Here is a 144,179-nt window from a genome sequence, read left to right on the forward strand (position 1 = left end):
ATTTCCCTGGTTCCCGGAATCTGGCATTCAGATTCGAGGTGTTGATGGTTCTGGTCCCCACAGATAGGCATCTTGTCTGGGCCATCAGCACCTGGCGTCTTCTGGCATTGGTGCTGATGACTGCTCCTCTCTTGGGATGCAAATGCCGTGATGTCCATCTGCCGCGGTTTTGAGGTCTCCTGATTTCATCATCCTGTTGGATTTCTCAACCTGAAGGAAACGAAGGGATTTCTCCCCCCCCCCCCCCCCCCCCTTTCTCTCCCCGGTTTACTCTGTTCACATATATATTTATACGCTGTTTATCTCCACAAATTGCTACCTATATTTCTAACACCCGTGAAATTCTGCTTTTAAAACTTGCTGTTGAAAATGCAAACACAGACCACAGACTGTAAGAAACTCCTTAAGTCCCTGCCTAACCAAGAACCAACTCTTACTGAAATGGTTGAAGCATGCAACCATATTGGGACAATAGAACATCAATATGAAACCATGGCCACAGCTTTTGCAGCCATCAAAGGTGCCTTTGGAACTTCAGCAGGTTGTTTCAGCTGCGGCAAACATGGCCACCTTAAAAAAGACTGCTTTGCTCAGAAAGAGGCTAAGCCAAAAACCCCTGATATATGTCCACAGTGTCATAAGGGTCGTCATTTTGCTAACCAGTGTCACTCTAAGTATGATTCTGAAGGTCGTCCAATCCAGGGAAACTTGAAATACAGCACAGCCCTGCACCACGCTCCAACACAAATACCCCAGCCGACACAAATACCTCAGCCACCACTGCAGATGCTGTCACTGCAGATGTCAACTGCCCAAGCACAGCTATCAAGAATACTCAGCAAAGGATCGCCTCAAGTCTTCGCCTAGCAACTGCAGGCAGTGCTGGACTGGACCTGGCAACCTCAATCACAGTAACATTGCTCAACTCTTCTGTTCATTTACTCCCTACAGGAATTTTTGGCCCACAAGGACCCCAGAAAAGTGCTTTGCTGGTGAGGAGGTCTTCAACTACCCTTTTAGATCTTTTTGTCCTCCTGGGAGTTATAGACTCAGACTCTGTTGGGGAAATTAAAATCATGGCTTGGACTCCCTTTCCACCCTGTACTGTCCCTCAAGGTACATGTATCACACAATTGATTCCTTTTTCACACAATTTGTCATCCCCTATAACAGAATGCAATACAAGGGTGGGAGGATTTGGTTCTTCAGGAACCCCACAAATATTATAGGCGCAAACAATTTCTGATGAATGTCCCACTTGCAAATGTACCCTGTCATTACAGGGGGAACAAATAACACTCACTGGTATTTTAGATACCAGAGCTGATGTCACTTGTCTCTCAAACCAAGTGCCCCCCCCCCATTTGGCCCCTCACAAAGGTACCCCAAGCTCTCACTGGGATTGGGGGGAGCAGTCACAGTTACCAAAATCACCATCTAATTCAGGTGACAGGACCTGAAGATCACATAGCCTCTGTAAAGCCATTTGTTCTGCCCATGGCCATGGTATTATGGGGGAGAGATGTACTTTCTCAATGGGGTCTCAAAATTCAGTCTGATTTTTAATAGGGGCTGTTGTGGCACGTGACACCCTGAAATTAACCTGGAAAACTGAAATACCTCGGCTGGTGCATTAGGACCCAGAGTATTTCTCCTCAGCCTTTACAGATTCAAGCAAACATTCATACTTTGCACGATGCTAAAAAAATTTTGGGTTCAATTAATTGGGTTCCTTCTTTGTTAGGATTTTCAAATGCTGACCTGAGCCCTTTGTTTGATCTGCTAAAAGGGGAACCAGATCTCCTGTCACCTCAGACGCTCACACTAGAAGCCTGCCAGGCACTGCAACTGGTATCCAATGCTATTTCAAATCAGCAATTGGCCCAATAGGCCCCTGAGTTGCCCTTTTCCTTAATAATTCTGAATCCAGCTAGGCAACCCCATGCTTTGATTTTTCAGTAGGATCCTAAAGCGCCTGACCCCTTGCTGATCATAGAGTAGATTTTTTTGCCAGACCAGATGTCTAAACTGTAAGCACACGACATGAGATGTTTCCTTTGCTCATTGTAATAGCTAGACAGAGACTTACCACACTTGCAGGTGTGGATTTTTGTTTGATCTGTTTGCCTGTTACTACTGTCTATTTACAGTGGCTGTTGCCGCAATCTGAAGTTTTTCAAATGGCCCTCACTGACTTCTCTGGACAGCTTTCTACACATCCCCCGAAGCACAAGCTTGTGGCAACCAGCTTTAATCTCCTAACGTGACCCAAGAGAAGCGAGGTCCCATTACAAGCTTTAACTGTTTTTACAGATGGATCTGGCCGCACCCACAAGTCAGTACTGCTTTGGTGGAACACAGAGCTCAATCAAGGGGAGTAGGATGTAACTACTGTTTCAGGTTCCCTCCCAGATTTCTGAATTGGCAGCTGTTGTCTGGGCCTTTCAGCAATTTGTTACCCCTTTTAACTTAATAACAGATTCTGCTTATGTTGCAGGGCTAGTGGAGAGAGCTGAAGCTGCTGTGCTAAACAATGTGCCCAACAAGGAATTGTTTCAGTGGTTACAACAACTTGTTTTCCTTTTAGATACTTGACAGCACCCCTACTTTGTTATACATGTCAGGTCTCACACAACTTTACCGGGTTTTATTGCAGAGGGGAACCAGCAAGCAGATTTACTTGCGTTACCTATTCAACTGCTGGACCGCTTTTCCCAGGCAAAACTTGGTCACTCATTTTTTCACCAGAATGCTGCCTGTGCCTTTGACTTGACTACACGCCAAGCTGCTATATGGCTGTGTGCCCAGACTGTCAAAGACACTCCTTCCCCACCATTGTGGCAGGTGTTAACCCTAGAGGACTCGAAAGCCTTCAAATTTGGCAAACAGATGTTACTCATTTTCCGGAGTTTGGCAGACTTAAGTACATTAATTCCTCTATTGACACCTTTGCAGGTGCTTTGTTTGCATCCTGTCATACAGGAGAATCAGCAAAATTGCTGTCACTTTACAAGTGCCTTTGCAGTCCTGGGAATCCCCTCACAAATCAAAACTGATAATGGCCCAGCGTAATTTCCCAGAGGGTTGCAAATTTCCTTTCCCTCTGGGGGGTAACATACAAAACGGGAATTCCTCTATCTAAACGGGACAAGCCATAATTGAAAGGGCCCATGCTTCACTGAAGCATCTTTTGTTAAAACAGAAAGAGGGAATGGGGTATGCTACCCTGGCAGAGCGATCACAGAAGGCATTGTATGTTTTTAACATTTTTAATTGTTCCCTCATGGATCCTAACACTCTAATTGTGAGACATGCTGTCAATAACTCTCAGTTAGAAGTTAAACAGAAAGCCCCAGTCCTTATTAAGGACCCAGAAACAGGTAAAATTATGGGACCTTAACCCCTTGTCACACGGGAAAGAGGTTTTGCTTGTGTCTCTACAGAAAACAGCCCGAGGTGGATCCCAGCCAAGAATATGAGACCTTTCAGAGAATCCTTGCATACCTCTCCTGAGGATCCTGATCACCCTGGAACTTCCTCCATGGTTTTGCCTGCTTCACCCTCAGTTTCACCTTCTGTCCTGGGTTGGCAATATGATACTTGTATCCCCAATTGTCTGTTCTGTTTATGATAGAGAATAAGTTTTGCACCTTTAAGACTTGTTCAGAGAGCAAAGGGAGAAGAGAAGAAGTGCGGAGTTTGTTATCAGAAACTGCACTTGCTCCCCCGCATCCTGCTCCTGGACGGTGTTGTCTGTGGACAGACAGCAAAACAGAGCTCTCCTTTACTTTTACTTTTTAGCTAGCTGAGGCAGAGAAGTTCCCTGGACTGTGTTTTTTCTTTTTCTTTGGACATGTTTAAACCTGCTCTGGACTGAACACCCAGAAGAGCACCGGCAGCTCGCACCTGTGGCCCACTGGGCTGGGGCTGGGCCTGGGACACGATATTTCTAGCGCTGAAGGGACTGATAAGAGACTGAGTGAGCCAAGCTACACCCCATGGAGGGGACTTTTCTGAGTTTGTCATCTCCTTTGGAGCAGCAAGAGGTTTTTTTGCTTAATATTGTTCATTTTTTTTTATGCTGGTGAATGCTTTGCCTGTTAAATAAACACTTTTTTTCCACTTTTCTCCAAGGAACTCTTTTTCCCAAACCAGTTGGGGGAGAGGCCACTTGAATTTGTTTTTCTAGAGGAAACCCTTTTAGAGGTTTTTCTCCCAGAATTGCCCTAAACCAGGAAAAACACAATTTTTGGTGCCCAAGGTGGGTCCCAAGAAAGTGGAAAAAACCTGCACTGATTGCATTTTAATTGTGCTTACTCTGTATTGGAATAAAGCAGTCAGTAGCCATGTTGCTTGAGTTTGTAATGTCCCTCGGAGTGGAGGCCTTCATGTGGTTCTGGTCACTAGGATTATTTTTTAATCAAGAAATAGCTCCAGTATTGTTCCTAACATGTAGTTTTTACAGTAGAGGAGCATGGATTAGAATAGCTATTATGCTGGGTTCAATGATCATGATTTATAGGGAGTTTACAAAGGTACTGGAGTCTGTTCAAGATAAGTATGGTTTATGGTTTCTTCATCCTACCCTGCGCCCTAGTTCCAGTAGCATGTTTTGGGGGTTTATTAGTAATTGTACGTAGTTTGTGAGAGGAGGAGCAGGGGATGAGGCTTTTCAGCCTTTCCTTTTCTTCTCCTTTGAATCTGTTACATCATTTTTTGAGAATGTTCAGTTTCCCCTGAATGTTAAAGATACAACTGTCCTGGCATTTAATTTGGTACGCTTCCTTTATATGGTCTGCAGTTTGTCTAGAATTAGGGCTGAGATGTCCAGAGGAGCTGATGAGACCCCTGACCCAGAAGTAGACCCAGGCATGGAAAATCCTGAATTGTGTGGAGAATGGGAGGATATGGGCCAAATCCTGAAGGAATTCTCTGACCCTGTAGCCTGGAATTTTCCAGGTGAATGAATTCAGAACCCAGCTGAGGTGGGGAAATACCTGAAAGAGAAGTGCCATGATGACTCTAAGGAAAAAGGATCATTGCAGTAAGCTGGGACTTGGCCTGTGCTTATCGCACACTACTAGATAGTGTAGGGCAGCAAATAGAGGCAGGGGAGCAGGGAGGTAAATCAGCAGCTACCCCAATCACTCAGGCTGCAGCCAACATCCCAGCTACTCAGGTTGTAGATAAACCAGACAGCGAGCCTAAGCCAGCAGCTAAACCAGACAGTGAGCCTCAACCAATGGCTGTTGCTCCTACGATGGCAGGTGGAAAACACACATTTAAAACTTATCAAGCAGTGGATGATGATGATCTGTGGAAAGGACCCTCAAAGCCAAGAACAAAATCAGAGGTCACTCTTGAGTCCTTTTCCCTGAAGGACCTTTGTGGTCTAAGAAAGGATCACACGCGACGACCTGATGAATCTATAGTTAGTTTGTTAGTCCGTCTTTGAGATGCTCAAGGCAAGGCTACAATTCTGGACAGTAGTGAAGTGAGGCATTTGGGATCCCTGTCACATGATCCAGTTATAAACCAAGGAATGATGAGAGGGGCTGACCCTCACAGTCTCTGGGCACAGGTCCGGGGAAGTGTCACAAAGATATCTGTGTGCAGATGATCTCTATATGCAGCAAACCCAGTGGAAGACCACAGAACAAGGGATTCAACGTTTAAGAGAAATGGCAGTGGCAGAGATTGTCTTCTCAGATAACCTAAACACTGTAAATCCAGACTTGGTACCATGTACACCTGTGATGTAGTGAAAACTTGTACAACTTGGGCCACAAGAATACCCTTCTGCTTTAGCAATAATGAAGTGGGATAACAGTGAGGAGACCGTACTTGATATGGCGAAGAAGCTCTGAGCATATGCAGATCCTGTGCATCGCCCAACACATGCAAGAATCGCAGCGGTGGAAACACATCTGCAGAAATTAGAAGATAGAGGAGAATCACAAGAAACTCAGGGAGGAGATGAAAGAGGGCTTTCTCCATATCTTGGCAATACAGATCAGAGGTTCTGGTACCAAACACAGATGTCCCCCAGATGTGGAGAGAAGGCACACCCCACAATCTGAGCTGTTCTTCCTGTGTGATTGTGGAGAAAAAGTGAAGAGATGGGATGGAAAATTTACTGCTGCTCTGGCACGACAGGTACTTTAATTGGAAAACAGCAAGATTCAGAGAGGAAGTTCCACCAAAAAGGAAGCAGCTCCACTGGTCTGTAACCGAACTGTCATGTATGATGATGATGACAACATGTCCAATCCCCTTGAAGGAACCTCCCAGACATATGCCCAGGGAAGGAACCTGTGTGGTCCTTACCGGTGCTGGGGTGGATGTTCAAAGCAAAGGTTCTCTCTATCCACCATGCCACCAGTGCCACATATAGCAAATGGATTGCCCTCATCACACAGTGCGCCTGTGTTGGAAGACTGAACCACCCTAGGATTTTGGAGATAATTACAAACTGGCCAGAAGGTGAAAACTTTAGTCTCACTGATGAAGAGGAACAAGAACAAGTGACACATGCTGAAGAAGCTCCACCATATAACCAACTGCCAGCAGGAGAAACATGCCATGCTCTTTTTATTGATGGTTCTTGCTGCATTGTAGGGATGAACCAGAAGTGGAAAGCAGCCTTATGGAGCCCCACACAACAGGTTGCACAAGCTACTGAAAGAGAAGGTGGATCAAGTCAACTTGCTGGACTCAAAGCCATTCAACTGGCCCTGGACACTGCTAAAAGAGAGAAATGGCCAAAGCTCTACCTCTATACTGATTCATGGATGGTAGTCAATGCTCTGTGGGGATGGCTGGAAAAGTAGAAAAAGGCTAATTGGCAGTGTAGAGGAAAACCAGTCTGGGCTCCCGATGAGTGGTAAAAATGCGGGTGTTGAATGGTGGGTGCTGCTGCCTATTATCTGTTCCAAATAAACCTCTCCTGTAGAAAAGCAGGTTGGGTTAACATTTAGGCAACACAGATCCACACACAACACTCACCACAGCTGGCTCAGCGAGAGAGGTCAGAAAGGCTCCTTTTTGCAAGGTTTTATTCCAGCGAAGTATATCACATAGAGCTAGAGGGCAGAGTGTTTGGTGAGGGCGAGAAGGGGAGGGCTGGGCCTCCCCCAGACTTGGATCAGAGGGGTGAGTGTTTAGCTTGCTGAGCAGGGATGAACCTGTGCCAGCCCACTGCTTGGGAAGCTCAAGGCTATATCCCTGCCACCCCGTCCCTCCCCCAAACATTGCTCTCAACTTCTCTTCCTCAGCATTTTTCCTTTGCCGAAATCCTGAAGACGATCACAGCCACGTGTACCCTAAAGCTGAGTTATTTAAGGGCACAAGGATTTTCTTGCTGCATTCCCGCATCACATGGCTTGCCATGGCACCCACCGCCCCAGCTGCTGCCAGGGGCTGGGGTACAGCAGGGTGGCACCGCTGACACCTGCTCTTGGTTTTGTATCGAGGACTGGAGATGGAGACCAGCCCCTGAGACCTGAGCTTCCAAGAAAGATGGGTGCTGTGCTGCAGTGGCAACATTGTCCCATGCCAGCATAGCCTTGTGGGGGCTGTTGCTGGCAGAGGATGGGACACGGGTTGTGCTGTCGTGGGTTGATGCTGGCCAAATGCCAGGCATCCACTAAAGCCACTCTCTCACTCCCCTTAGCAAACGGAACATGGAGAGAAAATATAACTAAGGGTTCATGAGTTAAGGACAGGGAAAGATCACTCATCAAATACTGTTGTCAGGAAAATTAATCCACAAATACCAGACATTTATGTCCAAAAAAGAGACAGAGTTACATTATTCGTATAAAGGGAGATGCCATAGGGCGTTTCCCCTGGGGTCTCTCAAATTTTTGGAAGATGCAGCCTCCTTTTTATCCTAATTTCTAGTCTGCATTTCCCTCTTTCTTTCCCCATTGGCTGAGGTACTTGAGAGGTACAGACTTCCCAAAACACCTAATACCTGACCCCCTTCTAATGTGTACTTCCCCCCTGAAATAAATGGGCAGGAGATCTTTCTCCTTTTTAATGCCTTTATTAAGAAGAATCAGCTCAGGTGGGAAGAAATCGACGGGTTGCGCCCTCGCCGCCGCTGCTCCCAGGCGTGGCACGAAGGAGGAGGATGATGCAGTTTTGTCCGCTGGTCTGCAGACAGAACTGGGGACTCTGTCCTCACGGGAGAGTCGTTGAGTCCTTAGTTTGTTTGTTTAAAAACCCGGGGGGTCTCTTTAATCAGTTTCTTTTCAGGTTAGGGTGAGAAATAAAAAGATCCAAGCAGGTACGGGACTATGCTCCCATCCTTAGACGTCACTTTAAGTCACTTGTTGGCTCGTGATTTTAGGGGTTTTTCTTATAAAAACTGTAAAACTGTAAAAACCCAAGGTGCACTGCATTTCTTATTTGCATACTGGCTCCGATGTCACTCCTATTTTCTTTACCTCGGAGGGGTCTGTCCTGGCAAGTGGCCAGCATCAGGGAAACAATCAGTTAATCACCGTCCATTAACAGGTATTCGAAGAGCTTTTCTTCAGCAGCGAAACCAAAGGAATCTGACCCGGTCTGGCTTGGTTTTTTTAACTCTGAAACTTAAAAAAAAATACAACTTTCTATTCATAACACCCCCCCCCCTTTGTCTTTTCCCTGTGTCAATTAGTGTAATTCTGTCATAGGTTGACAAGGAAGTGAGTTTTCTCCGGAAGTTGTAGCCAAACCACTCAATTGTCAGATTTGAATATTGACACCTGGTGTAACCACTGAAGACATGGACACGCTTCTGAGAACACAGGGGGTTAAAAGCAGAGAACTACCAGAGGAACTCTCTCTTTTGTTCTGGTCAGTGAAGAGTTCAGACCTCCCCTTCCCAGCCACAGGCTGAATGGGGGAGGAGAAGCCATGCGGCCTAGGCTGAGGTAGGGCAGGAGCCCTGCACAGAGAAGGGGGGTGAAGGGAATGGAACCGGGCCGGCCTCTGCAGGACGGAGGGCTGGAGAAACACTGAGATGTCCCGGGCAGTCCCCCCAGAGAGAGAGAGAGAGAGCCTGTGCCACCTTGAAATTTGATATCATGTGCTGGCAGCACGCAGGCAGAGGAGAAAGGGGGGTGGGGGGGTGGGGGATGCCCAGCCGTGGGAGTCCCGGGCAGGCTGTGAGATTTCAGCCATCCTGAGGGCAGCAGAGCCCTTTCTTAGACTAAGAAAACTTTGCGAAACATTAATTCTCGTTGATCTGAAAGAGAAGAGAGCCTGGGACCCGAGATGTCAGAAGATGAGAAAGAATCCTAGGTGGGAAGAGATGATGGAGTGGCCTTCGGCTGGACTTTTTCTTGTATAGCCATAGACTGAACCAATTTTCCTGTAACACAGAGACTGCATTTAGGGGGATGCAGTGGTTTGAGCCAAGAGAGTGACCTGCTGTAGTGATTGCCAGTGCAGGAGAGTGACCTGCTGCAGTGACACCATGTCGCAAGAGTGAACAGAGAAAGATGAGGAAGGTGTGGTGGTGCCTTCTGTCTTCAGGGAAGAAGAATGTGAAAAACGCCAATCACTTGTTTTTAAAATTTTAATAGTAATAAAATGATTATAAAAATAGCAATATAATTAGAGTAATAAAAGTTTGGACAATTAGGATTAGGACAACATGAGACAGTAATAACAAAGAGTTACGGACAGTCCAGGTACCTCTTTCTGGGCAAAATAAGCCCGAAAAAGGAAACAGTTAACAGAGGATTAACCCTTAAAAGCAATAGCCTGTTGCATATTCATACATGATGCATAAATTCCATTCAAACAAAGGATTCTGTCTGGTCAGTGTCAGCTTCTTCCTCTTAATCCTAATGGTGTCTTCAGGGCTGAGCAAGGCGGGAAGAAGTTTCTTCTGATAATGGAGCAATAAATTCTCTTTGTCTGAAAGATTTAGGTGTCCTGTGGCTGCTATCTGGTGCAAGTATCTCATTCCTTTCTTTAAAAAAAATATCCCACATACATAGTTTCTATTTTAACATTATGTTATAACCTAAAACTATATTTAAAACACTTAAGAAAATTAATACAGCATAACTTTCTAACATAACACATATAATATTCATTTTAATATTTGCAAAAAGCCAATCATAAAATACGCATTTTTCACAAAGAAGATCTCTGTTCTCAAGACCCTTGGCCCCAGGGGAGGTGAAAATGGGGGAAGACTATTGTCCCAAAATGAGAAACTATTGTTTTTGGTACTTGGCAAAGCATCCTTAAAAGGAACCCTATAAGCAGTTTTGGTCCATGGACGGTGATGAGAGCACTGTACATGGAAGGAGGATGTCACGATGGCAGATTTTCTCCGGGTGGTGCCATGTGTGACATGGAAATATAAGAGGTTTCAACTATGTTTCCTGTGGAAGACTATGGTACTAGAGAGACTCCTCTCTCCCTTGATGAACCGAGAACTGATTATCTGAGAGGTGGTAACTTGACTGAGAATCCAAGATTTTGTCTCACTGTGATTTGGTGGAAATTGGGTGGGGGGAGGAGGAATGTTTTGGAAGGTTTTCATTCTGAATTTTGTGTGTTTCTTTTATTATAGTGTAGGTTAATAAAGATTTTTTCTTTATTTCTAAGCCTGAGCCTGCTCTACTCTGTTTCTGGTCACATCTCACAGCAGCCATTTGAGAAAAATATATTTTCATGGGTGCACTGGCACTGTGCCATCGCCAACCCATGACAAATTCCTTATGGAATGTATGGTTCTTTCCATTGTTTCTTTCATCTCTCAGTATTCAGTTTTATTTATCAGCAGACCTACAGTTTGTAAAGACAAATCTCTCATTCTGTTTATCAATCAGTAGAATCCTTCCCATTGTTTCTTTTATCTCTCAGTATCTAGCTTTATTTACCAGCAGACCCACAGTTTGTTTGTAAACAGAAGTCCCTCATTCATTTCACTGTCATGGGCAAAGCAGGCTCAACTTAGAGATATGAATTTTGTTACTAACAAAATCAGTGCAGGATAATGAGAAGTAAAAGAAACCCATAAAAACACCTTCCCCCCCACCCCTCCCTCCTTCCAGCTCTACCTCCTCCCACTAACCGTGCAGGGACACAGGGAATGGGGGTTACGGTCAGTGTATCACCCATGATTTCTTTCCCTGCTCAGGGAGAGGACTTGTTCTCCTATGGGGTCCCTCCCATGGGAGGCAGTTCTCTGGGAACTTCTCCAATGTGAGTCCATCTCACAGGCAACAAGTCTTCCTCAAACTGGTACAGCATGTGTGTCTTGGTTTTGCATGGCCTGATTTTTGGTAGTGGGGGGGCCACAGAGGTGGCTTCTGTGAGAAGCTGCTGGAAGCTTCCACCATGTCCAGCAGAGGCAATCCCTGATGGCTCTGAAGATGGACATGCTGCTGGCCAAGCTTGGACTAATAGAGATGTTGGTAACACTTCTGTGATAACATATTTAAGAAGAAAATCAAAGCAAAGTGGGGCACAGGTTTTTTTCTAGCCAGAGAACAGGAGAAGATAAGAACATGTGAAGGAAAACAACATGGTGACACCAAGGTCAGTGGAGAAGGAGGGGGAGGAGGTGCTCCAGGCGCTGGAGCCGAGATTCCTCTACAGGCCATGGTGAAGACCATGGTGAAACAGGCTATCCCCCTGCAGTCCATGAGTCCATGGGGGATGCAGAGATCCACCCACAGCCCTTGGGGGAGGTCCCCATGCTGGAGTGGGCGGATGCCTGGAGGAGGCTGTGATCCAGTGGGAGACCTGGTATGTGCCTGAAGGAGATTTAACCTTGGAGTAAGAATAATCTATGGTGTAAGTTATATGTTGCAGGAGGTAAAGTAGCAGGAGTGACATGAACTGACAAAGAAAGAATTTTGCGGACAAGGAGAATGCGATGATGAGCTGGGACAGTGTCAGTGGCCAAACATCAAGTGTACTACTTCAGCTGTCCTGATCCCTCATCCTGCTGTAATGGAGACCTGGAGGGATGTGAAAGGACAGGCTATAGTAGTTAATGAAAAAAAGTATGTTTGGAATAGAGATGGTTTAAGGATGTAGTTTAAGTTGTATGTGTGGGTAAGAAAGGAGTCCAGTAATGAGAAATGCATATGATGGAAGAGTTGGAAGATATATAGATTATATGGGATCTGAGTATGATGCAAATGGTATGGAAAAAGGGGTAAAGATTGAACTGGGTCTGATTGAGGTAAAGTTCACAGCCCTCAGAGTGCCATGCTTTGCATTAGTAGCTGGACAGGTTCATAACAGACCAGTGTTTTGGCTACTGCCAAGCAGCGCTGTCCCTCTGACATTCCTTCACCCATCAAAGGGGATGGGATTGGGCAAGATCCTGTGAGGGGACACAACCAGGCCAGCTCACCCTGTAAGCCGTAATGAGAGATGCGGGACTCCAGGCGGCTCTTCCAAATGCAGTTTATTACATCCAAGACGTTACAGCAGTCCAGGGTCATGGGCGACAGAGCCTATGCCTACAGATGTCAACTCCAGCTGCAGGCAGGCTTGGAGACCCTTAGTTTAGGTTACAAATGCATTCTATACTTTTCTTTGCTGAGCATCTTAGTACAGTAGAACCAATCTATACCTTAACTTTTATCTATAGCCTATCATAACGACTATAATTACCATATTCATGTTACTATTCTCCAATCACTAAAAGTTAGTACATTACAGTTTAAGCTAGAAGTTGTTTTTCAGTTTTCTTGCAGTGGAAAATTCTGAGACCTTTTTTCTACTTGCAACATCTGCTGACTTGTTTACCTGTGCTATCTTTCTGCTTGGTAAAAACATCTTGTTTGAGATGGGTTTATCCTTTGCTCTAAGTCATAAAAGCCCCCTTCTAACTAACATACCCTTTGCCTCCTTGGTTATCCAGTAAGACTGGCTCAGCAATCCTTTTTTTCTATATCAAAACTTGCTTCCATCTCTATTCATTCTTCAGATTCTACATTCAAAAATCTTTCTGCCAAGCATCCATATCTGTGATGCTTTCTTGTCAAACTTTCATCCTTCCCAACATGACCCAAATTAGCCAAAGGGATATTCCATACCATATGACATCAGCTCAGATATATAAAGCTAAGGGAGAGAGGAGGAAGGGGCGGCATTTGTGATTCTTCAATGTTTGCCTTCTGGAGGAACCATTACGCATGCTGAAGCCCTGCTTTCTGGGAAGTGTCCAAACATCCCTGCTGGTGGGAAGTAGAGATTGACTTTTTTTTCCCCTTAGCTTATGTGCATGCAGACTCTTGCTTATTTACTTCCTTTCACTGTAATAAAACTGCCTTATCTCACCCACTGGTTGTTCTCCATCTTATTATTCTCTCCCTTGTCCTATTGAGAAATCGAGTGATAGAGTGGCTTAGTAAGCACCTGGCACCCACCCAAGGTCAACCCACTACAATGGGTCACTCTTCCACTGGGTGCAGTCCTTCAAAGACAGGCTGCTCCAGCAGGAGCTCCTCTCTCCACAGGTCTCCCACAGGGTCACAGCTTCCTCTCAGACATCCAGCTGCTCCAGTGTGGGTCTTTTCCACAGGCTGCAAGTGGATCTCTGCATCCCCATTGATTTCCATGGGCTGCAGGGAGACAGCTTGCTTCACCATGGTCTTTACCATAGGCTGCAGAGGAATCCCAGCTTCAGTGCCTGGACTTGTTGGGGTTCAGTGCAGTGTAAATAGGACTCCACAGGATCCCACATCTCCACTGTAAGTTTTAACTTCCCCTCTGATGCTTGCTGCTGTTTGGGGTACCAGCTGTACTGTGGTGCTGAGGAAACTGTCCCATGCACTAAGGACAAATTGATCATTCCTGCCCAGTGGTCCCACCCTGGAGCTGAACTGTTTCTAATCTGGGATCACTGTACCATGTCCAACCATGGTCCATTCTCCTGTGCCAAGGCCACAGCTGAGCCTCAGCTGTGCCAAACAATGGAGTGCAAAGCACTTGGGGATGGCCCAGGCCAGCCTCCTGACTCTTCACAGGTCTGGGGCTGTTCCCAGTGTCTGAGGGCAGCTGGGCAGCATCTGCCTGCACTTGTTGCCTACAGAGCCCCAGCCAGCAGGAGGAAGATGTAAAGCCCAGGGTGAAGCTTTCTTGTTCAGATGTATTGAGTTTGTATTGCTGTTTTGGGATTTTTTAAATTATACACATATATAGAGAGCTCATTAGATAAACTCCATAAGGTTTTTTCTCTGCCTGTTTTGTGGTTCCTGTAGTGGTGCACTCTGTGCGTGCACATGTGCGTGCATATGTACATACATACCACAAGCATGGGTGTAAAAGTAGAGCCAAACATGAGCAGAGCTGTGGTCTTTCAATAGTGTTTGTATTCAACCTTCAGGATTTTACTAGGAAGATAAATGCATGTATATATTTTTCTACAGGAACAATTAATTCAGGAAGCATTTCTGGGTGTTAAGGTGGAACTGGGAGGCGCATGAGGCAATCTGGCTTTGTTTTTAAATGCAGTATTTTTTAAAAAACCTTTGTATTTCCATTAGGAGAACTTTTATAGTTCTTACCTTTCTTGGCCCACTCTGCCATGTGTCTTTTCCTGAGAAGGGCTCCTACAAAGTGGGAGGCACATTTGACTGACCTTTGTATTCTTCCACTACAGTACCACAGAGAAAACCTCTGGAATAAACTGCCAGGAATCCTTTTTTTTTTTTTTTTTTTTTTTTTAAGGAGGAATCACTGACTTGAAACAGGGGGTCCTTTTGGACAAGGGAGGAAGGGCAAGCATCAGGTGTCCATCAGGGGCTAGGTGTACAGCTGTATATTGCATTGTACAGGGCAGGGAGGCTGGCTGCTGCCACAGCTCTGGCACAGGGTGAGGAGACTTCATTAGGCACTGTTTAATTTATCACCTGGTTTGAAAGGCAAGGGTATGCCACTGGTTCACTCCACTGGTCCTGGTGGAGTTTGACAGAGAAACTTGGAGGGAGAAGACAAGTTAGTGCACAGATACAAGCTGCTTTGTTTTTCTCAGTTTTAATGAGACCTGAATGTTTTATAGTAGGGTTTTTTAAAAATATTTTAAATGTCAGTATTGAGAGAAAAAATAAAGTAAAAAATATACCTCCTTGGGGTGAGTTGTGATGGGAGATGCTGGGGCTGTGCTTGCCCTGGCCTGGGTACAGACAGCAGGGCTAAGGAAGTGGCTTGTCTTTCACTGGTACCAGGGCAACCCCATGGGGGTTCTGCATCCCTTTGGGGCTCCCAGCATGTGGCTGACAAAGACAGGAGTGGGGGCCAGCTGAGGAGAATCTATGAATGGTGGGGTGGTGGAGCTGGGACAGTGAAGAGGGCTCCTTGCTGGCAGAGTGCCTGAGGGGGCTGGAGAGATGCTGGTGCTCAGCTCTTGACAAAGAAAAGGTGGCCCTGGAGCTGGGTAAGAGGCAGCAGCACATGTACGCAGGGACATTCCCCACTGAAATCAGGAAAAATGTTTGCTCATAAGGCACCAAGTAAGAGCAGCCATAAAGGCAGATGGTTTGAACAAAATCCCATGGGCATTGTGCTTGGGAGGGGCCTGGGCAGAGTCTGCCAAACTCCAAATGGGGGACATGGCTCACTGCCCTCTGCTGGCAGGAGCACCCTGCTAAGCTCAGAGACTTGAGGTACTGCAGGGTCCCAATCTCTTGGGTCAGGGACCAACCTCTAATGCCAATGCCTTGGCTGGGGCAAGGGGATGCAATCCTTCATTCTGTATACACCATGGCTGGGCTACACATTGTGGATGCTGAGCGTCTGGTCAGAGAGAAAGTCAGATAACCTTTCCCAGGCATTGCTCTGGGGGAGCTTGAGAAGGCTGACTTTCTCTCTGACCAGACTGTCAGCATACACAACACATGGGCCTCTGTGGAGCCTGGCTGTAAGGCTGGGGGCAGGGGATGGACACGGGACACACAAGGACATGGGGATGTAGCTCTGGAGCCACATGGGGAACCCCAGGGGGCATGAGAAGATGCCGACCACTGCAGTGAAGAAAGGGCCTCCCTCAGCTGCTCACCTCACTAATCTTGCTCCATTCAGGACAAGCTCCAGCTGACAGCACCTTCCTCCTGCCAGCACCTTTGGGGCTGCCCAGTCTCCCCAGCAAGATCCTGGGCAGGGGAGGAGTATGCTGTGGAAAGGCTCTTGCCCATGCAGCTTGCAGGGGTCTCTGCTGCAGGGGTGGCCCCTGGAAAAGAGCAGATTGGGGCCAAATACAGTCCTTGGGGCTGCTGGTGGTGGAGATGCATGGGGGTGAGGGAGACCCTAGCCAAGCTCCCTGATAGATGCAGGTGTTGATTTGGGGGACACCTTCAGCCCTCCAGCAGTTTTACACAGATCCAGTGCAGGGTGGATGTTCTCAGTGCCACTGTGGGAGCTGTCCCCATGAGGAACCATGGAGCCATGTCCCAGAGGTGGCAGGGAAAAAATATGAGGGTTTCAAGCCCTTGTGATGGATTTAATTAGCATTTGCAATTATGAGAGGTAGCAGGAAAGGCTTTGGGGAGCTGGGACACATACACCCTACTCTCCTATACACTGCTTGTCCCAGCCTCCACAGCAGAGATGCCAGGGTAGATCTGCTGGGGGCTTGCTGAATGGTCACATCCCCAAACTGGCAGGAAGAAATTCATCCAATACCAGAGCTGAGGAAGGTTTTTGGAAGAGTCCTAGAGAGCTCCCAGCAGGGGTGGAGAACCTTCCCAGGTGGCTGGTTCCTGACCTGCCTGGAGCTGCCTCTCTTGGGCTTGCACTGATGAACAGGTAGGACACAATGAAAGCGAAGCCAGTACCTGCATCCACCCTGCTTAGAGGAGCACAGATCAGCAGAGAAAAGTACAGGCAGGGAAGCAGTCCTGGAGTAAAGGTTTTCAGGTGCCAGTTATCCCCAGAAATGGAAGTGCCAGCCTGAGAGGGACAGGCCATCCTTAACCCTGCTGCCATAGACAGTGGTCAGCATTTTCTCTGCAAAGCAGAACAGAGGCGGCATAAGGACAGGGCAAGAGTGGTGCTGGCAGGGAGACAGCTCTTAAGCAGGACAGAGAACCTGAGAAGGGGCTACCCCCACTTCCCAGGAGCTTACATGTTCTACCACAGGAGGTGTTTTTTCCCATTGCTATGCACTAGTCCCCCTCTCATGGATAGTCCCATCCTTCTACCATTTTGAGACAAGACTCTTGCATGTCTCCCCTCTCCCCTTAAATCTAGCCAGGTTGCTGAAGTTCTCCTAGGTCTGCCAAGCTCTGGGGCTGAAACTCATATTGCTGAAACTCAGGCCCCACATAACTCCTGCCACAGGGGAGGTTGCCCTCTTCAGTGTGGCTCAGCCCCAAAAGCCTAGGGCACCCTTCTCCCACACAATCAACATTTAAACTTTGCAGAAATCCTCAGTTCCTGCACTCTCCAAGTCAATAGCACATGACCACTCTGTGTGTCTTATGGCCATTGTCTCAAACAGGCTCTCCCCTTCAGTTCACAGCTGGATCATATCCAGCATGCCACACTGCTCCTGTGTGCATGATGAGACCAGACCCAGGGCTTCTCTCATATAAAACACTGAAGTACAGCAGTACAGTTCAGAGATGGCAAGGGAAAATAAACCAAGGAGCAAGGCAGCAACCTGTAACCAGAAAGGAAGGATAAGAACTATGATCAAAACCAAACTACAGAGTATGAGGCAAAAAAAGGGGCAGGCTGGCAGCAGAGAGCCATGCCTGTCATCAGAACTTCAAAAGTACTGCAGGGGAAGGGGGAAAATCTCTCCACAAAGCCTGATGAACAGTGCTGCAGCATCCCCTTTTCTAATAATAGGGTCATGCTGCACCACAAACTTCAGAGACAGCCCAAGAGCCCCCTTGTACCAACCTTCAGGCAGGGCAGATAGAACCAGGATTACTGAAATCCTTTGCTGCAGAGGAGCCAAAGCAGCAGGAGACCCAACAGCTCAGGGCCAGCATCAGAGAAGCAAGAGATACCTGCTATCAGGCTCTCTTAGTTGGTGCTTCCTGCCGAATTGCCAAACCAATTTTTTCTGTTAACTTGGGCTAAGAGACATAACAATGTAAAACAACCTCGAACACACCAGGGAAGCATGCATACATATAGGCTCCACCAGACTGAGGAGTGCTCAGATAGCATGAGACATGGAGTTTACAGGGACAACACAAACTACACTGTACCAGGCATACACAAAGGAGTGTTGTGGGATTTTTATTATTTTTTATCATTTTTGTGGGATTTTTTAAATACAGGCTAGCATTGTATTCTTTACTAAAGCTGCTGATTCTGCCACATAAACTAGCACAGAAATTTCTCAGAAATTAAGTCAGTTCCCCTCCTTGTTAATTCACTGTCTGCCTCCCAACCGAACACCACTCTGGATTTGTGTTTGCAGAAAATATTCCCTGTACAAAGTCTGGTGTGCAGCTACACTGTTCTGACTGAAGAATGAAGAAGCTAAGAGTCCACTGAACACTGGATATTTTTTGCTGTACAATGTGGCCTGATGTGGAGCTGGTCCACCAAGCTGAGTGTTAACCGTACAGATCGTCGTCATTGTCTTCGCTGTACACGTTGCCCCCGCTGCCACCTCCTGTGCCTTGGCTTGGACCGGTACTGCCCTGGTTGCCTGATGGGAACCTGTGTGCAGCAGTGCAGGACAAGAGAGAAGAGATGCTGTTTAAAAGCCTCCTTGCAGCTCAGTGCCATACCCTCCCTCTGTGCCAAACCCCAGTGACAAGGACAGGGAGGAGGAATGGGATGAAACCTTACAGTAGATGACGCAAAAGGCTTATATGACTTCTGGGTATCACTTGTCCTGGGTAACCCAAAATGTTATTGTAGTCCATATCCATCTGAGCCCAAAGATTGTTACTGTCTCCTTAAGACCCTGCGGCCGGAAATGGAACTGTGGGGCTGGGGGATGCTTGGGCTTTTTAAAGTTGGGGCATGAAGGCAGACCTCTCTCTTGCCTCTACTAGCAACAGTAGCAACACAAGAAGCTGCATTTTGCAATCAAAAACTCCTACAGACTGAATTTTGCCAGTCGAGGTTGGGCCACCATTCTTAGGTGCTCAGAAGTCTTTTTTTCTCACGCATCAATCAGAACAGGGACCTAAGACAGCAGCACCAACACCAGTGGCTTGGAGGCTGCAGTGCCGACACTGGCTGGATCCAGCTGGCCAAGGAAGAGGCAGAGAGAGAGAGAGAGAGAGAGAGAGAGAGAGAGAGAGAGAGAGAGAGAGAGAGAGAGGAAGCTTGCTGAGCCACCATGAGAGCCTATGTCAGCTCCCCAGCAGCATTGACTCTTTTGGGACAGAAATAGTTTTCCCAGGTTTTGTTTGCCCCTGCTCCCATTGTTCGTTTGGGGGGAGAAAGGAGCTTTGGAACTGTGGAGGCTTGTTTGCCACATAGATTCCTTTGTTCTCTCTCTCAAATGCATGGCCCAGGAAGAGGACTCTCCGCCATTTTGTCATTGTTCCACGGGACAGTTAGGGGGATCTCCTCTGCATTTATGGGTGGAGATTAAACTGTTTTGCCTTTGTTTCCCCACACATGGTCATCTGTGGAGGGCACCATCTTCAGGGGGTTTACTCTGCCATTTTGAGTTTCTCTTCCTGGGGACTCTGAGATTTAGCAACTTTGTAACTAGTGATTATCACTGTTATTTTTTTGCCTGTTGCTGTTTTGTTTTTTTAGTAAACTTTCATTTTTTCACTTATATCTACTCATGTTTGTCTCTCCTTATTGGTAGAAAGGGATTATTTAAAGCTATAAGGGGAGGTAACTCATTTTAGAGTGTTCCTCTTAAATTGTGTTAAACCAAGACACTTGAGTTAAAGGAAAAAGGGTTGTTGGACTTCAGGAGTACTAAGAGAGCAGCTAAAACCAACCTGCAGCACAGCCTACACCTGCCACACACTCAGCTTTCTGCTGTACATGCTGGGGAAAATGCAGTGGAAGAGAGAATTTTTTACCCAAAATCCAGCAGAAAGCTGCCTCAATGCTCTGTTCTGGGACTAACTGAGCCACACTACCCTTCTCACGTTTACCTGAAGCTGCCAAAGCCACGGCTCTGCTGTAGGGTCTGTGCAAACATCTCATATTTCCTGATGTCATTGTCACTGACAGAACGGCGAGCAAAGCGCATGGCCTCCTCAAAGTGATCCCTGCGTATCTCAGGAACTGGGTCGTCCTCCTCCACCTCCTGCAGCAGGACAGAGGAACCAGGTGAGCTGCATGCCCAAGCTCTGTAGCCCAACAGCCACACACAGCCTCCCACTCGATCAGGAGGCTCCAACACCCACCAAAGCTGGAACTGGAGAGAGACACTGTGGCAGACTAAGTCAGGGCTGTGGCAGGGGCTGGCTTTCTGAGCAATGCTGACAGTGAGGTACCCCAGGAGGGTATCATGCTCCCATTCCATGCTCTCTGCTGAGACCCCACTCATCTCTAACCGAGGATTATGAAGAGGAATGCATCCTGCCTCACCCATAGGCAGAGGTGGGCTGCCTGTGTCATAAGTGGGGAAAGCTCAGAGTATCCCACTCACCATGGCAGAAGGGTTGGTCTGCCTCTCACGTTCTCGCCTGATCTCACTCTCGATGGATTCGCGAATGGCCAGTTTGCAGGCACGCTGGCAAATTTCTGTCAGGTCAGCCCCCGAAAAGCCATTGGTCATCTTAGCTAGGAAATCCAGGTCAACGTCCTAGTGGAAAAAAACCCAAACAAAACAACAAAAACAAAAAAAAAGAAAAAGAAAACCCAAAAAAAAAAAACCAAAAAAACAACCCCCAAGAGAGGCCTGTCCTTTATACCTTACATCCTCAGGTGACAAAAAAGTGTCTTTAGATCTCATGGTATAAAGGTGCTGCCTCAACTTTGGCCAATTTTGAAAAGATAAGCTGTTAAGGTTCTTGGTTTTGGGAAAAGTTAACCACATATAAAGGCAGGCCATACTCCCCACATACCCAGTAAGATCCTGGGAAGCAGCTGTAAATCACAGAATGGTTTGGGTTGGATGGGACCTCAAAGATCATCTAGTACCAACCCTCCTGCCATGGGTGGGGACACCTTCCACTAGACCAGGCTGCTCAGAGCCCTATCCAGTCTGACCTTGAACACTTCCAGGGATGGGGCATCCACAACTTCTCTGGACAACCTGTGCCAGGGCCTTACCACCCTCACAGTAAAAAATTTCTTCCCAGTATCCCATCTGACCATGCCCTCTTTCAGTTTGAAGCCATTCACCCTTGTCCCATCACTACACACCCTGACAAAGAATCCCTCCCCATCTTTCCTGTAAGCCTCCTGTAGGTATTGGAAGGCTGCAATGAAATCTCCCCAGATCCTTCTCTTCTCCAGGCTGAACAGCCTTAGGTCTCTCAGCCTGTCTTCATAGCAGAGGAGCTCCATCCCCCTGAGTATTTTTGTGGCCTCCTCTGGACTCGCTCCAACAGTTCCATGTCCTTCCTATTCTGGGGGGCCCAGAGCTGGACACAGTACTCCAGGTGGGGTATCACGAGAGTGGAGTAAAGGGGAAAAATGCCTCTGCATTGTTTACCCTCAAGAAGAGGCAGGTTGTCTTGTAGATTTAGGATATTATTTACTCTGGTCTCAGCATAAGGAGTCAAATGAAACGCTGTCAGACTAGAAATAGGAATGATACACAGGCAGACCACGACAACTAATCTTCTGCTCCTTCCCTTCAACTGAGGGAGTAGTACTGCAACCTCCTTTGAAACTTTCCTTGCCAACAGCACCTAAAAAGGTAAGCTTGGCATAAAATAGCTTGAGCTCTCACTTGACGTCTGTTTTTTTCTGATTAACTATCAGTTTCATTATTGCCTGCTCCCTATGCAAGGAACATAGCTCTTGCAACAATTCAATTCAGCAACAATTAACTTCAGTAGTTCCTCTTCAGTTTCCATTTCCCACCTGTTTTCTACATTTACTTTTCTTTCAGAGTACAAGAATCTTTTCCATCTTGCCATAACAGGCTTTCCTGTTCCCACACTGTGGGCAGAACTCCACCATGTGACAAAGACCTGCTGTGCTTACACGCCAATACCTACCTTTATTAATACCTACTCTCAGAGCTCAAGCCTCCCCCTACTTCTTCACTTCCATCCTTCAGGGACTGAAGGTTTCCCAGCTCTGGATTGCATGGAGCAGTCACGAGCCCTCTGCTCTATCCCCAGCTTGTGAGGAGCATGTGCAGCTTACAGTAAACCAAAGCCAGACACAGTCAAAGCACAGATCCTACCTTGGCAACTGGTGATTTCCTCAGATTGGCCTTAAGAATTGCAACCCGGGACTTCTCGTCGGGCAGGGGGATGTAGATGAGCTGATCTAGGCGGCCGGGGCGCAGGATAGCTGGGTCAATGATGTCTGGCCTGTTGGTAGCACCAATGATGAAGACATTTTTCTTGGTGGACATGCCGTCCATCTCAGTCAGAATCTGGTTGATGACACGATCTGCAGCACCACCGCCATCACCGATATTCCCACCTCGGGCCTTGGCAATGGAGTCCAGCTCATCAAAGAAGAGCACACATGGGGCTGCTTGGCGAGCCTGCAAAAAGCAAATGGGAACAATTACTCCATGTTAATACCACTAGGCAAGGAGCATGCTGATTTCACAGTAAGCCTACCCTACATTTAAAGCAGCTTAGAAGAGTACACCAGAGCTCTGCTGCCACAAGGACAGCTTGGAGGAGTTGCTATGGAACAGTCTCCTGCCACACAAACACTCAATTAAATTCTCCTGAAAAACAAGCTGCATTTCCGCAAAGCTAAGAGCACTGTGAACCAGGCAGAAAGGTGGGAACTCCAATGCCTAGAGGAAAAGCTCGAGCCAATTTGCCTGGACCAGATCTCCCTCCAGGATTGGGGACATCAATTGGTTATTTAGTGTCTTGGGGTGACTTCATAATACTGTATCCCCTATTGTATGCTTTATGCCCAGGAATGGGTCCTGTAACTTTCAGCTGGGTCTGAGAGAGGGGAGGGAAGCTGGGGGAATTCTTTCGGTGGTCTGTGTTCAAACACACATCCTCTGCCATGTTTTCTCAGTTGTGCTGTGTAGCATGAAGAGGAAGAACATCTTTGTGTTTAGCTAGCTTCTTTTTTGTTAGCTGAGGCAAGAAGCTTTCCCGGGACTGCATACAGCTTCTCTGTTGACTTCTGTGGCTTCTTGTGAGAAATGACTCTCACTTTTAAAATTTTAAAAGGTTTATTAAACCTTAACAAAAAAATACAACAAAGGACTGAATAAGGAAAAATTGCAGTGCTGGGAGTCTCTGTGACTAGCAGCCATGTGCTCGTCTACAAAATAGATGCTCTGCCTTTTATACCCTTAGCCCCTCCCAAAGTTTTGTCTTGATTGGAGGTCAGGTATCATTACGCTGCACCTCCTAGTAATAAGCCGGCCCTCTCCAAATGCCTTGACTACTAAGGCTATTACAAGGGGGAGGGGAAAGAGGACTATGGGAGGACATATTACAATAACATCACTATACATCTTAATATACACATAATATCTATCTCTTAATTGTGAGAGACAACCATTACATTACTCACCTATAACAAACCCCCCTTTTCCTTTTCTATAAGTCATTTGGCTCAAACAATTAACTCTCATTTTTGATTCTGGTAATAGCTCTTGTATGGCCTTTTTACTCCCATCTACCATGCCTATGGGGTTGCTACTCATAGCAGGTGTATCTTAGTGGTGAATACAGAGGCCAACTCGGTCTTGCCTTCTAGTCTCTTTTTTATTAAAAGACAACTGAGGAATGATAGAGGTCTCGTATGGCTTTCTTGTCCCTACCTTACCATGCCTATGGGATTGCTGCCTGTAGCAGGGCTATAATCTTCTCGGTGACGAACACAGGGGCCAACCCGGTCATGCCCTCCATTTCTTGTTTTACTCTACTTTTTGGTTCTTAAGGAAACCGCCCCAATACCTCTTACAGTTCCCTGTGCACTTCCCCCATAACAGATGCTTGTAATTCCCATCTATTAAAACAGGACAATTGCATCAATAAACAATACAGTTCAAACTCCCTGCTCAAAGTGTTAGTTAAAACAATCTTCAAGCCGGCTGGTGGAAGCTCGACTCTAGTTTTTGCATGCCTTCGAGCTTCTTTCATTATCTCTCACCCGGTCTGGATGTTACAGTCTATTCTTTGGGTTCTTTTACTGGGCCTTTAATTCTGTTGACATTAGTCCAATCTTGTTCTGCGGTTCACACAGCCAATTCAGTGGTTAGCAGTACCTGAAAGGGACTTCCCCCCACTGGGGTTAAACTGAAGACAATGCACACAGCACTGCCTCATATGTTTAACTGAGTCTTAAAGTAGTTACTACTGTTGACACAAGGGAACTGTGGCCTAGGAAGCATTACAATCACAGAGAGGTTTAGTACTTGGCCTAGCATCCCATTTTGATGGCAGCAGTTTTTAGGGAACGTGGGTTAGAACAGCAGTGGATCACAGCGATTGTAGATACCTCTGTTTATAGGGATTTAATGGAAATTTAAACACTATTAAATTTGATGGAAATCACTGTACACAACTTTACATAAACTTTTTGGCAAACTTATACGTAGAGGCAAATTTTTTCTCCTTACAAGAACAGAGTTTACACAGAGAGCCAGGGACCACTCTAGCCAGCAGAGGTAGGTAGTGACACACACACAAATACATATAAACACATACATCTGTTTTTCCAGGTGGGACAGCAGCCAGATGCACAGAGCTGTGTATTTAGAGCTATGTCCCTGGCCGTGCCCAGCCTGTGTATGCACACAGGGACATGTGCAGAGCTAGTGCACATACACACAGGTACCTGTACCTGCTCACTTGCACAGAGCTCTTGTGCACTACGGTACTTACTAGCAGCACAGACTTGTGTACACCTAACCTGCCACACTAGCACATGTGCTACACAGACACTCACTTATGTACAGTCCCTACTAATGCACATGTGCCTACAGGTGCAAGACCTGCTTGCACATAGAGCTTGAGTACACCAATGTGTGCAGTGTCATACACATTAATATACGCATGTCCCACTCAGAGCCATGCTCACACTTGCAGAACTTGTGCACACTCACAAGCATGGAGCTGTGCATAGACCCACTCACACCTGAGAGTGTGTAATTTCACACACATGTAAACAGCAGTGCACACATCACGTATACATGTCAGCAAATCTATGTGAATAGTGCTGTGCACACTAACACACATGTACACTATGCAAAGCAGGACGTGTTTACCCACATCTGGGCACACCAGAAAACACATGTGCACACAGAGCCATACACACTGGCACACGTGTACAGCACTCTCTCAGAGCTTTCCTGGCCCAGACGCCCTTGTGGGTCTCTCCTCGTGGGATCATGTCACAGTGGGGATGGGGACTGAAGAGGGGAGTATGGGTGGGACATTGTGGCACAATTTAAAGAACACCCTCTGTGCCTTTGGGGTGGGAACAGACAGGCCTGTCTTAAAGGAAAGGTCAAAAAGAGACTGCTGGATTCTTGCTTTTTGCCTCTCACTCTACAAGGGCAAAACTGAGTACTTTTTGCTGCCTTGTTTTCTCTAGGAGCTTGACTAGCACAAAGGAGAGGAGTAGAAGGATTTATTGAAGATCACTGCTAGTGCATAGCACATGTGGTGTTTCACACCCCTTACATTATCATGGGATGTTGGGGTAGGAACTAACAACAGCCATACTCCACTGCCTTGGAAGCTTGTGTTTTGTCAAGGGGCACCTTTTACTTCTTAACTGAGGAGGGGTATTTGTGGCCTTTATTACTGTGGAGGGTAGCTTACAGTCTTCTGGGGATACAGTAAGGAAAGCTTCAGGCCTCTCTGCAGAGGTGACAGTGACTTTGAAACAACGTTTTTTTATCAAGATTTAATCTTGGACTGAAAGAGGGAAAGGTATCTATGTTATGTATGGAAATTTGAGTGGAAAACAACTGTAATTTCTAATAAATAATTCTCATCAATGTATGGTCTCCTGTTTTCTAAAGAAGTTTGGTTTAGTCTGACAGAAAATCACTTCCGGATGTACAGCCGTCAGTGCTGACTCAAGGTACACTTTTACAAGGTACATAGTTTTCTACAGCAGTGCCAGAGATTCCATGAGCATCTGCATCCTTGCAGTGTAACAAAGCACATGAGCTCTGATGCACAAAAGAACATAAAATATAGATACACTTTAGTTCAAACCTGAAACATTCATCTTTTAGGAATTCCATTTCCACATGAAGTGTGGCCGGATGAACACTACTGAAGCACACAAATACCAAGACCACCACCACAAACTGCAGAAATTACTGAAAGAGTAAACCTGTCTAAAGGTTTCTTTGTATGGAGAGCAGCTACAATTAACGGTTTCAACATCAAAATCAACTGGAAAACAACAATTTCAGGTAAAGTGTTAAAAAATTAACACTGTATTTCAGGGATTTTCTCAGACACATTTTTAAGATGATGTACACAAACTAAACTGCCTGAGGGAAACAGAGCATTACAGTGTACTGTAAGACTCAGCTTTTTCACGGAGTCAAGGGAAGAGCAGAAATTTAGCAAAGCTTTGCCAATTTCCTTTCCTCTCACAGACAATCTAAGTAAGGTTTAAAATAAAAGTGACTGCAGTAATGACCTACCAGTACTACTCAACACTATGCTACAAGAGCAGATCTAAAAATAGTATTCACAGAGAAAGAGACAAGATGGCAGGAGATGGTAAAAGGGAGGAGGAAAACAAAGTACACTCTAAGCTAGTGTTTTGTTTTTTTTTTTTTCTGGAGTCTAGGATTTTGTTTGGATGGAGTAGGGTGTAGAGTAGTTAAAACTTGATACATCTACTTTTCTTTTGACTCACACCATGGCTAGTACATATATTCAATCTCCTTCTTATTGTATTTTATTACATAATATTACATACTTTTGGTGTTGGGGTCACATCTTTACTGTTATAGATACATTATAATATTGGCTTTTCGCAAATATTAAAATGAATACTATGTGTGTTATGTTGGAAAGTTGTGCTGTATTAATCTCTTTTAAGTAGTGTGGTAAATATAGTTCTTAGGCTATAGCATAACATTAAAATAGAAACTATGTGATGTAAGATAATTTTTGTAACTAGCTCAAGGAATGGAAAAGATAATAAAGAAATTCTTTGCATTATCCTATCTGGATAGAGATAACAGCAACAAGACAACAAGATCCCAAGAAAAAGAATTATTGCCTCCTTATCAGGAAAGCTCAGACTTTGAGGAACCAAGAAGATTGATTTACAAGATGAAGGGGGAAAGCTAAAATTAAGCAGAAACACCCCAGTGTGAAAGGAATGTTTGAATCATGTATGAGATATATGAATATGCAATAGGCTATTGCTTTTAAGAGGTAATCCTTTGTTAGCAAGGTGTGCTGTGTGGCAGAGTGCCAGGCATCCGGATGTCCATAATTTTTTGCTGTTTATTGTCTCTTATTGTCCTAATTTTTATTACTATTTTCATTACTGTTTTCATTATTATTAAACTTCTAAAATTTTAACAAAGGTGAATGGTGTTGTTCGCATCTAACAGGTTTGTTTTCTTCTCAGTGGGTTATTGGGGGGATATACCTGTTGACATCTCTGTATTTCCTCCTTCTCTCTTTGGGAGCTTCCTACTTGTTCTCAGTATTACCTTAATCAGTCTAACTACAGGCTCTCCCAGATGATCTGGGAGATCATTTGTGAGAAATGACCCTCACTTTTAAAATTTTAAAAGGTTTATTAAACCTTAACAAAAAAATACAACAAAGGACTGAATAAGGAAAAATTGCAGCGCTGGGAGTCTTCATGACTAGCAGCCATGTGCTCGTCTACAAAATGGATGCTCTGCCTTTTATACCCTTAGCCCCTCCCAAAGTTTTGTCTTGATTGGAGGTCAGGTGTTGTTATGCTGTGCCTCCTAGTAATAAGCCGGCATTCTCCAAATGCCTGACTACTAAGGCTATTACAAGGGGGAGAGGAAAGAGGACTACGGCAGAACATATTACAATAACATCACTATACATCTTAACATACATATAATATCTATCTCTTAATTGTGAGAGACAACATTACTCATCTATAACATTCTGGCACTGTTCAGCTTTGCTCTGGTCCAAGAACAGACCATCGCCGGGAGCTGGCGGGGAGGCTCCAGGATGCTGCATTCCAGCTCTGGACCTTGGGAGGAGCCACACCACACCTACAGAAAGAACTCTGAATCCACCAGCTTTTTCTGCAGCGAGGTTTTAATATTTAACATTATTAGTTTTTTCCCCGTGCCTGCATACACTCTGTGTGTGTGTGTTAAATAAACATTTTTTTTCACTTTTCTCCAAGAAATTCCTTTCATATGACCAGCAGCAAGAGGGAGAACATGCAATTCCCTGATGCAGGGCCTGGATGAGATTAACCCTTTCTGTGCTGTAAAATTCCACTTGAGAAGAGATAAAACCTACAGATGCCAATCTTCTCCCGAGTCAGAGAAAAGGAAAGGTGAAGGCACGTGAAAACAACAGGGCGACACCACCAAAGTCAGTGAAGAAGGAGGGGCCGAAGCCTGGAAGAAAGGAGAGGAGATGCTCCGGTTTTGGAGCTGAAAACCTTTTGCAAGCCAAGGTGAGAATATAATACACCAGACTATTTCCCTGTCATTCATAAAGCACATGAGGGAGATGCAGCATTCATCCGCAGCTCAGAAGAGAACTAGAAAATATAGATGTTGAAAGAAGCTGTGATCTGACTTGAACAGAGAGAATCTTTGCTTTCAGAAATAGAATAACATAATTTTTACTTCCAGAGACAGAAGAAAACTTTTGTTTCTGTAATAGAACAGCTCATCCTTAAAATTATACCCCAGTAGCCAAAATGGCCCTCAAGAGCAGTTGTGGGAAAAACTGTAAGTCAATGGGAGGGACTTTCACGAAGCAAACAAGTTTTTAACGGGCAGACTGTTTAACTGTGAACTTAAAACCACAAGGAAACTGTTTCTTGTGGCTTGGCAGAAGAGACTCCTATCCTTAAATGAATTGAAAAAAGATTCTTTTTTAGAAGTGGTAAACTGACTGATAATCACAAGTTTTATCTCTTTATGTTGTTAGTGAGCAGGAAAGAGGGGCTGGGGGAAGAAAAGTGTTCTAAAGGTTTATTTAGTTCTTATCATTCTTCTTTTTGTTCTGTTAATAAAGTTTTCTTTATACCCTTTAAAATTTTGAGCCTATTTTGCCCCTAAAGCATTTTCTCCTAATCCTTATCTCAACCCCATGAGCTTTAGTGTAACTGGTTTTTTTCCCCCTCCTCTGCTCCAATTATAGCAGAGGAAGATGAGTAGACGATTTTCTATTTCATTAATGCACTGGCATTTGGCCGGCGGTCAACCCACTACAGGGAGGGAGTGCCAAAACCTGCCTTCTTCAGAGAAGACATTCTTTCGGGACATTTCCTCCTAAACTTGTCTCAAACTGAGATATTTAGGCACTTGAGTATCAGTAGGTAAGAAATATCAAATGGAAGGGGGAAATCCAATCTGTCTTCAGCTACCTAATGTTATGAATAGAAAGTTGTATTTTTTTTTAAGTTTCAGAGTTAAAAAAACCAAGCCAGACCGAGTCGGACTCCTTTAGTTTCGCTGCAGAAGAAAAGCCCTTAATCACCAGTGAATGGCGGGTGATTAACTGATTGTTTCCCTGATGCTAGCTGTATGCCAAGGAGATACCAAGGGAAACCCTCCAGGGTAAAGAGATGGGCAGTGACACCAGAAACAATATGCAAATAAGAAACGCAGTGCACCCTGGATTGTTACAGTTTTACAGTTTTTATAAGAAAAACCCCTAAAATCACGAGCCATAAGTGACTTAAAGTGACGTCTAAGGATGGGAGCATAGTCCCGTACCTGCTTAAACCTTTTTATTTCTCACTCTAACCTGAAAAGAAACTGATTAAAGAGACCCCCCGGGTTTCTAAACCAACAAACTAAGGACTCAACGACTCTCCCGTGAGGACAGAGTCCCCAGTTCTGTCTGCAGACCAGCGGACAAAACTGCATCATCCTCCTCCTTCGTGCCACGCCTGGGAGCAGCGGCGGCGAGGGCGCAACCCGTCGATTTCTTCCCACCTGAGCTGATTCTTCTTAATAAAGGCATTAAAAAGGAGAAAGATCTCCTGCCCATTTATTTCACCTAATATGCAGAGTTATAGGGAAAAGGGAGCTATATCCTTCTTCAAAATGCACAGTGTTATAAATATGTATTTGTTTGCTTTCGCTATTATGTATTAGCTTTTGCAAATTATTATTAACGGTGATTTTCCTGTAGTACAGTTTGTAATCACTTTTTAACTGTTTTTGATATAATTTGTCCATTTTTGTGGCCATTTCCCTGGCCATGTGTACCTTATGTATGTATTAGTGTGATAAATACATATTGTAGTTTAGGCTTTCGCAAAATATTAAAATAGAGACTATGGAATGTTAACTTTTGCAGAATGCTTTTATTTTTAACTAACTGACAATAGTGAGAAAAACTTAGATAAGTTTGTGGAAATAGCTAAAACTGTCTGTATGATTAGATAACATTGAAGGAACCACACAAATAACATCAAAAGAAAGGATGTGAAAAGGACTTCTGCCACTGACCCTGGGGCTATCAATAATTCCCCGTTTGACGTTATGAAGACATGGCATACACGTTGTGAGGAATTACACTATTGCGCACGGGTCAGAGGTTGAACAAAGCTAAAGAATTCACGGAACATGTAAATGAACTCAGAGGAATGTTTGAATATGTATAATCCTCATGAATATGCATTTAACCAGTGTAATGAAAAAGTATATAAGAAAAATTGTTTTGAGCTAACAGTGTGCTTTTGGCAGTTTGCCAAGCACCCCAGCACTGGATATCGTCCCTTTTATCCCTTATTAAACTTTTAAAAAATTTTAAGTGTGAGCCTTGTTTCTCACACACAGCAAAAGGATGAAAGACCAGAGACACAAATGGCTGCAAAGAAAATTCCAGTTAGAAATAAGGGGGGAAAAAATCTTCACAATGTGAGAGCTCAAACACGACCACAGGGCCCAGAGAGGTCAGGGATTCTCCATCCTTAGCACATGTTCATAACACAGGGCCCTTGTTGGAAGTTAGGTTGTTTTCTTTTTTTTTTTTTCCCTTTCTCTCATAGAATTTTGTCCCATTTGTTGCTAAGAGACAATAACCACCAATACTTGAGAAACAAAAGATGTGGCTGGGAGGAGGAGGAGAGGAAAGGGTGCAGCTGGCTACTCTCTTACCTGAGGGGTTTTCTCTTGGGAAGGGCAGAGATACTTCTATATTTTGGCCTGGGGGTGAGGGGCTGGGCTCAACTCCTCTCTCTCTCTCTTGTGCTTGGGATCAGAGAGAACAGTTGAGTTGTTGCTATCCACTGCAGAGTCCAGCCCATTACTGTTCTCTCCTATCACAAGTGAGGCTTTTGCTTGTACAAGCAGCTGTCACACTGAGACCTTATTAACACCCTATCTCTCTGGAAAGGACCCTCACCATCTACTCAGGTGCCTCAGTGGAAAATCCAGGACCCCGAGCCCCTCCCCCTCCAAGGGAGCCTCTCCTGGCAGTGTTTGGAAGCCCAGCTGCTGCTGCCCAGTCCCACCGTTTTTCTGCCACTGCTCTGGGGTTTTCGCTACACTGCAACCCAGCACTGTGCCTACCAGGACACCCTGCGGCTCCTGCTACAACTGCGGAGTTTCTGATACATTCTCTTTGCTACCCCGGGTCTGCTCGTCCCTGCTATTCCAGCTTGCTGCTTCAGAGGTTCCTGCTACAGCTCATTTTGCTATCTGGAGGGGCACCGGGACTGACTGCCCCCGCGTGAGTTTGTAAAGGAAGCCCCTTTTCCATCTCTTCTGCCAGCTGTGCCCGCCATTACCCACATGAGAGACAGCTGAGCTCATGCCACAGCGCCTCCTGCAGCCGCGAGTGAATTATTGCACCTGCCCTGCTCAGCCAGGAGTCAACAGTGCCCCTGCCGGCCATGACTGTAACTACACCAAAGGGGAAAGTGCTTGACAGCTGACAGAAGGCTGTTACTGGGTTTTCTGGTTTTGTTTATTTGCCTTATTATACACATACATATTAGTAAAGAACTGTTATTCTTTTTCCCATATCTTTGCCTGACAGCCCCTTAATTTCAAAGTTATATTAATTCAGAGGGAAGTGGGTCATATTTTCCATCCCAGGGGAGGTTCCCACCTTCCTTGGCAGACACCTGTCTTTCAAACCAAGACAGTCCTGAGCAATCTGATTGAATTTCCAAGCTACCTCCCTGCTCTGGACAAACAGCTGAACCAGATAGCCTCTGAGGTTCCCTAAGTTTTTCTCTCTCACTCTCTTTCCAACTTTGCTCTTTCAGCACCTCCCCTGACCACAGGAGTGAGGGTTCCCAAGATAATCCATGCAGATAACCTCCTGGGACAGGAGGTCACACTATCTACAGGGAAACTGGGCAGTGGAAGTGAGCTCCTTTGCAAGCCATATATATTGCAGGAGAGGAGAGGAGAGGAGAGGAGAGGAGAGGAGAGGAGAGGAGAGGAGAGGAGAGGAGAGGAGAGGAGAGGAGAGGAGAGGAGAGGAGAGGAGAGGAGAGGAGAATTTCAGTTTGAAGCGGCCTACAATGATCATTTAGTCCAACTGTAAAAAAAGAAGAACCCATAACATCCTTTAAAAATCTGTAGAAGGTGATGGCTAATGAGGTGTTGAAATAAGTTTTCAGGGATGCAGAGAATATCTATGCCATCCTAATGCTAACCTCACTGCTAAGACACTGGGGCATTTATAATCTTGTAACAACAGATACAAATTCCAGTAGAAGAAAACCATCTAAATAGCTATATTGTAAAAGAGAATAAATACCTGTGTTAAGTTGCAATGCAAGGTGTAACCAAAAGTATGTATTCTATTACCATCTGTTAAAACCAGGTGGGACAGTGTTCTTTATCTCTTCTACAACACATCCTCCCTCCAGGGGGATATCTTCTGTTAATGAGCCATTGAGTCTCATTGCACGACTGATAAAATTACATCATCCCATTGTGAGATGCTCCACCCAAGGGGAGGAGCCAAGCATTCCTACCTGGATATAATCTGAGGTTTGGAACACCACAGTCAGCCTTTTTTGACTAGATTCCCAGAAGACTAGACCCTTCTACATCACCACTGGATCTTCAGATGAAAACTACACCCTTCTACAGGATCACTGCTTCAACAGAACCACATCTGTCACTCCAGGAGGACTGCAGCCACCACTTAATCAGACTTCTACCAACACCCTGACCAACAAGGTGTTAGGTTGTATCCTGACTCTGACAGTGTTTTTTGTACTACTGCATTTTATTTTAATTTTCCTATTAAGGTGTAGGGTTTTTTTATTTATACATACTAGTAAAGAACTGTTACTCCTATTCTCATATCTTTCACCAAGAGTCCCTTAATTTCAAAATTTTAATAATTTGGAAGAAAGAAGTTTGTATTTTCCATTCCAAGAGAGGCTCCTGCCTTCCTTAGCAAACACTTGTCTCAAACCAAGACAATTCCCTAACATCAGAAAAGCAGCCTCTGCTCTCAGTGCAAGCAGGGAAAACAAAACCAGGCCAGTAAGATGGGTGCAGTAGAGGGTTTGGGAGTAACTCAGCACAAACATAGCACAAGGAATAGAAGAAATACTTACTTTGTCAAAGATCTCACGCACGTTGGCTTCAGACTCACCAAACCACATGGTGAGCAATTCTGGCCCCTTGATGGAAATGAAGTTTGCCTGGCATTCATTAGCAATGGCTTTGGCCAGGAGTGTCTTACCACAACCAGGTGGCCCATAGAACAGAACCCCTTTTGATGGGGTCATGCCAAATTTGAGGAATTTGTCTGGGTGTTCCACAGGATACTGAAAGAGAACCAAACAAACAAATTAAAACCTCTCAATATAAGCTAGAACAGGACTATATCTTAGAATCACATAATTGTTTGGGTTGGAAGGGACCTTCAAAAATCCTCTAGTCCAGGGGCAGGAACACTTTCCACTAGACCAGTTTTGTTTCTGCTTCTAACAGAAGCACTACCTGAGATGACTTGTGCAAAGCATTTGACAGTGTCCCACATGATATCCTGGGCTCTAAACTAGAAAGATTGGGATTTGATGGGTGGACCACTCAGTGGATAAGGAATTGGCTGGATGGTCACACTCAAAGAGCTGCAGTCAACAGCTTGATGTCCAAGTGAAGACCAGTGTCCACAGGGGTCAGTGTTGGGACTAGCACTATTTACCATCTATGTCAGTGACATGGACAGTGGGACTGAGTGAATCCTCAGCAAGTTTGCCAATGACACCAAGCTGTATGGTGCGGTCAACACGCTGGAGGGAAGGAATGGCATCCAGAGGGACCTGGAAAGGCTTGAGAGGTGGGTCTATGCAAACCTCATGAAGTTCAACAAGGCCAAGTGCAAGGTTGTGGATGCTGACAGTTTAGTCAGAAACAGATAACTTTCCCAGGTATCATCCTGGGGAAGTTGTGAGAAAGCTCAGAGAAAGAATTAACATAATTCTTATCTTAATCTCTCCACCTGGTGTTTGTGAACATGTGGAATGTTTGTACGTGATGCTTATGGAAACATATTTACAAGAAGGTGTTGTTCCTAATTAACCAATGGTGTGAGGGGTGTTGTTTAAAGACCAATGAGGTTCTGGGTGAACAATCCTGTCTATAAATATGTGTAGTTTCTAATAAACCTCGTTTCATGCCTTCTAAGAAGCACTGGAGTCTGTGTTGTCTTTTCCTTGTTGTTCCTAACTCAACAGCGACATCTGGTCGCCCCTCCAGAAACTGCAGGACGAATGTGACGCTTCAGATCGACCCCACCGGGACATGCCGCAGCAGCCCCACCAGTCCTCGCAGGACTGACTGGACGCCCTCTGTCCTCCATTTAAGAGAGGTAACAGTGATTTTCCCCATGCCTCCTTGAGATGGCTGGTCTTTTTGTAACCACGTGTAGCAGCCCAATGTCAAAGAGCTAGGGTGGAATGGCTTTTCCCACCATAGCTAAAGTGTCTACATCCTGGGGTAGACTACTGCTTTGTGTGGGCTGCTGGGAAGGGTTTCCTTTAACATGGGGAACCAACTTTCTACATGGAAGGACGCTTTGCCACGTATGGGGGTTCCTGTGTCAGATAATTCCCTGCATGCTTTACTTGCCTGGGCAAGGTCCCATGACTTTTCAGTAGACGTGAACACCGCACTTAATCCAGAGACTTGGCCTTTACTAGGCAACTGCCTGTGGGACGAGGTCATCAGCAGAGATAAGATGACACCTCAGTTAGCAGTTACCTAGGGAGTCCTTTTGAGGGCTTTGAAAGGTTGGACCCCAATGGGAAGTGAAATGGAGATGGAGGACTCAGAAAGTGAAGATGCTCTCTCTGTGGACACAGACACCCTGGGGGGAGAGGGAGCCGGGCAGGGGGCTGCCAGCTCTTTCTTGGCTCTGCCCGGACCCCCGAGAGACATAGGGATTCCCCGCAGAATATATCCCTCGCCCAGGGACTATGTTCCACTGAAATATTCTTCTCCTGCGACGCTGCCCCCAACAACTTCAATAGTCGCATCCCGATTGGACCTGGCAGAGCATCCCCCTCTATTCGCGCCACCTTTGGCTCCCCCAGCACCGCAGGCAGCAGCCAGGATGTCTCTGCCACAGCCAGTGATTCTGGCTCCCCCTGCACCATGAGAGATTGCGGGGGGACCCTCGCCGCAATTGGTTTCATCCCCCCCAGCAGCACCAGCTTTCTCTGCTCCACAAGCGGTAAGCGGCATGTCCTTGTCACAGCCAGCTTCACCCTGCCCACCGGCGCTAGCTTTCCCTGCTCCGCAAGCAGCTTTGCTCCACCCACCAGCCCTTCCCCTCTCTGCACCACAGTTGGCTGGGGGACAGCCCTTGTACGGCCAGCCAGCTTCCCTAACCCTGCCGCCAGTTCCTTCTTCCCCTGCACTGCAGGCGGTGGCACAACTGCCTCCACCATCAGCGAGTGACGTGGCTGGAACGACTGCTCCTTTGGCTCCTCCGTTCCCATCTGTGGAGCCAGCACAAGTGTATGTGCCACCCCCCGCTGCACTGCCAGTGCTCGCTGGTGCGCCTTTGTTCCTGCCGACTTTGTTTCCCCTGCCAGTCCCCTCCTCCTCTGTGGCGCAAGCGCAAGCAGCAGCAGCAGAGCCTTCACCGTTGACAAATGATGCGACCAGAGCCGTGGTCTCTTCCGCCCCTCTGCTTTCATCTGCAGAAATGGTGCAACTGCCTGTGCCTACTCTTCCTCCTCCTCCCTCTGCTTCGTGCGGATCAGTGGGCATTGTCTCCTGCAGCTTCACCGCCACAGCCCATGTTGCTCACCATGGCCGGGTCCCCCGCCTCACCAGCTGCTGCTGACTTCCCCACCTCAAGGCTTGCAGCCGGCTCCACCGCTTCAGTGACTCTAGCCAGCCTGACATCCTCCACCTCCTGCAGGCTGTCCCGCCTGCCCCTGGACGTGGACAGTGACAGTGACAAAGATTGGCAACCTGCCCCCCACTGGGGGCGTGGCCTGGTGGCAGAATGCCAGCACCGACAAGCAGCCATATCATACCAGAGTCATCTCTGGACGGTGCCCCCTTGTTGAGTGACTGTGTGACTGACGAACCCTTGCTGGTTTTGGGAATTGGTCAGTTGCGGGCTCTGGAAAATGGGGATTGGGACCTGTTAGAGAAGGTGGGAATGCCTGGGGGCAGACTCATCAACACGATAAATGCGGAGGAAGGGACCACAGGGGACAGTCAATCCAGCATCTGAGGAGGGAACACAGGTGGATCAGGAAGGTAATGTTCCATTATAAGGGGTAGTCCAAGCCTTTCCTGTGTATAAAGCTGTCCCAAATACAGGACAAGTCGACAAGCACGGTGTCATAGCATGGAGAGTCGTGCAAGATTTGCAAGGTAAGGTAGAAAAAGATGGGCTTGGTTCTTCACAAGTTATGCAAATTATCAGTGTTAAACACTGACCTGCTTGCTCCATTTGATATTAAACATATAGCTCAAATATTGTTCCAACCTGTACAATTTAAAGTTTGTAAGGACAACTGAAGGAAGATGGCTGATAAGGCTGCAGCAGAGAACCTGCGATTGCCTCTGAATGATCCCAGGTATGCCGTGGCAGTGGATGCTCTCATGGGAAAGAATGCCTTCTCTAATCCTGATCTTCAGGCTATCTGGGACCCTGCCATTCTCGAGCAGTCAAAATATAGGCTTTGGAGCACTGTTAAAGCTATAGAAATGGCTGCTCCTAAGCCACAATATGTGAAAATAACTCAAGGAATAAGAGAACCATTTCTACCATTTGTTGAGAAAATTGCAGCAGCCCTGGAAAAGTAGGTTGAGGATGATAATTTGAGGCAGATGTTATGCAAGCAATTAGCAAGAGACAATGCAAATGACGATTGGAGGAAGATCATAAATGCTCTTCCAGGCGACCCAACATTACCAGACATGGTCCAAGAATGTTCAAAAGTAGGGTCTGTAGACTACAAAACATCTGTTTTGGTGGCTGCTTTACAGCCAGGCTGAACATCCTGAGGGGATGGCCAACAGAAACAGGTGAAAAACAAGGGCAAGCAAAAACAGGGAACACAGAAACAGAAAGGAAATAAGACTAATTTCTCGTGTGCTAAGTGTGAAAAGCCAGGTCATTATGCAAACCAATGTAACTCTAAATACCATGACAATGGTCAGCTTTTGGCAGGTTTGGTGTTGGGAAGGATGAAAGTTTGACAAGAAAGTTTAACAGATACTATGCTTGGCAGAAAGATCTCTGAATGTAGAACCTGAGAACAAAATAGAGATGGAAGCAAGTTTTGATATAGAAGAATAATAGATGTGTAAATTGAGGCTTGCTGAGCCAGTCTTGCTGGACAACTAAGAAAGCAAAGGTTATGTTGAGTTGGAAAGAGATTTGATGACTTAGAGCAAAGGATAAGCTGACCACAAACAAAAAGATGCTTTTACCAAGCAGAAAGATACCACAGGCAAACAAGACATATTGATGTGGCAAGTAGAAAAAAGGTTTAAGAATTTTCCACTGCAAGAAAACTGAAAAACAACTTCTAGCTTAAACTGTACCATACTAACTCATGTAATTGGATAGTATTAACCATAATATGGTAATGACAGTAGTTCTGATGGGCTATGGGTAAAAGTATAGATTGGTTCTTATATATTAAGATGCTCAGCAAAGAAAAGTATATAATGCAATGTAACCAAAACTAAAGTGTCTTCAGGCTTGTCTACAGCTGGGGCTGACAGCTGTAGGTGCAGGCTGTCACCCACGACTCCCGACTGTTGTAACGTCTTGGATACAATAAACTGCATTTTGAAGAGCCGCCTGAAGTCCTGCATCTCTCATCTCAGGCTCTTACTGTTCGGGAAACGGCAAGACAAGCGCAAAGGGGAACTGTGCTCCGACACAAATGATTCCCCAGGGCATGGTACCGGCACAGGCTTACTCAGCCAGCTTAGGGGTAGCACCCACAGAGCAGCCAGGGTGGATGCGCACACTGCAGCAACAATCCTCTCAGAATCTTGTTGTGTATATAAGGTTCCTCTGGATGCCTTTGGACCTTTGGGTCAAGGATCTAGTGCCACCCTACAAGGAATTTTTGTGCATCCAGGTGTCATTGACTCTGACTTTACAGATCAAATTTGTGCTATGGTTTCCATGCCCACCCCCCCGTCACTATCCCGGCAGGGACTCATATTGCTCAGCTTGTGCCTTTTCAGTCATGTGTCCCCAGGACTGACCAGTGGATTCTTGGAGATGGTGGCTTCGGATCCACAGGACTGCCACAAGTCTTCTGGACTGCAGATATATCTGTTCAGAGACCACAGATGACATGTACCCTGATTCTACTGGGTGCCAGCCCACTTCAGATCCATCTCTGAGGTTTGATCAACACAGGGGGTGATGTGACAGTCATCTTCTTCTCTGCGTGGCCTCCTATGTGGCCTTTGGCTTCCATAGGTTCGGCCATCAAAGGGGTGGGGGGTGCAACACAGACCTTTGTAAGTCAATGGTCTGTGCTGATCAAAAACATAGATGGGCAGACAGCTACAGTTTGGCCCTATGTCACTGCAGCTCCAATCAACCTCTGGGGGTGGGATGTATTGGCAGCCTGGGGGGTATGTATTGGGACATTTTTGATTGGGGCCACTGTGCTGAAGGGTGCAAAGTATCCTACACTGCCTTTACAGTGGTTAGTGAGCAGACCCACCTGGGAGAACCAGTGGCCCCTGACAAAAGAAAAATTGGTTGCCCTTTGTGAATTCATTCAGGAACAATTGCAACAGGGACACAATGAGCCTTCTACTAGTCCCTGGAATACTCTTGTCTTTGTGATAAAGAAAAAATCAGGGAAATGGAGGCTGTTACAGGACCTCTGAAAAATTAATGCAGTGATGGAAAGTATGGGAGCATTGCAGCCTGGTATGCCCTCAGCCACCATGCTCCGTATGGGATGGGAAATTTTGATGATTGATTTAAAGGATTGTTTCTTCACAATTCCTTTGCATCCTGATGACAAACCAAAGTTTACCTTTACTGTGCCTGCAATTAACAATGCTGAACCTGTGCAGATATATCAATGGAAAGTTTTGTCACAGGGCTGTAGAAACAGCCCGACTATTTGTCAGTGGTATGTGGCTCGGGCCTTGTCCAGAGTCTGCAAGCAGTTTGCTGGCACATATTGCTATCAATACATGGATGACATCCTGGTAGCAACATCCACCCAGGATGAGTTGCTGAGGATACAGCCTCAGCTGTTCACTGCTCTGCATTCTTATGGGCTACAAGTGGCTCTGGAGAAGGTTCAACAGCATCCTCCTTGGAAATATTTAGGAGTCAAAATTCTGGATCAAACCATTCAGCATCAAGAGGTGCAATTCACGGATTCTATTTAGACTCTGAATGATGCCCAGAAATTGCTGGGTGTCATCAGTTGGTTACGTCCTTATTTAGGGCTAACCACGACACAATTGTCCCTGTTGCATAATATTTTAAGGGGGGACCCTGACCTGAATTCACCTAGGAAATTGACTCCTGAGGCGCAACGAGTGCTGGAGGAAGTCCAACAAGCTGTTTCTGCTCGTCAGATTTATCAAGTAGATCCTTCCAATGATATCACTGTTTTCATTACCAATCCAGATTTTCATCCTACGGGTATCATTGGCCAATGGAGTGACAAATGGTCTGATCCTTTGCACATTTTGGAATGGGTCTTCTTGCCCCATCAACTGAAAAAGACAGCACCCACGTTGTTTGAATTAATCGCTCATTTGATAATCAAATGCCATCAACAGTGTTTGCAATTAATGGCAGTTGATCCCTCAAAAATTATTCTTCCAATAGAGTGGGAAGTCTTTGAATGGAGCTTTATTAACAGTGCTCCTTTGCAAAGTGCGCTGCAGAACTTTTCAGGGCAAATTGCCTATCATATGCCCAGTCACAAGTTATTGCAGTTGGCAAAATCAACCAATCGGTCTTTGCGGCCAAAAAATAGTCGGGTGCCGGTGCAAGGACCCACCGTCTTCACTGACGGCTCAGGAAAAACAGGGAAAGCCATTGTTACTTGGAAGGATGAATCTGGGTGGCAAGTGCTGGAAGGCCATGAGTCAGGCTTGGCCCAATTGGTTGAGTTAAAGGCTGTTGCCATGGCATTCCAGAAATTTTCTCAGGTGCCTCTGAACTTGGTCACTGATTCTGCTTATGTCACAGACATAACCACACATTTGGATTGTTCACTTCTGAAAGAAGTCAATAATGCAGTTTTGTTTCAGTTATTGAAAACTTTGTGGTGTGCAATTCAAGCCTGAGTTCATTCATATTACATCTTGCACATTCAGAGTCACACCAATTTACCAAGTTTCATAACAGAAGGTAATGCCAGGGCTGACAGGTTGGCTAACCCTGTGTGGGTAGCGCCTCAGCCTGACAAAATTGTGCAAGCCAAAGCGTCACATTATTTTTTCCATCAAAGTGCACATACCCTGCAGAAACAATTTCAGTTAACACCAACTGAGGTTCGTGACGTTGTCTTGTGCTGACTGTCATGGTTACCACCAGGGGTGAACCCCAGAGGCCTAAAAGCCTTGCAGCTTTGGCAAACAGATGTCACTCATATTGCTGAATTTGGCCGACTAAAGTATGTGCACGTGTCTATTGACACCTTCTCCTCTGCTATGTGGGCATCTGCTCACACTGGAGAAAAGCGTCACAACATGATTACCCATTGGAGGATGGCTTTTGTGATTTTGGGTATACCTTCTTCTGTGAAAACTGATAATGTTCCCGCCCACGTCTCATAGAAGACGCAGCAGTTTTTATGCTTATGGGGAGTCTCACATAAACTTGGTATTCCGCATTCTACAACTGGTCAAGCTATTGTTGAACACGTTCATGGTACTTTAAAGCGTGTTCTGGAAAAACAAAAAAGCGGAACGCCCGGAGAAACCCCGCACAGCTGATTGGAAAAAGCTCTATATACAATCTATCATCTTACAGTGCCACAAAATTCAAACAATCCTGCCATTTTAAATCACTTTTTCTCATTGCATTCTTCAGGTGAGATGCACCTGCCTTGAGCAAAAGTCTGGATAGGGGACCTAACCACTAATAAGTGGGAGGGCCCCTGTGAGTTTATCGCTTGGGGTCACCGGTATGCATGCATTTCCATGGACATTGGGGTATGGTGCATACCCGCAAGATGTGTTCGCCCTGAATTGCAACACCAAAAACAGAATGTGGCCAACAGGCAACCTTCAAATGATGATCAAGCTGCCAATCATCAATCAGATGGTCCTTCTACGAGTAGGGAATGAGCATTCTCTCTTTTTCTTTGTTTCTGGGAAAGGGTTGTTGACATGTTAGACGGCCAATTCTTTGAGCAGACTAACAATGTTTTATTACTGTATTAGAATTAGTAAGGATTTCTTGTAAGAAGGAACAAAAATACTTGATGTTGGTAAAAGGATGTGATTGTAAAGAATTCGATGGTATGTGTTGGAGAATCTCCCTGACCATTCTAAGTCAGTGTCTGACTGAGGTTCTGGTTGATAACTGGCAAATTGCTAAAGGGACCTCTTGAGCTGTGTTTGCTCTCCTTCCTGCAAGGGGCCCCACAGAGGATTACAAACACTGCCTTCTGCTTTAAACAAAAAAGGGGGACCTGTGGATGCTGACAGTTTAGTCAGAGAGAGAAACAGATAACTTTCCCAGGCATCATCCTGGGGAAGTTGTGAGAAAGCTCAGAGAAAGAATTAACATAATTCTTATCTTAATCTCTCCACCTGGTGTTTGTGAACATGTGGAATGTTTGTACGTGATGCTTATGGAAACATATTTACAAGAAGGTGTTGTTCCTAATTAACCAATGGTGTGAGGGGTGTTGTTTAAAGACCAATGAGGTTCTGGATGAACAATCCTGTCTATAAATATGTGTAGTTTCTAATAAACCTTGCTTCATGCCTTCTAAGAAGCACTGGAGTCTGTGTTGTCTTTTCCTTGTTGTTCCTAACTCAACGGCGACAAAAGGTCCTGCACCTGGTTGGGGCAATCCCAAGCACAAGTACAGGCTGGGAAGAGAATGCATTGGGAGCAGCCCTGTCGAGAAGGACTTGGGGGTGGTGGTTGATGAGAAGCTCAACATGAGCCAGCAATCTGCACTCGCAGCCCAGAAACCAACTGTGTCCTGGGCTGCATCAAAGCATGGGTAGCAGGTTGAGGGAGCAAACAGCTCTTGTGCAGGCACATCCTGCAGCAGAGCAAGAGACTGCAGCAAACAGTGAGTTTCTAAAGGCAGGGTAACCCCAGGAGAGTGTCAAGACCCAAGTGGAGCTTGAACAAGAGCAGCTGACTCAGCAGAGGCCGGGTCAGGAGTGACAGCAGATGATTTAAGCTCAGTCTGTCACTCACAGAGGTGAACAGCTCAGGTGCAGGAGCCCCCAGGGAGCACGAGACCAGGAACACAGCAGAGGGGGCAAACAGGACATGGCACGTCAGCCAAAGTGGGGTGCAGCAGTTTGCACTGCAGTTGACAAGGAAGGGCTCCTCTCCATAGGAGGGCCAACATAGTAGCAGTACCAGAGAGCAGGAAATAAGAGCAGCAGTTAATGCCAAGGGGCAAAGGAAGCCCTTTCTTTCCCAGTCTTACTAGTGTGAACTCCCAATGTTATGGTGATGACACACTGTAGAGCTCGTTCCCCAGTGGCTGTTGGAGTTGCTGCACCAGTGACAGACCTTCTGACAGTACATGTAGCTCTGCAGGCCTCTGGTTGTAAGGAGTGCCTGATGCCTGTCTGGGAAGCTGGGGCTGAGTCATCTCCTTTGCAGAAGGTGTGTCCCTGTCAAGGAGCTATGTCACCAGGTCAAGGAGTTATGTGAGGAAGCAAGCAGACTGCACAGCATTCATGAAGATGAGAAAGTGATAGACAGAATATTGTCAGAGACCCTACAGACTCAGGAGTTTCAGTCCCCCTCTACATTGGAGATGCATGCAGGCTCTGCACCATGTCTCAAGAAATCCAAAGTCAAAAGAATGCTGAAAACTAACCACTCTGTATAAGGAAGAATTCTCTTTTTCCTCCTGAAGACTTGCTATTAACAAACAGGTTTAGTGCCCTCCAAGCCAAGGAGCTGGGTAAGGCTTTAAGCAAAGCAGTAATATATCTTAGTTTTGAGATCTCACAGGAAAAAAAGAAGCTTGGGAAGCAGCTGAAAAGAAGCCATTTGTCAGACTCCAGAGCAAAGGACTACAAGCCTACTTAGGTATGGCCAGATGGTGTCAGTTATGGATTGACAGTTATGGAGTACTGGCAAAACCCTTGCATTATCCTCCACCAAAAAATACTTTGTTTGGATTCCTGAGAGTCAGAGGGTCTTTGAAGCCCTAAAAGAACCTTAATGACAATACCTGCACTGTGACTCTCACCTTTGAACCAAACCATTTGAGTTATCTGGGCATGAAAAGATGCACCTGGCACTAGGGGGACTGGTGCAGCATTTGGGGTCATGGAAGCAGCCTGTCCAAACAATTGGAACAAAAAGGAAGACATTGGATATCGCCAGCAGGATGCTGAAATACCAGCAGGACAATGTTGAGCTGCTTAAGGTAGCCACTGCTTTGAACTCAGCCATGTTTCTCCAGGCTTCAGAAGAAGCCCAGAGACCTTTGTACCATGACTGCCTGGTAACCATTGGACAAGTGTGTTCTGGCAGACTGGATCTCAAGAACAATCCCATCCAGGACCAGGAACTGCACCTATACACCAGTGGGAGCAGCATGGTACAAAACAGAAAATGGGCAGCTGGGTATGCAATGGGAACCTCGACCCAGACAAGAGAAGCCCAGGCTTTACCTTTTAACACATCAGCACAAAAAGCTTAAGTAATGACTTTACAATGAGTGCTAGATATCACTGAAAGAGTAAACAGATGGACTGATTTAAAATATGCTTTTGGAATAATACACATCCATGAAACCAAATGGAAGGAAAGGAGATTGTTATTGGCACAGAGGTCTCCTATTAAGTACAAAGAAAAAATTGGTCAACTACTACAGTGTGCAAAACTCAGAAGAAGTGGCCATGATGCCCTTGTAAAGCCCATCAGTTTGGAGACTCCCCAGTTAATACAGGGAATCATTTAGCTGCCAAAACAACTAAAGAGGTTGCTGGAAAAGGTATCCTTGCACTAATACCAAGCAAAAAGTTGAATGTCTGGGAACAAAAACAAAATTATAGTAATCAGGACAGGCAGTTAGCCCCATCATTAGAAGCTATGGGAAATCCCAGCAGGTGATTGGTAACCTCATGTGGGCAGGTAATTGTACTTCCACAATTAATGTATAAGATAACAGAACTAAAACATCAGGAAACACATCAGGAAACAGAAAATATGGTAACTAGTTTATCAAGGAACATAGTTAGCACAAAGATGACAGAAAATAATAGATTAGTTGTTGAAAAATGTGTGATTTGTTTTGCAAAATAATCCCAAGAAAGGAAAAAGGCCACCATCGGGATAGTAAAACAGGGGAATTCACTAGGTGATAATTGGCAAATTGATTTTGAAGAACTGCCCAGGCAGAATGGGGACTGGTACATTTTGGTATTGGTAGATACTTCTTCTGGATGGCCAGAAGCTTTCCCGTGTTGCACCAACAAGTCTCAAAAGTTTTGCTGAAATTAATATTTAATAGCACTGGAACTAACTCTTTTAAAAGGTACAACACTGTCAACAGATCATTTGGGCTAGACTTGCTTGTACATCCTTTCTGACCAGGAGATAGAGTGTGTATCAGAACCTTGAATTTTGGACCAATCCAGGAGAAGTGGAAGGGACCATATCAAGTCCTCCTGGTAACCTACACTGCACTCAAGGTAAAAGGAATCGAGCCCTGGCTTCATCACGTGGGTAAAACCAGCAACCACACATTAAACACAGCAGATACAAAACTGACTAAGATCTTGGAGTTTTTTCATCTAAATCCTATAGTTTTAGGTATAGAATGTGATTTTCTAGGGGGATGCTATTTATTTGACGTAGATGAAGATGATAAATAATTGCATATTTATAATAATAATAGAAACTATGATCTTAAATTCTTGGAAGGGGAATATGGTCCTAAAGTCAGATTACAGAATGTAACTTCTATAACAGCTTGTTTACCAATACCAACCTCTGCAGAAAATCCAGTTCTGTGGGGAACTTTAGTCAGCAATTTGACAAAAATCTGGGAACACATGAGAAGGATACGAAAACTATAGTGGGATGGATATAAAAATCCATCTTTATTCCTCAAACATTACCTTTAGGAACAGACTAGCTATACACAATTTGACTGCAAATGGAAGCTTTAGCAAATACAACTCAATTGGGGTTTGCTGAAATAAATGACCAATTGCAAGGCACAACTAAAATGACCTTACAAAACAGATTGGCTTTAGATCTATTGCTACTACATGAACATGGAGTATGTGGATAGTTGAATTTAAACAACAATATTTGTTGTGTGCACATTCTGAATGTGACTGCTAAATTGGATGATCAGATAGGATAAAATCAGTTGCTGCATCTAGCAGAAAATTAGGGACAAAATTAAAAAGTGTAACTGGTTAAATAAAATATTTAAAGGACTTGCATTTTCTCTGAGTGATTGGTTGGCCTCACTTTTGCAAAGCATAATTGTGATCATAGTAATAATTGTGATTATGATGTTTGCTTTAAGCTGCATAAAAAACATGATTGCTAATGCAATGCAAGGAACTCATATGATGTTATTAAAAATCAAAGTGAGGCTTATGAAGGTTTAAAAAGACAAGCTTCACAAGCCTCAAAGGGGGGAATGTTACCAGATGAAAAATTGTCTACACCTGGTGAGCTAACACAATGCTCGTTCTTCAAAACCCACTGGCCTATGGAACTGCAAAATGCCCATTGTGTAAGAAGGAGAACTGGAAGTTCACCAGTCCCAGTGCCCTGCCAACTTGACCAGGTCAGGTATTACATCAGGGTCCCTCAATTACTAGAGACCATCAAAGAAATCCCCAGGACAAAAGACACAGAAAAGGGGAGGAAAAATATGTTAATGATTTCAGGAAAAATATTATCATATGTATGTTTATTCTGGGACAATCAATGAATATATATGTAAAATACAGTATATAAACAGAAACTTTCCTGTACTCACTGTACCCAACTTTAGGAAGAGCTATCCCCTCATGCATCTGGCCAAATAAAGAATGCCTGCTTCTAAATGCTGCATTGGTGTTAAGGAGATTTTTATTTTACCAAATTTTTGGTAACAGAATTACGTGCTGCTTGACCTCATACTAACAAACGGGGAAGGCCTTTTTGGAGATGTAAAGGTTGGCGGCAGCCTTGGCTGTAGTGACCATGAGATTGACGAGTTCAGTATCATGGGAGGAAGAAGCAGGGCAGCAAGTAAGATTGTAACCATGGACTCCAGAAGAGCCAACTTTAGCCTCTTCAGGGATCTTCTTGGAAGAATCCCATGGGAATAAGTCCTACAGGGAAAAGGAGTCCAAGAGACTTGGTCAATATCCTCCCGGCTCAAGAATGGTACATGCCAATGAGCAAGAAATCAGGCAAAGGGGACCCAAGCAAAAGCAGGAAACACAAGAGATGGAAGCAGGGTCAGGCCACTTGGACTGAATATAAAGAGGTTGTTAGAGTAAGTAGAAATGAGACAAGGAAGGCCAAGGCCCATCTGGAATTAAAACTGGCCAAGGATGTCAAGGACAACAAGAAGGGTTTCTTCCTTCATCAGTAACAAAAGGAAAACTAAGGATAATGTGAGACCATTAGTAAATGGAGAGGGGACCCTGGTGACAGAGAATGCAGAGAAGGCAAAGTTACTGAACATCTTCTTTGCATCACTCTTCACTGACAAGACCAGCCCTCAGGGATCTCTGACCCAGGGGACTAGGGTAAAGGAATGTTGGAAGGAAGACTTTCCCTTGGTCAAAGAGAGTTGGGTCAGAGAACACCTAAACAAACTTGATATCCACAAGTCTGTGGGCCCTGATGGGATGCATCCATGAGTGCTGAGAGAGCTAATGGACACCAGAGCGAGGCTGCTCACAATCATCTTTGAAAGGTTGTGGTGATCAAGAGAGGTGCCTGAAGACTGGAAGAAAGCAAATGTCACCCCAGTCTTCACAAAGGGCAAGCAAGAGGACCCAGGGATCTATCAGCCAGTCAGCCTCACCTCAATCCCTGGAAAGGTAATGGAGTTCCTCATTCTGGAGGCCATCTCTATCCACATGGATGACAAGAAGGTGATCAGGAGTAGTCAGCATGGATTCACTAAAAGGAAATCATGCTTGACCAACCTGATTGCCTTCTATGATGAAACAACTACATGGATGGATGAGGGGAGAGCAGTGGATAGTCTACCTTGACTTCAGCAAGGCTTTTGGCACTGTCTCTCACAACATCCTCATAGGCAAACTCAGGAAGTGTGGACTGGATGAGTGGACAGAGGTGCATTGAGAACTAGCTGAATGGCAGATCCCAGAGGGCTGTAATCAGTGGCATAGGGTCTAGTTGGAGGCCTGTCACTAGTGGTGCTTCTCAAGGTTCAATACTGGGCCCAGTATTGTTTAACTTGTTCACCAATAACTTGGATGAAGGGGTAGATGCCTCCCTAGCAAGTTCGCTGACAACACAAAGCTGGGAGGAGTGGCCAATACCCCAGAGTGCTGTGCAGGCATTCAGAAGGACCTTGACAGGTTGGAGAGATGGGCAGAGAAGAACTGTCTGAAGTTCAACAAAGGCAAATGCAGGGGCCTGTGCCTGGGGAAGAATAACCTCAGGCACTGGTATAGGCTGGGGGTGACCTGCTGGAAAGCAGCTCTGCAGAGAAGGACCTGGAGGTCCTAGTGGACACCAAGTTGTCCATGAGCCAGCAGTGCCCTTGTGGCCAAGAAGGCAAATGGGATCCTGGGGTGCATTAAGAAGAGCATTGCCAGCAGGTCAAGGGAGGTGGTCCTGCCCATCTACTCAGCCCTGGTGAGGCTGCATCTGGAGTACTGAGTCCCATTCTGGGCTCCTTAGTACAAGAGAGACATGGAGCTCCTGAAGCAGGTCCAGTGGAGGGTGACAAAGATGATTAAGGGACTGGAACATCTTTTTTATCAGGGAAGTCTGAAGGAGCTGGGCCTGTTCAGCCTTAACAAGAGACAACTGAGAGGGGACCTCATCAGTGTGTATCTGTATCTGAAGCGAGGATCATCATGAGGATGGACCAGGCTCTTCTCAATGGTACCAAGAAGTAGGATGAGAACCAATGGACAGAAACTACAGGAAGTTCCACCTGAACATGAGGAAGAACTTCTTTACTGTGCAGGTGACTGAGCACTGGAACAGACTGCCCAGATAGGTTGTGGAGTATCCCTCAGTGGAGGTATTCAAGAACTGTCTGGATGCAGTTCTGTGACGTGCTCTGGGATAACCCTGCTTGAGCAGGGGGGTTGGACCAGATGATCCACTGCAGTCTCTTCCAACCTCAACCGTTCTGTGACTCTGCCCCTGTGCTCCGCTGTTCTGAGACCCCACCTGGAGTACTGCATCCAGTTCTAGGGCCCTCAAAATAAGGATGTAGACCTGCTGATGCAAACACAGCGGAGAGCTGATCAGAGGGCTGGAGCACCTCTCCTATAAAGATAGGCTGAGAGAGCTGGGGCTGTTCAGCCTGGAAAAGGCTCTGGGGAGATCTTAGAGCAGCCTTCCTGTACCTAAAGGGTCCCTACAAGAAAGCCAGAGCAGGATATTTTACGAGTACATATAGTGATAAGACAAGAGGGAATGGCTTCAAACCGAAGGAGGGTAGATTTAGATTGGATATTGGGAAAAAATTCTTTACTGTGAGGGTGGTGAGGCACTGGCATAGGTTGCCCAGAGAAGTTGTGGACATTCCATCCCTGGAAGTATCCAAGGCCAGGCTGGATGGGGCTCTGAGCAACCTGGTCTAGTGGAAGGTGTCTCTGTCCATGTGTATTCTGTTTGCATGGCCTGGTTTTGGTAGCGGGGGGGCTACAGGGGTGGCTTCTCTGAAAAGCTGCTAAAAGCTTCCCCCATGTCTGGCAGAACCAATCCCTGGCAGCTCCAAAGACAGATGTGCTGCTGGTCAAGGCTGGCCCAATTAGAAACAGTAGTAACGCCTCTGTGATAACATATTTAAGAAGAAAGAAAAGTTACTGCACAGATGTAATTGCAGCCAGAGAAGAGTGGGGTGAGAATATGTGAGAAGAAAAACTATGGAGACATCAAGGTCAGTAAAGAAGGAGGGGGAGGAGGTGCTCCAGGCACCAGAGCTGAGATTCCCCTGCATCCTGTGGGTAAGACTATGGTGAAGCAGGCTGTCCCCCTGCAGCCCATGGAGATCAATGGGGATGCAGAGATCCACCCGCAGCCTGTGGAGGACACCCATGCCAGAGCAGGTGGATGCCTAAGAGGAGACTGTGACCCCGTGGGAGGCCCGTGGAGAGAGGAGCCCTTGCTGGAGCAGCCTGTACTTGGACAACTGCATCCCATGGAAGAGTGATTCAAACTGTAGCAGTTTGAGGACTGTTGTCCATGGGATGGACTCACATTACAGCAGTTCACATTTAGCTGTTGCTCATGAGATGGACTCACGTTGGACAAGTTCATGGAGAACTGTCTCCCATGGCGAGGGACCCCACAGTGCAGCAAGAGAACAACTCCTCTCCATCAACAGTGGAAGAAACCACGGGTAATGGACTGATCAAAACCCCCATTCCGTCTCCTTGTACTGCTGGGGTAGGAGGTAGAGCTGGAAAGGAGGGAATGGTGGGGGGAAGGTGGTTTTTTAAGGGTTCATTTTACTTGTCATTGTCCTGCTCTGATTTTGTTAGCAATAAATTCAATTCATACTCTAATTAGAGCCTATTTTGCCCACTATGGTATTTGATGAGTGATCTCTCCCAGTCCTTGTCTCAACTCATGAACTCTTTGTTAAATTTTCTCTCCTCTGGCTGGCTGCAGAGGGGAGTGAGAGAACAGCTTTGGCAGGTGCCCGGCATTCAGCCAGGGTCAACCCACTATACCATGGCTGGAGGGTTTGGAATGATCTCTGAGGTCCTTTCCAACTCAAATAATTTTGATTTCTGGTGGGTTAAACACAAGAGTCTGCCTGTTCAGTGCCACTGGTGTTTTTAAATGGGCAGTGGTTTAAAAAGCATCACAGCTAAATTGTAAAGCCTATGAACGAAGTGCCAGTTCAGGTAGTTTTCCAGCACATTTAACCCCAACTTCAGTCTGCCCTGCAAAAGCAAATGAGAACAGCTAGCTCATTATCTAACCTATTTTCTCTGCCCTCCAAAGACAGTCAAGATGTCTGATGTGAGCATTTATCCTTCCAACATGATCAGAGGTGATGATTTTAATGACAGAAGTTAGATTGAAAAGTAGATTCGTTTATTCACAGACAGGCTGTTTCTACAGTGCAACTGAAAGCAGGATGTATCAAACCCAAACCACCTCAATTCCACAGACTGTTCATGACTTTGTTCCAGCTTCTCCTTTCACAGAAGGCTTCAATTACTTATCACCTCTATGCTAACACTGCTGCAAAATCAAACTTCAGAGGCTCTCTGCATGAGAATCTTCATCTACTTTCCAGCATATTAAAGCCATCACATAACAGGATTCTTGGCAGCAGTGCTATTGCTAGTCTCCACTTAAGAGAAGCAGAACTGCTGCTGTTCCTGCATGTAGCACAACACCCACCCAAGATGTCCCTGTATACTCAGCTCAGGAAAGCCTGATGCTGCTTCCCAGCACCTCCCTCTCCCCAGGTTCACTAAGATGGAACAGCATGATATTTTCCATCCATTACATGAAAATACCATATAAACTTTGCATTTACCCTGGTCACAGCCCAAACAGGAATGTGCAGAGGTTCTGAATTTTATTATTGTCCTGGTTCTGGCTAGGACAGGGTACCACCTCACGTCATGCAGGGGGCAGAGGGAGGGGGTTCCTTTCGGTCGGATAATGTGAAGCAAGCAGTTGGGGATAATGTCATGGTCCGTATGGTGAGCATTCACATGTGAATCATTCACCTGTCCTGTACACTGTTATTAATACTGTTCATTTTCTTATCTCATTGCTGTTTCCAGTAAATTGTTCTTATCTCAACCCATGATATTTACCTTTTCTGCCTCCAATTCTCCTCTCCATCCTGCCACAGGGGAGGGGGGAGTGAGTGAGCAGCATGTGGTTTGGAGTGTTTCAATGGGAACACTTAATTGGGGAATACCATTTCTAAACCATGACAATCATTATTTTTCAAGCTGACTAGGAAAAAATCTGTTGGAAACCCTTACCTGTACAAGTTCCTGGAGTTCTCTCTTTACATCTTCTAGACCACCAATATCTTCCCAGGTAACTTGTGGCACCTCCACCACAGTCTCCCTAAGAGCAGAAGGGTTGCTCTGGCTCAGAGCCCACTGTCGTTAGAAGAAACAGCATTATATCAATTCTAATATTTTATGTTCACTAGCTTCAGATAAGCAATTAGACATTGCACACAAAAGAAAGAAGGGTACTCCTCCATTACCCTGAAGTCATCCATGGTCACAGCCAGCGAGTTCATCACTTCAGCATCGATGGTTTCATCTTCTAGGTCTATGAGATCCATCTTCTTTCTGATAGCCTGAAGAGCAGCTTCTGAGCAAAGAGCAGCCAAGTCAGCACCAACATGGCCATGGGTCTCGTTTGCCACCTGAAAGCAGAGCATTAGCTATGACTCTCAGGAACACAAGCAAGCACTCTGCAAGGGCAATGCATGCTCTGGTCCCTCATTCAGAGGTGCAACAAAACTCTGAAGGACAGAAACATTAGTGCTTTGCTGCAAATTCAAGATAAGTGCTATCACATTTAGCAGCCAAAGACACTGCTGTTCTACCTCTTACTTGAGAACAAAGTTGCAACTGGAATAGATAGCGTGCAGAAAGATAACCCTGAGGACTGCAGTTCTTCATTCAGGACAGATATTAGATCCATCCAGTATTAGTACAATGTTCAGCCAGCTCTGTGAGTGCTGTTTCAGGCTTGCTTTATTTTTAAAGAGAATGCCACAGCAAACAAACACAGGACAGTGGCAAGGCACTTCCAGACTGGACTGGTACACATTTGTTTCACTTAGCCACAGCATTCTTAACTAGCAAGTGAGGATTTTTGGTCACTGGTAATCTAGTTAGGAGGAAGCTCAGAGGTCACATATTTGCTCAGTTTCATGCTGTCCTAAATGAGCAGAGGCAAGCTTTCATAACAGCATGCTACTCACCTGTTCCAGATCCACATCATCAGCCAGTTTCATATTTTTTGTGTGAATCTGCAGGATCTCCAAGCGCCCGGTGGCATCTGGGATACCAATATCTACCTCTCTGTCAAAACGACCTGGGGAGTACAAGCACACGTTGAGTTGCTGATTCTGCAAACTAAGGGAGCTATAGTTGATACCTTCCTCTGACACAGGAACTTGATGACAAGCCAGTAACAATTTCAGAAAATGCCAGAGCTTTGGGTTTCTCTGCAGCATCAATCAGCACAATAGCAGAGTCAGATCAGAGAAGGCAGAAAGGCTTACGGCCATTTAGGGAAAGTAAGACTACTGCATTAAGTAGAGTTCAGGATTATATAAACACAGAGGATTTCTGCTTTTTTCCATTCCTAATTTATAGGAAAATATGCTATCCTAACCAACACACCATGGTACATTTTTATTTATTCCTACCTTTGTGTCCACAAATACTGAGAGATTAAATTTTTCAGAACTTTCATAGCAGTACCCAAATGGTGAAAAACATGAATTGCCCCAATATCTGAGGAGGCAGGAAACTCATGTATTACTGCAATATTAACTAGGGCATGTACATCTATCATTTTCTTCTAGCTATAGCTGTGCATTCAAATGCCTCACTAGACATTTAAGAGGCCATTTTTCCTGCAAATTTTATTTTACCAACTGGTCATACAACAGATGTTCATTTACACTGCAAAGTTTTGAAAACCTGAATCTCAGAAACTACCAGATCTTTCATCAATAAAAGATAAATGGGACAATTCAGAGCCTCCTGCAACCTGAGGCATGAACAACCCCTTAAGCATTTAGTCCTGAAATAGCCTCATCTAACTGATGCAGTGAAAAAATGTGCTACCCTCTAAGTATTTTATTATTTCTACAAGTTCTAATCTAATAAAGCACGAAAGATTATACCAAAAGCTGAAATCTAGAAATTATTTCCAAACAAGTAGCTGGAAAGAAGCTTATATAACACATAAGATGCTTAATATTCATTTCTACTCAGTCTTTCCAAGGCCCCTGAAGCACAGTCCATAACAAAGTATCTGATACACAAAAAAAGAGATGGCAATTGTGGTTACCAAATCGCCTGAGAGCTGGGTCAATGCTGTTAGGTCTGTTGGTGGCTGCCATAACGATCACATGTGCTCTCTGTTTCAGTCCATCCATGAGAGTCAGCAGCTGAGACACGATGCGACGTTCCACCTCTCCGTGTGTCTGTGGAGAGAGAAAGTAATATTTAGACCAAAAGCTCTAAAACACAGCACAGGAGCTAGTACTGCACCAAAGCAGACAGATACAACAGACATGAGCTGTTAAGAAACATCGTAAACTACATCAGATTCTTCTGCTACCCAAATTCTGACATCCAACTGCTTTCAAGCATTAAGTGAAATACTGCTTTACCCTATAGTCAAATGCAGAGACTCATGCCAGCTGCTACCAAAAAGGATTCACTCCTTTATCTTCTAAAGGCTTTCTTTACCTTCTCTCTTTTAGGAGCAATAGCATCCAGTTCATCAATGAAGATGATGGCAGGAGCATTCTTCTCTGCTTCTTCAAAGGCTTTCCTCAGGTTGCTCTCAGACTCACCAGCCAGCTTGCTCATGATCTCAGGACCTAAAAAAATAGTAACTGTGGCACCCAGAAGAGAGGCAGCTAGCCCCAAAAACATGAGGCTGATTTTTTTTTTAGTACAAGGTTCACATGTATCTATATTTCAAGCCAAAGCAAATACTATCAACCAAGTTCATTAAATTTACATCTGAACAGGCAAGACCAGCATGCAGAACTATTTACTATCATCATTTCAGTGTTTTCAGTTTAACAGAATGTAACACTAGCCAATGAGCTACCATTAGCTGCCTCTTCCCTTACCCTATTTCACACTTAGTGAGCTTCTCTGAAATGTGCCACCACACACAGTTAATGCTCACAATGGAAGCAATCAAATTATATGGTGACAAGTTATCAGGGTAGGGAAAGAAAAAGCTGTAAGATACCAAAGCTGTCTATAGCACGTATTACACAGGTATGCATTTACCTCTATAAGATTTTATAAATTAGTTCCAAAAACCCAATTGTTGGGAGGAATGGGTTAAAAAGCAAAACACTGATGAGTGCTCAAGTGACCTTGCAGCTGAAAATAACCCTTCATAAGGCTGTGTGAACAGTAGCCAGCGATCCTCTGGCATGAACTAACAGTGCCAATGTTTCTGCTTGTGTGCCCCTGTGCAGGTATTGCTTCAGGGATCCCTCAGTTATTTAGGTAATGGAAATAAATTTACTCTATGTTTTAGCCATGGGTTTATGGTTGCCCTGGCTGCCTGACTATTGACTCACACACCAACTAACCAACCAACCAACCAACAGCAACAAGCCACCACCAAACAACCAACACCCCAAACCCCATCTCCTCTCAAAGAACAAATAATAAAAATGTGTAACCACATTAATCCCAGAAGGAAGGGCAGCATTCCTCAGATCTCCTACAGTTGCTGAACACTAGCGCAGGCTCACAGATTTATTCTGTTTTTACAGATTTTCCATCATGCTGAAGGGAGTGGCAATGAAAAAAAAGTATGCTTCTAAAGGATCCAAGAAAAAGAAACCTGACCTTTGGAAGTGCAAGGCTGCCAGCTGACCAAAGCAGGCCAGCTGCAGAGACGCTGGTATGAGCAGGTACTAAGAATGCTTCATTACAGGTGTCCTGGATTGTCAAGCAAATTGTATTCTATTTGCCATCTGTATGGCAGTTGTCTTCTGTTAAGTGGGAAGTTTTCCTTATCTCTTTCACAACCATTCCTCCCTCCGGGGAGACATCTGCTGATAATAGGCTATTGAATGTCACTGCATGACTCATAAAAACTATAGCATCCCATTGTGTGATGCTCTGCCCAGAGGGAAGAGCCAAGCATTCTACCCAGATATAATCTTGAGTTTCTGGAATACAAGCTTTCTGCACTGGATTTCCCAAAGGAACAGTTGCCTCTTCCACTGGATCTTCAGAGGAAGACTGCACCCTTCTGCAGGATCCCTGCTCCAACAGAACCACACCTGACACTCCAGGAGGACTGCAGCCACAATTCCAATTGGACTGCTACCAGCACCCTGACCAACAGGGTGTCAGGTTGTGTTCTGACTCTGTCAGTGTTGATTTGGTTTACTGCATTGTTTATTTTATCTTTTTTTAAATTCTCTTCCCTATTAAAGAACTGTTATTTCCTGCTCCCATATTTTTTGCCTGAGAGCCCCTTAATTTAAAATTTATAGCAATTTGGAGGGGGGGGGGGGTTTACATTTTCCATTTCAGGGGAGGCTCCTGCCTTCCTTAGCAGACACCTGTCTTTCCAAACCAAGACAACAGGTAACTCACTAATTCATGCCAGCTTTATCTACAACACTGCAGCTCAATGCTTGGGACTAGCAGACAAAGAATGCATGGCTAACTCTGACAATGTCATTTTAATTATGCAATAGAAATAAAATGTCCAGTTCATTAGTGTTAGGGATACAGTTAGTAATTTGTGCCGATAAAATATAGACTTCTATAAAGTATATGAATCAAACTGGCTGTACAAGGGGGGGGGGCTAGGGATCTCATTCTCAGGATGGCAAAACCGTGGCAGGATGGCAAGGGAATACCATGTCATTTACATATGAAGGAAACCTGGACTGCACAGGAGATGGTCGTTCACAGTGGCATGTCCCAGAGATGATGGCTCGCAAAGATACCCATCTGAGATAACATGGGCCATCAACACCTGCCACCTGAATACAGGATTCCGGGGAATCTGGGAGAAGAATTAGACAAAAGCTTTGTGCAGTTCAGACAGAAGGACAAAAGCTTTGTGCAGTTCAGACAGAAGAAAAGAACCAACTTGAATATGAAGAATTCTAAAAGGAAACAAAGAGACTCTGCCGAGGCCGGAATAAAGAGTATAAAAACTGTCCCCTCGGAGCTAGGGAGCAGCTAGCGTGGACGAAGGGGGATTTGGTTCGATAGAGGCCAAATCCACGTTCACCCAGCCTATCTCCCGGGGGTGTTGTGCTGTCAGTTTGATTATTGGCTGTCGGGACTGTATCATGGTCGTGAATAAATTCTTTTTGTTTTTCTATTAGAATTGCACATATTGCATTTTTACCTATAACAATCTTGGTGACTGTGACATGATCTGATTTAGGATTCCAGGGTCCCCTCTCGAGGTCCGGGCGGCGACCCGCGGCCGGACAAGACTGGGAGAGCTCAACTGAACCGATCGGATTACACAAACCTTTTGTAGCCTAAAAGCCACAATCAAAGGATAAAAACGGGCCCAGAGTTCTCGAGGACAGAGTTAATTCTCTGTAAAGCCAGCAATTTTTACTCGTAAAATCAACGTGCACGAAGACTCCACACGGGAAAACGAACCGTAAGTATCGTGTGGTTGAGTGAGGAGTGATCGAGTGTGTGTGCGAGATGTGATATTATCACGAAGCAAGTGTGGACCCCAAGATCGCAGTTCCACTCTTCGGTGAGGAAAGTAGTCGGTCGCGAGGGAAGCGGGTGAAAAACTTGTTAGAAAGCACACACACCAACCCAAAAACCCCGGGAAATTGGGGATGGAAGAGGGTTGTTTTATCGATCACGGGCTGGATCAGAAGGGAATGGGAATCTATCAACAATCAGGGACGATGAGACCTCACTGGATCCAGGGATAGGTAAGAGAGCTCTTCTTTTTTTTCGACTAAAAATCTGCAGATCAGTTCACTGCACGATTAGTACCGGTAATCAAGGACGTAGAAGCAGAATCTGAAAATAAAATATGCTTGGGGACTATGTTGCTAGTAGAGGAAGCAGACTATAATTTATTGGGAAGGGATTTGATGGTGAATTTGGGCATTAGCCTAATAGCTCGGGAATCGCAGCTTGTGGTAAGTTTATATAGGCTAACCATGAAGGACGAGGGAAAGATCAATCCCAAGGTGTGGCATACTAAAGGGGAGGCGGGGAAACTAGAAATGGAGCCCATACACATAGAGATTGAGAAGCCTGAAGACCCTATTAGGGTAAAACAATATCTGATACCCATGGAGGGAAGGCGGGGGTTAAAACCCATAATAGAGGATTTGATAAAGAAAGGTACTTTGGAACCGTGCATGTCGTGACATAATACTCCCTTTCTTGCTGTCTGAAAACCGGACGGAAGCTACCGTCTAGTACAAGATCTGAGGGCAGTTTATCAGCAGGACTAAGACCCTGTTTCCCACGGTTCCCAATCCATATACCCTCCTCAATAATGTGTCACCAAATGACATTTGGTATAGTGTGATTGATTTAAAAGATGCTTTTTGGACTTGTCCTCTAGCAGAAGGGAGCCGGGATTATTTTGCATTTCAATGGGAGGATCCAGAAACAAATAGTAAACAACAACTCAGATGGACTCGCCGCACCTGTTCGGCCAGGCTCTCAAGCAACTTTTAAGTGCGTTTATCCCGACAGAAGGAACCAAGTCACTACAATACGGGGACGATCTATTAATAGCAGGACCTGACAAAGGTGAGGTAAGGTCAAACACCATTGCCCTTCTAAACTTCTTAGGAAACAAGGGTCTGAAAGTCTCAAAATCCAAACTACAGTTCACGGAGCCCAAGGTAAAGTATTTAGGACACTGGCTGGTAAGAGGAAAGAAAAAGCTAGACCCTGATAGAATAGCCAGGACCATCTCCTTGCCTTCCCCTCAGTCTAAGCGGGAGGTAAGACAGGTCCTGGGACTTTTGGGATTTTGTAGGCAATGAATTGAGGGGTATAGTGAAAAGGTAAAATTTCTATATGAAAAGCTGACTATGGATAAACCCAAATGGACTGAGCAGGACGAGGAGAAATTTAGGGAACTAAAGGACTCTCTTATAGTGGCTCCGGTATTGAGCTTGCCAGATGTAAAAAGACCGTTCCAACTGTTTGGATGTAAGTAATCATACTGCTTACAGGGTGCTAACACAGGATTGGGCAGGGTCAAAGAAACCAGTAAGCTATGTGTCTAAGCTTTTGGACCCTGTCAGCAGGGGGTGGCCTACGTGCCTACAGCCTATAGTGGCCACAGCTGTGGTAGTGGAGGAGGCCAAAAAGATAACCTTTGGGGCTCTTCTAGAAGTATACACCCCACATAATGTCAGGAGCATTTTGCAGCAGAAGGCAGAAAAATGGCTCACTGATGCACGACTTCTGAAACATGAAGCTATTTTAATCCATTCCCATGACTTAGGACCACAGCAGCTCAGAATCCGGCTCAATTTCTATATGGAGAAACTCTGGGTGTACCTGCCCATGATTGTGCTGAAATCGTTCAACTGCAGACCAAGATCAGACCTGATTTGGAAGAGGAAGAATTGGAGGAAGGGGAAAAGTGGTTTGTGGATGGATCAGCCAGGGTTATCGAAGGAAAACGAAAAACAGGGTATGCAATAATAAATGGGATAACCGGAGAGACGGTGGAATCAGGTCCTTTAAATGCAGGATGGTCGGCACAGGCAACAACTTGAATATGAAGAATTCTAAAAGGAAACAAAGAGACTCTGCCGAGGCCGGAATAAAGAGTATAAAAACTGTCCCCTCGGAGCTAGGGAGCAGCTAGCGTGGACGAAGGGGGATTTGGTTCGATAGAGGCCAAATCCATGTTCACCCAGCCTATCTCCCGGGGGTGTTGTGCTGTCAGTTTGATTATTGGCTGTCGGGACTGTATCATGGTCGTGAATAAATTATTTTTGTTTTTCTATTAGAATTGCACATATTTCATTTTTACCTATAACAATTAGCATACAGTAACACCTTCCACATACTTAGAAAATATATGATAAAGACAACATATGGCTAAAAACAGTCCATTTATATCTGATATGTTGAGATATAAAGCAAGTCACTTCCCTACTGCTGCTCACTGCTATACTGTGCTATATACTTCTTTGCTTTCACCTTCATGGGTCTAAGTGACTGAAATCAGAGAAGAAAAGCATCACTCCTTAAGTACAAATGTTCAGTTATTCCAATACTGAATGTAAAATGGCACAGAAAAGCACTGAGGAAAAGTCACAGTCTGATCTTTACAGGACATAAACCAGTATCCACCCCAACTGCTACAGGTGAAGAGTGATCAATAGGAGAGTCTGGCACTTGTAGCTAAGTCCCAAGGTACTCATAGCTTTCAGGATAGTTCCCCACAATTAATGTTATATAAAACAGAACGGGTCTTGTGCTTTACTTGAGGGAAAAACAAATCCACAGCAGATCAGCTTCTTTTCTGAATGGAACATGCTGGCAGCAACAGAAACAAGTGTCCTGCACCCATATTCATAGAATAATCTCACCACTCCCAGCTCTGCCCTCAACAACATATGCGAACACTAAGCCAGACAGACTCCAGGTCCCTGTATTGCGAAGCTGTCTTTCCAATGAGCCAGCTACAAAACAATCAAGCTTAAGGGAAGTGCCACAATAGATACTTCCACAAAAATGGCCTCCAAGTGTCCGCAGATGCACACTTCAAAGAGGTAAGAAAGGATGTCAGGGAGACAGCATGGCTCTTACAAGCCCTATTGACACCATTCCTTACCATAAGATGAACAAGTGAGCACACAGCAGACCTGGGGCCAAAGCAGCCACAAAACTTACCATTGATCAGGAAGAAGAAAGCCCCTGTTTCATTGGCCACTGCTCGGGCAATCAGTGTTTTACCAGTGCCAGGAGGACCATACAGCAGGATCCCACGTGGAGGCTGAGGACAAAGGCAAGGGATTTAGGTGGTATCTGAATGCCTAAGTAGATTCACAGCAAATCTGTAAGCATTTGATAAAGCCAGTCTGAAATTGTGATGCAATCTTATGCAACAGCTGCCACATCAACATTGCTATCAACACCCTTACTACTTCACACAACACACAACAAAAACCTTGCCAGTAACTAGCAAGGCTGATTCAAAGCACCCCTCTGCTTTACAAGTTGTGAGTACTTTAATCTGTGTCCAAAACATGTAAGGAGATACTTTTCTAACACCAGCATTTAAAAAAGCCCCAAACATAAGCAAACCAAACCCCCCCCCCCAAAAAAAAAACCAAAAACCCCAAATTACTTATTCCCCTCTCAACACCTCATGAACCTCTGATATCAAGTCATCTTCAAGGGCAAGCCCACTCATCTACTTGGTGCACATGGGGACATACCTTCACCCCTATGGCCTTGAATAGAGCAGGGTGTCGGAGGGGAAGTTCCACCATTTCTTTGATTTGAGCCAGCTGCTTCCGGCAGCCACCAATGTCATCATAGCCCACTTCATTCAGCGACTCCTCTTCATCCTACCCAGGAGGAAATACATCAAACATCTGAGTTAAAACAGTAGCTCAACAATCCATCCTAGACTACAAAACCCAGGTTTTTGCTCATTGCCATTTCTTTGATGTCTTGAGTTTCTAATTTTCAAGTCTTTCTGGTATCTTCTACAACTGTTTCTTAGCTCTCTCTTCCCAGACATGAAGAGGGAAATTCCTCACTGAAGCCTACCCTCTTGAATGACAGCCTCTGCTGCCAGGGCCCCTACAGACTAGTGCAAAACAAGTTGTGTGACCCTCTGATTTGGCTAGCAAAGATGATAAGACAATGAAGCCCAGCATAAAATATACTTATTCCTTAAACTCTAAGTGGTATTTCTAACTACCTGACATACCCTAGCTACCATACAGTTCTCCAACACAGTGTTTTCTCTTGGGATTGACTCAAATTAACAGAAAATGTTACAATCCAGATGTGCAGATAAGACCACCTGCAACCAACTCTTTGAGTATAGCTCTACAGGATCCGTTCATTTGGCTGTCCAAATTTCTACTGGCCTTAGTTATCTGTAACATTAGGCCATGCTAAAATAAAATAACATAGCCTGGAATCTCAGAGGGGACCAGTCCGAGTCCCACAAACTGGAACTACTACACTTCAAGCAGGTTGCTCAGGGTCTAGCCCTACCAAGTGCTGAAGGTCTCCAGGTCTGGAGGTTCCTGCCCTCTCCAGATCTTGTTCCAGGGTTTGTAGAAGCCTTTTTCCATTGGGAATTTTCCTTGATCCAGCTTGTGTTATTGCTTCTAGTCCTGTCCCTGGGTGCAGCTCTTGGGAGAGCCTGATTATCCACACCTTCCTATCAGGCAGTTGCCAGTAACCCTGAACCTTTGCCTTCCCTTCTTCGTGCTGCATCAACTCACTCCCAGCTGTTTCTCATTCATTCTGACCTCCAGCTCCCTCATCAATTTTGGTGGCCTTAGCTGAACTTGCTCCTATCTCTGTGGTATCCTGAAGAACCCAAACTGGACTCATCTAGTGCCCAGATATGGCCTCACAAGTGTCAAATAGAGGTGAATATTTTTGAAAAGGCAGAGCTAGCTACAAACTAAGACTCAACCTGATTTGCAGGCGGTAAAAAGGCACTTACTTTATGAAGCATACAGCTACCTTAGCCCATTCCTGAGATTTCCTACTCTGTAACAGTAAGGTGGCCAAGACCTGACACACAATCCACTCAGGCTGCCTCAAGCTTGGGACACCCAAGGCTAGACACCTTAAGGGACTGGGAGGAAAAAAGAAAAAAAAAATCCATAATTTACATTTCAAATTTCTCACTGAAAAAGTACCAATTGCTTTCTTTTCACATGGCATGAAATTCAGCAACATCGTAAGCCCTCCCTGCTAGGTATCAAGGGAATTTTAGAATTAAAAGATTAATCTAAGTCCAGCATGAGATATATGGAAGCAGATGCAAAAGAGCTGCTGCCAAAGTATGGCATCTTGTCAGCAAACCTATGCACTGGTGCTATCTCAGCATATGAGGAAGGATACTGGAAGCACATTTCTCTGACTATCTTCAACAGCAGCTCATCTCCTGAAACCAGAGGTTTTAATCATTACATTCAATACACAAAATGCCAAAACAGGAACTGCAAAGACCGCTGCTCTTAAGGAGTGTCACTAAAACAGATTTCAGACAGAGGGGATTCAGTAGCACTGCACAGCAGCATTCTGCTCACCTCTCTTTTGATGGGCTCTCCCTCGCAATGGATCACTGTGTCCGGAGCCACTATGCAGTATGGGCTTGGATCTGTCTCCACCACTTTGAACTCCACTGCACGCATCCCTCCACGCACCAAGAAGATGTCACCTATAAAACCCCACATTTCAGTAGACCACTGCAAATGTCAACCCTTGTACTACCAGCAGCCCCAGAGGACAACGAAGTGGGTTACACAGGTATACACTGCCGGCATTTTTAACACTGCTCTGCATTTTAAATTCAAGAGCTGCATGTACTGTGACCACTCGAGCACCATCAAATTTCATCAAGAAACACAAACAGCAAACAAAACCAGCAAACAATAGAAAAATTATATTCTGCCTAAATACAAAACACAAAGGCAAGGCATCATGATTCTTTTCCATCCAGTTTCAATTTAACATTTCTAAAAATGGCAAAAAGCTTTGACTTAATCTAAATTAGTTTTGAAGTTATTATAACTAGACTGGTTGTCTCCAAAAACAGAATAATATATGGTACTGCACTATGAATCCTAGGTAAACTGGACTACAGAAACTGGATAAATTCAACTTGTGTACATATTGTATTAGGACCTATTTATTCCAGCAGAAGTGCTACTAGCACAACTCTAAATGTATATTTGTTTTTTATGCACTTTCCCAGTTATTAATTAAATTACTTTGGAAAAAGTGCATTTAGTCAGGGTGCCATTTAGTATATCTAACCCACTGATTAATATGTGGGCAACTCCCCAATCCCATCAAGTGGTAGCAACTCAGGAGAAAAATCTCATTAAACTGACTTCGACCTAAGCCTTTTTTGATGTCCTCCCATCCCACGTAGCAAAAAAACACAGGAGAATGTCCTGGTGTCATCTGGGATAAGAGTTCATTTTTTTCTGAGTAGCTGGTACAGTGCTGTGTTTTAGATTCAGTATGAGAATAATGCTGATAACACACTGATGGTTTTGGTTGTTGCTGAACAGTGCTTACCCTGAGACAAGGGCTTTTCAGTGTCTCATGCTCTGCCAGTGAGGAGCTGCAAAAGGAACCAGGAGGGGGCATAGCTGGGACAGTTGATCTGAACTGGCCAAAGGGATATTCCACACCATAGAATGTCATGCCCAGTATGTTAACGGGGGAATTGCCCAGGAGCCACATATTGCGGCTTGAGGATGGTCTGGGCATCAGTCAGTGGATGGTGAGCAACTGTATTGTGCATCACTTGTATCTCTTGGGTTTTATTCCTCCCTCCCTCTCTCTCTCCAATTATTAGTATTATTATAATTAATATTATTAAACTGTTCTTACCTCAACCCGTGAGTTACTTTTTTTCCAATCCTCCTCCCACTGAGAAGTAGGGAGGAGGTATGAGCAAGCAGCTGCATGGTACTTAGTTGCTGGCTGGGATTAAACCATGACAGAGAACTATCAAGCTGTTCTACCAGCCAGCAATAGATATCACTCTTTTTTCTGAAGTTTAGGAAAAAATTAAATCCACAACAGCAAAATCTTACTCTACAGTCATCAGTCTAATGCTCCATGGAGATCTGTGCAAGCTTCCAGAAATTCTTTTTATTTGGTATCAGGACTTCAATAACAGGTCCTATTACCTTTCCTGATGGGTCTGTAAGCTTCCAGGAAATATGGCTTGAGATAGACCTCAAACAGATTCCCTGTGATCCCTTCTACTGTGTCATCAATTGGTAACACATGGATACGTTTGCCATATTTCACATCTGGGCAAGGCTGGATGCTGCAACAGAAGAAAACTCCAGTTAACCATATCATGCTGGACTTAAAAAACCCAGTTTGGGAAAGGCAGTGATGTCCCTTCTCAGGCCAGTATAAATGCCAGAAAGGACCCTCCAAAGCCCTATGGAGACTTCACACGTGCATAAGAATGCTGACAAGGCAAAAATCATGCCCATCAAAGAGCTAGTCTTTTCAACACGCGCTTTCCTTCACTCCTCTCAGCCCTATCCAAAACTGCTGAAGCGTTTCGTACTATCTCCCCCCCCCGCTCTTGTGTAGCTCCCCTTTGCTGTGCCCAAGATACATTCACAAGTTACTAATGCAGCCTCAAGACCTGCAAGAGTCATGAGCTAACTTTTGTTTCAACACATGCTCCTGCACCTAGGTCAGGGCAATCCCAAGCACAAGTACAGCCTGGGTGGAGAATGGATTGAGAGCAGCCCTGCTGAGAAGGACTTAGGGGTGTTGGTGGACAAGAAGCTTGATATGACTTGGTTATGTGAACTTGCATCCCAGAAACCAACTCTGTCCTGGACTGCATCTAAAGCAGCGTGGTCAGCTGTTGGGAAGGATGAAAGTTTGACAAGAAAGTCTCACAGATATGTATGCTTAGCAGAAAGATTTTTGAATGTAGAAGCTGAGGAAGGAATAGAAATAGAAGCAAGTTTTGATATAGATGAAAAGAATTGCTGAGCCAGTCTTACTGGATAACCAAGGAAGCAAAGGGTATGTTAGATAGAAGGGGGTTTTTATGACTTAGAGCAAAGGATAAACGCACCTCAAACAAGACGCTTTTACCAAGCAGAAAGATAGCACAGGCAAACAAGTCAGCAGATGTTGCAAGTAGAAAAAAGGTCTCAGAATTTTCCACTGCAAGAAAACTGAAAAACAACTTCTAGCTTAAACTGTAATGTACTAACTTTTAGTGATTGGAGAATAGTAACATGAATATGGCAATTATAGTCGTTATGATAGGCTATAGATAAAAGTTAAGGTATAGATTGGTTCTACTGTATTAAGATGCTCAGCAAAGAAAAGTATATAATGCATTTGTAACCTAAACTAAGGGTCTCCAGGCCTGCCTGCAGATGCAGCTGACAGCTGTAGGCACAGGCTCTGTCGGCCACGACCCTGGACTGCTGTAACGTCTTGGATGTAATAAAGTGCATTTGGAAGAGCCGCCTGGAGTCCTGCATCTCTCATTTAGGCTCTTACAGTGGCGCCCACGTTTTAGTTGGCAAACTCGGACTTATTGGCAGTAAGAGACCTCCCGGTGAACTCAGTAGGAAGTGGCTGCACAGATCAGGCACCTGGAAGGAGGGTGACCGGGGCCCGGACAGGAGTTGCTGCTGGACAGTACCTGGATTGGAGCCTCTACGTACAGCGCCTGCTGCATAGCTGGACAGCAGGTGAGCACTGGGAATAATGGGGCAGAATAGGTCTGTTCCTTGGAGAGATGTGTATCAGCATTTAAAAGCTTTAATTAAGTCAAGTCCAAAAACCTTGCCTAAGCGAGAGCTCAAAGAGCTTTTAAAATGGACTATAACTCATATCCCAAATGCTGACTCTGAAGCCGTCTATACTAGAGACTTTTGGGAATCTGTGGGGGTTAAACTCTATAATGCTATCTCTCAGCGTGACAAAACAGCAGCGGAACTTCTCCCCGCTTGCCGAGTCCTTGTGGAAATCTTTGCCATGAATCCCCTGCTGCCGCGCCCCTCTCCCACCCCCATTCCACCCGCACCCTCGCAACCGCGTCCCTCCGAGCAGTCCTGGACGGCCTCTCAAACCATGAGGAAAGGGGGGGGGGGGGAGGAGAAGACTACAGCAACTGCTGATGCAGTAGGAGAGGCAGACAAAACTAATGCTAACTCGGAGAGAGGGAAATTGCTTTACTCCAAAGCCAAGAAACCCCGAAAACCAACTAGAAATGTTTCAAAATAACGCCAGGGCTTGCTCCAGGAATGAAGATTTTTCAACCCAGAAAGAAATACCAAGCCCCGGGAATTCTCCGTCGCTGCTTCCTGGTTTGGAACAATCCCCACAAGCATCAGATTTCCAGCAGCCCGGCAGTCCCAGAACAGGGGTTCCCATCTCCCATCAGAAAATTAAAGAACCGGTTTTACACAAGAGCAGCCTCCACAGCCCGGCACCTGTCCCTGTGCAGCAGGGCCGGCATGGGCTCCATGGCCAAGGTGCATGGGAGCCGGCAGCACCGCGGGGTCCAGCTCAGCCACTTCAGCCACGGCTCAGGCACCGTGGCCCGCCGAGTGCTGCAGGTGCGCGAGGCACCCAAGGCGGTCGAGAAAGACTAAGACAAGAGCCAGAAGTTCACTCTGCAGGGGCAGCGAAATCTACATCTCATTGCTGGGCAGGTTGCCACCAGCACCAAGAACCACTGAGGGAGCCAAAAAATCATCCCCCAGATCTCCTACTTCTGAAACTAGCAAGGCTTTGGAGAAAATTGCCAATGCTCTGCAAAATAGACAAGCACATCACTATGTTCTAGCTAAACCTTTTTTCCTTGCAGTTCTAGGAGAAACGCTGAGACAGTATGGCCTCATTTTCCAATGGGATTCTTCTCAAAATGATCCTTTGTTAATAATTTAATGGGTTTTTCTTTCTTACGGGTCACCAAAGACAATCTTCACATCTTTAGAGATGATTTCTCAAATTATCATTAAGGGCAGAGCAAGGCTTCTTTCTATAGCAGGTTGCAAATTTAAAATAATCTATTTAACTATGATTAAATCCTATTTTGATTGGGCCATGCAAAAGTCAGAAGATTTGCTGTATGCCTTGTTAGATTTTCCAGGTGTTTGCTCCATTCATTACCCAGCACACAAACTGATCAAAGCTAAATTATGCTACAAAGAGAAACCCCTTATCAGTGAAGAACCTTTAGATGCAGTTACTCTTTTCACTGATGGATCAGGACAAACACACAAAGCAGTAATTACATGGCAAAATAAAAACATCAAATCCTGGGAGCAAGATGTTCAAAAGGTCAATGGTTCTCAGATCGTTGAATTGGCTGCAGTTGAAGAGCATTTCAGCTCTTTCCAGAACCCTTTAACTTAAGTCACTGATTCAGCATATTTTGCTAATGTTGTTAAGAGAATTGAAGGGTCTGTTTTAAAAGATGTTAGCAATGACACATTGTGTCTTTGGCTTACCTGTCTTTATCAAATTTTGCTACATAGAACTAATCCTTACTTTGTTGCTCACATTAGAGCTCACTCTGGTCTCCCAGGATTTATGGCAGAAGGGAATGCACGAGCTGATGCATTGGCATCAGCAGCGTGTGATGAAGGAACTGCAAGAGACATTAAAGATTGCACTTCAGTGCTTCCTGCAGCTACCTTACCTAACATTGTTGAACAAGCTAAATTGAGTTATGCCTTTTTTCACCAAAATGCACAGGCTCTCAGACGAGATTTTCACATCTCCCTAGAACAGGCACAAGCCATTGTACGGGCTTGCCCTGACTGCCAGCTTGTCCAGCCTATCCCTTCTACGGGAGCAACCAACCCAAGGGGGTTGGAAAGTTTGCAGAAGTGGCAAACAGATGTCACAAAGTAACCTTCTGTTGGGAAATTTTAAAATATCCATGTCTCTATTGATACATTTTCAAAAGCAGTTTTTGCGTCTGTACATACAGGAGAAACAGCTAAGCATGTTTGCCAGCATTTTTCACAAGCATTTTCTTCATTAGGTGTCCCTCAAGAAATTAAAACTGATAATGGTCCTTCATATGCTTCACAAGAATTAGCCACGTTTTTAAATGACTGGGGTGTTCACCATACATTTGGTATTCTCTATTCTCCTACAGGTCAGGGAATGGTAGAAAGAACACATCAAACTCTAAAATGCATTTTAGATCAACAAAAAGGGGGAGGGGGGGGGGGGGGGAGGAGCCCAGGATACACCTCAAAGAAGGTTGAATAAGGCTTTGTATATTTATAATTTTTTGAATAGCTCTGCAGAAGAGCCAGATCCCCCCATTTACAGACATTTCAAGAACAACAAAAAAGCAAAACTGAAGGAATACCCTCCAGTTTTAATTAAAAGTCTAGAATCAGGAAAAATAGAGGGACCATTTGATCTTATTACATGGGGCAAGGGGTTTGCGTGTGTTTCTACAGATACAAGACTCAAGTGGATTCCAGCAAAAAACGTGAAACTGTACCACCCCTCAAAGCCCGTGGACGCTTCCACACCAGCCAGTGATCCTGTGAGTGGAAGCCGAGAGACAGGCACGCAAACGTGATCTACGCAGAATCACCCAGAGAAAACTGTCTGCCAGAAACGGATCAAAAAAGAATGGAGTTGTATTATTATTTGCGTGGGTGTATGTTACTTTTAACCTTTTGTTTTTATCTTTGCAGTGAAGCTTTACCTGTAACTCAACCAAAAACAAATGTTTGGGTTTCTTTAGCCAAGTCTGCAGGCTCTGACACCATTTGCTTATCTAACACTAGCCCTGATAAACCTTTTTCAACTTGTTTAGTTGGGAGTGCCTTTCCCAGAAGGTTTTGATAATGTTACTTTTGAGAAATACTGGCCATATGATGATCATCACATTTCCCAACTCCTAGCCCAAGACACCAAACTTATATTGATAATTTTAAAATTGATAAATCTGATCTTAAAGAATTAGAAATTTTAGGTTCATTAACTATGGGCACTTGTTATTTGTTTCATTTTGTAGGAAAAAATGGGCCACATTTAAATGTTACTCCTTTTCACCCAGTTTATAGCAATATGACTTCTTGGTGTCATCAAACTAAGCTTCTTATATATGATGAACCTCACACAGATAGTTTTAACAAACTTCCAATTTGATTTCCTAAAGGAATTTGGCTTATCTGTGGAGACAGGGCTTGGCAAGGTATTCCCTCAAAACTAGACGGTGGCCCTTGTGCTCTGGGACAACTTACAATAATTGCTCCCAGTATCAAAAAAGCAATCAAAAAGAAAAATAGAAAAATAAGATCTTCCTTAGGGCATCATTATGAGAGCAACTGTGATAGTGAATTTCACCCTTAGAACTCTGGAAATTCAATTGTTACAAGCATTTTTTTTGCCTCAGTTAAGTTCTGCAATTGCACTGAAACAGTTAAACAAATTAGGGTGTTGGCTAAGTAAAGAAGTGAATGCCACCTCTACCATAATTAGTGCTTTGCTGACAGATGAGGAGGCAGTCAGACATGCCACTTTACAAAACACAGCTGCTATTGACTTTCTTTTACTAGCACATGGGCATGGTTGTGAAGATTTTGAAGGACTGTGTTTTATGAATTTGTCTGATCATTCTGCTTCTATTCATAAACAGCTGCAAAATTTAAGAGATTTAGCTAACCAAATTACAACAGATGAATCATCTTGGTTAGACAATTTGTTTGATGGTTGGAGCTTTGCACCTTGGCTGAAGGAATTTTCTAATTTAGGCTTGATTGTGTTAGTGGTGATAATTGCAGTTATGGTAGTGGTACCCTGTGCACTTCAGTGTGTGCAGAGAATGATGAATAAGACAGGTTCTAGCATCTTTTTTGTTCATCAGAACGGGGGAGATGTTGGGAAGGATGAAAGTTTGACAAGAAAGTCGCACAGATATGTATGCTTAGCAGAAAGATTTTTGAATGTAGAAGCTGAGGAAGGAATAGAAATGGAAGCAAGTTTTGATATAGATGAAAAGAATTGCTGAGCCAGTCTTACTGGATAACCAAGGAAGCAAAGGGTATGTTAGATAGAAGGGGGTTTTTATGACTTAGAGCAAAGGATAAACGCACCTCAAACAAGACGCTTTTACCAAGCAGAAAGATAGCACAGGCAAACAAGTCAGCAGATGTTGCAAGTAGAAAAAAGGTCTCAGAATTTTCCACTGCAAGAAAACTGAAAAACAACTTCTAGCTTAAACTGTAATGTACTAACTTTTAGTGATTGGAGAATAGTAACATGAATATGGCAATTATAGTCGTTATGATAGGCTATAGATAAAAGTTAAGGTATAGATTGGTTCTACTGTATTAAGATGCTCAGCAAAGAAAAGTATATAATGCATTTGTAACCTAAACTAAGGGTCTCCAGGCCTGCCTGCAGATGCAGCTGACAGCTGTAGGCACAGGCTCTGTCGGCCACGACCCTGGACTGCTGTAACGTCTTGGATGTAATAAACTGCATTTGGAAGAGCCGCCTGGAGTCCCGCATCTCTCATTTAGGCTCTTACAGTCAGCAGGTCAAGAGAGGCTCTTTTGAGACCCCACCTAGAATATGGTGTCCAACACTGGCCCCCCCAACATAAGGAGGTCATGGACCAGTTGGAGCAAGCCCAGAGGAGGCCACAAAGATGGTAAGAGGGCTGGAGCCTCTCTCCTATGAAGAGAGGCTGAGAATGTTGGAGCTGTTCAGCCTGGAGGAGAGAAGGTTCCAGCAAGACCTTATAGCACCATCCAGTACCTGAAGGGAACCTACAAGAAGACTGGAGGGACTTTTTACAAAGGCATGCAGTGACAGGACAAAGAGGAATGTCTTCAAACTGAGAGAGAGATGACTTACATTGGATAATAGGAAGAAATTCTTTACTGTGAAGGTGGTGAAGCCCTGGCACAGGTTGCCCAGAGAAGTTGTGGATGCCCCATCCCTGGAAGTGTTCAGGGTCATACTGGATAGGGCTCTGAGCAGCCTGGTCTAGTGGAAGGTGTTCCTACCCATGGCAGGAGGGTTGGGACTAGATGATCTTTGAGGTCCCTTCCAACCCAAACCATTCTGTGATTCCACGAGCTACTGCTGAACTAACTGTAAGGAAAAGGGAGTTGAAAGGAAATCTTTGTTCCTTCCTCTCTTCCTCATAACTTAGAATAGAGTTCCTGTTACTGATAAACCTGATTCTGAACAAAGGTTCTCAGTACCAACCAGGGATAGCTAGGTGTCTGTCAATCCCTTTTTGTGGAAATTAACATTTAGGGTAAAGTCTGAAGGCCCCTTCCCCCTTTTTAAATAGCAATTTCAGCTATTATTTTACAAGATAGGCCAACAGCCTACTGTAGCAATACATCAGAGCATCAAGCTGTGGTAGAGGCAGAAAGCTCAAACTGGCTTTGCCAGCTAAAAAAAGCCTATGGGCAACTGCAGCTGAGCACGCAAGTTTCATATGCTAGTTTGTTAGAGACTATTATGAGATTGTTTAACTACATGCTTTACAGTGAGGATATAGCAGAAGAGTAAATGAAAAGACAGACTGACCCACAGAAGGAAAACAGCTGACAGACTACAAGCAGGAAGCGATTAGTGCATGAATCTGGATTTTGGCAGAAACCAAGCCAAAGAAATTAACACAATAAGTACTTTAAGATCAGCAAGAAAAACTTTGAGGGCAAGAGGTGTGAAAATTCTCTGACCCTTGCAATGAATCCAAGACAATCAGTAACACATCTGATAGGCTGAGAACTGTTACAGACAGTCCAAGCAGAGAAGGGGATAGCACCAGCTGAACTGTCACACTAGAAATTACTCCAACAGTAACCTCATATAAAGTAAGGATTCACCTTTATTTTAAATCCACAGACTAGCTCAAAGCACTGTTCCAAGTACAGTCATGTTTAAAACTTGCATTTTCTAATGGTAGAGAGATGGGTGGAACAGACTTGTCCCTCTCCTCTACAGTTCATATGAAACACATTTTTATTTAAAGATTATTTCAGATATCACCCCAGGAAGTCTAGTGTCAGAAATCAGGTTCCAATTTTCCCAGAACATGCACAATATTCCAGATTAAAAGAATGCTCAGGAGAAATGTCTGCTCTCACATATCTAAACCTGCAAATTAGCATTTTTATGTTTAAGAAATGCTGACATATTTTTTCTTTCCACTCCCATCATAGAATGGAACCTGCCTCCTGTAAGCCAAAATGTATCCTTTAATGCTTTCCCACTACCTTCTGCAAGCATTGTACAAAATTCCTGCAACACTTCCAGCATTCCTAATTTTAAAATTATTTTATAACAAAAATTGGTATATAAACAACCTTCAGGGATTTTTAATATTGATATTTGACTGCTTCAAGTTTTAACTTCTGTTTGTTATAGGGCAGCTCAGTGTTTGAGCTAGCCAAACTATAAGATCAATTACAATGTTGCTTACTAGTTTTCAGTTATCTTGCGAACATAAAAAATTTAGATGGAAAAAACTTGTGAATTCATTTGACAATGTAAATTTGGGAAGAATACTATGACAACAGTGGGGTAATTCAACTACTTAATGACAGGACCAGGGCTTGTGAAGGTCCCAAAGAGTCTTCAAGAATCTTAGTATTAATCTGAATATGCATACAGCCAGAAAGACATGCAAAAGTAAACCGAGATCCCTGATGCAAGACACACTTGAAAACATTTCTGCGACCTCCTCCAGAAGATGCAAGAATACTTCCTGCAGGACCCTGTCTCTGCTATGGAGTAAAACAATTCAAAGCCAGGGCACAAATTATTTAGGCAACCCAGGGATACACAACAGTTAACAAACTAGTCCTCACCTGATGACGTCACCCAGGCGCACTCTCAAGTTGTTTCGAACAACCCTATTCATGCGAATCTTCTCATCTGAGCAGGTATCATCTGACAGAACAATGCAGACTGCTTCTCTCCTCTTCTTTCCTTTTAGCAGGACAGTGTCTCCTCTAAACAGCTGCAGTTCATCCATTTTTGCCTGTAACCAATAACAGCATTAGAACAAACTTTTGACAAAACAATTGAAGCAGTTAGTGACCTGCTGAGCCCCTTACACTGTCACCGGTCTATGGAGCCAGATGAGATTCACCTGAAAGTACTGATGGAGCTGGTGGAAGAGCTCACCAAGCTACTCACCATCATTTATCAGCAGTCCTGGTTAACAGGGGAGGTCCCAAAGGACTGGAGGTTGGCCAATGGGATACTCATGTGCAAGAAGGATTGGAAGGAGGATCTGGGGAACTACAGGCCTGTCAGCCTGACCTCGGTGCCCAGCAAGATTATGGAACAGATCATCTTGAGTGCAATCACACAGCAGACACAAGGACAACCAGGGGATCAGGCCCAGCCAGCATGGATTTAGGAGGAGCAGGTCCTGCCTGACCAACCTGAGTTCCTTTTCTGACCAGGTGACCTGCCTAGTGGATGAGGGAAAGGCTGTGGATGTTATCTACCTAGACTTCAGTAAAGCCTTTAACACTGTCTCCCATGACATTCTCCTGCAGAATGCTGCAGTCCACAGCTTGGACAGGTGCACTCTGCTGGGTTAAGAAGTGACTGGATGGTGTGGCCCAGAGCATGTTGGTGAATGGTACTGCATCCAGTTGGTGGCCAGTCACCAGTGGTGTCCCTCAGGGATCAGTGTTGGGCCCAGTCCTGTTTAATATCTTTATTGATAATCTGGATGGGGAGATCAACTGCACCCTCAGTAAGTTCTCAGATGACATTAACTTGGGTGGGAGTATCTGCTGGAGGGTAGGAAGGCTCTACAGAGGGATCCGGACAGGCTGGATTGATGGGCTGAGGCCAACAATATGAGGTTCAACAAGGCCAAGTGCCAGGTCCTGCACTTGGGTCACAACAACCTCATGCAGTGCTTGGAGAAGAGTGGCTGGAAAGTGGACCAGTGGAAAAGGACCTGGGGGTGCTGGTTGACAGCAGCTGAACACAAGCCAGCGTGTGACCAGGTGGCCAAGAAGGCCAATGGCATCCTGGCTTGTATCAGAAATAGTGTGGCCAGCAGGCTGAGGGAAGTGATTGTCCCTCTGTACTTGGCACTGGTGAGGCCACACCTAGTACTGTGTCCAGTTTTGGGCCCCTCACAAGAAGGACGTTGAGATGCTGGAGCATGTCCAGAGAAGGGCAACAAGGCTGGTGAAAGGTCTAGAGAGTCAGTGATATGAGAAGTGGCTGAGGGAGCTGGGATTGTTTAGCTTGGAGAAAAGGAGGCTCAGGGGAGACCTTATCATTCTCTACAACTCCCTGAAAGGTTGTAGCCAGGTGGGGGTTGGCCTTTTCTCCCAGGCAACCAGTGACAGGGTAAGAGGAAATGGCCTCAAGCTGCACCAGGGGAGCTTCAGGTTGGACATCAGGAAGAATTTCTTCATGGAAAGGGTTGTTAAGCATTGCAACAGACTGCCCAGGGAAGTGATGGAGTCACCATCCCTGGAAGTGTTTAAGAAACAACCGGACATGGCACTTAGTGCTATGGTTTGGTTGACATGGTGGTGTTTCATCAAAGGTTGGACTCCGTGATCTTGGAGGTCTTTTCCAACCTTAATGATTCTATGAATTCAAGCATTTGAAGGAGAGTTAGTTGATTTCGAAGGATTACATCTTAGAAGCAATATACTAGATCTACAAAGGCAGGGGTTTTCACTACACTAGTCAAGATCTAATCCTAAAACCAGACTAAGGGCATGAGCTCAAGTGAATCCTAAAAGTTAGAATCAGAATGTATGTTATCATTTATTAATAATTATTATATATGATTATTCCCACCTCCCTCACTTGTAACTGCTGCAGCTTCTGACACAAATACTTAGATTCATGTTGCAAAATTAGATTTCAAGTTAAAAGACAACAACAGCTTGCAAATTGTCAGAGTAAATGCTTTGCTTTTATAGGTGACACACCTGGGACAGTGACACAACACTGTTGTCTTCATTGATGGCTTCATCAACAATTAACCGATTAGGCCTGTTCTTCTGCTTCAGAATAGCAGTTGATAAGTCATCGCCTTTAGAGCTGGGAGAGAAAACAGAAGTTAAGGAGTCCAAGTGATATTGCTTCCCCTTTCACACCCACCCCTGTTTTGTTCTCCATTTTCTACAGGTTTCTTTGTTGTCTTGTCTTTTAGAAACTATACTTGTTTGCAAGAGTCCTGGTTTTGTCTGGGATAAGAATTAATTTTCTTCTCAGTAGTTGGTACAGTGCCGTGTTTTGGATTCAGTATGAGAATAATGCTGATAACACACTGATGTTTTGGTTGTTGCTGAGCAGTGCTTACCCTGAGACAAGGGCTTTTCAGTGTCTTATGCTCTGCCAGTGAGGAGCTGCAAAAGGAACCAGGAGGGGGCATAACTGGGACAGTTGATCTGAAATGGCCAAAGGGATATTCCACACTACAGAATGCCATGCCCAGTATATAAACTGGGGGGAGGTACCTGGAAGAGGAGCCAATCTAGGTTTGGGAAGGGGGTCTGGCATCAGTCAATTTACTACTGAAATGGATACAAGCTATGAAGCTATCTATAAAAAGAAGTGGTCAGTGAGATGCTGCTGACTCTAAGATGCTTTGCCTAAAAGAATTAGTCAGACTCATCTGAAATCACATAACTGCTGCCACAGAAACAAAAGCTCAAGTCTATTTAGCGTCAAATCCCAGATAAATAGGGAAATTAAAGGACAATGCTGTAGCTCTCCTGACAGGAAGAGCTGTAAGAGTTTAGCCTGTCAAAGCCTATTAGTTAAACCTAGCAAGCCAGTAGAAATATTCAAGTGCTCATGAAAAATGGGGTTTACTTTTTTTTTGAAGATATAAGCACCTTTTCATAATACCATCACAGGACTCACTGCAGCTCTAGCCTGTTACACCATATGTGACATAATTTGTTTGCCTTGACAAAATTGAGCACACCAAACAACAAGGAAATGGAAGGAAGGCAGATTAATTTATTTACTTCAAAATCTAATATAGCAAATAGTTCATTTTACAAAATAAATATGAACTTGAACCAACTGATTCCTAAGGAGCTCTTAGAAGTTGTATATTAGCCAACCACAATAGCAGCAGATTACTGTAACTTGCCTTGGTGGGCATCTGACTACTCTCTCAAAGCAGTCCAGATGTGCCAGTGACTAAGGTCAAAACAAACTTAGCACAGTTTGGTTTGATGCTCACAAAAAAAAAAAAAAAAAAAAAAAAAAAGTCTTCCTTTGTCCTAAGCAAACAGCAAGCACCAGCAAAGAGTAGGAAGCTTTGCGGACAATGGTGCTAGATGTACACTTTGGCTCCATTTTGCTGTTTTAGGGACAAAATAACCAGAAGAAATCAAACCTTGAGTGGAAGTGGCAGAGTAAGCAGCTACACAGCATAAACAGACTGTGTCAGCAGTGCATCACTTGACATGTTCACTGCATTTTTAAAAGCCACCTTTTCCCTCTCTTCATTAAAGAATGCAAAAGGTGAGACATCAACATCCATCACTTTCAATGACCATGTGAGATGTTACAGATTCATTTTCCAAACCCAAAGAAGACACAAGAAAGGCTATTGGATACCTCCAGGGAGGAGCTCGTGAATTCATTCCCCCTTAAACCTAAAACATGGTCCTGGTACAGTCCTAAAAGGTCTGGGATTTCCAGGAAAACAGAGTGCAACAAGAAACCAATAAATCATCAGGCCAAACAGGATCTTGTGGTTAAAGCAGTGGATAAAAACAACCACCTACTTGTAAGGACCTTGCCTCAACATTCCTGGACACTGGAAGTTAATGTAGCATGTATATTTAAAACATAAGCTAAGGGACACAAAAAAAAAACAATTTAGTCTATTCAAAGTGTAAATGCAAATCATATCCTTCTACACATGAAATGTGGATCCAAAGGCCTTTTGATAAGAAACCAATGCCAGACTTTGGCTATATAAGTCATCACTGAAACTGAGCAGCTGCCCCTCAGGATGTAGAAATTGCTGTGCAGCCTAAAAAATGGTCTGGGATACAAGATAAAAATAAATAGAAGAGGAACTGGGCAGCAAGTGGAAGCTTTTGGACCAAAACTTCCAATAAATCAAAAGTTGTATTATATATATCTGGGAAAAAAGTTCAGATACCTTTGAACACACAGAAGTGCTGAAGAGCACAGCAAGATGTCCACTTAGTTCTGCTGAGTGTGAGAAAAAATGTTTTAGTACTGAAGAACTGAATCTGCACTTTCCTAAGAAGCAAAACTGGATCAGTGTTGTCAGTACATTGCTGCACTTAAAGCAATTGAAAAGCTCTCCAAGAAACACAGCATGCAAGTATCTAAATGCATGGGGTCAGCTTCAGTTATCTGACCTAACAGTTCTGCTGACAAAGAAAAAAAAGGTGTTAAGAAATTATGACAGCTACACAGGAGTGATGTTATTTCTCTTACAAGAGTAAGGACTTTGACAAACAAGCACTACCTATCTTCCAATAGCAATTTAGAATATTATTATCACCATTTGCTAACACTGCATCTCTCCTGGGGGTTCATAAAATCATAGAATGGTTTGGGTTGGAAGGGATCTCAAAGATCATCTAGTTCCAGCCTTTGGCCCTGGAAGTGTTCAAGATCTGGCTTGATGGGGCATTGAGCAACCTGGTCTAGCAAAAGGTGTCCCTGCCCATAGCAGAGGGGTTGGAACTACATGATTGTTAAGGTCTCTTCCAACCCAAACCATTCTGTGATTCTACAATTACATCACTTCATCACTTTTCTGTGTCAGAGCTTTCCTTGTTCAGCATGTGATAATGCCCAGAGGCTATGCATTGTGGTAGACAGTATGAAGAGTGAGATCAGAAAGTAATTACCAAATCTTCTGAAAACAACTACCAACCTTCAGAGCTCCACATAAAGTAGGGAAGTAACTTGTTCCTGCATGTCTATGTTAAATATACAATGAAAAGTCACCAACTCAAAATTATTTCAGCTTTAGTAACTAAAGTGAAAACAGTCATGCTTCCTGTATGCTGGTGTACCTTTTTATCAATATCCTCATGAACTCACTTCCTAGATAAAATCTGTCACGTGTTTTGTTACCACCCTGAACATCCTAATTACAGTCTGAAATACTTTCTTTGGGTAAGTATTTAAAAAAAAAATCCCTTGAGTGGAATACCTGATGATTGCAGCCACTTTACTGGAACACCACATGACAATCAAGCAGCGAGTTCATACCCATGCTCAAGATGCTAAATTCTCAGATACTGTTTCAGACAGGTACGCACACAAATCCAAGATTTTTTTCAGAAACACTCTATTAGGTCTTGCAATGCTATACTCTGTGCTGAAGCTCAATTAGACAAGATGGCTGCCAACAGCACTGACCCAAAACATGTAACGAAGAAGTAACTGTTTTCCAGTTGTACGGGAACTTTTTTTGATTCCTATGTGTTGAGAATAATTTTGCAAAAACATAAATTTCTTTTTAATAACACTGCTCACCTCAGACTCAAAATACACCTCTGAGACCATCACTTCCATCACAAGCTCTACCACAGACCTTAAATTCTTGGCCCACCTTGCTGGAACTGACTTAATAAGACCAAGTGGGTCTAAATTGCAGAAGTTGCAAAAGAAAAGGAGAAGATAAACCACAGACACTAAAGGGACTAAAAGAGCCTCTGGTGAAGCCAACAAGTCACTTGAAGTATTCTCGGATTTGAAAATTAGCTTTAGGTTTTATTTTTACTCCTCTCAAGGGACTGTTAAGTGACTTGCACACGTGAGCTGGGCGCAGAGAGGCCAGTATTACTCAACTGACTTTTGAGGAGCACAAAATATGACCCTCAGCCTGGAACTGAAGACAGTAAGGCAAGGCACTGGAGACAAAAATAGAGCTGATTGCTTCAGCTGCCACAGGGGCTAGTCCGGTACAACAAATCTTCCTCTTCCAATGCCAAGTCTTTTCCAGCCCCGATCCGAGGGCCGCTGCGGACCTGCGGGGAGGAAACCAGGACACGCCTCTTCCCCCTCATGTCCCGGCCAGCCGCTCACCCCAGCGCTGGGGGCTCTGGAAAACAAAGCCTTTCCTGGATGAGGCCTAGCCCAGGCGAGATGGCCCCGGCCAAGCCTCGCCCCGCATTACTCAACACTTCCCGAGGAGGCCCGGCAGGCAAGGGGCGGCGGTACCTAGGGCCCCACTGCGGACAAGCTCCTGGCTAGGCAAACACGAAGAGCAGCCCATCCCCCTCCCGGCCCCACCCCCACTTCCTCAGAACCTGAATGACACAGCGGGATCGGGAGGAGGATTGGGCCCGCCGTCAGGCCCAGCCTGAGTGGCGCCGCGCGAAGGCGAGGTAAGGAGAGCTAGGCCGAGCCGGGCCCAGCGCCACCGCAACGGGGCCTAGGCCGCGGCCTGCTGGCGGACGGCCCACACTTACTCGGATCCTGAGGCCATGGCGCGGAGAAGAAAAGAGGTGAGGCGGCCGGCAACAGCTCCTCAAGACGGGTGACGGTAGGTCTCGAACAGACTCGCAGAAGCGATGGTACGTCGGGCGCTTCGGGTTGACTGAACCTCAGAACCGACTCATCGGAAGAGGAAACTCCGCCTCGCGCTGCCTCACCCGCCTACCAACAGCGTGCGTTGACCAATCGGAAATTTCGTCCGGCCACTATCTCAGCCAATCGGAAAGGTGGAAGAGAGGGGACGAGGAAAAAAAAAACCGCGCACTCTCCCTCCTCCGCCCCGCTCCTATTCTCTCCCAATCATCACGAGCCAATAGCAACACCCGTCAGCCAATTGCAGCGCCTTCCTTGCTGTGGCTGTTCTATAGGGCAATACGGGTCGAGCAGCCAATGGCAAAAATCCACCAACGCGAAAATCCAGGCGGAAAGTCCCACTACGACAGCCATCCGAGCTACCCTCGCCTAGCAATTGGCTAAGCACCCGGGGAAAGGGAAACGTGTGGGAAGGATTGCAGCCAAGCAGGAGGGGCGGGAGGCGAGTGCTCGAGTGCGCTTTGCGTGCCCGGGCTCACCTGACTGGACCGCGCGCCTAGGTTCGGGCAGTGAGGCAGGTTTGGACCCGTAAAAGGTGGTCTCTTTGCGGCCTCGGCGAGGCTTTGCGGGCAACATGCCCCAGAGGCTTGATTTTCCCCCGAGTGAAAAGGTGTGTGTAGGGACCCAGCCCTTCCTCTCCACCCAAAGGTACCTGTAGGACTCCTTTCCTCAATTTTTTTTTTTTTTTTGCAGGTTTTTCCTTTCCCTGATTGATTTTTTAGGCAGGACTGGACTGCCCCACCAGGCCCCACTGCAGGACTCATTCCTAGCCGCTCGTCCCAGCACAGACCCTGTTCCACCAGGGGTTTGAAGCTCTGGTTCCCCTTGAACCACCTGAAACAGACATCCCACAGCTCTTCCATTACCAGCCACCACTCCACAACCACTTCTCGGTCTGTTTGGGCACTCACATCCTCACCTGGGTGGCATTTCCTTAGGGCTAGAAACATTGCTACAGCCAAGTGGCATTGCATCTACAGCCCCAGCCCTGCTCATATCAGGAGGAATCAGACATGTATGATGCTTGTTCTCAAGCATCCAGTGCTGGCAGGCACTGCCTTGTTTTCTCCTAGATGCTTATGAATAATGTAATTATCTGGTGGTCTCTTCCAAGGAGCCAACTAGTACTTAATCCCTGCCTCCTCTCTTCTGCCCTCCTTTTTCTAAAGCCCAAGCAGTAAGGTGGGACTGAAGAAGAGCAGCTGTGGGGCTCTTCCAGCCCAGAGGAATCTGTCTCTGCTGAATTAAACCTCTCCCAGCAAGGTATTTGTCGTGGTTTAGGAATGGTACTCCCCAATTTGGTGCCCCCACCTAGACTCTCCCAAACCACAGGTTGTTCTCTCTCCCTCCCTCTTCCCCTTTCGCTTTCCACTGGGTCATTGGGATCGGGTTGAGACTTTGAGGCACAAAACATGAAGATCATGGGTTGAGATAAGAACAATTTACTGGAAACAGCAATGAAATTAGAAAACTGAACAGTAGCAGCAACAATATTAATAACAAAAGGTATAAGAAAAAAAATTACATGGAAAGCCCCCAACAATAAACAAATGTCAGACTAGTCTGCCACGTTTTCTCAGCCCGGAGGAACCCCTTCTCCTCAGAAGCAAGAATCCCTTTCCCCCGCCCCCGGCAATGATGTGAGGTGGTATAGAATAACCTCCTTCCCAACTACTGCAAAAGTGAACCCTGTCCTGGCCAGAACCAGGACAGCGTTTTCCCTCAGCATCTGGGTTTTCAATCCCCTCTGTTCATCCCTCACTGTCCAAGTTACTTTTTCTGAAGGAATTGCAGGGCAAAGTCCTCTTAGGGCCCCTTCAGCATTCAGAGGAAGCCACAGCAGCTCCTACCTCACACTTCTCTGTCATGTCCTGTTTCCTCTCCCTCAACTCACCCTTTGCCTTGCAGTTCCAAACTATTTCTTCCTTCTTGTGGGAGAGAAGGCTTGCCAAAAGCTTGGCTAATGTGATTGTGGGACCTTCTTCATACAAAATTAGCTGCACCAAACACCAGGTGGGAGCAGGTGCCCCTTCACCCTTGCTCATTGTTGCACAAAGGCGCCCAGAGCCATGCAGTGTGGTTAGGACAGACCCCTCCCCCCCGAGGATAGAGGGGACACATGGGCACAGGTCTCAACACTGCCACCTTCCCTGGCTAGTGCAAGGTGATTGAAGTCAGACCTAGAGCTGCGTGCTTCAGGCAAAACCACTTCTCTGGGCTCCAAACTACAGTGATCGAGTAAAGCACCAGTATACAAAGCACAGGTAGGACAGACAATTTGACAATCGCATTGCATTATGAGATGGTCTGGCTCTGACACCAGCTCCCTGGAGCAGGGAGCACAGAGCTTGCCCCACTGTATACAGCAGCACAGTCGATGCCCATTTCAAAGGAATGAGGACATCTCTGCCCTTGATCTCCCACAAACCCAGGGCATAGCCCACAGGCTCACAGCAGCTCTAGGCAGCATCAAGGCCATGACTGCAAATGTTCACTCTGGAAAAAGGACACAGTAAAACTTAAAATAAAGCCTCAGCTCTATTAGAAAAGGAGATCTAGTCTGTTTCACTCCTTTGGGAATCCAGCTTTATCCAACAGTAATTTTGAATCTTAGAGGCCTTAAAGGCCTCATGCCAACCTGGTGCAGGGAGACTTCAGCAGCTGGGAATGGGGAGACTGACTGGGTTAGCTTGAAGGGTCCTGGCTTGTAGTCCCAAAGTAAACCTGTATGCTTCTGGCAAGCGACTCACTGTGTGGAAAGGTTGTCTGCTTCAAACACCGTTGGGAAGAAAGGTTTAAAAGTAGAAGAATGGTAAGAAGGATGGTAGATTTGCTCAAGGGACCTTGTAGCTGGCAATGCCAAGGCCTAGAGAATAACAGTGTAGGAAACTCCATGTATTATGCCTAGTGCTGTTTATCCTCTGTCCGTTATGAGAAGTAGAATCTCTGTGTAGAGATAACATAGATCTTTGAAGAGACTTGGAGGCCCTCTCACTGATATGCTTGAGCTCCCTGTTTTGGGAGAGAGAAGATCAAAGCTCAGAGATTATAAAAAAGCACAGAAATCACAGCATGGTGGTAAAATACATATGCGCGGGCCCTTGATAAATGAGTGCAAACAGCAGCCCCACTGCCTACTAACATGGACTGAGCCTGAAGGTGCTGTGTTCCCGCTTGAGTGTCTCCGCCCAGGTGTTGCTTTGGGATCCTCCCAATAGCAAGGTAATGAGATAAATTTACTCTTTGCATTTCAACCATGTTTTTGTGGTTATTCCTGCTGCCTGCCTGTGTCAACTCACACAGACACAAAACCACGTACAAAGGGAAAGGCCTGAAAGAAAGGGAGTATCGCAGCATTAAGAAGTTTACCCCACCTCCAGCTTCTTCCCTTCCATTTGCCATCACAGAACCGGGCTTTGGCTTGGTGCTAGCCCTTTTGTGCCCTGGGGAGTCCTGCAAAGCTACAGCCCATGGTCTCTCAGAGCAGACACGTAGGGAAGCTCTTCATACACACTGGAGCTGTGGGTGCAGGCTAGCAATTGATAAGCTAAAATGTCCACCGTTTGAAACACAGGTGCCCTGGTTTTGTCTGGGATAAGAGTTCATTTTCTTCTCAGTATCTGGTACAGTGCCGTGTTTTAGATTCAGTATGAGAATAATGCTGATAACACACTGATAGTTTTGGTTGTTGCTGAGCAGTGCTTACCCTGAGACAAGGGCTTTTCAGTGTTTCATGCTCTGCCAGTGAGGAGCTGCACAAGAAGCTGGGAGGGAGCACAGCCAGGACAGCTGACCTGAACTGACCAAAGGGATATTCCACACCATAGAAATCATGCCCAATATATAAACTGGGAGAGGTACTAAGAAGGGAGGCCAGTCATGTTTTGGGGACAGCTTTTGGCATCAGTCAGCAAGTGGTGAGCAACTGTATTGTGTATCACTTGTTCTTCCTGGGTTTTATCTCTCTTTTAAAAAGATTTTTATTATAATATTTTATTTTGTTTCAATTATTAAACTGTTCTTAGCCTACAAGTTTTACTTTTAGTTCTCCTCCCCCTTCCTCCGGGGTGGGGAGGAGATGGGGGAGAATGATCGAGCAGCTGTGTGGTGCTTAGTTGCTAGTTGGGCTTAAACCACGACAGTCCTTTTGGGTGCCCAGTGTGGGGTTTGAAGGGTTAAGATAACAACAGATCTGACCACAGCATGTTAAAACAAGATTATTATAAACATTCATTGTACTGGTTTAATAGTTGCAGGTTACAATGTGGATTTATTTGCTCTCACAGTTGTTGCATTTTGTCTCGGGGTTTTGTTCTGTAATACCAGTAATACCTCACTTGCAGTATATGTTCCCTGGTGTAATGTTTATTGTCCTTGGGGCCTGGGCTAAGACTATCATTGTGGGGTACTTTTTAGTATTGGCTTATGATATGACAATGTCACTCATCAGGACACCAATCTGGTGTATGTATTCAGTATTGCAGGCACCTCTGTACTTTGGGAAGCACCTATAGGGAACGATTAATAATCACAACTTCAGCCTTTTCTCCTCAGAGGAACAACATATGGGGGAGACACCTTCCTACATCTTTCTTCCCTCCTTCTTTCTTTCCTTCCTTCTCCTCCAGGCTGATTGCATTAACATTTGAGAACTTTGAAGATTTTGAATACCTTTGAAACTAATCTGGTCTTTTTGCTAGGAGCCAGCATGTTGCTGCATATGGTTCAGGTCTTCTTTAAGGGATGTCCAGTACACCTTGAATCAACTACCCCACGGGTGGAAACACAGCCTTACTATCTGCCGTGGACTGATCCAGACTGTACTGGAACAGGGTGAAGCTCTAGAACACCTGCAATACATTGATAATATCATTGTGTGGGTGTCACAGAGATAAGAGGAAGAGTTTAATATGAAGGGTGACCCAAAAGAATATATTCCATATCTTCTCTAAGTCGACCCGCCCAAATTCGTTTATTGCCTTTAAGACCCGCACTCAGGAAGCGGAACTTCTGTGCTTTACCCAAGTTCACAGAAGGGGGAGGGGGGTGGTGGGGGTGCAGGGTCCCTTTAAAACAGGCAACAGACATACAAAGCACTATCTATTGTTCTTTCTAGGCTCCCGACTCACAACCCAGGAAACTTCATTTTGAAATCCAAAGCTACTTTGAAGTGTATTTCGCGATGTGAAAAACACATTCACTCTCCTGTGAAAATTTTAAAAATTTAATAAAGGACAATAGGAGACAAGGACCATAGAGCAAAGGTTATTATGGCCGGGTGCATCTTGGCATTCAGCCAAGACCACACTCATATCTTCAGATACCCCTTAAATACTTTTTCCCTTACACCAGCCTGTTGCATATTCATAAACCCTTATACATAGTAATTTTTTTCCCCCAAACTAGTTTCAAGAATTGTTTAGCATATCTCCTCCTTGGATCCACCTTTTTAGAGCATGCATATTCCTTGGCTGTGGTTTTAGTCCTTTTTTATCATCATCTTCAGTTTTGGCCCCGGCCCACATTGTCTTCAGACAGTGGGTGCTCATAGTTGGCATATCTGTAGCAGGTGTCCTCTTCATATGTTCATTGGATGTTATCCCATCCAAGCAGGCATTTTAACACAAGCATGCTTATATCAGCTATTTCACTAAGCTTAATCAACAACAGAAAAAAAACTCTATACTTTATAACAAAGTTACTTTAACATTACACATACAAAATCCATTTCAATATTTGCAGAAAGCCAATATTATAATATGTGTCTGTAACAGCAACAACTTCGCTGTGGCTGCCTGCTCTTTTGCAGAGGAGGGGTCAGACCCGCTCTCCACAAAAGTTCCAGCTGCCTGCCGTTTGCCAAAGAAGGGGGGGGCGAAGCTTGCCTGAAGCTGCCGGAGACACTTCTTGTTACTGCAGACAGGACCTTCGCAGCCTTGGGAAATGGTATTTCACACCCTCCAACTGCCCTGTCTGTGGCATGGAGCAGGCAGCTCGGCAGCAGTGACTTTTTTTTTGGAAAAAAATAATTCTTCCGGGTTTTGGCTTTGTCCCTGTCCCCCACAGGTTGTTCTTTGGGGAAGGAGGGAGTTCTGGAACCACGGAGGCTCAGTTTCTGTGTTGTTTTTCCTTTGTGCTTTCATTCAGTCACATGGTCTGAAGAAGGGGGCTTCTCCACCACATTGTTTTCTTTGTTCCGGGGAGGGGCATGTGAGAAACGAATGTTCACTTTACAAATGCAAAAGGTTTATTAAACCTTAACAAAAATACAACAAAAGGACTAAATAAGGAAAAACAGGCCAGGAAGTTGCCCTCGTGGCTGCCTACCACGTGGCTGGCTCGTGTTCAAGATGGATGCTCAGTCTTTTTATACCCCTGGGGGGGGTTGCATCAGCCAACCCTGGCCCCTCCCAAAGTCTGTCAGTCAACTCTTCTTTGCCATTTATTGGTGGAGACTGCTTTCTTGCAACTTGATTGGAGGGTCAGGTGTTGTCATGCTGTGCCCCCCTAGCAACAAGCTTTTCCATTCCCAACTGCCCCATGTAAGGGGCAGATGTGCACGCCTTCTTTTTACCTGTCCTAGATAACCCAGGCTGTCTGATGGCAACAATACGGGGGGAGGGGGAAATGAGCTATGGGGAGAACAGAGGACATCTAAACTACAATAACATAACTATCCATCAATAAAGCTTCTCTTAATATTCACACAATATTCATCCCTTAATTGCGAGAGCAAATCATCTCATTATCCATCTATAACAGGCAGGACTCGGCACTTTTGGATCTAGTTGTTATTGCTGTTATCTTGGTTGTTTCTATTTTTCCATTTAGTAAACTGTTATTTTTTCACTTATATCTCTTCACATTCATCTCTCCTTATTGGTGAAAGGGGGGTGGTTAAAACTAAGGGACGGTAACTCATTGTGGAGTCTGCCCTGTATAATTGTCTTAAAGTATACAGTGGGGAAACACAGCAGAAGTTTTTGAGAAAGAGAAGAAAATAGTTCAAATAATTCTGAAAGCTGATTTAGCCATAAACCAATGTAAGGTAAAGGGACCTGCCCAGGAGATCCAGCTTTTAGGAATAAAATGGCAAGTTGGACATAGTCAGATCCCAGTGGAAGTGATTAACAAGATAACAGCAATGTCTCCACCAACTAACAAGAAAGAAACAGAAGCTTTTTTAAGTGTTTTGGGATTTTACAGAATGCACATTCCAAATTACAGCCTGATTGTCAGCTTTCTCTATCAAGTGACCCAGAAGAATGATTTCCAATAGGGCCCTGAGCCACGACAAGGCTTTGAAAAACTCAAGCAGGAGATAGTTCACGCTGTAGCCTTCGGGCCAATCCAAACAGGGCAAGATATAAAAAATGTGGTTTATACTTATCAGGAAAATTAATCCACAAACAGCAGAGGTTTATGTCCAAAAAGGAGACAGAGGAGTCCTGTTACTTTGTTTGAATAAAGGGAGAGGCCATGGGACATTCCCCTGGGGTCTCTCAAATTTTTGGAGGATGCAGCCTCCTTTTTATCCTAATTTCCCATCTGCATTTCCCTCTCTCTTTCCCCATTGGCTGAGGTACTTGAGAGGTACAGACTCCCCAAATCGCCTAATACCTAAGACCCCCTTCTAATATATACCCCCCTTTGTCTTTTGCTTGTGTTGTTGGAGTTTTGGATGCTGAGAATTTTAGACTTTCTGTGCTGACAGACTCTGACTCCCAGGAGAGCACTGCATTTGACCTGAGGCTGTGGAGAAGGCTTCCAAAACTTATTGATAGCACTGGGATTACAGGTGTGTAGTTGATTAGAAGTGTGTAATATAACAGGGTGGAAAAATTAGCATTTGGGGTTTTAGAATATAGTAATATATATTGTTAATGATATAGTTAGTAATTCGTGTAGATAATATATAGATAGACATCTATAAAATATATAAACCAAACTGGCTGTACATAATGAGAAGGGGGGGTAGGAATTTCATTCTCAGGATGGCAAAACCATGCAGACTGGCAAGGAGATACCAGGACATTTACATACAAAGGAAACCTTGGCTGCACAGGAGATGGGCATTCATGGAGGCATGTGTCCAGTGACACCCAAGAGATGATGGCCCGGATGTGATACCCATCTGAGATAACCGGATGTGATACCCATCTGAGATAACCGGAGCCATCAACACCTGCTGCCTGAATACAAGATTCCGAGAATCAGGGAAATGCATTGATCAGTTCCCGGACTAAGGCTTTGTGCAGCTTGAGCCGAAGAAAAGACCAAACATTAATATGAAAACTTCGAACAAGAAACAAAGGATCTCTGCCACGAGCAAAATAAAACGTATAAGAACCATGGACTGGGGACAGTCGGTGTGGACATGGGGATTTGGTACTAGCGGGTCCATTTCTCACGTTCACCCGTAATCACCGACCGGGGGTGTTATGCTGGCCGATTTGATTGGTGGCAGTCGGGGCTGTATTACAGTCGCGTAATAAATTTTATTTTTAATTTTTTTATTAAAATTGGCTATTTTTCATTTTTCATTTATAACAATTTGGTGACCGCCTGACGAGATCTGATAAGGATTCCAGGGCCCCCTTTCGAAGTCCGGGTGGCGCCCCGCTGAATTCAGTGGTCGGACGAGATCGGGGTAGCCCAGCGGAACCAATCAGATTAAAAACTAAATTTTGTAGCCTAAAAAGCCACAATCAAAAGGCAGGTACAGGCCCAGAGCTCTCAAGGACGGAGATAGTGCTCCGTGGAAGCCGTCTATTTTACTCATAAAATCTACGTGCACGAAGACTCCACACGGGAAAACAAACCGTAAGTATTGTGTGGTTGGGTGGGAAGTGATCGAGTGTGTGTGTGAGACGTGATATTATCATGGAGCGAGTGTGGACCCCAAGATTGCAGTTCTGTCTCTTCCACGAGGAAAGCGGTCGGTCGCAGGGGAAGTGAGTGGAAGCTCGTTTGGAACACACATCAACCCAAAAGAGCCCTGGAAAGGAGTCCGGGGAGGGCAGGGGGGTTATTGGATCGATCACTGGCTGGATCGGGAGGAACGACAAACCTCGCTGGATCCTGGAATAATGTAAGAGAGCTCTTTTGTTGACTAAAAATCCGTAGTTCAGTTCACTGCGTGACTAGTAGGTCGGCAACGTTTTTTTTCGGTATACCAGTCAAAACAGGAGAAAAGCAGTTCTGCAACTAAAAATAGGCCTAAGGAGGTAAGTAAGATACAAAATATGGGGTTAAAAAAGAGTAAAATCCAGGGAAAATCCCCTGACAAACTAGGGAGAAACGGAAGGTTTAATCTCCCTGACATCCCGAGGTATAGCCCTTTGGGATGGATGTTAGAGTACTGGGAGGAGTGCCCTACGAGAAGGCAAAAGTCTAAGAAAAAGGTGGTTTACTACTGTATGGAAAAATGAGCGTATGTGGAAATCAGGAAGCATATATTCTGGCCCATATTTGGGTCATTTAATAAAGAAATATGCCGGGCTTTAGGGGAGTTTGTGTTCGAGGAGGGGGCGACTGAAGAAGAAATAGAATATGCTCGAATATGAGAATATGCTAGTGTCACGTTATACCCTGTTAGAGCATGTAAACAACCCAAAGGTATGGAGAAAACCTGGGAACCCCTGGAGAATTTGCCTCCCCCATACCCTGGACATCACCCGGTGGCGCCACAGGCACCGCTGCCAGAAGCCCCACGGGAGCCTGTTCCCGCGGTCCCCTCCCCATCAGAACAAACCCTGTCCCCTCTCCCTCTTCCCACACCGCCCGGGGAACACACGGTACACGCACATTCATCGGCAGGGAATGAGTCCCCGCCCGCCAGCCACACGAGACCAAAAACCTGGAAAAACACACGCAGACGATAGCGAGGACGAGGAGGGACAGCAGGGACTTTTTCCACTCAGAGAAGTCCCAACCACTCTGGAGGTCATCGGTTATGTAAATGTACCAATAAATTCAAGGAACGTGCAGGCATTTAAAAAAGAAATGGGGAAAATTATGGACGATCCACTGGGGGTGGCGGAGCGACTGGATCAATTTTTGGGGAATAGCATTTATTCGTATGATGATATGTGTGCCATTATGAGATCGCTGTTTAATGCTGAGGAGCAGGATATGATACGGGTGGCTGTGATTAAAAACTAGGAACATAGAAACCCACAAGGGGGGAGCAGGGAGGCTAAATGGCCCAACCAAAGGCCATCCTGGAATGCCCAGGTAGAGGAGGACAGGCAAAAGATGATAGAACTAAGGAATATGGTCATCCAAAGTATCCGGGGGGCGGTGCCAAAGGGGCAGAATCTGAGAAAAGCATTGGAGGAATGTCAGGGGAAGGACGAAACTCCTACCGAATGGCTAAAAAGACTAAGAAAGAGTCTTCAAATGTATTCAGGTACCGACCCTGACTCTCCAGTAGGAGTCATACTATTAAAGACTCAATTCGTGGCTAAATCGTGGGAGGATATATGAAGAACATTGTAAAAATTAGAGGATTAGCAGGAGAGGTCACTGCAAGAGCTGTTAAGAGAAGCCCAGAAGGTATACATGCGGAGAGAAGATGAGAAGCAAAAGGTGCAGGCTAGGGTCCTTGTGGCTGCAGTCAGGGAAGCTCAAAAGCAGGAAAAAGAGCCTGCCACGGGAGGAGCAGAACTCACTCAGAAACCCTTAAGGAATTCAGCACGTCCGGTAAAGAATCCTGCACCCAGACAGAGGGAAGCACCAGAATGTTTTTACTGCAAGCAGAAGGGACACATTCGGAGGGAATGTAAGAAAAGAAAGATGAGAAAATGTTCCAGGAGGATTAGAGGTGTCAGGGGCTCTTTAATCTGGGGTCCGTAACACCAAGAAAGCCCTTGATAAAACTTAAGATTGGACCCCATAAACAGGAGGTAATGTTTTTAGTAGATTCAAGTGCTGAAAGAACTACAGAGCAGTGTCTGCCCCTAGGGTGCTCAAGGAGCGAGGACTCCATGACGGTAATTGGGGCAAAGGGGGAGCCCTTCAAAGTACCAGTAATAAAAGATGTTGAAATAGAAACGGAAAATAAAATGTGTTTAAGGAATTTGTTGCTAGTGGAAGAAGCAGATTATAACCTATTAGGGTTATAATAGGTACTACTATATAGTACGCTTAGGCATAAGTTTGCACGGGAATCCCAGTTTATGGTAAGCCTGTATAAACTGACATTGGAAGATGAGGGAGAAATTAACCCTTGGGTATGGCATACGGGGGGGAAGCGGGGAAATTAGAAATGGAACCTATATGCATAGAGGTAGAGAAACCCAAGGACCCCATCAGGATAAAACAATACCCGATCCCTCTAGAGGGTCGGTGGGGTCTAAAACCAATAATAAAAGATCTTATTAGGAAAGAGACTTTGGAGCCGTGTATGTCAAGGCACAATACTCCCATCCTGGCAGTCCGGAAGCCAGACGGGAGTTATCGCCTTGTGCAAGACCTCAGAGCAGTGAACCAAAGAACCAAAACCTTATTCCCCACGGTCCCCAACCCATATACCCTGCTGAATAATGTTTCACCAGAAGATATCTAGTACAGTGTAATTGATTTAAAAGATGCTTTTTAGACATGCCCTCTAGCAGAGGAAAGCTGTAATTACTTTGCCTTCCAGTGGGAGGATCCGGAGACAAACCGCAAACAGCAGCTCCGGTGGACCTCCCTGCCCCAAGGATTTGTAGACTCGCCCAACCTGTTTGGTCAGGCCCTCGAGCAGCTTTTAAGTGAATTCGTCCCAGTAAAAGGGACTAAATTACTACAATATGTAGATGATTTATTAATAGCAGGACCCGAGAAAGAAAGAGTAAGGGCAACCACCATTGCCCTGTTGAATTTCCTGGGAGATCAAAGTTTAAAGGTATCAAAAACTAAACTCCAGTTCACGGAGCCCAAGGTAAAATATCTGGGTCACTGGCTAGTAAGGAGGAAGAAGAAGCTAGATCCGGAAAGAATTGCAGGGATTATCTCCCTGCCCTCACCTCAATCAAAGCAAGAAGTAAGACTAATCTTGGGGCTTTTGGGATTTTGTCAACAGTAGATAGAGGGATATAGCGAAAAAGTTAAATTCCTTTATGAGAAATTGACTACTGAAAAGCCCAAGTGGGGTGAACAAGATGAACAGAGCTTTAAAAAATTAAAGGAGGCACTTATAATGGCTCCAGTGTTAAGCTTGCCCGATATAAAAAGACCCTTTCAATTGTTTGTAGATGTAAACAACCATACTGCATATGGGGTGCTAACTCAAAATTGAGCAAGATCAAAGAAGCCGGTGGGCTATGTATCACAACTGTTAGACCCTGTCAGCAGGGGGTGGCCCACATGCCTCCAAGCTATAGTAGCCACGGCCATGCTGGTAGAGGAAGCCAAAAAGATAACTTTCAGGGCTCCTTTAGAAGTTTATTCTCCTCATAATGTAAGAAATATTTTACAACAAAAAGCAGAAAAATGGCTCACCGATGCACGGCTCCTGAAATACGAGGCTATTTTAATTCACTCTCACGATTTGGAACTGAAGACCACAACAGCCCAAAACCCTGCCCAGTTCCTATATGGAGAAGCCTCGGGCATCCCCACCCATGATTGTGCTGAGATTGTCCAGCTGCAAACAAAAATCAGACCTGATTTAGAAGAGGTGGAACTGGAAATAGAGGAAAAATGGTTTGTGGATGGGTCAGCAAGGGTTATAGAAAGGAAGCGAAAGACGATGTACACTATTATAGATGGAGTAACTGGGGAAACTGTAGAATCAGGACCCTTAAATGCAGGGTGGTCAGCCCAAACTTGTGAATTATATGCTGTGCTGAGGGCACTTCTAAGATAAAGAGGTAAAAAGAGAACAATTTACACTAATTCTAAGTACGCCTTCAGGGTAGTTCACACATTCGGAAAAATCTGAGAAGAAAAGAGGTTGATTAGCACCAAGGGAAAGGAGCTAGTACATGAAGAGTTAATAAAACAAATTTTAGCTGCTATCAGAGAACCCGAAACAATTGCTATAGTACACGTGAAAGGGCACCAGACAGGGACCCAATTTAAAACACGGGGTAACAATCTAGCGGACCAAAAGGCAAAGCACGCAGCACTCTTACAGGTAAGTACTCCGGAGGTTTGTGAAGGTGAAACTCAGGAATTTCCCCCCCGCCCTTCTGAAAAAGAGATTGATAAATTTAAAAGGTTGGGTGGGGAGTTCGAAGGAAGTAAGTGGAAAGTGCCTGACGGCAGGGAATTAGTCTCTAAAGAATACACCAGGAAAATTTAAAAAAGATTACATGCACAGACCCACTGAGGAACCCGGGCCTTAGCCGACCAGTTCCTAAAATTCTTTGGGTGCAAAGGCATATATAAATTAGCAAAGCAAGAGGTACAGGGGTGTATGATATGTCAACAAATAAATAAAACCCGAACAAAGCAAACTGCCATGAGAAGCTGCCCGGTGGCATACCGACCCTTTGAGAAGGTCCAGGTTGACTTCACCGATCTGCCAAAAGTAGGAAGATACCGGTGCCTCTTGGTAATTGTAGATAAATTAACACACTGGGTAGAAGCATTTCCAAGTTCCCGGGCAACCGCTCACGTAGTATCTAAAATACTCTTAGAAGAAATTGTACCAAGATACAGATTGGTAAAATACATCAACTCAGATCAAGATACACATTTTACCTCTAGGGTAATAAAGGAGACAGCAGAAGCCTTGGGAATTCGCTGGGAGTATCACACCCCTTAGCATCCACAAAGTTCGGGTCAGGTTGAACAAATGAAACAGACCCTTAAAGCGCAATTAACAAAATTAATATTAGAAACCAAAATGTCCTGGGTTAAATGCCTTCCCCTAGCTCTGCTAAATGTCAGGACCCTGCCAAATTCAGATACGGGGATATCGCCTTTTGAAATGCTATATAGGATGCCCTATGAACATGGGATGCCAGTAGGGCACCCCAAGATCGAGGACGGACAAATAAGACCATACTTGATAGCTATTAACAAAAACTTGCAAGAGCTGAGAAGGCAAGGGATTATAATGCAAAGGACTCCTGTGGGTTTTTCCATTCACCCTGTCCCTCCCGGAGATCCTGATCCTGGAAGAACATACCATTATCCCCTCATTGGGAAGGACCTTTTCTTGTTCTTTTGACTACAGATACAGCAGTATGAACCGCTGAAAAGGGGTGGACACACGCATCACGGGTTAAACGAGTAAAACCCCAGAAGGACACACCGGAGTAGGAAGTCATCTCTCCCCCTGGAAATCTAAAACTAACCCTGCGCAGACCACGCTAATGACTGAAATCGACTGGATAGAATGCCAAAAGTCTAATTGCCCTTGTCACCCATTTGTAACGTTTAGGTGTTTCTATTGTAAAATATGGTAGGTAGCTCATTGTGATAGGTGTTGCCTTAAGATTAAGGTGTGACGACCTGGTTCCATGGGGCGCAGCACGACGGCCCAATGCTTTTGGGCCGTTCGGGCTAAGGACACGCAGACATCAATGTGATAGACGGTCCAAAAGCCCTTTATTGGTTTTCTCCTCAGTATATATACCCGTGGTCCTTCTTACCTTCCGGGGTCTGACTTTTGCCTTATATGGTTAGTAAGGAAACTGGGTGGAGGCCGTGTTAGGGGGGGTTACAACATTCTTGGCCTCTTGTCCTGCAGCTATCCTTATCTCTGGGAGTCAGGGGAGAGAGGCCCTATCAGGTTTCCGTGACAGCCCGAAATCTTCCGATCGCCTGTCCCTATTCTCTCTGCCACATCTCCCCCCCCTTCTCCCACAAATGGATGAGGTAGTCGTCTACATGCTGATATGAGGTATCTAAGGTTGTCGCTTGACAAGGAAAGGGGATTTGGGGTTCCTGAGTTAGTTTTTCTGCCTGGCAAGTTCTCTCTCGGGTTCTTGCGTCCGGCAGCGTTCCCTGTTGAACTCCCTGTTGAATTCACAGCATCGGATGTCTGCCTAAGAGCAGGATGTTGGTCCGTTCCAAGCGGGTCCGGATGAATGAGACTAGCTTGTTCAGTAGGCATGGTCCGAAGGTGACGGCTAGAAGCAGGATTGCTAACGGACCTATTAGGGAAGAAATTAGAGTGGTTAGCCATGGTGATTGATTGAACCAGGATTCGAACCAGCTTTGTTGGTCGTCTCTGTCTCTCTGTCTCTGAGCCAGTCTGTTTCGGAGTTCTGCCATGGAGTCTCTGACGACTCCTGTGTGGTCTGCGTAGAAACAGCATTCCTCCTTCAAGGCGGCACACAGGCCTCCTTGTTGCATGAGTAGGAGGTCCAGTCCCCGCCTGTTCTGCAGGACCACCTCTGAAAGTGAGGAAACTGATTTCTCTAGAAAGGATATGGATTTTTCTATTCTCTGCAGATCCTCGTCGACGGTCCTCTGCAGCTGGGACAAACTTTGGTGATGGGTCGCCAAGGCCGTGACTCCCGTTGCTGTTCCTGCTGCTCCTAGGCCGAGCAACATTGCGATTGTTATGCCTGTTATTATTTCTCTCTTGTGGAGTCGGCTGGGTTCTCTGAGGAGTTGGTACACCTCCTCGTCTGAGTGATACAGGATCCTGGGAACGATCAAGACTTGGACACAGAAGTCTGTTGAGTCATTGAATTTGTCTAGGAACACACAGGGACTCACTCCGGATCTTTGGCAAACCCACATGCCCAATGCGGATGGGACTACCCACTTTTTTCTCCTGTCGGGTTTGACTACTTTGGTGCACACGTTGCCTTCCCGCCTAGCTAGGGCTGCATTTCCAACGCATCTCCCCCTCCCCGTGACCTGACTCAGGGTGATTCCTTTGCGGGGAGTGTCCCATCTGCATTGGTGAGGGGCGTCTGCTGAGGAATATGTGAAAGGGGTATCTAAGGCGACTCCTTCGTAAAAGGGTGGTTTGACATTGTAGCATAGCCAACAGGAATTGGTTAGGTTAGGGTTGGATTCGTTTAGGGATAGGAAGGTAGCTTCTAACATGCGAAGGATTGGGTCCGAATCTGACTCTGCTAAGCGATTTGTCTGAATGGTTCTCGCTAGGCTTGTCTGGGTATTCGTGACCCTTGTAGGTAAGGTTTTGGGGTAGGTCGTGTTTTTCCCTTTCTGCGCGCTTTTGATTGCCTTGTTCGGTCCGACTGCTCGGGGTACTGACGGTATGAGCCTGATAATCTGCACGTTTACCCACTCGTTTGTCCCGTGAAGGACTACTGTCCACATTTTTCCGAAGGCCCAACTGGGGTCTCTGGGCTGCAAGACTGTCATGTTGTACCTAATACATTTCCGGATTTTTGGGAGTTTGTGACTGTTTCGATAGGTGCTTTCGTGATGGAAGAGTGGTGTTTTGCAGCCTTTTGGCGCCCAAGTGAACTGTAAGAATCTGTCGGGTTCTTGTGGGTCCCACCCCGGCCCTGTCGGTCTGGTGTCTGTGACTATTGTTTTGCAACCGTAGTGTCCGCAATATCCCCACCCCAGGCGATTACAGTAACTTTTTCCGGGGTTTGAGGCTGGGCACCAATAGGATAGGTATGTGTTTTTGGCGTATGGGGAATGAGGGTCTGGCTTTGGTCGTCCCGGGAACAGGTCTGTAATGCGAAGTATGAAGGATGGGGCGTCTGGTGTAATGACGTGTCTGAGCACCTTGTCATTGGTGAGGTGCCGTATGACCCACCTGAATGGCTGATGGGGATAGTACTGTGAGCTGGCTTGCCCCCTGGCAACTAGCCCCAGCAGCAACATTACCCAGAGATACCCTTGATGACTGGATCTCGCCGGTGCCGGTCCTTCGGGTGCTGTCTGGCGGCTCGGTGGTCTGTCTCTCTCCTCCGGAACGCGAGTGTGCACGTCTCGCGGACGTCCCTCGATCATGTCCTGCAAACAGAGACTCGCCATTCTCATTAGCGTCACCCTGATCCTTTTGGAGATCTGGTTTGATCGATTTAAGTGGACACCACCTGATTTCTCCGTCTTTTTTGACTGCTGCGTACCCTCGTCCCGTGAGCATTAACCTCCAACCCCGTTCCCATTCGCCTAGCTCGTTCCTTATTATTACTCGTGGACCCTCCTCCTGCATTCGAGTGGTCCAATGTTTTTGGACGGGACTGTTTGTCTCGTCCCCCCTGGGAAATTGAGCGCTAACAAAGCTGTTGCCAGTATGCGTGCCTGCCCTCCTGGGGGAATGGAGTTGGCAAAGCCGTCTGCTTTTGCCAACAGCTCTATTCTGGTTTTTAGGGTCTGATTTGCCCGCTCTACTATTGCCTGCCCGGTACTGTTGTAAGGGATACCTTGTACCAGGGTGATACCCCATTTTTTGGCGAATTCTTGCGCCTGCTTGGAAGTGAAATTCGACCCGTTATCTGTTTTGATTTGTTTGGGGACACCGAGCCATGCCATGGCTGTCAGCCAGTGCTGAATCATGGCCTTTGAGTCCGTTTTGAGGTGCTGCGTGGCTACTATCGTTCCGCTGAAGGTGTCTACTGTCACTGCTAGCCACGCTCTTGGCTTCATCAGGTGGCACACGGTAAAGTCTGATTGCCAGATTTCTGAGGGCTTGAGGCCTCTTGGATTGACCCCGCTGGTCCACAGTGGTGACTTCTGGCAATGAGGACAGGTCGCCACTACGTGTTTCGCGTCCGCTGTCGAGATTCCGCATGTCTTTGCCAGTGCTTTTGCCCCGATGTGAAGCGAGTCGTGCAGCTGACGCGCTTCCTGCAACGTCCAAACTCCTTTCGCTGCGGCGTCCGCTTTGTCGTTGCCGATCTGGAAGTAACCCTTGACTGGGTTGTGGCTGTTGATGTGTATGATGGATATGGTGCCCTGTCGTGAGGAGAGCGCTTCTTCCAGCATTTGGGCTGCTGCTGATGTTGACACCCCCGGTTCTGCCATGGCTAGGCAGAGTCTTGCCACGTATATGGAGTCTGTCACGATATTGAGGTGTTCCTCTCGGAAGAGTCCGCACGCCAAGGCTACTGCTGCTGCCTCCAGTTGCTGCACTGACAGTGTTGGGTCACACGCTTTGATGCAATGCCATTGCTCTCCTGCCTGCCACACTGCCGTTGCGGTCGAGGTCGTGGAGGAAGCGTCTGTGAAGACTGTTGGTCCTGGCTGCGGTCTGTCTCTGACCTTCGGTGGCATGTCTATGTCGACGATGGTCAGCAGCTGAGTCCAAGGTGGCTTGGCGGAGTAGGAGATTTCTCCTCCGAAGCCGGTGAGTGCAAGGGCTAGGTGCTCCGATATTGTCGATTCCGTTGCCAGTTGCTTGCGGAGCGGAAGGTGGATCCTTGTTGGCTCTGTTCCTAGGTGTTTCAGGGCGAGTTTTCTGCCTTTTATGATGAGGTTCGCGATGTATTCCGTTCCTGGGGAGAACGCTCGAGCTGGTCTTCCGAGGACCACCCATTGGATCGGTCGGGACTTCTCGGTAGGTCCTTGGGCCAATGCTGCCACTCCTCCTTTCGGCGTGAAGTGGACGTACAAGTCCAGGGGCATAGCTGGGTTCCACCTGGCAAGTGTGCCAGTGGACATCTGGTGTTCGATGAAGTCGAGGGAGCTCTTTGCTTGCGGTGTCAGCTCCTTTGGTTCCCAGGGCTGCTTCCCTTTCAGGAGGTTGTATAAAGGGTCCATGACCTCCGGAGGAACCAGGATGATGTTGCGAAGCCACTGCAGTGATCCTACCAGGCGCTGGACGTCGTGTAGCGTCTTGACGTCTCGGTTCACTCTCACCCTTGGAGGGGTCACGTAGGAGCTTGTGATCCCTACTCCTAGGAATGTCACGCAGGGTCCTTTCTTGATCTTTGCGGTTGCGATCTCGAAACCGTTGGCTTGCAGGGTTTCTGTAACTGTGGACACCAGGTGATCCACCTGGCTCGTTGATGGAGCTGCGATCAGGATGTCGTCCATGTATTGAATGATGGTTGCGGTGGGACAGGAGTGTCGAACTGGCATCAGCGCTTTGTCCACGGAGATCTGGCATATAGTCGGACTGTCCACTAAACCTTGTGGTAGCACTCTCCACTGGAAGCGCAGATTTGGCCGCTTACCATTCGGAAACACAACGGAAAAGGCGAATCGTTCTTTGTCCTCAGGGTGCAAGGGTATGGAAAAGAAACAGTCTTTGATGTCCAGCACTGCGCATGGCTGTCCCTCGGGTATGGCTGAGTTTGCGGGTATCAGGGTCTGAACTGGACCCTTGGGTTGAATTGTCTTATTCACTTCTCTTAGGTCGTGGATGAGGCGGTACCCTTCCCCTGACCTTTTGGGGATCACGAATACAGGGGTATTCCATGGGCTAGTGGTCGGATCTATGTGACCCTTTTGTAACTCACGATCGACCAATTCTAATAAGGCTGCCACTCGAGGCTCAGATAGGGGCCACTGCTCGACCCATATGGGGTCTGATGATTTCCAAGTTATTTTGATTGGCAGCGCTGGGTGTATGGCAGTGGCCCTCATTATAAATTTGTGATCCTGACTCCTAACATAGCAAGGACGTCCCTTCCCGACAGGGGTGGAGAATTCTGCAGGATGTATGGATAGACTGCTACTGCTTTTTCTGGCCCTCTTTTTGTGTGAAGCGTTATAGCTACCAGCTGGGTGCTCTTCCATGCTCGGGATTGTCCCCCCACTCCGTTCACTGGTGGGACTTCTTTAAATTGCCAATGTCTGGGCCAACTTGCTAGGGGAAAAACCGTGCAATCTGACCCCGTGTCCGCCCAAAACTGAAGCCCTATGACGTGGGGGTCTAGGCTGTTATAAAGGCGGCATGCCCCCCACACCTTTGAAGGCTCCTTCCCTATTTTCATGGCCAAGGCCACCCAGGGGCCCCGCTCTGGGGCACCCCCTGCTGGCCCTGCGGCATCGGCGTGGTTTGCGGCTGTGGCGGATGCGAAAGTACCGCTGGTGGTGCTGGGCAGCTCTGCCATTGTATTGCTGGCAGGGGTGTGGTACTGACTGCTCCCTGTGATGGCATAGGGTAAGAGGGTCCCCTGCCCCCCCGGGGATTGGCATAGGTGGGCCGTCTCGTATTCATTGTGGGGGGAGGCCGAATATGGCCCATGTGGCTCCTCCCTCTCCCGTTTCCCCGGGGCCTAGACCTGCAATCCCTGGCCATGTGACCCTTCCTCCCACAGCTCCAGCAAATCTCCCCTGTGCGTGTCTGGAGCGATGGTGCTGCTAGAGGAGGTTGTGTCGGGTGAGGACAGCTTGCTGCGACATGGCCTGCCTGGCCACATTTAAAGCAAGCCATAACACTGGTTAGGGTATTGACAGCTGCCTGAATAGGTGTCAGCTGTTCCTCCCTTACCACGTGTTTTATCATTCCAGCCAGGTTGGTTCCGGCTGGCAGGGAACGCAGGATCTCTTTGGTGACTGAATTACACTGCTGGCGAAGGCAGTCGGTCACCACTGATTCTATGGCTGTTACGGGTATTGTGGAGGAATCCAGGGCTGTTTTCAGCCGGTCTATGAAATGTGTGAAGCTTTCACTCTCTCCCTGTTGGATGGTAGACCAAGGTGCTGGTCTGGTTACCACCCCAGAGGCTGTCTTTATAGCCTGTCTGGCTGCCCTAGTTGTTGCTCTGACCTCCTCAGCCCGTAGCTGTGCTGCTTGCTGCTGTGGTGTAGCTACGTCGTCATGCTTCCCTAGCAACCTGGCTAAACTCGAGCCATGAAGTTGTTGCCCCTCGCCTGATGCCTGGGCTAAAGCTGTTGAGCAATGGTTTGCCCATTCTTGCTTAAATACAATCATACCCGCCGCATCAAAGATCATACGAGCGATTTGTCTAATATCGAAGGGAAGTAAATCGTCATTGCTAAAAAGCCCGTCTATTAAAGTAGTAACCACTGCTGAGTTGATCCCTTTTTCTGAAATTGCTTTCGCTATTGTCTGAACCTCTTTTACATTTACTGGTGTATACGTTCGCTGCTGATTTCCCTGGGCCCCTGTAACTCTGACTGGGTAAGCATGAACGCTGGCCATATCCACCCAGTCTGCACATGCTATCTTTATTTTGGCCCAGTCTGTGAGCTTATGTTGTGTTTGCTTTCCGGTTTTATTTAAAGCTTTATTCGGTTTCGCTTGAAACCGCGTTAATTCTGCTCTCTCGGCTTCCGAGTCACAGTCAGACTAGGTAAGCTCGGTTGAACTGACGGAAGTTGAATGCCAGTACACTTCCGCTTTGCTCCGCGTTTTCCTGCGGCTCCGCCCCCGCTCCTCCCCTCGGAGGTGGAGTCGCGCCTCCCCTCGGGAGCGGCGTCGCTCTCGCTCCTCCCCTCTGGAGCGGCCCCGCTCCTCCCCGCGTGGGCGGTGTCGCTCCGCCTCTTGGGAGGGGCGCCACTCTCGCCCCCCGTGTGTTTCCTGCCCCCTGCGGGGCGGGGTCTCCCCCTTATACGGTGGCGCCGCTGGGCGCGGCTCCCGTTCGGGTGTCCGCCCCTCCGCGCCGCCCCGCGCATGCGCGGTAGTGTTCATTCTCGGTTCCGTGCCGTTCCCGCCGCTGGGCGGCTGGCCCCGCCCCTCTCCCGCGTGGCCCGCGCCATTTTCAAACCCATACGGCGGCGGCGGCGGCTGTGGCTGCGGCGCGGCGGCGTTGGGCGTCCCGCTCACCGGCGGCGCGGCTCCGGCGCCGGGCGTCCCGTTCGCCGGCGGCGCGCCGCCGCCGGACACCGCGCCCGCCGCCGGCGCCGCGGCGCCGGGTCCCCCGGCCGCCGCCGGCACGGCGCCGCCGGACCCCGCGGCCGCGATACTCTCCGCGCGGCGCGCGTCCGCCGTTAAACCTTCCCAGAACGAACGCGCGCGCTGTTCCGCCGTCAGCGTCCCCGAATCGGCGGTTTGCGGTGGGGGGAGGGGGGGGGCGGCGGCTCCGCGATTTTGGCGGGCTCCTCGTGCGGGCTGGGGTCGGGCGCACTCCGCGGGGGGTTCAAGGGGTCCCGCAAGGTGGGCTGCGGGGTTGGGGAGTCCTGCGGGCACTGCGGAGGGGTCGAGGGGTCCCCCCGGGGCGCCGGGTGGTCGCGACCCGGGCTCGCGTCCGCGCGCGGGTTCGGGCGGGGAACGCCCGCCTCCCGCGCGCTCCCCCCCCCCCTCCGGGCTGTTTCCAGGGGCAGTTTGGGTCGCAGCCACGCTCCCGATTTTTGGAGTTGCTAACAGCATGGTCTCCGCTGCTTCTCATGCCTCCTGCTGTTCTGAAGCCTTTTTTAAAGCTTCCTCTGCTTTAGCCCACGCCTTAAGGCATTTCCCACTGCCTGTAACCTTCAGATCTTCGGCTAAAGCGATCGTACATCTCTCCCACACCTCCGAATTTAATATGTCTATGGGACGATTTATCGTCCCTAGCTCTTGGAGCCTATTAATAGCAAGCTGAAAGTGCTTGAAGTCACATCTAATACCCCACTGTAAATTAAAATAACTCACGACTCAGGCCACAACTTCCACGAGGCTATGGCGGTCCCAGAGGCGTCCCTCTTCGCTTTGGTGGGGTCCAGGACCCCCCGCAGCTGCTGGCCCTGTCCAGGAGACTCCCGATCCCAGGTTCTGTTTCTTCTCTTTTTTCCCGGGTTTCGGCACCACTTGTTGCCTTAAGATTAAGGCGTGACGACCTGGTTCCATGGGGCGCAGCACGACGACCCTCTCCCTTTGGGCCGTTCGGGCCAAGGACACGCAGACATCAATATGATAGATGGTCCAAGAGCACTTTATTGGTTTTCTCCTCGGTATATATACCCTTGGTTCTCCTTCTACTTTCTGGGGTCTAACTTTTGCCTTTTATGGTTAGTGAGGAAACTGGGTAGAGGCCGTGTTAGGAGGGGTTACATTCTTGGCCTCTTTTCCTGTGGCTATCCCTTATCTCTGGGAGTCAGGGGAGAGAGGGGCCCTATCGGGTTTCCGTGACAGCTCGAGATCTTCTGATCGCCTTCCCTATTCTCTCTGCCACAGATAGGGGGGGTGAGACCCAAGGGTTTGTGCGAATATTGCTATAATCACGAAGTACGCGTGACTAACCTATTCTTGACGTTCCTCACAGAACTGCAAGTGATCAAAGCAGATTCCATATTGTAGTTCAGAATATTCCAAAACGGACTGGGAGGAAAGCTTCAATATCGAGCCCAAAATTCTAGCCATCGAGTGCCGGAGAGAGAACAAAGTACCCTGCAGTACTCGGCCAGTTAGACTCAGCCGGTGGGGAGTATTTCAACGAAGGTACGCAGCCCGGGCTAGTTATGATCTCCGCGAGACTACTTCCTGCTGCCAAGAAGATGGTTCTCCCCGCCGCTGGTGGCAACCCAGTGGGCGCGAGTGGGGGCAGAGGAATGTTAGTCAGAGTAACCCTGATGAGCCTGAGTCTAGTCATGTGTCTCAGTACTAACGCATACGCAGAAAACCAAAGCAGTTTAGATCGGTGGAACCCCAACCAAATCTGTAAGACTTGCACTGAGGACGGTCGGGCTGAAGCGGAGGCTTCACCTAACCACACCTCTCAAAACTGCGCCGGAGGCACGGTGAGCAGGTGCTGCTGGCTCAAAGGCACTCGATACGGAGCTTGTATAAAAAAGGGAGAGGAAATCTGCATCTCGCAAGGAGGAGCGTCCAGAATGGGTAAGTTAATCCATCTAAGACACAAGCGAGAGATAGAACCTGTTAAAATTCCGGTGTGTGATAAATGCAACCGTACTGTATAGACTGGGGGGAAAATAGAATCAATTTTTGTAAGATATTATCAAGTGAATCAGTTGTGTTATGAAGACAAACAATTAGGAATATGTACAATGGGAAAAAAAAAACATATTGGGTTAGAAAGAACCTTAAATATGAGAATAAGATCCCTTTAGGAAGGGACCCAGTTATCATTGGTATACTTGAGGACCATGATGACCGAACCCGCCTCCAATATGATAAAGCCTTTTGCTTTTCCCGAAACAAAGAAGTGGACCCTGAAAGTAAAATTCAACAGGTCGCTCAAGAATTAAAGAAGCAAGAATCAGAGATGAGAAAACGCCGAATTGAGCAAGAAAAGTTGAGAACTTTAAGTGAATAATATGACCAGCTAGAGAAACAATACAATGAGCTCGGTCTGCCTGCATCAGATAAAAACTTATTCATAAATCTCATGCAAGAAATTGCTACAGAATTGGGTCTGTCAAACTGTTAGATATGTAAAGGATTAAAATCGGCCAAAAAATAGCCATGGAAAGGAGAAGGGTTAACCCCAGAGCAATTACTAAAATGGAATAATACCAAAATTTCTAAAATATTACAATGACTGGAGGGATAGATATTAGATAAGCGAGTAATTAAAACTATCTGTATAAGCAGAGAAGGAAAAAAATATACAAAGACAATTGGTTATACGCCATGCCTTGCCACTTTAACTTTAGATACTGATAACAAAGGCCAGAAGTGGCAACCTAAACCTCCCTCAGGGTATTAGAGTCTAGAAAAAAAAAAATCAATGTGAATAGAGTGAAAAATTGAAGTTATGTTAGAATAAAAAGCCTGGGGCTAATCCTTTCCAATCCTTAGGAGGATTAAGAGATTTTTAGGATAAACCGAGTGAGATAAAAAGTTGGAAAGCTCCAAATGAGATCTACTAGATTTGCGAGAAAAAAGCATATAGTGAGTTGCCTGAGAAATGGAAGGGGTCATGCACACTGGAAATAATCAGACCGGCTTTCTTTACTTTACCCCGATCAGAGAGCAGCTCACTAGGGACACCTCTATATGAAACCCTAAACCGTCAGAGAAGAGAAATAAAGAAGAAGTTCCCAATCTTTGAAAGTAGTCAAAAATGGGGGGAGGAAGAATGGCCTGCCGAACGTATTATTGAATATTATGGGCCCGCTACCTGGGCCCAGGATGGTAGCTGGGGTTACTGCTACCCAATTTATCTTTTAAACCGTTTGATCAGACTCCAGGCAGTGGTGGAAATTGTGTCTAACCACACCTCAGATGCCCTGGAGTTACTGTCTCGGCAGCACTCCCAGATGAGAGTGTTTGTTTATCAAAATAGGATAACGCTGGATTACCTATTAGCCAAAGAAGGAAGTGTATGTGGAAAATTCAGTGAGTCCGAGTGCTGCATTGAAATTGACGATTACGGAGAGACGATCCGAAGTCTTGCTGCCGAAATAAAAAGGGTTGCCCACGTACCCATCCAGAAGTAGAACTCAATCCTGAATACTTCCTAGTGAAACAACCTGTTCAATGGAGCTTGGTGGAAGAAACTAATATTCTTTATTCTTTGTTCGGTAGCTGGAGTTATCTTTTTACCCTGTTTAATTCCCTGCTTTATCGGGCTGATACACTCAGTAGTGCAAAGAATGCAAGTCGCAGCTATGCCCATAGACCCAGAACTTGCAGCAAAAGGTAACCCAGTTTCAAAGATTATGAAGCTGGAGGAAGATCCATCACATAAATGGGCAGCCAAGGCATTAACACAATTTGAAAAACAGATGGAGAGTAACGGGTCAGATCTCAGAGAATATCAGAGAATACCACAGGATGATCAAAATAGGAGAAAATCAATTAGATGTACATAGAGTCAGCAAAAGTTAAAAGGCTAAAAATAAAGCACGTAGGTTTATTTTTAGAAAACTCCACGAATGAAAAAGTTTATAAAAAAGGGGGGGGGGGGAATTGTTAAGAATATAGTTAGTAATTCATGGAAATAAATGATGTATAAAAATATATGTGTATAAAATAAACTGTGGAGGGGGTGGGGGAGAATCCCTTTTCCTCAGGATGGGAAAAACCTAAGCGGGATGGTGAAACCACAAAACCACAGCAGCTGGACACCGCGACATTTGCATTCGAAAGGAGCCTCAGCTGCACGGGAGCTCCCAGGGACACCCAAGAGATGATGGCCAGACAAGATGGACATCTGAGATAACCAGGGCCATCAGCACCTGCAGACTGAATGCCCGATTCCGGGAATCAGGGAAGCACATCGCTCAATTCCTGGACGAAAGCTTTGTGCAGCTTGAGCCGAAGAAAAAACCAAACATTAATATGAAAACTTCGAACAAGAAACAAAGGATCTCTGCCGCGGGCAAAATAAAACGTATAAGAACCATGGACTGGGGACAGTCGGTGTGGACGTGGGGATTTGGTACTAACAGGTCCATTTCTCACGTTCATCCGTAATCACGAACCGGGGGTGTTATGCTGGCCGATTTGACTGGTGGCAGTCGGGGCTGTATTACGGTTGCGTAATAAATTTTATTTTTAATTTTTTAATTAAAATTGGCTATTTTTCATTTTTCATTTATAACACAGGATGATCACAGAACAGGGTACTGAGGAGCAGAAAGTGATGGCAAGAAGTCAGGTACACTTTATATACTTCAGGGTTAACCCAATAGAGAGATAATGGGAAACGTAATGTCTAGATCGCAAAGAAACGCCTGAGATCTCCTAGACTCAATGGTCAGGTGTGAAAAACGCCAATCACTTGTTTTAAAATTTTAGAAGTTTAATAGTAATAAAATGGTTATAAAAATAGTAATACAAATTAGAGCAATAAGAATTGGGACAATCAGAGTTAGGACAATAAAGGACAATGGGATGCTTTCCTAGGGCAATTAACCCCCGAAAACACACACATTAACAAAGGATCAACCCTTAAAAGCAATAGCCTGTTGAATATTCATATATCTCATACATGATGCATAAATTCTTTTCAAACAAAGGGTGTTCTCTGGTTATTGTCAACTTATCCTCCTTAATCCTGTTGGTGCCTCAAAGACGAAAAGGAGATGGAAGAAAGTTTGTCTTTTCCGATAAGGAGGCAATATTTCTTTTCTTGGGGCTTGTTGCTGTTATCTCTGTGCGAAGAATTTCTTGATTATCTCATAGCTAGTTAAAAAAATATCTCACATTGTATAGTTTCTATTTTAACATTATGTTATAACCTAAAACTATATTTAACACACTACTTAAGAGAGTGAATACAGCATAACTTTCTAACATAACACAAATAATATTAATTTTAATATTTGTGAAAAGCCAATCATATAATACGCATTTTTCACTTCAGGGAACATCCAATGACTGTCCCAAGAGACCAATTAAAAGATCTTTTTCTCTGGGACTCTGTGAATCTAAGACTATACAACGCTGCTACGCTTAAAAACACAGCAGCAGCAAAACTTCTTCCAGCGTGTAGGGTGGTCTATGAGGTCATAGCCAGCAGGTGCAATGCACAGAAGCATGCAGAAGAGGCTAGAGAAATAATAAGTGCCTTACAAAACCCGCAATCTCAGACCGTGCGGCCCGCGCAGCCAAAAGGGGCGGGAGGGGTAACCCCCCTTACTCCCACTCTATCAGCGTCGGCAGAGCCTGAGGAATCGCTCACCACAGCTCCCCCAGGGGACATCCTAACCCTGCGGAGACGATCCCCAGAGACAGGGGACCCCCTGAATTACTGGGGACCAGCCCGAGAGGGGGCGGACCGCTCCCAGCGCGCAGGACTTTGAAACTGCGAAAAGTTCGCAAGATACGCAATCTGCGCAGCCAGGAACTGAACAGATGGATCAACGTACGCAAACAGCGCAAAATAAGGAAGTGGCGCAACCCGGTGCAGGCGGGATGGCACCTGGTGCTGGTGGGACGGACCCAGCGGTTCCGCCGCAGTTTTAAAACGTAACAAACACGACTTTGCTTTCAGCAAGTTCGCAGAGCCCGGCGGGGACAGGCCAGGGAGAGACGGAGGTTGCAGGAGAACAGGGACCGCTCGAAACGAGAGAACGGGAACACGGATCCGATTCCGGAGACCGGGGGTTGCAAACACAGACGCAGAAATCACAAACAGTGGCTCTCTAATGCCCATAGCACAGGCGTGAAGTCTTCCTTCCCTGCCCGCTCTCTCTAACACACCGACAGACCGCACAGCCGCACCGGCGTTCTTCCCGGGTCCCTGGCTGCCGTCAGGCATTTCGTCAGCGCCGATGGCTTCTCCCTTAACCAAGTCCGTCACATACCGTGGCGCGGTACCACGGGAATTCCTCAGTGACCTTTTCTTTCAGCTTAGAGATTGTGCACAGGATCTGTCCTTTTCAGAAAATGGCGGCGTCCTCCACCCTTCTGCCGTGCAGTAAAATGGCGGCGCCTGGCACACATCTTCCGTACGGCAAAATGGCGGCGCCCAGGGTACTGCCGCCAACAATGCCTACGTACTTCCGCCGACGCCATTTTGTGACCAACCAGACCGTCAATCTCCTGCTGTAGCGCCACCTCCGGCCGCTTCTATTATTGCACCCTCCAATTCGAATAATGTACAACAAATGAAACTACCAATTCCTTATAAAGAAGGAGAAGGAATGAATACAGCTTCGAAGCCTGAAGAAGGAGCATCTTTACAGGACACAAACCCACAAAATACAGAGAATTAGTCCTATTTCCTAATATTCCAGAAGTTGTCTCAAATAATAAGACAAAAGATCCTTCAAGAGACCCATCGAATTCTACCAAGTGGGCAGAGATTAGAATAAAAACATTAAAGGAAGGAGATTTCGACATGGCATCAACACAATTAATGGCCATGCTAATAAAATATGGCAGACAAAATGCAAATCCCAAATGGATACCACTGGCACACAACACAATTAAAGGATTGAGACAGGCAATAAAAGAGAGTGGTTTAGGGTCTCCTTACTTCAAGCAATTATTAAAAGGCACCTTCTGTAATTAGGCTATTGTTCCTTATGACTGCAGATACATTGCCACCACAATTTTAACAGATTCACAATGCATGCTATGGGAAGTCAAATGGAGAAGAGCTCTCGCTACATTAATAGAGTCTTATGCTGGAGGCCCAAATAGAAACCTCACAATAGCCCAATTGGCAGGAGACTTCTCATGATAAACCTTAGGATCTAGCTGCAGACCTGCCTTGAGATGTGGTTGCAGATATCAAGGAAGCAGCTTGGAAAGCCATTTTGCAAATCCAACCTACAGAGATCCCAGAGGGCATTTATAGAGAAGTAAAGCAAGGAATATCTGAGCTGTTCACCTCCTTCATAGATTGCCTTACTCAAGCAGTGGAAAGGCAATGCAGTGATGAAGTGGCACATCCTCATCTACTTTGAAGCTTAGCTTTCACGAATGCCAATTGTCCTAGGTTGCAAAGTAATGTGTGTATTCTATTTACCATCTGTTAGAGGTGTGGCAGTTATCTTCTGTTAACTGAGCAGTTTTCTTTATCTCTTCCACAACAAATCCTCCCTCTAGGAGATATCATCTGTTAATGGGCCATTGAGTGTCACTGCATGACTGATAAAAATTACACCATCCCATTGTGAGATGCTTCATCCAGAGGGAGGAGCCAAGCATTCCTAACTAGATGAGATTTTGGGACACCAGGACAGTCTTTCCACTGGATTCTCAGAGGAGTACCTGCCTTTTCCACTGTATTCCCAGAGGAAGACCAGGCCCATCTACACCATCAGTGGATCTTCAGAGGAAGACTACAATAACACCCAACAGGGTGTCAGGTTGTATTCTGACTCTGTCAGTGTTGTTTTGTATTACTGCATTGTTTATTTTATTTTTGTTTTCTTCCCTAATAAAGAACTGTTATTCCTGCTCCCATATCTTTGCCTGGGAGCCCCCCTTAATTTCAAATTTATAACAATTTGGAGGGAGAGGGTTTACATTTTCCAGTTCAGGGGAGGCTCCTGCCTTCCTTAGCAGACACCTGTCTTTTCAAACCAAGACAGATTTTGGTGCCCAATGTGGGGCACGAGGACATAGAAACAAAAAAAGGGAATAACAGTTCTTGAGTAATCTAATTTTTGTGGGCTGATATAGAAACCTCATTAAGTGACACCATGTGGTCCAGCTTACCCTGGTTTGGGGGGCACGTGATCTACTCTGGTTTGGGGGGCACATGATCATGGCTATATTTCTCTCATTTGCAGGCCCTTATCTAAACATTAGTCCTATAACTAAGGCTACTGTGGCTGTTATTCGGTTTGTTTTATGGGTGAATATGGTGAGGAATTCAGGGATCTTTAACTTCCTCTGGAAAGCAGGCACATGGATTCAGAGCTATGACACACTAACTGTGTTTTTTGAGTTACTTTAATAATGGCACCTACTGTGAGGAAATGACACTGGGGCAAATTTTCTCCCAACCCTTTAACCATCTCTTTGGGTCTGCCCCACCAGTTTTTGAAGGGTTCAGTTCCACTCTAAATGCTAATGATTTCATACTGTGGCTGGTGTTGCTAATATGCCTGTTCTATTTAGCATTCAGAGATAAGGCAAAATTAACCTAGATAACCATCCTGACAGCTACCCCAGAGACTAGAGATACTACCACAGAACCTGACATGGCACCAGAGACTAGGGATACTGCTGCCCCAGAGCCTGACCCTACCCCACACCCACCCCAGATACAAACTACCCAGATTGGGTGGGGGGTCTGATGAAGGAGATGCAAGAGATGCTGAAGGAGTACATTCCCCCAGCTGGTGAGAAGCCCTCCCCCTGCCTTGAAGAGCGAGAGTCGAATAGTGCAGCAGTGAAACCCACAGATGTTACAACTGTCCAGGTTCAAGCTGAACTGCAAAGGCAGTCACAGCCAGCAGCACTTGCCCCTGTAGAAACAAGGATATCTAAAATGAAATAAGAGCACCCAGATAGGGGAGGGCCCTCACAACCCACAGGGGAGCCAGAGGTTGCAACCATCACTGAGTCCCTGATGTATGAAAGTCTCCGTAATCTGCACAAAGACATTGTATGACGGGGACATGAGGATTATACAACCTGGCTAATTGGGGTCTGGGACCTTATGGGTACAGGCATGCAACTAGATGGTGGCAAGGCAAGGAATTTGGGACCCTTGAACCAGGACTCAGATATGAATCAGATTTTTGTAAGGGAGCCAGGGCCCTTTCCCTCTGGGAGCGGCTTTTAATAAGTGTCAGAGAAAGGTTTGTCCACAGGGAGAGAATGAAGGAACACCACCATAGAATGCGCTGGAAGACTCTTGAGGAAGGGATCCAACAGCTGAGAGAAGTGGCAGTATTGGAGGTACTCTTTGGGAGGGATGGATAGCATGATAATGACCCCAACAAGGTCGGGTGCACAGGGCAAATGTTGTAGAGTCTGGCAAATCTAGGGCCATCTCAATACACCACCTTCATTGCAACAATTAATGCCGATACCAACCAAGAGACAGTGGGTTTTGTTGCCAACAAGCTTAGAAATTATGACAGTATGATCAATGGCTTGATGCAGGCTCATGTCTCTGCTGTGGTCAAGGAACTCAAAGAGGAGATGAGGGAGGTGGTGAGGGAGGAGGTGAGGAGGAATAGTTCCCGTATTGCAGCAGTGTGAGTCACAGGCCCCAAAGTCAGAGCCCAACATCCGCCAGCTAGAGAGAGAGGGTGCACCCCACGGGCTGACCTATGGTTCTTTCTCTGTGACCATGGGGAAGACATGGGAAGGTGGGGATGGGAAACCCACTTCTGTCCTGGCAGCATGGGTGCGTCAACTCAACGAGAGAAACACGAACTGAGGGAATTCCAGTAAAGTGAAGGTAGCCTCAACCTCCCATGACCGAGCTGCCGAGTATGATCTGTCAGATCCCCTTGAAGGTACCTCTACCATATATGTCCAGGAAAGAAATAATAACCAGGGTTAGAAGGGCCTGGCCTCTAGCCAGGGAGAGGTACAGGAAAACCAGATCTTCTGGACGCTCTGGATCCGATGGCCTGGCACATCTGAACCACAAAAACACGATGCCTTAGTTGATACTGGTGCGCAGTGTACCCTGATACCATCGAGACGTGGGGGTAGAACCTGTTTCCATTGCTGGGGTGACGGGGGGATCACAGCAACTGACCCTGTTGGAAGCCGAGGTGAGCCTGACTGGGAAAGAGTGGAAGAAACATCCTATTGTGACCGGCCCAGAGGCCCTGTGTATTCTAGGCATAGACTTCCTCCAGAATGGCTATTACAGAGACCCAAAGGGACTCAGATGGGCTTTTGGCATAGCTGCTGCAGAGGCAGAGAACATTAAGCAAGAGAACACTGTTGGGAAGGATGAAAGTTTGACAAGAAAGTAGAATCTGAAGAAGGAATAGAGATGGAAGCAAGTTTTGATATAGATGAAAAGAATTGCTGAGTCAGTCTTACTGGATAACCAAGGAGGCAAAGGGTATGTTAGAAGGGATTTTTATGACTTAGAGCAAAGGATAAACGCACCTCAAACAAGACGATTTTACCAAGCAGAAAGATAGCACAGGCAAACAAGTCAGCAGATGTTGCAAGTAGAAAAAAGGTCTCAGAATTTTCCACTGCAAGAAAACTGCAAAACAACTTCTAGCTTAAACTGTAATGTACTAACTTTTAGTGATTGGAGAATAGTAACATGAATATGGCAATTATAGTCGTTACAATAGGCTATAGATAAAAGTTAAGGTATAGATTGGTTCTACTGTATTAAGATGCTCAGCAAAGAAAAGTATATAATGCATTTGTAACCTAAACTAAGGGTCTCCAGGCCTGCCTGCAGATGCAGCTGACAGCTGTAGGCACAGGCTCTGTCGGCCACGACCCTGGACTGCTGTAATGTCTTGGATGTAACAAACTGCATTTGGAAGAGCCGCTTGGTGTCATGAATCTCTCATTTAGGCTCTTACAGTGGCACCCATGTTATAGTTGGCAAATTCACACTTATTGGCAGTAAGAGACCTCCCAATGAACTCAGTAGGAAATGGCTGCAAGGATCAGGCACCTGGTGACCGGGGCTCGGACAGGAGTTGCTGCTGGACAGTACCTGGATCGGAGCCTCTACGTACAGTGCCTGCTGCATAGCTGGACAGCAGGTGAGCACCGGGAATAATGGGGCAGAATAGGTCTGTTCCTTGGAGAGATGTGTATCAGCATTTAAAAGCTTTAATTAAGTCAAGTCCAAAAACCTTGCCTAAGCGAGAGCTCAAAGAGCTTTTAAAATGGACTATAACTCATATCCCAAATGCTGACTCTGAAGCCGTCTATACTAGAGACTTTTGGGAATCTGTGGGGGTTAAACTCTATAATGCTATCTCTCAGCGTGACAAAACAGCAGCGGAACTTCTCCCCGCTTGCCGAGTCCTTGTGGAAATCTTTGCCATGAATCCCCTGCTGCCGCGCCCCTCTCCCACCCCCATTCCACCCACACCCTCGCAACCGCGTCCCTCCGAGCAGTCCTGGACGGCCTCTCAAACCATGAGGAAAGGGGGGGGGGAGGAGAAGACTACAGCAACTGCTGATGCAGTAGGAGAGGCAGATGAAACTAACAATATCTAGGAGAGAGAGGGGAGTTCCTCTACTGCAAAGCTAGGAAACCCCGAAAACCAACTAGAATTGTTTCCAAATAAGAGGCCCAGGCTCCGTCGTCCATGACCCTGGACTGCTGTAACGTCTTGGATGTAATAAACTGCATTTTGAAGAGCCGCCTGGAGTCCAGCATCTCTTATTTAGGCTCTTACAGAACACCTTGCCTGGACTATCAGAAAACCCTTCTGCAGTAGGACTCCTGTCATGGTTTGACACTGGCACAATTCCAGTGCCCCTATGAAAATATGCTTTCCCCACTGGCTGCTGTGAGATGTGATCAGAAATAGAGCAAAGCAGCCTCCAACTTAGGAATAAAGAAAAAAAAAATATTAACTACAATATCTAAAAAGGAACAGACATAGAACTCAGAATGAAAACCCTCCAAATACATTCCTCCTCCTCCTCTCCCCAATTTCCTCCACAGCATGAAATAAAACCTTAGATTTTCACCCAGTCAACATCTCTCAGATAATCAACTTTCAGTCCATCACCACCCCTCAAATAATCAACTCTCAGTCCATCATGGAGAGAGGAGTTCCCCCTTGCACCATAGGCTTCCCCTGGAAACACAGTTGAAACCTCTTGTGTTTCCATGTCACTCGTGGCACCGCTCAGAGAACATTTGCCCTTGTGACCCCTTCCTTCCATGTTCAGTGCTCTCACTACTGCACATGGACCAGAACTGCTTCTAGGGTTCCCCTTTTAATGATGCTTTGCCCAGTTCCAAAAAAGCAACAGTCTCTCAGCTTTGGGACACCAGTTCCCCCCAAATTCACCCCCTTCGCCTGAGGCCCCTCGTGAACAGAGATCTTCCTATTCACTGAAGACAGAGGGCATCACCACACCCTCCTCAGCTGTCTCTGTTCATGCCACTGCTTCACCGCACTCTCTTGGCTTCAAGGCATTGCCTCCCCCTAAATGCAGTCTCTGTGTCACAGGAAAAATGGGTCTGTCCATGGCCATACAGAAAAAGAGTCCAGCCCAAGGCCACTCCATCATCTCCTGCCACCTAGGATTCTTCTCAACTCTTCTGACATCTCTCACTTGCAACGACTTTCATCACACTTGCCCATTTCCTCCTGTTTCATCTCTCTCTCTCTCCTCATTGAGATTCAGGAGGCTCAGTATTTGTAAGGTTTCCACTATTCAAGAAAAGGGTTAAAATCTTCGCCTCTGTCTGCCCAGAACTCCCACAGCGGCTGGGCACCTTCTCGTGCCGCATCCCCCAATTCTCCTTCTGGCCAGCCGTGCTGCCAGCACATGATATCAAATTTCAAGGCAGCACAGGCACTGACTCTCTCTCCCTATATCTCTCTCCTGGGGGGTGGGGGAGCCTGATGCCTCTCAGGGCTCCTCCACCCTTCCATCTTGCAAAGCCTTCACCCCCCTCCTCTGCCCAAGGCTCCGGCCTACCTCACCCCAGCCTCATGGCTTCCCCTCCCCCACCCAGCCCATGGCTGGGCAGGGGAGGTCAGACCTCCTTCACTGACCGGGACCAAGAGAGTTCTCCTGGGAGTTCTCTGCTCTTTTAACCCCCTGTGTTTTCAGAGGCAGTCCATACCTTCAGTGTCCAAACCAGGTGCCAATATTCAAATCCAGGCACTGATTGATTTGACTACAACCTCCTGGAAAAACTCACTTCCTTTTCAACCTAGGACAACTCCTGAAGGTCGAAGAGCAGCGAGCACCAATTGCCACCTCTATGGTGCACCGCCGGCAGTATTGAACAAATCAGGATGCTGTGATCCCCATCCACAAAATGATCCGTGAACTGGAGAGCCAAGGGGTGGTCAGAAAAATCCACTCACCCTTCAACAGTCTCATCTGGCCTGTGTGCTAGTCTGACAGAGAATAAAGATTGACTGTGGACTATCGTGACTTGAATGAAGTGACTCCATTGCTGAGCGCTGCTGTGCCGGACATGCTGAAACTCCAGTAGGAGCTGGAGTCCAAGGCAGCAGAGTGGTGTGCCACTGTTGACATTGCTAACACGTTTTTCTCCATTCCTCTGGCAACAGAATGCAGGCCTTAGTTTGCTTTCATCTGGAGGGGTGTGCAGTACACCTGGAACTGACTGCCCCAGAGGTGGAAGCACAGCCCCACCATCTGCCATGGACTGGTCCAGGCTGCACTGGAAAAGGGTGGGGCTCCAGAACACCTGCAGTACATTGATGACATCATTATGTGGGGGAACACAGTCATAGAAGTATTTGAGAAAGGGTCATCCAGATTCTACTAGAAGCCATCTTCACCATCAAGAAGAGCAAAGTCAAGGGACCTGCCCGAGAGATCCAGTTCCTGGGAGTGAAGTGGCAAGACTGATGGCATCAGATTCCCACTGAGGTCATCAACAAGATCACCACGATGTCTCCACCAACCAGCAAGAAGGAAACACAAGCTTTCCTAGGCGCCATAGGTTTTTGGAGAATGCATATTCCTGAGTACAGTCAGATTGTGAGCCCTCTCTACCTGGTCACCCACAAAAAGAATGATTTCCACTGGGGCCCTGAGCAGCAACAAACTTTTGCCCAGATCAAGCAGGACATCGCTCATGAGGTATCCCTTGGCCCAGTCAGGACAGGACCAGAGGTGAAGAATGTGGTCTACTCTGCAGCCGGGAGCAATGGCTTCTTCTGGAGCCTTTGGCAGAAGGTGCCTGGGGAGACTCAAGGCTGACCACTGGGATTCTGGAGCTGAAATTACAGCGGGTCTGAAGCCAACTATACTCCCAGAGAGTAGGAAATCTTGGCTGCCTATGAAGGAGTTCAAGTTGCCTCGGAAGTGATTGGCCCAGAAGCACAACTCCTCCTGGCACCCTGACTACTGGTGCTGGGGTGGATGTTCAAAGCAACGGTTCCTTCCACCCACCATGCCACCAGTGCTACATGGAGCAAATAGATTGCTCTCATTATGCAGCACGCCTGTATTGGAAACCTGAATCGCCCTGGGATTTTAGAGATAATTGCAAACTGGCTGGAAGGTGAAAACTTTGGTCTCAAGGAGGAAGAGGAACAAGAGCAAGTGACACGTGCTGAAGAAGCTCCACCATACAACCAACTACCATCAGAGGAAACACGCAACGCTCTTTTCACTGACGGTTCCTGTCACCTCATTGGGATGAACCAGAAGTGGAAAGCAGCCGTATGGATCCCCACACGACAGGTTGCACAAGCTACTGAAGGAGAAGGTTGATCAAGTCAACTTGCTGAACTCAAGGCCGTTCAGCTGACCCTGGACATTGCTGAAAGAGAGAAGTGGCCAAAGCTCTACCTTTATACTGATTCATGGATGGTAGTCAGTGCTTGTAGGAATGTGCCCCTGAATCGTTCAAACTGAAAATCACGGACAAAGACTCTCTAACTAGTCAAAGTTAGAAAGTGGTATGTTTATTACACCGGCAGGCGGCACGGGGGGTTTGTTCCCAAAATTGTGGAAGGGACTAACAGCGGGCCTGTTAGCTAAAGGAGCAAGAAGAAGCTGAGAAGAAAGAAGAAGCTGATAAGGAGCTCTCTCCAAGTCTGTAACCAGGGAGACCAAGAGGACTGAAGAACTGAAGAAAGATAAGAAGAGAACTTCACAGCTGCACAAAGTATATTTAGAAAGTTAGTTAAGTCACTGTAACTTTTCACCAATGGTGTTATGTTGATTTATTGTGTCAAATAGTTAGGGTAGAAGAAGCATAAACAATTACAAAGTGTATAAAAGGTCAGCCATGTTCGATAATAAAGAGTTGTCATCTGAGACTGCTTGTGGTCTCTGCTTTGTGTCGTGACCGCCTCGACAATGACATCTGGTGATCCCCGACGTGATACAAGACCCATAATGAGATACTCGGGGTCCTAGCAATTGGCAACCGTGACCCACTGGGACATAGTGGGGGAGGCAGCGTTGGTGTAGCTGAGAGTGGCCGGTGAAAGCCACAGGGAGGTCCGGACCTGATTTTCTCCTATCAAGACACCTGGAATTAGGTGAACCACCAACTAGCAATAATGGGAAATAATTTATCTAAAGAGGAAGAAACTGTTTTAGCTACATGGAAAGTTTTGTTAGGTGTCGCTACAGGACACAAGACAACACGACGCAGACACGCTGCTGCTCTCAGGCAGGGAAAAGAGAGAGTTTATTTTCTGACTCCTACATTTATAGATTTCCAAAGGTGACAGAGGATTGGAAGGTGAAAGTGCCACCTCTCCAGGGACACTGGACAACCCAACAGTCCATCAACTTTCTCCTCCTCCATAAAAGAATGCAAAACAATAAGTTATTTACAGAAAGTGTGTGAGAAAGTTTCATACAAGAATGCAAACATCAGAAGGCTTTAGAAAATCTTAAAAAATCAGGGCGACAGTTAGGAAATAAGGGAATCTTTACTTCAGGTTATGCCCTTCAAAGTGTATTGCTATGGGCTAAATCACAGGGTTTTGGCACTGACCCTGGTACAGCATTTAGTGTTAAAGCATGGAAAAAAGTCGGGGACAGACTGTGGGAAGTTATCCGAGCGGGAGATAAAAGTTGTCGATTTAGCTGTTACCTGGGGATCGCTCTTTGAGGTATTGCAACAATGGAAAACAGAGCGGAAACAAGCAGAGTGGGATGTGGACGAAGAATCGGGGTTGATAACAGAAACTGACGGGGGGTGTCTTGGTTTAGGGTAAGTTTGGGAGATAACTCTTAAAGGGGCTTCTTTACAAAAGCAGATTCAATTGCTTTTTTTCTTTTTAATCGGTTCGGGAGAAAATATTTTTTTGGAGAAAAAGTGGAAAGAAATTTGTTTATTAAACAACAGAACTCAAACAATATTAAACAATAAAACTTCTTATTGCTTTAAAAAAAGCAAACTCAGAACAGTCTTTTTTTTGGGTTGCAGCTCGGCTCACTCAGTCTTTGATCAGTCTTTTTGGTGCTGGAAACGCTGCGGCCCAGGCCTGGCTAGGGGGGCTACAGGTGGAGTTGCCGGTGCTTTTTTGGGTGTTCAGTTTAGAGCAGGCTTGAATAGGTCTAAGAAAAAAGGAAAAAATCATAGTTTAGGGAACTTTTTTGCTTCAGCTAGCTAAAACTAACTAAAAGCAAAAAAAAGGGAAAAAGGAGCTTTGTCTGGCTGTTTGTTCATTTGCAGACAACACAGTTTAGGAGCAGGAATGTGGAGGAGTGATTGCAGTCTGAAAACAAACTGCGTGCTTCTTTTCTTTTTTTATTGTTTGGAAGAGAGTCTTAAAGGTGTAAAACTTGTTATTCAGTATAAACAGAATAAGACGATTGGGGATAAAAGCATTATATAGTTAACTTAGGACATTTTATTTTTTATTTTTATATCGTTAGCTTACTACTAAAATTAATATATATTTTAACTCTACAAACATATACATTATACATTTCATATACAGCTATACATAGACAATGGTAGTAACATTTAGCAAACTGATATTTATACATAGTTCTTACTCAACAATTAGATTTTTTTGAGGTATATATCATGGTTTTTTATCTTTTTGCATTATTTACTATGTGTAATTTGGTTTTTGAGCAAAAACAACTTCACGAATGGGTTTGTCTGTATTCGAGGCAGGATTGATTTAAATTGTCTTTTCTAATAAACTCTTGATATGTATTATTGGGACTTTATTAATTCTATGCAAAGGCTCAGATTGGTCAGGGCTTACTTGGTTAGTAGAGCTTCGGGTATTAACTAATTAGGTGGCTTTTGTTAGATGCTGTTTCTAATTTTTGAAAGATCTCCCACTTAAGGCTTTTAAGGTGGTTTTTAGCAGCTTATTGTACTTTTCTACTTTGTTTGCAGCTGGTGTATGGTAGGGGATATGGTACACTCAATGTTATGTTTTTTGGCTCAGGTGCTGATAAGGCTGTTTTTGAAATGAGTTTTGTTGTTTGATTCAATTTTTTTAGGGGTACTATGTTTTTATAGGACTTGCTTTTTAAGGTTTAGGATGGTGTTACGGGCAGTAGCATGAGGCACAGGGTAGGTCTTTAACTACTTTGTGGTGGCTTCTACTATTGTGAGCATGTAGCGCTTGCTTTGGAGTGTTTGGGGTAGTGTGATGTAGTTAATTTGCCAGGCCTCCCCATACTTGTACTTGGACTACTGCTTACTATATTATAGGGGCTTCACTTTTTTGGTTTGTTTGATGGCAGCACACGTTTCACAGTCATGGATAACTTGAGAAATATTGTTTATGGTTAAATTTATTTCTTGGTTTCATGCTTACTTATAGGTGGCATTTTTACTCTGATGACTTGAGGTATTATGGGTTTATTGAGCTAGGAATAACTCTTTTTTGTGCTCTTAATTTAGGTCTATTTTGGACACTCTTATTTTTGCAGTTTGGTTTACTTGCTCATTGTTTTGGTGCTTCTTATTGGCTTTATTCTTGGGGACATGGGCATCTACATGGCGGACTCTTATAGGTAGCTTCTCTATTTTGGTAGCAATGTTTTTTTACTCTTTAACAGTTCAAATTGGTTTTCTTTTACGTTGCTAATTAGCCTTTTTTTATTTTTCTAGCTATTTTTACAGAGCGTTGGTTATTATTCATGAATTAGTGTAGAGGTAGAGCTTTGGCCACTTCTTTCTTTTAGCAATGTTTAAGGCTAGTTGAACAGCTTTCAGTTTAGCAAGTTGGTTTGATTTACTTTCTTTTTTAGTGGCTTTTGTAACTTGTTGTGTGGGGCTCTATATGGTTGTTTTCTACTTCTGATTCATTTTTACTATGCGATAGGAACTATTAGTAAAAAGAGTATATTGTGTTTCTTCTGCTGGCAGTTGGTTATATGGAGGAGTTTTTTTAGCACGTGTTACTTTTTGTTTTTTTCATTAGTGAGACTGAAGTTTTTACTTTTTGGCTAGTTTGTAATTATTTTTAGAATTCTAGGGCAATTCAGCTTTTTAATACGAGTGCGCTGTGTTATGAGAGAAATCTACTTACTTTATGTAGCACTGGTGGTATGGTGGGTAGAGGGAATTTTTGCTTTGAACATCTACCTCAGTACTGGTAGTCGGGGTGCCAGGAGAAGTTGTGTTTCAGTGCTTATTACTTTTGAGGTAGCTTGGACTCCTTCATAGGCTGTTAAATTTTTTTTTTCTGTTGGAGTATAGTTGGCTTCAGACTTTTTGCAGCTTCGACTCTAAAAATTTAGTGGTCGGCTTTGAGTTTCTTTAGGCACTTTCTGCTACAAGCTCTAGGACAAACTATGGTTCTCGGTTGCAGAGTAGAGCACATTCTTCATATTTGGTTTTGTCTTGACTGGGTCAGGGGCTACTGCATGAGCGATTTTTTGTTTAATCTGGACGAAGGTTTGTTGCTGTTCAGGGCTCCAGTGGAAAGTGTTCTTTTTATGGGTGATTAGATAGAGAGGGTTCACGATTTGACTGTACTTAGGAATGTGTATTCTCTAAAAATTTATGGCGCTTAGGAAAGCTTGTGTTTCTTTTTTGTTGGATGGTGGAGACATTGTTGTGATTTTGTTGATGACATCAGTGGGAATTTGACGTTGTTTATTTTGCTACTTCACTCCTAGAAACTGGATTTTTTGAGCAGGTCTCTTGACTTTGCTCTTTTTGATGGCAAAGCTGGCTTTTAGGAGAATCTGGATGATTTTTTTTCCTTTCTTAAATACTTCTGCTGCTGTCTTCTTCTATACAATGATGTCATCAATATATTGCAGATGTTTTGGAGCTTTACTTTTTTTTAGTGTATTTTGGATCAGTCTACGGCAGATGGTAGGATTGTGTTTTTACTTTTGGGGCAGCTGGTTTTAAGTGTACTGCACACCTCTCTAGGTGAAGGCGAATTGAGGCCTGCATTCTGCGGCCAGCGGAATGGAGAAAAATGCATTGGCAATATTGATAGTGGCATACTACTTCGCTGCTTTGGATTCAAGCTTATATTGGAGCTTTAATATGTTTGGCACAGCAGCGCTCAGTGGTGGAGTTACTTCATTCAGTGTACGGTAGTTCACTGTCAATTTCTATTCTCTTTCAGATTTATGCACAGGCTAGATGGGGTTGTTGAAGGGTGAGTGGGTTTTGTTGATTACTCTTTGGCTCTCTAGCTTTTGGATTATCTTATGGATGGGAATTACAGCATCTTGAGTGGTTCTATATTGTTGATGATGTACTGTGGAAGTGGTAATTGGTACTTGTTGCTCTTCTCTTTTTAGAAGCTTTATTGTAGATGGATTCTTAGACAGTCTAGGCAAGGTATTAAATTGTTGGACGCTTTCTGTCACTACAGCTGCTATTCTAAATGCTCATTTGAGTTTTTTTGGGTCTTTGAAATATCTACTTCGCAGATAATCTATGCTTAAAATATATGGGGCTTCTGGGCCAGTCACAATAGGATGTCTTTTCTACTTATTCTCAGTCAAGCTCACATCAGCTTCTACTAAAGTGAAGTCTTGTGATCTTCTTGTCACACTAGTGATAGAAACGGATTCTGTCTCTACATGTCTTGATGGAATTAAGGTACACTGCATACCAGTGTCGACTAAAGCTTTATACTTTTGTGGTTTTGATGTGCTAGGCTAACGAATTTACACTGTCTAGAAAACACGATTTTCTTTAGCCTCTACTTGGCTAGAGGCAGGGCTCCTCTAAGCCTGGTTATCCTTCTTTTTTTGGGCATATGTCTTAGAGGTTCTTTTAAGGGGATCGGACATGTCATTATTATTATCATACTTGGCAGTTTGGTTACGGGCAATTGGAGCTGCTTTCTTTGTGGTGGAACTTTCTCTTTGAGCTCTGTCTTCTTTCAATTTACGCACTTGTCGGGTCAGAGCAGCAGTGGATTTTCCATCCCATAGCCTCATGTTTTTTCTACAATCGTGCAGGAAGAATTACAGCTCAGTTTGTGGGGTGTACTTTCTCTCTTTATTTGGGGAACGTCTGCGTTGGGTACTAGAATTTCTAATCTGTATTGCCGAGATTTGGAGAAGGTCTTCTTTAATCTCTTTTCTGAGTTTCTTATGATTCTTCTCTATCTTATCTTCTAATCTCTGCAGACGTGTTTCTACTGCTGCGATTTTGGCATGTGTGGGGCTATGTACAGCATCTGCATAAGCTTGGAGCTTCTTTGCTATGTCAAGCACGCTTTCATCCATGTCATCCCGCTTTATGATAGCTAGAGCAGAAGCATATTCATGTGGCTTAAGTCGTACCAGTTTTCGCCACATCACAGATGTGCATGGTATCAAGTCTGGATTTCTAGTTGTTATGTCATCTGAGAAGATAATCTCCGCTACTGCCATTTTTCTTAGGCGTTGAATCTCTTGTTCTATGGTCTTCTACTGTGTTTGCTGCATGTAGAGATCATCGGTACACAGGTATTTTTGTGCTACACTGTCCAAGACCCGTGCCCAGAGGCTGTGAGGGTTAGCCCCCCTCATCATGCCTTGGTTGATGATAGGATCATGTGACAGGGATTTTAAAGGCCTTGTTTCTGTGCTGTCCAGAATTGTAGCTTCGCTTGCAGCATTTCAAAGACAGACTAACCAGCTAATTATGGATTTATCAGATTGTCGGGTGTAATCCTTCTTTAGGCTACGTAGGTCTTTTAGGGAGAAGGATTTAATATTGGCTTCTGATTTTGTGCTAGTTTATTTGACTCTTGATTTTATGTCAGGAAACGTTGAGGGTCCTTCTCTTGCATCATTATTATTATTATCTACTGGTTGATCGGTCTTGTCTGTGCACTTCCTACTTCTAGTGCTAGTAGCAACAGCCATTGGTTGAGGCTTATTGTGTGGTTTAACTGCTGGCTTAGGTTCACTATGTGGTTTAGCTACTGGTTTTGAGCTTGGGGTGTTGGCTGCAACCTGAGTGACTGGGATAGCTCTTGATGTATCTCTCTGCCCCCCTTTTTCTGTCTGCTGCTTTAGAGTATCTAGCAGTGTGCGATAAGCATATGCTAGGGCTCAGCTCACTGCAATGATTCTTTTCTCCTTAGGGTCATTATGATACTTCTCTTTCAGATATTTCTTTACTTTAGCTGGGTTTTGAATTTGTTTATGGGGAAAGTCTCAGACTATAGGGTCAGAAAATTCTTTTAGGATTTGGCTCATATTTTCTTATTTTCCACATCACTCAGGATTTTCTACACGTGGGTTTACTTCTGGGTCAGGGGTCTTATTAGCTCTTCTAGACATTTTAGCTTTTATTTTAGAGAAGCTGCAGACTATATAGAAGAAGTTTACCAGATTAAATACTAGAAAGATGGTCTCTTTAACATTCAGGGGAAACTGAACATTCTCTAAAAGTGATGTAAAAGATTTAAAGGAGAAGAAGGAAAGGAAGGGCTGGAAAGCCTCATTCCTTGCTCCTCCTCTAACCAACTGGGTGTAATTACTAATAAATTCCCAAAACATACTGCTAGAACTGGGATGCAGGGTAGGATGAAGAAACCATAAACTATACATATCATAAACAGATGCCAGTATCTTTGTAAACGCCCTATAAATCATTATCACTAAGGCTAGCACAATAGCTAATCCAATCCGTGCCTCTTTATCGCAAAAACTACGTGATCGGGACAATAATCCTAGTGACCAGCAAGGTATTGAAACCTCAAAAATGTCTAGAGACCAGAGCCACATAAAGGCCTCCCCAAGAGACATTACAAATTCAAACAACATGGCTACTGGGTACTTTAACCTACTACACAGCAAGCACAACTAACCTGCAATCAATAAAGGTTTTTTTCCACTTTCTCAAGCCCCACTTTGAGTGCCACTAGCTGTATTTGTCCTGGTTTAGGGCAAGTTTGGGAGATAACTCCCAAAGGGGCTTCTCTACAAAAGCAGATTCAATTGCCCCTCCCCCCTCTAACCGGTTCGGGAGAAAATATCTCCTTGGAGAAAAAGTGGAAAGAAACCTGTTTATTAAACAACAGAACCCAAACAATATTAAACAATAAAACTTCTCACTGCTCCAAAAAAAGCAAACTCAGAACAGTCTCTTCCCCGGGTTGCAGCTCAGCTCACTCAGTCTTTGATCAGTCTTTCTGGTGCTGGAAATGCCACGGCCCAGGCCCGGACAGGGGGGCCACAGGTGGAGTTGCCGGTGCTCTTCTGGGTGTTCAGTCCAGAGCAGGCTTGAACAGGTCTAAGAAAAAAGGAGAAAAATCACAGTCCAGGGAACTTCTTTGCCTCAGCTAGCTAAAACTAACTAAAAGCAAAAAAAAAGGGAAAAAGGAGCTCTGTCTGGCTGTCTGTCCATCTGCAGACAACACAGTCCAGGAGCAGGAATGTGGAGGAGTGATTGCAGTCTGAAAACAAACTGCGCGCTTCTTCCCTCCCCTCTTCACTGTCTGGAAGAGAGTCTTAAAGGTGTAAAACTTATTATTCAGTATAAACAGAACAAGACAATTGGGGATAAAAGCATCATATAGTCAACCCAGGACAGGGGGGATGAGGCAGACAGGGCCTCTGATGGGGAACTTGTTGAAACCATTCTTGAAGAAGGTGGAGGTGCCATAGAAGGTGCCAGGCAGGCTGCCAAAGCTTCCGGGAAAGCTGCCAGAGTTTCTAGGCTGGATGCCAAAGCTTCTGGGAAAGCCGCCAAAGCTTCTGGGAAAGCTGCCAAGGCCTTTGGGAGATCTGCTAAAACTTCTGGGCAAACTGCCGTGGCATCTCCTTATCAGACTCCTAAACCTCTTTATCTCACACCTGCGCAGCAGCTCGCAATGGTGCCTGCATATACTACACCGCTACGCCAGCTAGCTGAACTGTTTTTAGAAGAGAAAGAAACCCAGCCATCTGCCCCCCCGCTTTCCTCTGCTCTAGCCCAGCCGTCTGCCCCCCCGCTCCCCTTTCAACTGCATAAACAATCCGCAAGATTGTATCCTCCATTACCTAGCAGTGACAACAAATCAAGTGACGAGTCACCCGCAGTAACACCTGAGTTGGGGCAAGGAACTCTTGTCAGTTTACCTTTTAATAGCTCTAGCCCTACTGCCCCATGGACTTTGCCTCCATGTCAAGTAACTGTGCTTCCTCGACATCCTCAGGAATTTTGGGAATTTGTTAGAAAAAAAGCAGTTCAAGAAAAGAATTGGGACATAATAGAAATATTAGGTCCTCCAAAAGTACCTCAGGAGAAGAGTGCTGATGCAACTGTTGCCTGTGCTAACCCTATGGCTTTTCCAGTTTTTAAAGCAGCTCCTGGAACAGGGCAGGATGATAGTCATCACGTCTTTGCCTGGAGAGTTGTACAAGATCTCCAGTCGAAGGTGGCTCAGTATGGTATTAATTCCTCTGAGGTAATGCAATTAATACGTGTAATCAATGCAGATCTGCTTGCACCTTATGACATCATGCATCTTGCTACCATTTTATTCCAACCAGTGCAATATGGTGTTTTTCAAGAATCTTGGAGGCGAGTGGCTGAGCGCACTGCTTTGACAAATATGCAGCTGCCTCAACACGACCCTCATCATGCTGTGGGTGTTGATGCCTTATTGGGCACTGGGCCTTTTGCTAACCCAGATTTACAGGCAAGGTGGGATCCTTCAATTTTGACACAAGCTCAGCAAATTGGTATGAATGCTTTAATTAAAACAATGGAAATGTCAGCTCCAAAGCAGAGGTATGTTACTATACAGCAAGGGATGAGAGAACCATTTATGCAATTTGTGGAAAGGCTTGCTGCAGCTCTTGAAAAACAGGTAGATGATGAATCCTTGCAACAGAAATTGTGTATACAATTGGCTAAGGAAAATGCAAACCCAGATTTCAGAAAGATTATTGATACTTTACCTGGGGATCCCACATTGCCTGAAATTGTTACTGCTTGCTCGAAAGTCGGTTCTGTGGAGCATAAAATGGCAGCTCTTGCTGCAGTTTTAAGACCTTCATTGAAATGCTATAGATGTGGACAGCGAGGGCACGAAAGGGCACAGTGTTCTACCTGGAAAACAGCACCTAACCCAAGTGCAAGCAGTGATGTTATGTGCAATCGTTGTGCTAAATTTGGGCACTACACCAAACAATCCAGGACTAAATACCATGCAAATGGTCAGCTGTTGCTGGGAAACTGGAAGAAAAGTGTGAAGGGGCACGTGGGAATACAAATACCCCAACAACCACAGCGGCCGGTAGGGGCCTTCCTGGCACTGCAAAGCTACCCATTTGAGAGCAATACTCAGAGGCAATAAGAGGGTCCACAGGGATTGATATACCCACCGCTGACACAGTAACCATTTTGACAAAAGAAATATGCAAAGTGCCCCTCAATGCCTTTGGTCCCATAGGACGGGAATTGAGTGCATTTTTGATAGGCAAATCAAGTACTATACTTAGAGGTATTAATGTGCATTTAAGACTTATTGACGCTGATTATGTAGGACAGATTCATGCGATGGTATCCATTGATGACCCTCCTGTCACTGTTCAGAAAGGAACTTGCATTGCTCAAATTGTACCTTTTGTGAGTTCTGTTCTGAATACAGTTGACCGAGGTCGCGGCACAGGAGGTTTTGGATCGACAGGAGTACCTCAAGTGTTCTGGACTGAGAAAGTAATGGAGAACCATCCAGAAAAGACATGTATCCTCACTGCCAGTGGATGTCATCCAGGAACCATACCAGTAACAGGTTTGATTGACACTGGAGCAGATGTCACAATACTCTCCCGACGTTGCTGGCCTCAATCGTGGCCTCTCACTCATGCAAGTTTTGGACTTAGGGGATTGGGCGGTGCAACAACAGGCAGTTTGTCAGCCACTGTAATTAATGTGAAACATCCTGATGGCCAACAAGCTAACATCAGGCCCTATGTTGCCAATGCTCCTCAAAGTTTATGGAGACAAGATTGTTTATCTCAATGGGGCGTCAAAATTACGATGGATTTTTAATAGGGGTCACTGTGATGCAGGGCAATGAACATCCAGTTGTAGCCTTGACATGGTTGACAGATAAACCTGTCTGGGTTGACCAGTGGCCCCTTACCACTGAAAAGCTTACTGCCCTGCAAGAATTAGTCACAGAACAATTGCAAGCAGGACATATTGAGGAATCATTCAGCCCCTGGAATACCCCTGTTTTTGTAATAAAAAAGAAATTGGGGAAATGGAGACTTCTACATGATTTACGGCAGATAAATGCTGTAATGGCAACAATGGGAGCTTTACAACCAGGCCTTCCTACACCCACAATGATTCCGCAGGAATGGCAGATAGTTGTCATTGTTTTGAAAGATTGTTTCTTTACGATTCCATTGGCTGAGCAAGACAAAGAAAAATTTGCTTTTACTGTGCCTTCCACAAATCATGCTGCACCCAATAAAAGATATCAATGGAGGGTACTTCCCCAAGGCATGAAACATTCGCCAACTATTTGTCAATGGTTTGTGGCACAGGCCTTGTCAAAAGTGCGGGAGCAATTTAATACTTGCTACTGTTATCATTACATGGATGATATCTTGTTGGCATCTGATAACAAACAACAGTTATCAGCTCTTAAACAATGTACCGTGACGAATTTGAAAGCTTTTGGTTTGATCATTGCCCCAGAGAAAGTGCAGGAACACATGCCTTGGAAATATCTAGGTATGTTGGTGACTAACACTCAAGTTATGCCTCAACCTGTGAAATTAAATATTGATGTTAAAACTGTTACGGATGTACAGAAATTGGTTGGTTTAATAGGTTGGATTTGATCATATTTAGGCATAACCAATCATCAGATGCAGCCATTGTTTGATTTGCTCTCAGGCATCACTTCCTCTACTGATGAGAGGCAATTGACTCCAGCAGCAAAAAAGACCCTAGAAGAAATTGAATTAGCCTTAGCACACAAATTTGTTAACAGAATAGATACCTCTGTTGGTGTTCAATTGTTTATTTTGAAAGGCCATGAAATACCATGTGGAATACTGTGTCAATGGAGTGATAATTGGGAAGATCAACTGCGTATTTTGGAATGGATATTTTTGTCTTTCAGATCTCGGAAAACAGCTCCAGGACTTTATGAGCTTTTTGCAGATATTATCATCAAAGGCCGCAGGCGTTGTCATGAAATTTTGGGACACGACCCTGTGACCATTGTGATACCTGTGCAACAGTGGTATTTTGAATGGTGCTTTCAAAATAATCATGAATTGCAGTCTGCCTTGTCTTGTTTTACAGGCCAAATAAAATACCATTTACCTTCTCATCCAATTCTAAAACTGACCAAGGAGATTCCTTTTGAAGGAAAACAAATTTGTTCTCCTGTTCCAGTGGAAGGTATAACGGTTTTTACAGATGGATCTGGGAAAACCAGAAAAGCAGCTGTAGCTTGGAAAAAGGATGATCACTGGGAATATGAGACAATGATTCATCAGAGATCTCCTCAATTGGTTGAACTCTGTGCTGTTCTTCTGGCTTTCACTTTATTTCCTGATTCTCTAAATATAGTCACTGATTCTATCTATGTTGCAAATTTGGTTAAGCAATTAGATCAAGCAGTGTTGTATAATATCCAAGAGAAACCATTATTTACTATGTTAGTGAAGTTATGGACAGTCATTAGTGCTCGAAAACATCCTTATTTTACCATGCATGTTCGCAGCCACACATCATTACCAGGATTTTTTGTTGAAGGCAATGCCTATGTAGATTCTCTAGTAGCTGCTGCTGCAATCAAAACCATACCTAATGTGTTGCAGCAGGCAATTTTATCTCATCAATTTTTTCATCAGAGCGCTCGAGCTTTACAGCAGCAATTCAAATTGTCTCCTGGTGAAGCAAGATCAATTCTTTCTTCTTGTCCTGACTGTCACATGACTCATGTCACTCAATATTATGGTACGAACCCTAGGGGTCTTTCTGCTTTAGAGGAATGGCAGACGGATGTTACGAAAATGCCAGAATTTGGTCGCTTTAAGTATGTTCATGTTACAGTTGATACCTTTTCTCATGCAATGATTGCTTCAGCATTCACAGGAGAAAAAACTCATGATGCTATTCGTCATTTTTATAATGCCTTTTCTGTCCTAGGTGTTCCGTGTCACATAAAAACAGATAATGGCCCAGCATATGTTTCGCAGAAAATGCAAACATTCTTTCGTGCTTGGGGCATTGAACATTCAACAGGTATTCCACATGTCCCCACGGGCCAAGCAATTATAGAAAGAGCTCACGGTCTTCTTAAACGTCAGGTTCAAAAACAAAAAGGGGGAATGCAACAGGAGTCACCTCAAGTGAGATTAGATAAAGCTGTTTATGTGTTAAACTTCTTGCGTCCCCTACCTGACTCACTGTTATCTCCAATTCTTTACCATTTTTCTTCTTTGAATGCTAAGCAACCAGATCTCCGTAGAAATGTTAAGGTATGGGTCAAGGATTTAATTACTGGCATGTGGTCTGGCCCAGTGGAATTAATAAACTGGGGAAGAGGTTATGCTTGTGTTTTGACAGATAATGGTCCTCGATGGGTTCCTGCTCCCTGTGTCAAACCTTATCTGGAGCATGCAGGCAGGGACAAGACGGATGGCTCCGCAGCTGAAGCAAAACGTGTGGATGACATTGGCTAAGGCTATATCTACATATATAAATCAGGATATGTATTTCATCACTCTTCATGTGCTTTCATAGTAATTAAAGGGTGTGGTTTTGGTTTGGGCTGACTGAGACAATGCAGGTTTTTGGAACCTTTGTTCTAGTATTCCTGCAGCTCCTTTTGAGCACTTTGGGGTGGCTATAGTTCACGGTCTTATAGGATAAAATAGTTAAGAAATTTAAAAGCACCTATAGATGGATGAAAGACAGGAATGATTGTATTAAGAATGGGAATGTTGATTTTGTTGATGGTTGTGATTGTTGTTTTGTGTTTCCCCTGTCTGCTTGGATTTTTGCAAAGGGCCCTGCAAAAATCCATAGCAGCTGTGCTTAAAAACAAAAAGGGGGAATTGTGGAAGGGACTAACAGTGGGCCTGTTAGCTAAAGGAGCAAGAAGAAGCTGAGAAGAAAGAAGAAGCTGATAAGGAGCTCTCTCCAAGGCTGTAACCAAGGAGACCAAGAGAATTGAGGGACTGAAGAAAGATAAGAAGAGAACTTCACAGCTGCACAAAGTATATTTAGAAAGTTAGTTAAGTCACTGTAACTTTTCACCTATGGTGTTATGTTGATTCATTGTGTCCAATAGTTAGGGTAGAAGAAGCATAAACAATTACAAAGTGTATAAAAGGTCAGCCATGTTCGATAAAAAACTGTTGCCATCTGAGACTGCTTGTGGTCTCTGCTTTGTGTCATGACCCCCTCGACAACGACAGTGGTAGCCAGGACGGCCCCGGCAACAGGCAGAACTACTGCAAGCGACGAAGGTATGCCCACACTATGCAGGTGCTGCGCAGTGCCAGGGCTCCCGGTGCCTGTGGCTGTGCCGAGCTGCTGTCCCGGGTTGGATCACACCACCATCTTGGCTGGGCAGCCCATGACCATGACACAGCTCCGAGACCGCACCCCTGCCACAGGGGCTGCCTGTGACCCTCGTCACCATGGAAATGCCCAGACTGCCCCTGCTTGGATCTGGTTGGCTCAGCCCACAAACCATGCCCATGGTTCCACCTCCACTGGCCACACCTGCCTACCACTGCAACACAGGGGTGGAGCCCATCACTACAAATGCCCAGATGCTGAGCCTACATCACACCTGGAAATGCACCAGAACTGGGAAATCCCAGCACAATGATACAGAGCCCCGCTTCTGGTCCTGTTCCTGCCACTGCCAGAGCTTCAACACATCTGCAGCCCAAGCTCCAACAGCCCCAAAGAACCACATTGCTGATGGACACGTGAGACCCCCACAGAAGGATCCAAATTTCTGCCCTACTACCAACCTTGGAGAAGAAGCCCTTGCAACCCCACCAGATCTAGCTCAATCACCACTCCTATTAGACACCATCCCAGCACATAACACTATGAACCATAATGAAAGCTGCAAACATGTATACTCCAACCCACAGGTACTCAAGCTTAAAACATAAACCCAAAGAATTATATGCACAAAAATGTCCATATATATATGCACAAGAGCTTTTAACATGTATTACAATTTTTATTATTATTGTTAATTTGCATCCGACAAAAATTATTAGTCAAAAGATACCACAGTGGTCCCTCAAAAAGGAAAAGCTAGACATCCTCAACTGGATTAAACCCTATCCAAAATTAACCAACTTACAATTAACACCCTTATTTGACCTCCTAAAAGGTGATTCTATGTTAACTTGCCCCAGAAAATTAACCCCAGAAGCAAAAACTGCTCTCGAAACAGTAGAGCAAGTGATCATCAAAACAGATATTAGTCCTGCTTACATTTCACAGAAAGCAAGACATTTCCTACAGCTTTGGGGCGTGTAACACCACACTGCTACTCCGAAATTAGCAACAGAACAAGCCATCATGGAAAGAACACATGGCACTTTAAAACTTAAACTTGAAAAAACAAAAGAGAGGAATATGTGGTGAGACCCCTCAGAGCAGGGTAGCTAAAGCTATCTATACATGAAATCATTTGAAAGTATTAGAAAAGTCCCAGAACCCAGTAATTTTAAATCACTTTCTATCACTACAATTATTCTGTGATGTTGAACTGCCCAAACCCAAGGCAATGGTGAGAGACCCCCTCACCAACACTTGGGGGTGGTCCTTGGGGTCTTATTTCCTGGGGAAGGGGATATGTGTGCGTTTCAACAGACAATGGGACATGCTGGATACCTGCCAGATGTGTCTGGCCTGCACTACATCCTGCTTGGGACCACAGGCAGCATCTTCCTGATGACCCCTCAACAGACATCACAGAGCTGTGAAACTAGAACAATTGATCACCTACCGCACGGAAATCTGGGATTCCTAAAGTGACAGTTTATATAAGGACTTAATTTGTTTACAAAGTGTTTCATCTCTTAAATTGGGTTTTTTCACAGTTCTAAAGTTGAATGTTTCAAAGTGATCATTTCAGTTTAAAGATGTAACTCTGTTTACAAACTGTTTTTTCTAGTAGTTGGGTTTTTCTCAAACAGTTCTAAGGGTTAAATGGTTTAAGGGTTAAATGGTTCCTTGTTTTTAGAGCCAAGTTGTAACTTGTTAAGTAGTTAATAAGTGTCATGTGTCTTGGTTTGAAAAGACAGGTGTCTGCTAAGGAAGGCAGAAGCCTCCCCTGAAATGGAAAATGTAAACCTCCTCCCTCCGAATTGTTATAATTTTGAAATTAAGGGGGGCTCTCAGGAAAAGATGTGGGAGCAGGAATAACAGTTCTTTATTAGGGAAGAAAATAAAAATAAAATAAACAATGCAGTAATACAAAACAACACTGGCAGAGTCAGAATATGCTCTGGCATCCTGTTGGTTAGGGTGTTGCTAGCAGTCCAATTTAAATGGTGGCTGCAGTTCTCCTGGAGTGGCAGGTGTGGTTCTGTTGAAGCCGTGATCCTGTAGAAGGGTGTAGTCTTCCTCTGAAGGTCCAGTGGTGGTGTAGATGGGCCTGGTCTTCCTCTGGGAATCCAGTGAAAAGGCTGTCCTGGTGACCAAAATCTCAGATTATATTCAGTTAAGAATACTTGGCTCCTCCCTCTGGGCAGAGCATCTCACAATGGGATGCTGTGATTTTTATCAGTCATGCAGTGACACTCAATGGCCCATTAGCTGAAGATATCTCCTGGAGGGAGGATTGGTTTGTGGAAGAGATAAATAAAATTGCCCAATTAACAGAAGATAACTGCCACACCTCTAACAGATGGCAAATCAAATACATACATTACTTTGCAATCCAGGACAGCATGTTAGCCTAAAGGATTGTGATCTCACCTAACAGCTCCTGGAAGTGAGTGCTGCAACTCCGGTGGTACATGGGACATATCGGTAGCTGAGGGGAACTGGGTTTGTCAAACTGGGTGGAAAACATCATTCAAATTGGACCCATGCTGTCTTCTATCACCCTGTCTGCAAAGGCCCTTGCAAGTAGAATAAGGCAGAGCACTTTGCATTTTTTAGTGCAACCGAAAGGGTGAGCTGTCATAATGCAGCTGATCTGAAGTGGCTCCCTAAACTCAACCAACCTAGAAGAAAACAAGTTCCCGGATAAGGCGGGGATAGGTTGAATTCAAACCCAAGCAAAGACCTCAGCCAACCCTGTTCTAGCTTAGATGCACATACACCAATGGCCAGAAAGCTAGGCAGAGAAAAGTCTCATCCAATCAGCTGTCTGAATCTGGGAAATCCAAAGCCCCTACAAAAATGGCAGCCATAATAAACTCAGCACTGTTTGCTGATGACCCACAGTGTTGTGTCATGTGTCTGTCTCCAACCCACACCTCCACCTTACAAATACCAATCAAGGAGTTTCATTGGACGGCTAATTGCTTTTATTATCTCTGTAATAATAATAGCAACTATGGCTGCTGTAGCAATGATGACGCTAAAAAAAGCTGTGCAAACTGCTCATGCTGTTGCTAATGGGCTAGGTAACTCTACGGCAGAAATGGTCATGCAAATGAATATTGATCAACAAGTATTAGTGAGATTAGATGCATTAGTAGCAGCACTAGTGTGGTTAGGAGATCAACAAGAAGCTGCAAACACTCGCCTGAAATGTCACTGCAATTGGGAACACCAGCAACAGAGGTTGTATGCTACTCCCCTTCACTGGAATCAAACCACTAGTGGCTGGGAACATGTTGAAGCCCATTTACAGGGTGCCTTTGCTACTAACATTAATGGCAAAGTACAAGATTTGGCCCAATCCCTAAAACAGCAAATGGCAAGTGTGCAAAAGCTGGCGGAACAAAATGTATGGGATGAGTTGTCTAATAGTGTACAATGGCTTAATCCCAAGCACTGTTTTGAGGGAGTTAATTTACACATTTGGCTTTTTATGGCAGTGGGAGATTTTTTAATCTTTTGTGTGTTTATAGTTCTGTGACTGTTGCCTTAAGAATAAGGCGTGACGACCTGGTTCCAAAGAACGCAGCACGACGACCCAATGCTTTTTGGGCCGTTCGGGCTAAGGACACGCAGACATCAATATGATAGACGGTCCAAGAGCACTTTATTGGTTTTCTCCTCGGTATATATACCCTTGGTTCTCCTTCTACTTTCTGGGGTCTAACTTTTACCTTTTATGGTTAGTGAGGAAACTGGGTAGAGGCCGTGTTAGGAGGGGTTACATTCTTGGCCTCTTTTCCTGTGGCTATCCCTTATCTCTAGGAGTCAGGGGAGAGAGAGGGGCCCTATCAGGTTTCCGTGACAGCCCGAAATCTTCCGATCGCCTGTCCCTATTCTCTCTGCCACATCTCCCCCCCCTTCTCCCACAAATGGATGAGGTAGTCGTCTACATGCTGATATGAGGTATCTAAGGTTGTCGCTTGACAAGGAAAGGGGATTTGGGGTTCCTGAGTTAGTTTTTCTGCCTGGCAAGTTCTTTCTCGGGTTCTTGCGTCTGGCAGCGTTCCCTGTTGAACTCCCTGTTGAAGTCACAGCATCGGATGTCTGCCTAAGAGCAGGATGTTGGTCCGTTCCAAGCGGGTCCGGACGAATGAGACTAGCTTGTTCAGTAGGCACGGTCCGAAGGTGACGGCTAGAAGCAGGATTGTCAACGGACCTATTAGGGAAGAAATTAGAGTGGTTAGCCATGGTGATTGATTGAACCAGGATTCGAACCAGCTTTGTTGGTCGTCTCTGTCTCTCTGTCTCTGAGCCAGTCTGTTTCGGAGTTCTGCCATGGAGTCTCTGACGACTCCTGTGTGGTCTGCGTAGAAACAGCATTCCTCCTTCAAGGCGGCACACAGGCCTCCTTGTTGCATGAGTAGGAGGTCCAGTCCCCGCCTGTTCTGCAGGACCACCTCTGAAAGTGAAGAAACTGATTTCTCTAGAAAGGATATGGATTTTTCTATTCTCTGCAGATCCTCGTCGACGGTCCTCTGCAGCTGGGACAAACCTTGGTGATGGGTCGCCAAGGCCGTGACTCTCGTTGCTGTTCCTGCTGCTCCTAGGCCGAGCAACATTGCGATTGTTATGCCTGTTATTATTTCTCTCTTGTGGAGTCGGCTGGGTTCTCCGAGGAGTTGGTACACCTCCTCGTCTGAGTGATACAGGATCCTGGGAACGATTAAGACTTGGACACAGAAGTCTGTTGAGTCATTGAATTTGTCTAGGAACACACAGGGACTCACTCCGGATCTTTGGCAAACCCACATGCCCGATGCGGATGGGACTACCCACTTTTTTCTCCTGTCGGGTTTGACTACTTTGGTGCACACGTTGCCTTCCCGCCTAGCTAGGGCTGTATTTCCAAAGCATCTCCCCCTCCCCGTGACCTGACTCAGGGTGATTCCTTTGCGGGGAGTGTCCCATCTGCATTGGTGAGGGGCATCTGCTGAGGAATATGTGAAAGGGGTATCTAAGGCGACTCCTTCGTAAAAGGGTGGTTTGACATCGTAACATAGCCAACAGGAATTGGTTAGGTTAGGGTTGGATTCGTTTAGGGATAGGAAGGTAGCTTCTAACATACGAAGGATTGGGTCCGAATCTGATTCTGCTAAGTGATCTGTCTGAATGGTTATCGCTAGGCCTGTCGGGGTATTCGCGACCCTTGTAGGTAAGGCTTTGGGGTAGGTCGTGTTTTTCCCTTTCTGCGCGCTTTTGATTGCCTTGTTTGGTCCGACCGCTCGGGGTACTGATGGCATGAGCCTGATAATCTGCACGTTTACCCACTTGTTTGTCCCGTGAAGGACTACTGTCCACATTTTTCCGAAGGCCCAACTGGGGTCTCTGGGCTGCAAGACTGTCATGTTGTACCTAATACATTTCCAGATTTTTGGGAGTTTGTGACTGTTTCGATAGGTGCTTTCGTGATGGAAGAGTGGTGTTTTGCAGCCTTTTGGCGCCCAAGTGAACTGTAAGAATCTGTCGGGTTCCTGTGGGTCCCACCCCGGCCCTGTCGGTCTGGTGTCTGTGACTATTGTTTTGCAACCGTAGTGTCCGCAATATCCCCACCCCAGGCGATTACAGTAACTTTTTCCGGGGTTTGAGGCTGGGCACCAATAGGATAGGTATGTGTTTTTGGCGTATGGGGAATGAGGGTCTGGCTTTGGTCGTCCCGGGAACAGGTCTGTAATGCGAAGTATGAAGGATGGGGCGTCTGGTGTAATGACGTGTCTGAGCACCTTGTCATTGGTGAGGTGCCGTATGACCCACCTGAATGGCTGATGGGGATAGTACTGTGAGCTGGCTTGCCCCCTGGCAACTAGCCCCAGCAGCAACGTTACCCAGAGATACCCTTGATGACTGGATCTCGCCCGTGCCGGTCCTTCGGGTGCTGTCTGGCGGCTCGGCGGTCTGTCTCTCTCCTCCGGAACGCGAGTGTGCACGTCTCGCGGACGTCCCTCGATCATGTCCTGTAAACAGAGACTCGCTATTCTCATTAGCGTCACTCTGCTCCTTTTGGAGATCTGGTTTGATCGATTTAAGTGGACACCACGTGATTTCTCCGTCTTTTTTGACTGCTGCGTACCCCCGTCCCGTGAGCGTTAACCTCCAACCCCGTTCCCATTCGCCTAGCTCGTTCCTTATTATTACTCGTGGACCCTCCTTCTGCATTCGAGTGGTCCAATGTTTTTGGACGGGACTGTTTGTCTCGTCCCCCCTGGGAAATTGATTGAGCGCTAACAAAGCTGTTGCCAGTATGCGTGCCTGCTCTCCTGGGGGAATGGAGTTGGCAAAGCCGTCCGCTCTTGCCAACACCTCTATTCTGGTTTTTAGGGTCTGATTTGCCTGCTTTACTATTGCCTGCCCGGTACTGTTGTAAGGGATACCTTGTACCAGGGTGATAGCCCATTTTTTGGTGAATTCTTGCACCTGCTTGGAAGTGAAATTTGACCCGTTATCTGTTTTGATTTGTTTGGGGACACCGAGCCATGCCATGGCTGTCAGCCAGTGCTGAATCGTGGCCTTTGAGTCCGTTTTGAGGCGCTGTGTGGCTACTATCGTTCCACTGAAGGTGTCTACTGTCACTGCTAGCCACGCTCTTGGCTTCATCAGTTGGCACACGGTGAAGTCTGCCAGATTTCTGAGGGCTTGAGGCCTCTTGGATTGACCCCGCTGGTCCACGGTGGTGACTTCTGGCAATGAGGACAGGTCGCTACTACGTGTTTCGCGTCCGCTGTTGAGATTCCGCATCTCTTTGCTAGTGCTTTTGCCCCAATGTGAAGCGATTCGTGCAGTTGACGTGCTTCCTGCAACGTCCTGGCGTCAGCGCTTTGTCCATGGAGATCTGGCATATAGTCGGACTGTCCACTAAACCTTGTGGTAGCACTCTCCACTGGAAGCGCAGATTTGGCCGCTTACCATTTGGAAACACAACAGAAAAGGCGAATCGTTCTTTGTCCTCAGGGTGCAAGGGTATGGAAAAGAAACAGTCTTTGATGTCCAGCACTGCGCATGGCTGTCCCTCGGGTATGGCTGAGTTTGCGGGTATCAGGGTCTGAACTGGACCCTTGGGTTGAATTGTCTTATTCACTTCTCTTAGGTCGTGGATGAGGCGATACCCTTCCCCCGAACTTTTGGGGATCACGAATACAGGGGTATTCCATGGGCTAGTGGACGGTTCTATGTGACCCTTTTGTAACTTGCGATCGACCAATTCTAATAAGGCTGCTACTCGAGGCTCAGATAGGGGCCACTGCTTGACCCATATGGGGTCTGATGATTTCCAAGTTAATCTGATTGGCAGCACTGGGTGTATGGCAGTGGCCCTCATTATAAATTTGTGATCCTGACTCCTAACATAGCAAGGACGTCCCTTCCCAACAGGGGTGGAGAATTCTGCAGGATGTATGGATAGACTGCTACTGTTTTTTCTGGCCCCCCTTTTGTGTGAAGCGTTATAGCTACCAGCTGGGTGCTCTTCCACGCTCGGGATTGTCCCCCCACTCCGTTCACTGGTGGGACTTCTTTAAATTGCCAATGTCTGGGCCAACTTGCTAGGGGAAAAACCGTGCAATCTGACCCCGTATCCGCCCAAAACTGAAGCCCTATGACGTGGGGGTCTAGGCTGTTATAAAGGCGGCATGCCCCCCACACCTTTGAAGGCTCCTTCCCTATTTTCATGGCCAAGGCCACCCAGGGGCCCCGCTCTGGGGCACTCCCTGCTGGGCCTGTGGCATTGGCGTGGTTTGCGGCTGTGGCGGATGCGAAAGTACCGCTGGTGGTGCTGGGCAGCTCTGCCATTGTATTGCTGGCAGGGGTGTGGTACTGACTGCTCCCTGTGATGGCATAGGGTAAGAGGGTCCCCTGCCCCACCGGGGATTGGCATAGGTGGGCCGTCTCGTATTCATTGTGGGGGGAGGCCGAATATGGCCCATGTGGCTCCTCCCTCTCCCGTTTCCCCGGGGCCTAGACCTGCAATCCCTGGCCATGTGACCCTTCCTCCCACAGCTCCAGCAAATCTCCCCTGTGAGTGTCTGGAGCGATGGTGCTGCTAGAGGAGGTTGTGTCGGGTGAGGAGAGCTTGCTGCGACATGGCCTGCCTGGCCACATTTAAAGCAAGCCATAACACTGGTTAGGGTATTGACAGCTGCCTGAATAGGTGTCAGCTGTTCCTCCCTTACCACGTGTTTTATCATTCCAGCCAGGTTGGTTCCGGCTGGCAGGGAACGCAGGATCTCTTTGGTGACTGAATTACACTGCTGGCGAAGGCAGTCGATCACCACTGATTCTATGGCTGTTACGGGTATTGTGGAGGAATCCAGGGCTGTTTTCAGCCGGTCTATGAAATGTGTGAAGCTTTCACTCTCTCCCTGTTGGATGGTAGACCAAGGTGCTGGTCTGGTTACCACCCCAGAGGCTGCCTTCATAGCCTGTCTGGCTGCCCTAGTTGTTGCTCTGACCTCCTCAGCCCGTAGCTGTGCTGCTTGCTGCTGTGGTGTAGCTACGTCGTCATGCTTCCCTAGCAACCTGGCTAAACACGAGCCATGAAGTTGTTGCCCCTTGCCCGATGCCTGGGCTAAAGCTGTTGAGCAATGGTCTGCCCATTCTTGCTTAAATACAATCATACCTGCCGTGTCAAAGATCATACGAGCGATTTGTCTAATATCAAAGGGAAGTAAATCGTCATTGCTAAAAAGCCCGTCTATTAAAGTAGTAACCACTGCTGAGTTGATCCCTTTTTCTGAAATTGCTTTCGCTATTGTCTGAACCTCTTTTACATTTACTGGTGTATACGTTCGCTGCTGATTTCCCTGGGCCCCCGTAACTCTGACTGGGTAAGCATGAACGCTGGCCATATCCACCCAGTCTGCACATGCTATCTTTATTTTGGCCCAGTCCGTAAGCTTATGTTGTGTTTGCTTCCCGGTTTTATTTAAAGCTTTGTTCGGTTTCGCTTGAAACCGCGTTAATTCTGCTCTCTCGGCTTCCGAGTCACAGTCAGACTAGGTAAGCTCGGTTGGGCTGACTGAGGAGCTCTCACTTGTCTCCGAGCCGGAAGTTGAATGCCCGTACACTTCCAGTTTGCTCCGAGTTTTCCTGCGGCTCCGCCCCCGCTCCTCCCCTCGGAGGTGGAGTCGCGCCTCCCCTCGGGAGCGGCGTCGCTCTCGCTCCTCCCCTCTGGAGCGGCCCCGCTCCTCCCCGCGTGGGCGGTGTCGCTCCGCCTCTTGGGAGGGGCGCCGCTCTCGCCCCCCGTGTGTTTCCTGCCCCCTGCGGGGCGGGGTCTCCCCCTTATACGGTGGCACCGCTGGGCGCAGCTCCCGTTCGGGTATCCGCTCCCCCGCGCCGCCTCGCGCGTGCGCGGTAGTGTTCTTTCTCGGCTCCGTGCCGTTCCCGCCGCTGGGCGGCTGGCCCCGCCCCTCTCCCGCGTGGCCCACGCCGTTTTCAAACCCATACGGCGGCGGCGTCCCGCTCACCGGCGGCGCGGCGGCGTCGGGCGTCCCGTTCGCCGCCGGCACGGCGCCGCCGGACCCCGCGGCCGCGATACTCTCCGCGCGCCGCGCGTCCGCCGTTAAACCTTCCCAGAACGAACGCGCGCGCTGTTCCGCCGTCAGCGTCCCCGGATTGGCAGCCCGCGGTGGGGGGAGGGGGGGGGGGCGGCGGCTCCGCGACCCCGGCGGGCTCCTCGGGCGGGCCGGGGCCGGGCGCACTCCGCGGGGGGTTCAAGGGGTACCGCAAGGTGGGCTGCAGGGTCGGGGAGTCCCGCGGGCACTGCGGAGGGGTCGGGGGGTCCCTCCGGGGCGCCGGGTGGTCGCAACCCGGGCTCGCGTCCGCGCGCGGGTTCGGGCGGGGAACGCCCGCCTCCCGCGCGCTCCCCCCCCCCCCTCCGGGCTGTTTCCAGGGGCAGTTTGGGTTGCAGCCACGCTCCCGATTTTTGGGGTTGCTAACAGCATGGTCTTTGCTGCTTCCCATGCCTCCTGCTGTTCTGAAGCCTTTTTTAAAGCTTCCTCTGCTTTAGCCCACGCCTTAAGGCATTTCCCACTGCCTGTAACCTTCAAATACTCGGCTAAAGCGATCGTACATCTCTCCCACACCTCCGAATTTAATATGTCTATGGGACGATTTATCGTCCCTAGCTCTTGGAGCCTATTAATAGCAAGCTGAAAATGCTTGAAGTCACATCTAATACCCCACTGTAAATGAAAATAACTCACGACTCGGGCCACAGCTTCTATGAGGCGATGGCGGTCCCAGCACGACTCAGGCCACAACTTCCACGAGGCTATGGCGGTTCCAGCACGACTCAGGCCACAACTTCTATGAGGCTATGGCGGTCCCGGAGGCGTCCCTCCTCGCTTCGGTGGGGTCCAGGACCCCCCGCAGCAGCTGGCCTTGTCCAGGAGACTCCCGATCCCAGGTTCTGTTCCTTTTTTTGTCCCGGCTTTCGGCACCACTTGTTGCCTTAAGAATAAGGCGTGACGACCTGGTTCCAAAGAACGCAGCACGACGACCCAATGCTTTTTGGGCCGTTCGGGCTAAGGACACGCAGACATCAATATGATAGACGGTCCAAGAGCACTTTATTGGTTTTCTCCTCGGTATATATACCCTTGGTTCTCCTTCTACTTTCTGGGGTCTAACTTTTACCTTTTATGGTTAGTGAGGAAACTGGGTAGAGGCCGTGTTAGGAGGGGTTACATTCTTGGCCTCTTTTCCTGTGGCTATCCCTTATCTCTGGGAGTCAGGGGAGAGAGAGGGGCCCTATCAGGTTTCCGTGACAGCCCGAAATCTTCTGATCGCCTGTCCCTATTCTCTCTGCCACATGTGAGTCATCTGGAAACATTGACCACCTCTGAGGAGACAAAGCCCAAGTGCTTGCTACCATCGCCATGTACCCTTTGCACAAAAAATAAAAAAGGAGGAGATGTGGGCATAGTGCCAAATACCTGGCATCCTAACCAAGATTAGAACAAGAGAATATCAGCCCTAAAGGCCCTGCTAATTTGTGTGTTTTCTGAAGGATGCAGTGGAATCTCATTTCTTGGTGGCAAACCACTGTATGAGCATGTGACATTGTGATTGAAAACAATCACATGCATGGAATGCTTGAGACAAGTTTTGCATGTTACAAAATTAGCAAGAGGCCCTAGGTGTTGCCTTTTCAGCCCCCACAATCAAAAGCCAGACAAAGTTAGGTGATAAAATTCAGTTACCTTTAATGAAGGATCCCTCCAGGTGCCAAATACACTGAAATAGACACTGAAAACGCGTCAAAGATGCACACGTGACATAGGGCAAGTAGTTTTATAAGTGGTCTTGGGGATGGTTTATTATCCCATCCCATGTTTGGGGTCTTTGATTTGTTTTGTTTTGTGCCCAGGAGTTGTGGCTGTCCCCGCCCCACCCACCCATCCTCCCTGGCTCCAGGGCTGTCATGATGATTGGAAACTGAGCTGGGGTTTCTGAGGGGAGTTGGGGGTGGGGTGAGAGACAGTCCCTCTCTCTTCTGGTGGGTGGGTTGGCTAGATACATGCAGCCAGTATCTCTGACCAGGTATCCTGCTGTTTCTGTGGATTTTGCCTGCTTTTTTTTGCTTTTTTTTTTTTTTTCTTTTGGTACTGTCATTGAGCTTGCCAGCTAGGCTTCTTTTGCTCCTCTGCTGTCGGGAAGCCAAGACCCAGTATGTGCCCCATCAGGAGACAGGACCGCCCTTGTTTCCCACCAGGGGGCTGGCCCCATCCTCCTCACAGCCCAGATCCGAAGGAGCAGACAGCACCAGTGACAGAAGCCCAAGGAGCCTTTTTTCATACAGCATTCAGGAACGAGATTGCTAGTGCCCAACCCCCACCATACCTCCGCCATTTCTCCGGGTTTGTGCTACACTGTAGCCTTTCACCCTCTGCCTGCCGAGAGGTCCTGCCATTTCATCTTGCTTCTCCTGAGGTTTCCTGCTACAGCTCCTTTTGCTATCTAGAGACGGCAACGGGATGGGCTGCCCACGGAGGTTTGTAAAGGAAACCCCTCCTCCATCCCGTCCCACCAGCTGCACCAGACATTACCACATGGCCTCCAAACTCACACTGGAGTGCCCCCTGCAGCCATGGGGGAATCATCACACCCACCCTACCCACTGTGAGCCTGCCAGTGCCCCTGACAGCTGTGACCATAACTACACTAAAGGGGAAAGTGCCTGCAGCTGAGAACGCTGTTATTGGGTTTCTGGTTCTGTTTGTTGTTGCTGCCATTGTTGTTTGTTTGCCTTGTTATACATACTAATACAGAACTGTCATTCCTTTTTCCATACCTTTGCCTGAAAGCCCCTTTATTTTAAAATTATAATAATTTGGAGAGAAAGGGGTCATATTTTTCATTCCATGGGAGGCTTCTGCCTTCCTTAGCAGCCACCTGTCTTTCAAACCAAGACATAAGTTTAGCAAATTAGCATAATTGACAATAATCCCCAATAACAAATGCAGGTGATTAAGTAATTCCCCCCTCTTGGTTCAACCCCTTTCTAAAGTCCCCTTTCCTTGCTAGCTGTTTATGGGAAATTGTCTTGGTAAGGTGTCTTGTCCTTGATTCCCATAAGAAGCGAGATCACAAATTTATCTAATAGGAAAAGTACTGAAATACTGAAGTTAGGAAACTATATATAATAACAGTCTACAGAGCTACAAATATATATGAAGAATATATAAAAGCAAAAATCATTTTGGCATCATAGAGACCAATGAGAAGGTGATTGTTTATCTGTAACAAAATTAAATAAAAGGGAGCTTGCATGAGAAAAAGAGAGACAAGGAGAAAGATAACACCTGCCAAGCCCAAAACTATTACACTGCATCAGTGTGTTATTTTCATGGTCGATATGTATCTATTGCCAAGTTGCTGTCCGAGTTTTTCTCTCTACTCCCCCGGGCGGGGGAGGAGTCTGCACTGGCTGAGCTGTGGCACAGCAGCTGACAGCTGGGGGGGCACTGCCCAGATGCGCTGGGGGCATCCGGGGAGCGCCTCAGCAGGAGGCAGCAGTGATCAGCAGGAAGGCGAAGTAGAAAAGAGGGACTCGACTCGGGGGCAAAGTCCAGAGTTTTAATGTCTCCAGGGGAAGCCAGCCGAGTCGGGACCACGAGGTGGGGGTACAGCCGATTATAAAGGGGGCGGAACATACAACACTTCAACCAATGAGGGAGAACTTGGGAGGGAACAAACTCGTGACAAACATGCCGGCTAGCCCATAGGGAATGTGACAGGGAGGGACCCTTGTTCCCGATCCAATCACCCACCGAAGAGGGGAGAACTTTCTGGAAAGAGGGAAGGGGACAGTGGCTGATGGACAGGAACTCAGGGAGGGATTGACAGAGGGTAACCAG

General features: G+C 45.9%; 1 protein-coding gene across 1 annotated transcript; it reads right to left on the reverse strand.

Moving 5' to 3' along the window:
* Window positions 1-18,203: 18,203 nt before the first annotated feature.
* LOC135289186 (transitional endoplasmic reticulum ATPase-like) lies at window positions 18,204-80,121 on the reverse strand. Its single transcript, XM_064402622.1, has 17 exons — window positions 79,957-80,121; window positions 75,460-75,571; window positions 73,351-73,523; window positions 64,678-64,820; window positions 63,061-63,191; window positions 61,216-61,347; window positions 60,668-60,770; window positions 54,506-54,639; window positions 54,102-54,237; window positions 53,002-53,114; window positions 52,273-52,437; window positions 52,040-52,162; window positions 33,778-33,990; window positions 22,274-22,582; window positions 20,561-20,716; window positions 20,061-20,215; window positions 18,204-18,648 (listed from the first exon to the last, which is right to left on the reverse strand). The coding sequence occupies exons 1-17, from the start codon at window positions 79,971-79,973 to the stop codon at window positions 18,543-18,545; spliced, it is 2,421 nt and encodes an 806-aa protein (XP_064258692.1). The 5' UTR covers window positions 79,974-80,121; the 3' UTR covers window positions 18,204-18,542.
* Between the last annotated feature and the right edge of the window lie 64,058 nt (window positions 80,122-144,179).

This window comes from Passer domesticus, chromosome W, assembly GCF_036417665.1.
Source record: "Passer domesticus isolate bPasDom1 chromosome W, bPasDom1.hap1, whole genome shotgun sequence".
NCBI lineage: Eukaryota > Metazoa > Chordata > Aves > Passeriformes > Passeridae > Passer > Passer domesticus.

Bases quoted from the DNA above. Each gene is read 5' to 3' on its own strand.
- LOC135289186 (XM_064402622.1), bottom strand. The intron at 63,192-64,677 runs GTAATAGGACCT...GGGGTTTTATAG, and splicing joins TTACAGACCCATCAGGAAAG to GTGACATCTTCTTGGTGCGT. The intron at 52,438-53,001 runs GTGAGTAGCATG...CTCTGCTTTCAG, and splicing joins ATGATGTGGATCTGGAACAG to GTGGCAAACGAGACCCATGG.